The following is a 144,179-nucleotide window of genomic DNA, read 5'->3' on the forward strand; positions in this document are numbered from 1 at the left end:
CTTTAAAGTATGAGTGGGGCAGGAAGCCCCTTAATCATTTAGAGACCAACCCCAAAAGCAAATTCCATCTAAATCCACCTATTCCTGTTAGTAGGACTTGGCACAGCCACTATGTCTACTCTCTCAGACCTGAAAAGATAATTTATAACAGAACTTTGAATGTTTCCTGGCTCAATGCATTTTTTAATATACTGGATCATTTGCATCAGTGTCTCTGTTCACCTTATATTTCATGAGCAAGTAAATTGTGGAAGGTTAACCTTTTCTGTTAAAAAAAAATAGGACTTTATGTGGAAGTCAATATTGGCCCAGTCTGTGAAAGAACTGTGTCTCAGCTATCTGGGTGGATGTTTTGTCTGGCCTTCCTTGCAATTCATTGGGTTGTACTCAGTATTTTTTTTTCCTTTCTTTTTATTCTTAAAACTGAAAAAAAAGTTGTTTGACAAACTAATATTAGTATCAAGTTTTCTAAATTGTCAAGTCATGCTCTGGCTAGTTTTTTCCCCTCAATAGTGCTTTGTGCCATGGTGAACATTTATGCTTACAGCACATCCCTCCTTGGGTAATTTATAGTATTTAAAAGCTCAGATGATCTTGTGGACTTCTTGGTTCCTCAGTGCTTAATTGGACTCTTGGCTCCATAACAGCGATTCCTGATCTAGCAGGCATTTGTGTGCTGTTGCTGTGCTTGATTGCTCCCATACTCATCCAAGGGCATAACTAGCAGTATGAAAGATTTCTCCAAAGACTGATGCTTGCAATTAACAGAATTACCTCAACGGGGTGTAGATAGGATAGATTTAAAGTGGAACCTGTTACTGTGCCAGTGGCTGGATGACGATCCTGCTGTGCCAGTCGAAGGAGAAGAAAATCCTTCTCTGCCAGTTCTCAATGAAGGAATTCTTGCTGTGACAGCAGATCTAGCTCACACGCTTGATTTAATGCCCTCAATTACCATATCTTTGTAATTATCGTCCGTGTCTGATAAGTCTTGTGGAAACTATCAGGTCTTGAGTGGAGGATCTAGGAGTATTGTAAGAATATAATGTCTTGAATTGATCCTTCTGTTTAATGTTTCATCACTCTGCTACCAATTGATCATTCTTTGAATAAAATGATAGCATAGCTGTATGCCAACACTTGTGATTCATTTTCACTTAGCTAATCAAAATGTTGTTTCACAAGACCCTGATGATGTTCAGGATGCCTTTTAGGAGGTATTACCTTACTCCAAGCTGGCTGATTCAGATTATCTGTTTCTTATAACTCTACCAGGCTAAACATCGTGATTTACAAGGCAGACTTTCCTCTTGCAAACTGTTCTGATGCAGGTAAAAAAACATTTAATTGCAAAGTTTTTCAGCCAGTGAGAAATTGTAGTAAATATATATATATATATTTTCCTGTTAAAGGAACTGCAGCATCTCAGCATATCCTGGATCAATAACTGTATATTTTCTCTTTTTATAATAAATTTAAGTATGATGAATGGATTTCTAGCCTGGCCAGTACAGATCAACCATTCATCTTTAGCTAACCCTTCAAAGCATCTGTTTCTTTCTGTCATGCTGAAACCATAATGCTAAGATTCAAACACCAACTTTTGTTGAGGAAGGCTTCTTTTAGCACTGTCAACAAAGTAAAAGTAAGTTTTTGACTCCGTTAGCAGTCATGAACAATGTTCATGTTTGTAGCTGAACTTTGAAAGCACATACCTATCAACCAGGGATGTGGCTCTTTCTTGTGAAGATTAGTTGCTCTTTTGACTGATTTAGTCCTACTAAGTCTGAATAGTGTAATGGAGTTTGATGCTTGCTATATCAACCAAATGGCAACTAAAGATCACCTTTAGGAAGGTTTGAGCTCTGAAGCAGGAAGGAGCAGTGAGTCCAGATACTGTAATGTAGTTAAGAGACATTGCAGTTCTGAGTTTGCAATAATAAGCAAGTGTTTCATAGGCCTTAGGGACACACTTGAATTTTACCCAGAAAAAAAAAAAAAAAAAAAGCATTTTCCTACAGGTTGATGTCTGGTATAATTATGTTCTCAAGGTTTAGCATACTTTTTGATACTGCATGGGCCTCAGTAGCAGTAGCATCAGGAAAATTGCACTGTAGCACTGAATGCTGTCTGCCTACAGCAAAGACAGAGTTTATAAAGGACACAGAAGGCACAGAGACACTGCTAACCTTTTGTGAATATATATATATATTTATTTTATTTTATTTTTAGTACACTCCAATAAAGTAATCTTTTTCCCCCTAGGTCTTTGTACAATCTTGGATGTTTTATTTTCTAAAGAGAGAAGACACCACTGTAATTTTGTAAGTACCATCAGCATTAAAAAGACTAAAAGCATCTGTTAGGGCCAGAATTGTGATTCATGATGTCAGACAAATCCTTTCACATTAACAGCCTCTTAAACCCAGGCAGGTTGGATATCAGCTTGACTCAGTGGCTGGTGTGGACAGGCTGATTGTTGGGACTCGGTGCTTGTGGCTAGAACAGCCACCAGATAGGGTCATGTAAAATGATCAATAATCGATAATGGGTTTTGTTTTTGTTTTGATTTCAATGATCAATGTAATTGTTTACATCTGATAAAACAAGCATTCTTCTAAGTCCAATGTATTTTGGGCTGTATTTCCATGAGTGCAATTACAAATTGCACTCACTGGAAGTTGCATGTGTCTGCCTCTTTTAGAGACTGGTATGTTGGACTTCTAGCCATTTGCCTTTGCTTTCTACAACATTAATGGTTCTTTGAGTTAGTGATGCTTGAATAATTCCAGATGAGAGCTTCCAGTACCCACGTGGTAACATTTCTTCCTGATTAAGCAGAACAAGTGAGCACCTGATTGACTTTTACCATAAATGCTGACATTCTGCAGCCAAAGGGGAGAGAGAAAAAAAAGAAAAAGAAAGAACCACTTTGATAGTGTTTAAAGCATACAGGCCATTTTCAGCAAGGATTTCCATTTCAAGGGATCTGTTAGTGTAGTCTTGGATTAGCGTATGCATTGAAAGCTTTACTTAGGAAGATTTTCATCCTCTGAGGCACAGACATACCACAGCTCTTTGTTGTTCTGAATCCATATGATTATATGCTGAATAATGAATATTTTTAAAAGCTTTATGCAGCCACTCTGTGACACCTTACCAATTTCATCCATTCTGACATTCTCACTCTAATTTATGTTGTCATTTCCTAAAATAAAACTTTTAGCAAAGACTTGTAACTATTTAGAAATTCTTCTGTCCCAAGCAACTGAAGTGCTGAAATGCTGATTAAAAAAAAAAAAAAAAAAAAAAAGCAAACGATATCATATGCTGATTTTGTTTTAGAACAAGCTGACTAGCTGCAATTGAGGTTAATTGACCTTTATAATGGATACACAGGACAGTACTAAAGCTATATACATAAACTGCAAGTTTATTTGAAAGCAAATTGTGTTAATTGACATTCATTGTGCATCTTTCTGTTGTTTATTGCTAGTTACTCATGTGAATAGTTTGTTGATATTATAGATAGGACAAACATTTGTTTCAGATAAATAGGATTTTCAGTTGAATAGGTTTTAATTAAATGATCTCCTGTACTCAATTTTGAAATTGTGAATTACTGTACAGTATGTAGTTAATCCTGTTATCTAGGATCTTAAATTGTTGAATCACATCTCACACAAATTTGTTTATTTTTGGCAAACAATGTCTAATATCTCTGACAGTTGTGCAAGACTTAGGTCCTTCTCCAGAGTAAAACATGAAATTATGGTGCTGTAGGAACTGAGTTTATGCAAGAATTATAGGTGGCTTGTCCATCTCACAGGACAAACCAGAGCTACAGTAAACACGTACTCAGTGTTATATTAAAAGCATAAGTCAGAGTATAAAGATCTGCTCTCATACACGGGTCCTGTAGACGCTCAGCTGTTGTCCTTCCTCTCACAGACCTCACTAACCACCTGTAGGGCCTCACCAATATAATTGTAGCATTAATGCTTTTCATAACATTTTATGATTCCTTATTTCGTATTTTATGATTCCTTAGCTAAGTCCCACATGTCTACAAATTCTATACAAACCAGTTGATTTTCCCGTTTTATTTCCTAATGAAGGGAAACCATAGCTGACAAACCACAGACCACTTCCATTAGTGATAGCTTTCCCTTCATTTTGAAAACAAAATGGAAAAGTACCATCTCCAAAGCCCTAGATAGAAATCTTTTATAGCGTAAAAAGTACATTTCACTTAACAAAGTTGAAGTGAGCAAAGATTGTTAATACATTTTATCTAAAAATAAAACCAAACTAAGAAGGAAGGTAGATGTCCTGTGGGAATGTTCATAGTATTCATTCACTAGCATCGAGCTATCAGTTACACTAAAAATCTTCTAGATCCTTCTGATCCTATCTCGCTGTCTTTAAATAGCCACATAGCTAAGCATAGTCAAGAAAGTAAAATAAGTATTTGCTGTATATTTTTTCCCCACAAAAGTATTTAAAGGGAGATAACTGCTCTTCTGGTAAGTTACATTTTATTTTAATAAGCCAGCCTAAAAAGTGATGCTAGTCATTCACCTTGAATTAGAGATGAGACCAAACTTTGGAGGAGATAAAATATTTAGGTAATATATAGAGAGATTTCTCTAAAAGCATGCAAGTTCATCAGTTTTGTTGTATACAAAACTGATCTCTCTGATATCTCTAAAGCATATTTTCCCCAAACGAGTGGCTTTCTCTTACTGTTTCTTTTACATTTGTACTCTGTAAAGGGTAAGGTTATTGCTGATAGTATTTTAAGAAGTGCTTTCCCTGGAGGATTTATTTATTTATTTATTTTTGATAGCTAGCAAGGGACTGCTCTCAAATATGATGGTGAACATTTCAGAGAGATTTGTGATATAGCGTATGTCACAGACACAACTTACAAGTACCTTGTTTCTTTTCATGGTGAAGTGGTAAAAGGCTGGGGCATCCAAGCAAAACAGGTCAGCATTGAGCTGAAGGTGCCTAGAAAACTGAGACAGTAGAAGCAGCACAGGCTGGCTGTCATAATGACTGAATATATTTTGCTGTATTACCTGGGTCTCCAGTCCAAACCTGATCCTACGTCATCAGCTAACTCTTAATGCTTGTATGTTAGTTTGCACTTAGGGAACTGTGGTTTGTACTGTTTGGCTCCTTCTGCAGGAAAGCTAAGAGCTGGGAATGATTCATGTCAAAGTCCTTCTGCTTTCTCCCTCAGTGATGTGGCCATGACTGGTAGCCAAACAGTGCCAAACAGCTTGCTCACTGTCTGGCAAAACCGCCACATGGCCTTGCATGTTCTTGACCTTGCACAATGCTTCTACACCTTTGACGCTCCACCCAAAAGCCATGCATGCAAGCCATGCATGGCATGTGACAAGAGAGCCATTTGTGAGAGTCGTATGTGGATATCTCCAGAAACCATCGACTGAGGAATGGGGACAGGTATTCTGGAAAATTTGGGTTCTCCAGCTTCTCCAAAGGGAAACTAATGGGATAGTAGTAAGGATGCATCTAATCCTAACTCACTGCAAACACAGAGGACCCATGCAGAATCAAACTTTGAAATCTGAGATCTCTGAATGTGGATCATTTGAGGAAAACCAGGGTGTCCCACAGCCCTGGGTCAGAGCACCAGTGAGTGGGAGCATTAATGTAGTTGGTTGGCATGGGGCATGGGTCTGAGGAAGTGAGGACATATGGCTCTGCCCAGTGAACACATGAACTATGGGACACCATCCAAGTTTAAATCAAGCAGCCAAGGTATGTGGACTGGTAAGGCACACCACTTGCTCTCCAGCCCTTTAGCCTCTCATTTATGCATGACTTCTGTCACAGGCAGATTTTCTGTGCTCTTGCTGTCACCAGACAGATCTCATGCCTACCATGAAATCAAACTAACATCAGACCAAACTCTGCCCAACAAAAGAAAATGAAATGACCTTCTAGCCTGTCATGGACCTCCTCCCACCTACTTCCTTCTTCTAGAGAATATTCATTTCCCAAGAGATTCAGGCTCATTATAAAGACTGCTGTTTATTATGTGTAAACGATGCAACTGCATATTTACCAGTTGAATTTCCTTCAATATATTACTATGTCCCATTCCCTTTAGCTATGTGCTTGGAGCAGCAGTTCTTGGCCTTTCCTAGACAGGAAGAAATAAAAGATTTTACACAGCTTTTGTTGGTGTTCCAATGAATAGACAAGCCCTTTCTCTAGGGCCTGGTAAAATACAGAGGTTGACAGAATCACTGGCTGGTTGTCAATCTGCAGCAAGGATGCTAGCTAGGGAACGATCTGCTCATTACCAACAAGGCACCAAAGATCAGGGATACAAGTGAACATGTCATGCAGTGGAAACTCTTAGAACAAAAGAAGACGCTTATACCCATCGTAAGTGACATTCCCGGAACTGACCAAAGACCATCATTGCACAAAGCAGTTATACAACAACTGCGTAGCCAGCAGGCATCAGAGAGTGATGCAAATAACCTCTTCAGTGGCTACTTTAACTCAAACCCTCAACTTTGAGCTGTGAAAAGGAGGCAGAGGTTTTTTCATGCTGTTACTAGACATGATAGAACCACTTCCCTCTAATAGTAGAGAAGGTTCAGCCATTCATCATGATGTATGAATCAGTTGGGAAACGACCATTGAGACTGTATTAGGTCTGCTTACAAGGCACCAAAAAGGTCTGTTTCTTCCATTATATGTTTACATCACAGATTTGGGGGGAGAAAGGGGCAGGGAGGAAAAGAGTGAGAGTGTGTGTGTCTGTAGACTGAAAGAGCTATACTGACCTAGACCTGATGGAACAACTAATTCCCAGGGAAAGGGTCAGGCTGTACTCATCCCATGAACCTAGTAACAACATCCAGAAACTAGCCTGCCTGGTCGACAGCAGCTGAAGTATCCGCCCCCCCCCCCTTTTTTTTTTTCTTTTTTCTTCTTTTTTTTTTTTATATTGTCTTGGGCTCTCAGCAAACACAAACAAACAAAAAATCTGGCATGTGTTGCCTAGAAAGGCTGTGTGATTTCCAGCCCTGGAATAATTTGAGACTGCTGGACATGATCCTGAGCAAACAAATCCAGCTAGACTTGCTTTGAGCAGGGGGTTGGACTAGAAATTTCTAAAGGTAACTTCCTCCCCTCATTGTGCAATGATTCTGTGACCTGAGGAAAAGTATAGGCAACCTTTGTACAGAGAATCATTTGTGGCAATCTTTGATACCAGAGGTTAATTGGAGACCAAGAGGTGAAATCAAACTCCTGTGCAAATTATTTTTTTGTTGTTGTGGACCTTGTATATAGCAGGAACAAGCAATGTGCTCTTGGATAGTGAGAAACTGTATGAAGGTCCACTTGTACATGTAGCCCCGAAGGACCACAGGGCAAGTGAAGTGTGGAGTTGAGTGCAAGTAAGTACAAAATCCAGTTTGTTTGTAGCTTATTTTGTTTTGTATGTTGCTAGCAATACTTGAAAAAGTGTAAAGGAAAATAGTCTCCTTCAGAATTTCCACTAGCATGCCCACATCCATGTATTCATTTACAACTTAGCAAAATTAATGCAAAACTCTCCTTGTTTCTAATGTCACACAGGTGCGTTTATGGCTGCTGACCTTCAGAAGTTTGGTGGCAAAATCTTTAGAATCATAGAATGGCTTGGGCTGGAAGGGACCTTAAAGATCATCTAACTCCAAACCCCCTGCCATAGGCAGGGATGCCACCCACTAGACCAGGTTGGCCAAGACCCCATCCAGCCTAGCTTTGACCACCTCCAAGAAGGGGGCATCCACAACTTCTCTGGGCAACCTGTGCCAGTGCTTCACTACCCTTACAGTAAAGAATTTCCTTTTAATGTCTAATTCTAAATCTATCCTCCTTTAGTTTAAGACCATTCCCCCTTGTCCTATCATTATCTACCTGAGTGAAAAGTCCTTCTCCATCTTTTTTATAAGACCCCTTTAAGTATTGAATGGCTGCAATGAGGTCTCCCCAGAGCCTCCTCTTACTCAGGTTGAACAGCCCCAGCTCTCAGCCTTACTTCACAGGAGAGGTGCTCCAGCCCTCTGATCATCTTTGTGGCCCTCCTTTGGACCTGCTCTAACATCCCCACATCCTTCTTGTGCTGGGGGCCCCAGACCTGGATGCAGGACTCCACATGGGGCCTCACAGGGGCAGAGCAGAGGGGGACAGTCACCTCCCTAAACCTGCTGGTCACACCTCTTGATGCAGCCCAGGATGCAGTTGGCCTTCTGGGCTTAAAGCACACACTGCGGGCTCGTGTTGAGCCTTTCATCCACCAGAATCCTCAACTCTCTCTGCAGGGCTGCTCTCAAGGAGTTCTCCCAGCCTTCTCCCAGTTCTTCTCCCAGTCCCTGTCTGGGATTGTCCTAACCCAAGTGCAGCACCTTGCACTTGTATTTGTTAAACCTCATGCAGTTCACATGGGCCCATTTCTCCAGCCTGTCCATGTCCATTTGGATGGCATCTCTTCCTTCTGTTATATCAACTGCAACACTCAGCTTGGTGTCATCTGCAAACGTGCTGAGGGTGCACTCAATCCCATTGTCTATGTCACTGATGAAGATATTGAAAAGCACCGGTCCCAAGACAGACCCCTGAGGGACACTGCTCATCACTGGCTCCACCGGGACAAAGAGCCATTGACCACTACTCTCTGGGTCTGGCCATCGAGCCAATTCCTTATCCACCGGATGACCCACCCTTCAAAACCATATCTTTCTAATTTAGAGATTAGGATGTCATGTCGGACCGTGTCAAAAGCATTAGATAGAATAGGATGTTGACTCCCAGGATCTGCAGGCTACTCTGCCTGGGTTGCAGGACCTTGGTCCAGTATGCTGCTACCAGTTCTGGCAACAGAGCACTCCTTCTTTAACGTCCTGCCTGCTGGGAACAGAAGTCAAATGGAGCTGAACATGAAGCAATGCTGCAAAAAGTAACGCTAACCTTGACCAGAGGTGGTTCTTCCCTGAGGACAAGGGGGCTTATCACCATCTCAACTTTTTTCTGCAGCTCCCTTTGGCCTTTCTGAGTCACTGGCCGACTGAGGGTGAGTGGCAGCTGAGGGTGAGTGGCAGCACACGTGCCAGCAGCAAGCCTCACACAGCAACCCCATCGGGAAGTCCTCTGCACCTGCACCACGGCCCTCTGCAGCAGGGGAAATCCCCACCAGCTGAAGGCTAGCAGGGCCACCCCTGGCTTCAGTGAGATTTGCCCTGTTGGCTTGGTCTCTTCTGTTACTGAATGCTTTTGCATCTTTTTGTATGCTTTATGACTGCAGGGAAGAGTGGACTCTCAGTTATTTTATAACTGCAGGGAAAAGTGGACTCTCAGTTATTTCCAAAAAAGAGCCTTTCAGACCTTATAGTCCTCCTTAATCACAGAAGAAAGCTAATAAAATGAACAGGGACTCGACACCTGTGAGCAATGACAGAGAGGAACAAAACCCCTGCTTGCTTCTTGTCCTTGTCTCTGGGACATTTTAAAGATTCCTCAAAAGCAGCTCAGTTCTCCATCAGACTTTAAAAGGTCCTAGAATAGGTACTGCTTTAAAAAGAAACACACACACACACATAAATATAATATATATATTATTAAGGTTAGCCAGCATAAAAGATAGCAAGAGGACTGTTTATGCTTAGATAGTTTAATCCATGATCACTGTGATTATCAAGACCACTGAGAGATGAAAGAAGGTTGGGTATGCTTCTTATAGGAAATACGCATTTTTTTCCTTTGTGGTATGATATTTCCTCATTCTTTTTCTCGGAATAGCTTGAGAGAACGGAAGTTTCTCAGCTTGTGATCTAATCTGCTCTGCCTTCACAGGAAGTTACAAATATGTTGAACAAGCTTTCAGTTGACACATTTCTTCTCAACGAGAAGCCCTTTGGACACTCTTGCTGATTAGAGGCAGAAGTGGTTGAACCACAGCTCATGCTCATAGTTACTGACAAGTTAACCTTAGATGTTAGTTAACCTCTTGCCATCAGCCTAAATTTATGTAGGGTTTGATTCTTGTAAAATAATAAGAGCTGTTGGGTATTTTGCTCTGTTGATGACTTTCTTGTCTCTCTGTAAATAATTAAGGAGACCTATTTTCATTTGCAAACTTATGCAAATAAACACTCCTCAGAGTATATCATGGCACATCTCTGGTCTCTCTGGTTGTTAGTCCTTGAACCAGCTAGTTTAGCTGTTTCTTGACAGTCATAATCCCTGTCATAATCCATAATGCTCCTGTTACAGGAAGTCAAGCAGACTTCAGTCCTTCTCTAGAATGAGGAGATGGTAGAAGCTAATCCAACATCATTTTCCAGAAAAAGTTATCAAAATCATATTAAGTAAAGTCAGTACCATCTGTGATGACACACTAATGGTTAGAAATGCATTAAGAAAAAAATATAGCTATTTGATACATGCTGACATGTACTTCATCCCTTCATAGGCTTGTGCATCCCCAAGCATACCTGGAAATCTGAGGTCATTGCTGCTAAATGATGGCTATCATTGCCAGCCAAAGCATAAAAGGTAAGTTAAAACCAGAAACAAGTTAAGCATCTCCCATGCTTCTTTACGTTACTAAACCAAGTTTATTTACTCCAAGTCTTTGAAATGTAATATATGCAGTTTTCTAAAATTGCTGTTTTGATACTATGACCTTCAAAGCAGATCTGTGTATTAGGAATCTGACAGCAGTAGCCATTTGAGGGAACTACGACGACAAGAAGCACTTCCATTAGGGAAGAAAAAAAAAAAAAAAAAAAAAGTGGGGAGAAGAGTTTTCCATTTGTTTACAACTTCTTCAGAAATACTATTTTGAGGGTGGAAATTTCCATGTTTCATCTCTTCTGAAAATTATTTAAGTTGTCATCAATCTGTGGAAACTATTTAACATGAATGCAAAATGCCTTAAATTATGAAAAATGTGTGACTAATTGGTGAGCATGAAGTTTCTGTGTTGATTCGATACCCAGATGATTATGCATGATAAAAATACTAAGTGGATTTGCCATTTACTGTGTTAATGTTAGAACGGAGACGTCTTTGCAATGTAATGACTGCATTAAAATCAAGTATTTTATAAAGGGCTCAAACATGATTTTTTTTTATTATTATTTTTGAAGGAAGTACTCTAAAAGAAGACAGGCATATATAATGTGTATTCCAGTGCAAAATATACTGGGAAATGACAATGAAATCTCATATAAAAGACAATAATGCACAATAAGCATATTAGCTTCTGAGTTCTGTATGCAAACAAATAATTAACAAATTTTACACCACACACAAAAGACAAGAGCTTCACAAAAGACGTTCATAAAAGCATAGTATTGATAGAGATTTTTGTTGTTGTTGTTGTTGCTTCAAGCTTTCATTCTCTTTATAATGCTTGGAAAGAATGAGAACAGTTGTGAAATAACAATATACAAATTGCCAGTGCATAAAGAATTCAGATGGCTATGATCTCTAAAAGATGATGAACACAAAAAGCTTGGTTCAGATTCATCCTACAGTTCTTCTGTACCTCCAGGATAAAGTGTAAGAAATAGTCTACTTTAGAGACCATTTCGGAGAAGAATGGCCTGAAATAGCTTTAATATTACTGAGAATTAGGTTGGTACTTTTTGAAGTAGAATGTGAATGTATCATTTTTTTTATTATTTTTATTTTTATTATTTATTATGAAGTTATGCCAATGCAAATACATTCTGTACAAATCTCAGCAACACAATCTGCAAAAAGAGACAGTGTGATTAATCCATATCTTTTAAAAATAAATACATACAATATTTACATTTTTGACAGTTCCAGAAATTAACATCCAGGTTATGTACCACTACATGAAAAAAATATCTATTATTATAAAAAATGTATTTGCTGTACAAATATATATATAAATATATATGTATAAACTTTTTCAGTGAAATGTCTGTGGATACACTGAAAAGAAAAGCATGAGATATTCATATTATCAGCTAAGATTTAGCTCTCAGGTGTTCACACATGTAGCAGAGCATCATACATCAGACAGAAGTAGATTTTCAGTGTTGAGAGCATTTTGTGTTCTGCTTCTGTGCACCGTACCAGCGAATCAGCTTCACTTATCTGTTTGACTTTTCTGAATATCTGCAGAAATACAGCTTAACAGAATCAGTTTGACTCAGTGATTGTTATTGACTGCACCATGTCAGACAGAGTTTCTGGGTCTACTTCTTCTTTACCATTATCTGAATTTTCTGATGAGATGTAACAGCCGGAATCTCTTGGGCAGTCATTTAACTGTGATTTGTCAAAACTGGGCTGAGGGCTTAAGCTCCGTGTCTCCTGACCACACTGACTTGTCTGCTGTTGTTCAACTAGAAAGAACAAAATAAGAAAAAAAAAAATATGTCAAAATAAGTACCCTGTAAAAGAGTTTGAGACACCAATATTGCTGATCTTGAGAAACTGTAGAAAAAGAGTTGGTAATATAAACACGGTTTGATCAGTATCTTCTGTCTATCAGCATCAGAAACCTCAGCATCAAAGAACTAAAAATATGATGACATGAGCATCTAAGTTGCTGTTGATGTTGGTGTTGATCCCATACTATGTTGCTTAGAGATGAATGCCTGAGACTTTGGCCTCATCCTTCAGACTGTACACAGGTGCACCAGTCACCATGCATGGTCACCATGCCCACAGTAGAGTAAGTAACCTTTCCCCTCCCACACACATGCATTCCCGATCCTGCTCATGCAACATCCTAGTTAACCATGCAGCATACTGTGCCTTGTTTATAATACATGAATGACAGGTGCTGTGTCTTTTGAATGTAATTCCCACCATTTCACCTATTCTGTGTATTGTATAGCAAGATATAATTGGCTGGTTTTTAGAAGTGCTCAGCCTGAAGATATGGCAATCAGATTTCCTAAAGCACTTGATTTTTCAGTGGGAGTGGCTTGCTGATGGAAACTTCCTAAACTTAGCTTTGTAGTCAAAAGGATATTTTCCAAAACACAAAGGCCTCAGAGAAAACTTAGATGCTTAATTCTTACTGTATGTTTTTTGAACACCATTTCAAAACTAAGTAGAAGCAGAAAATCTTGCAAATAATGTGTCCTTGTTTAGCTTGCTGCATGACTAATCTGTTTAAACTCAAAAATCTGCAGCTCAGGAAGAGTATCGGCAGACCTCTCAACAGAGCTCAACAAGCTGGTGTATTGCAGACAGGATATACCTGTATATCATGAATCTAATGTATCTTGTGGTTAAAGTTCATGTTCATATTTTCTGGCTGTAAAATACATGATGTTTACTCACGGTAAATTTCTTCAGAAAACAAGGTTTAAAATTTTAAATCTCTTTCCGTCATTCTCTTTCTTTTCCTATTGCTCTCTAGTAACTGCGTTTTTACTTCAAACTGTGGCTTACTTTCCAAAGTATGAGGAACAGATCTTACAGGAATAAATGGTTTTATCTCAAATATTAATCCTCTGAAAAATGGTAGAATGGTACCTTTTTACTTTTGCAAAGAAAGTTCCCTTATTCCACCTGACTTGTTGCTCTATGGTTAAATAGTTTGCTTTGACTCTTTGGTCAGATTTAAGTTGTCTCAGTCCAAATACAGGCATTATGGAAGTCCTAGTATATGAAGGATTTCATCCTTCCTGGAAATCTAAATCTAGTTTAGTTCCAGGGTAGCCACATGGAATTATAAAATTTCCAGAAGGAAAATTTCTACATACATTTGTTTCAGCTATTAGACATTACAAACTATTGCAACATGAGAAAGATTTTCACTTTTTTTTTTTTTTTTTTTTTTTTTTTTTTTTTTTTTATGACAGAGGGCACCTTTCAGAGGATTTAACTGATATCTGTAACTGTTTGATTTCCTCTCACCTTACAGAACATAGTTTGCTATGTCAAATATTATCTCTGTAGGGAAAATGTTTGATCGCGTAGGGTCCAATTGATTTCTGATTTAAGTCAGTAAGGAATTACAAAAGGAATTATACCAGAGAAGGTATTACTGCTTCTATTAGTAGCAACAGAAGTAGTTTAGCCCAAACAATGGCAGATGCCCCAGTAAAGCCCTGTCTAAACTGTGTCATTAGCTCCTTGCACCCATCCCACTGGTGCCAAGAGGACCCAGGTGACCCTTGGTCACTGTAGGCTGACAGAGCTCAGCTGGTGACTGCATGCAGACTGCCTTGGCAGCTGCAGGCAGGGCTCCTCTTCCTTTTGCTGTAATCCCCGACCAGTCCTAATGCCACTCGCTGGGACTTTTATCAGCTTCTGGGGCATCATCTGCTGCCTGGGCAAGCAGTGACCTGAAAAGTGTTAATCCTGTTTACATTTTCAAGGTCAAAGAGGAATCTCTATCCACTTTGCTTGTTTTACAGTGGGAAAGAAGACCAAGTAACTAGTGGATTAAAAAAAAAAAAAAAAAAAAAAAAAAAAAACACAACAAAACAAACAAACAAAAAAACTGCTTCAGTTAGTATTACAGTAGTGCTCTGTTATTGGTTGTGGTAGCTTAAGAAAGTTCCTATGTGAAAAACATATCTTATACTATATTTACTTATAGCACATCAAACTCAGAAAGGATCATTGTAAAGCAGTATATAGTGATACTTCTTGAAAAAGAAAGACCCAAAGTGGGTCTGTATACCTGCAATACTTCAGAGAATCAAAGGAGTAAATCTTTAGTGGATATTTACAGACATGTAAGGTGAAAAATAGCACTTGATGAGTCAATGACATAGCTTCTGCTTTCAATAGCAGAGGTTGCATTGACATTAGTTGGGCCTTCTCTTCCTACTGGAAAAGATTCTCCAGTACTCGGAGTAAAATACAAGTGGGAGAGATACTGAACTGGTATGAGAGGAAAGTCTATGCTGAAAACAGAAATAAGATTATTTTTCTCTAAAATAGGAAGCAAACAGATGTGTCTGAAAAAAAGTAAAAAATACTAATATTTGTGCAAGGAGGAGCTTCCTGGAATATGGGAATATTACATACAGGTCAAAGTGTTGCAGCTGCCACAGTGAAGGAGGGGAGATCATCTTTCAGCACTATTTAACCTTTACATGATATTGTGTAATTCCACAGATTTAAAGGGACAGCCCTGTGTAAGTAGAACTCTTGATGCTAGGTCCTCAGTTGTAAGGAATACAACTAAGAACTGAAAGTTGTATCACCAGCTATCTTGCTGTCCAAATAAAATAAATAAGAAACAAACCTTATGTGATACTGGCAGTGGGATTTAGAGCATGATTTGGCACTTAGATACAAAGAACATGCTGAGGGAGTGGATTTGGGGAGATAAGGAGGTAAGATAATTATCCCCAAGACTGAACATATATACTTTTTTTTTTTTCCCCTATACATGAACTTTATGCACATATTCAAAGAAGTCTAATTCTTCTTTCACTCTAAATAGCTTCAGACTAATATAACCTAATATAACCTTCAGGAATGAACCTCTTGACTTCCATCATCTAAGTGAGAAGAGAATCAAACCTATTTCACACACCCACAAATGCGTGTGCTGGGAAGCAGTCAAGAAAGAAGTTGCAAACTTCTTTTATTACTTTATTCATTAACCATTCAGCAACTGCTTCACTTTAAAAATAGCATCCTACAAAAGCACAGACATCCATCTCCTGTCTAGAAGTCATCTGGGAGAAGAAAGGAAAAAGAGCTTTTTTATTATTATTATTTTTTCTTTCAAATCATGGAAATTATGGAAAATTCATGGAATCCAATCATTTTTTTCCCAAATGTAAAGGTCTGATCAACTTACAGCAAATCTAAAAAGATATTTGTGGAGGGTGGAAAAGGTCATGAGGTGCTTAAAAGACCTTGCAGTTTTAGAATAGTATTGCTACATAAAGCACTTGAAGATGGTGAATTTGGGCCTTGATTCACAGGAAAGGTAGAAAGAATATAGCACAGTACCAGGCAGGAAAAATGCTAATAAATAAATAAATAAATAAATAAAACAAAACACTATTTGGTAGCATTTCCTAAATAAAACTCAATTTTTAATTCCTGATGTGAGATGCATAAAATCTTTACTCTTAAATTCATTGAGGTCTAAATCAAATGTAAGATGAAAACATTTTTACTGCCAAAAATCCTACATTTTGGATGGCTTTAAGAAGTATATAATGTGGAAACTATTGCTGTAAGTCCTTTTGTTACAAAATTCAATAGCTCTTTATTTATTCTGCAACATGAATTACATAGTCTCAGGTATGTGGCATGAAGAAACCACCTAGTATAATGTAAAATAAATGTCAAGGAAAAACAACAACAACAAACAAACAAACAAACAAAAACAAACATGAAAGGAAGAAGAAATTAAAAGCCCTCTAAAAACATCTGGACATTTAGCAATATCAGGTATTGCATTAAAAAAATATAAAATTGTGTTTTATCATTACATTTATAGTAGAATCAAGTAAAATGAGGCTACATTCTGAGCATATCTTTATGGATAAGACTCCATTCATTAATCAAACGCATGCTTTGTGGAAGAATGGATCTAATGCAAAGACATGGAACCATTCCAATCTCTGTGAGAAAGATGGGATTAGAATAGCAAATGTGATCTATGGGTTTATTATTATTATTTTCTCTAACAAAGCTTATAAAGAGAATGAACTTTTACCTGGAAGAATGCTGAACTTCTATCTAGGACACTTTTGGCCAGTAAACAGATTACCTTGTAACTGTCAGTAATTATGCTGCTCATTTCTAAGCAATGCAGAAAATCAATTTTAATTAAGAAATCATTTATGCTGGACTCAGTCATGCTCATTTAGGAAAAAAAATATTGACCTAGGAAAGTTCAGTTCAAATGCAGAATTCATTTTCACAATAGCACTCAGCTCTTTCAACCCAATTTTCCAATTGGGTTGACAGAATCACAAAGAGGTCAAATGATTTGGACAAGGTCAGACACATGCTGAGTTTATGCCCAAACTTGACTCCCCATCTTTCATTATAGCTACTTAACAGATTACTTTTATCAAATTTAGTCTTTAATATCTTCCTTCTTAGGGCAAGTTGTTAAATTTTGTCCTGTCACTACTGGTCATGTGATAAGCACCATAAAAATTTCACAACAAGATTTGATTCAGTCCTTATTCAAGAGAGCATGCTTATTTATATAGTCGAGACCTTATTTATTTGTGCTTTAACTTAAAGTATACAGGAGTCTTATGACACCCAGACTGAAATGAATGCTTATAACTGGGATGGCATCTAAAGATGTCTTAGTTTAGGTCCCTGTGAGTATTCATAATTTCTGGGAATATTATTTTATTGAATTTGAATACTCTAAAGATTGTTTATACCTATCTCAAGTGAATGTGAAACAAATATTAATTTCATCTCTTGATCAAAAACCTCAATGTCATCACTGATTTTGAAGCATGGGCCACTTTATAAGATTTAATGTTATTTTCTCCAGAACCATTACAAGAGTTTAAACTCTTAAACTACCATACAGATATAATCAGGGTTACTATTTTAACCGGAGAAAAGTGACTTAATCCCATGCTGCTAACCAGGAAGAACCCTATTTAGGTAATTAAGGTGAATTTTCTAATATTCAGTGTATGGGACATATCCTTCTCAGATTTGCTTCTTGCAGAAGCTTATGTAGAAGATAAAGTTATTAACACATCTTCAGAAAAAGAAAACCTTGTTGTCATCTTCTAAAAATATTACATGTTTTCTTGCTATGCTTTTTGCTATACATGAAGTATAAATAGTAAACCATATCCTCACTGTCCCAGAATAGTTTGACACTTGCATAGCCTAATAAAAACCATTATGTTTTGGTTTTGTTTTTCACCCTGATGCAGAACTCTGTAAAAATACAATCTATCATTTTTCATTAATGTTTTTTTTTCTAGTTAAATATTTATATAGAAAAACATATGTAATAAAAAGTGCAGAATGTGTGGCAAGGCTAATTACCTGTAAGTACACACAAAGATACGTGTACTCAATTCATAGGAAAACTAAGGAAATGAATGCATTTTCATATGATTTCTAGCCGGATACCTGCAACAAAATTATTGGAAAATGTAACCTTTCTTTCCTAGATTCATTCTTTCAATCACTACCTCTATATAGACAGCACTTCAAGAGTCCTTTTCTAGCCCCTCATCTCAAAAAGTACTGATAAGAAAGAAGTACTGATCCTGCTGGGCAAAAAAAACCTTTTAAATGTTTCTCCAATGTGTTTGCAAGAAACTTACATTTCTGTGGATGCTGACTAAGAGAACAGGAAACACTGTACATTAAAATGGGTTTCAGAAAAACCCAAATGTAGAGTGAAATACAAGAAAACAAAAGGGCAGATTAGAGAACATCTGCAGGGAAAGTTGAACGGATGAGACATTCTTAGAAACGCATGCACAGAATTCATGTACAGAAAGATTAGGATATATGTGTGCCTGCAGGGATGTGCATATGTATGTACATGTGCTGGAATGACAAATGGAGAGCCACCTGTTCTGAGGAGAGAAAAACTGGACAGCTGACAAGACCTGATATTAAAATAAAACAGGAAGGCAGGGCTAGCTGTTCTTCCAGGTATCCTTTTTTTCTCTTTCAGATGCTTCTCAATTGAGAATACACATCTGATGAAGTAACTGGTCAGGATAGGGGTGAATTTGCACAAATATAATTGGAGAAGAAAACATATCCTTTTTTTTTTTTTTTTTTCTGATTATCTAAATAAGTAGATGCTTAGCTGAAGTTTCTCAGAACTTGACCTAAATTCTTGTTGTAGCTCTCTTTGTAGCTCTACTTTTTTAGTACTTGACTATTTTTTTTTTAGCTTTATTTTGTAAGTACTAGCCCAGAGTTTGGGAAGTTTAATCTTCTGCTCTTGCACAGACCTTGTGACTTTTGGCAAGTCATTTAACCTCTCTGGAGGTTGGTTTTACAATCATAAAAAAGGTTGCTCTCAAGCAATAGTTGCTATCAATGTCTAGTTTAGGATCTATCAAGAGGAAATCTTAAATCATTAAGGTGTTACAAGTATAGTAATCATGTACATGGCTAGAAGAGATGTACAGTTAGCCATCTGGACAAATAAGGAAACCACCAAACTCAATGTTTCATATTTAAAAAAATAAATCATTAAACAGATCAATGTGGGGATCACTATTTCCTTAAATGTCTTTCTTCAGTTAAAATGTTCACATGCCTGTCAGAGCTTAAACACTTACTGTCATAGTCCTGTAGATTTTCAATTGCTGATAACAATCTTGTCCTGTCTTCTGGGTTTGAAATATTCAATTCAATCAGGTGGCTCTCCTGTAGATCCTTTAAGTCCTCTAGAGTTTCATAGCCATTTAGCAAGAGCGTTGAGGTGTATTCCTATAAAAAGAAATTTGCAAATCTCTCATGTAAACAAGCACTATGTTTAGTAGAAGAATAGGCACAATTTCTCTTTTAATTTTTCATCATGTGAATGGGCTCCACTTTTCAGTCTGATGAACCTGCCTTTTGTACAAAACTAGAGACTGAGAATGAGAGAGGTGGAGATATCTTGGGGTAATCTTGGCCACCTCAGCACCTGTGGCTGAGTTGCCTGCCAAAGCTTGGCAGCAAAATGGGTCAGGATAGAGGTCTGTCAAAAATGATTCAATTTACTGACCTTCTGGACTTTCACAGGTCACCCAATAGAGTGCCTTCCATACTGGGTCCAGGAAAGCCTCTGATGTAGGGTGTGCTCTGCCTTGGCACAGAAAGAGCCCTCAGATAAAAATGTGAGTGTGAGAAGCTGAGGGAACCCTCAGCCATGCTTTGTCACATATGGTCCCCCTTCAGCTGTATGTCAACACAATATGAAACTCTGCATTTACTCCAGGAAAAGGACAGCTTGCATCAGCACAAAAAGCAATAATGGCTAATAAATATATTACATGTAAATCATGACCTAAGTACGCTTTTAAGCTCAGTTGGGAACTAGGGATCCAGAGAAGGAGAGGCACAGCATGAGCACAGGGCAAAAAGAATACTGCTCCCAAAGATCATGCAAAATTAGAAACCTAAATTCTGAATGTTGGCACTTGGGTCACACTGCAATCCTGTCCCTGAGATTTCCACATACTCACACACCTCCTGCCCCAAGGCACACAGTTACAGGCAAGTTACTTGACAAGCCATCACTGTGCCTCTCTGCATGGAGCCTTTTGGCCTAACCAAATCTTGTGGTAAAATGCCGTTATATAAACCACTAACATCAGATAAGAAACAGACATGAAACTTATTTGCGTTGCTGACTTCAAAACTGCTGAAACCTGCCATTCTACAGCTGCCTGTAAATTATGTCGAAACCCACGGGCGCAGAAATTAAAGATTTCAAACACAACAGGGAAATGCTTGCTGACCTGCAGATGGACACATTCCAAGAGTTCTTGCAATGTTTTAGGCTTGGTCCTTTTGCTTACTCTGTGAGCCTTTATCTTTTTGGGTGCAGCTTCTTCTTCCAAAATAATATCCACATAAATGAACTTGAAGTTTCCTACTTTGTTGTTCAGCATGCCTGTCCATATGCCCATGGGGGTTTTACAGATGATATCTATAATGTCTCCTTTCTAGAAAATAAAATAATAAAAAAAGCACAATACTGCTTACACATCTGGCTTGTGATATGTGAATTTTCCTCTATGCACCAAAGCTAGCACAGAATCTTAACCAGTCATTGTGAAGTAACTTTTTAAAATGACCTAGGTTTAGCTCCTTTGCTTTTACAAAGTCCCAGAAAAATACAGTCACAGAAAATGGACCTAGACCTTATCTCCAAAGCTCTGTGAAGAAGAGGTGAGCATAAGCAGCACCTTTCAACTCCTAGTGCTCCACTTGCACCCTGAAAAGGCATATAGTTTCACTCTGCTAGCAACTTTTGCAATGGATACTGGGCATAGCTTTGGTAAAAAGCAAGAGAGCACTATGAGGTTATTTTCCAAATACATGCTTTACACAGCTTCTCACCTGGCTCCTTCATGTTAAGCCACTTACACAATAATCTTATTATCCATTATCCCAGGGGGCTTCAAAAAGTAATAGCTGAGCTAGATGAAAGGTGAACTCTTACCCATTTTACAGTAAGAAACACTGGCTACATTTCTCAAAGGCAATAAAGAACATTTAACTGCCTTAATATCTTCCTGTCAGTCCTTCCCAAAGGACTGTCAAATTCTCCCATTATTATTAACCCAATTGACTGTGAAAACAGTAGAAACACCATAGCAGACAGAACTAAAAGCTTCAGTTCTCCACACTTGTGCATGCACTCACAAAGGCAAGTGCAAAAAAAACAGCAACTTCAAGAAGGCTTGTTGATAAAGGTGCTCTCACCAAGCTGTGGGAACTGACGTCTCAGTTCAGCACAACAGTCATTCTGGTAGTAAAAAAATCATGCCGTCTATGCAACTTGCTCCCATGACAGTAAAATTGAGTCCTCTCTTCTAGTCAGATACTATAGAACTTACAAAACCACTGGAAGTCTTTAAATTTTCTACAACAAATCCCTACATACACACTTAATTTGTCATTCTGTTACAAAACAGAAAAAAATCAAACTCAGTTTGTTAAAATATCTTTTAACAACTACGAGGTTTTCAAATATTTTCTGGTCTGGTCAAGAAAATGCAAGTAAAGCCACCCTAGTTTGGTTAAAACCCAAGTATGAAATTCACTGTGTTTAAATGACCTGATTTCATTAGAATATGAAGCTTAGAGCTATGAACATGTTTGAAATGGGAACTAAACAAACATTTGTTTAAAATTCTATAAGCATATATATTATTCTACACACTTAGAGGGCTCAGGAACTTTAGATATGGATGCACATCAGGATCAGGTAGCTCTAAGGCAAGCTGCAGTTTCAATTCTGATTCAGGGCACTGAAATTTATTGTGATATTCTTAGGGTTTTTCAAACCTAAGTATTAGTTTTTAATTGTAAAGTACACCAACTTAGTGACTTTAAAAGTAACCTAGGTGAGCCAGCAGAAATTTGCAATTTCATTACCCGATAAACTGCTTTGAAAGAAACAGGTGTAGGTGGAATTGGAGGGCAAGTGGTGAAAACTGCAAATACTTGCAGAGCAATTGCTGTTATATTGGCCTGAGAGGAAAGGAAGGAGACTGCAGTGAGATATGTATGAGGATTTTGACAAGAAGAGGCTGTGAAAAAGATAAAAAGATGAGGCATGAATACAATCTGGATAGAAAGGTGTTTACATAGAGGGAAAAGAAAGAATTTCAGATAACAGATGCAAGTAGTCTGAAGAATGATGATATTGATTGTATCTGTGCATGTGTGGAGAAGAAAAGGGCTGGACCTTTTAAGTAATGGTCAACTGGTCCTATGTCTGGAACTTCTTTTTCTCACTCCCACAGCTTGGACACCCCTGCCATGATGCCAGAGCAAGAGAAAATTCATAGTTCAAAAGTGTGAGTAAATAAAGGCGTAATGGAAAAGTGAGCTGTTTCCACTAAAGACAATGACTGCCACCAAGATTCTGATACATTATAGCTGGGAAGGGATCTTCATGCCGCATGAGACTCTAGATTTTCTTATTTCAGATCACCTAGGGAAACAATATACATTCTACTCTGAGGAAATATTGTACTCTACACCACACTGATGAGGTACCTCCCTGGAGGGCTATGCCTTAAAAAGCCTTTAGCAGTAGCTGACTTTGCAGCATTGTCTGAACTAAGTCATTATAGAAGCACTGCAAAAACAGATCTGTATTACTTTTAGAGTGATGCAAGCGCTTAACAGTTAAAAATGTTTTAGCAAGCATATTCTTTGCATGTAAAACATGCCTCCAGTGGTCTTACTGGAAAAGAAGAAATCCTGATGGTTGTCTTACCTTAATTTTCAGAGAGTCAGTGTCATAAGGACTTGGTGTGAAGTCAGTGTGCACTTTGGCTCGACCACAGAATGGCCCACTGTAAGGGACTTCATCATCAAATCGGAGGCTATCCCTGTTGCTTGTTCCATCAGAGCAGCTGGTCACCCCACCTTAAAGAGAATCAAGTGGAAGTTGAGATCTCCTGTACCTAGTGCCCAGACATTCAGATCTGCACAGCAGCAGAGAGGAAAGCACAGAATTAAGAAAGTGCATACTCCACATTGTTTTGACACATTCCAGGAAAAATACATTCAATAAAAAGCATACTACAACAGACTGAAGAAAATAGGTTGGAGATCTTTCATTAAAATCTTCCCTACAATAATCTTTTTCTGGTGATGATACTAATAGACTACACACTTTACTTACAGACTTTTTTGAAATATTACCTCTGCAGATTAATAACATGTACTCTGAAAGTGCAATTTAGAGAATTAATTTTGCTGAACTTCTCCTGTTTATTCAGAGAAATGAAAACAAGTACTGTAGAAGTTATTTTATTTCATTACACAGCTAGCTAAAACATCAAAAGAACCTGCATTGCAGAGCAAAATTTTAATCTTATCAACATTTCTACCTGTCATTTTATCCAAGTTGAGCAATAAAATATCAGCAGAGTAATTCAAGCAAATTTGAGCAAGCTCTGCAATATCCCATCCAAATATGTTTTTAGATAAGAGCAGCAGTGTGTTGGAAGTAAACTCCCATATATAATTTTCACAAATCACATCACAGAAAATGATCATAAAAATGGTTTTGTTTGAGGTGATTGCTTAAGTGCACAGCTCCATCTCAGGGCCAGATAAACAGCTAAGTGGAAACGGCCAGGACTGCAATTCAAGCCCCCACTTATGGCTCACGTAACGTCTGCAGTGACAGCATAGCCATATCATCATGGACAGCTGTGACCTTCTGCCCAGGGACTGTCCACAGCAGAGCAATTGAAGATATGTGGAGGCAAACTCCACCTCTCACCAGATATTCGTTCATCCTCCAATTGAGAATACTCCGTTGGGTGTGAGGGTTCAGTGAGATTTTAGAGAAGTAGACTGCGTCTCTGCATCACGATCTGAAGCTGCTAGGTCAGGCTCCCATCACCCGTCATCTCAGACAGACTTCTCACATTGTCTGTCTCACATTCAGAGAGTGAAAAATGAACTCACAGCCACTATCTGCAGAGACGATGCTTGTGTGGCTGCACCCAGGAACTGCAACTCTGTGGGTGCCAGCACCCCAGCAGTGCTACCCCCCCAGAAACATTCATGGTGTATGTACCAGCACCATTCATTCTAATCCATGTTGTTGTTGTTAGTGTTATTATTATTTTTACTTCTTTTAATATCTCCACTCTTAAAAACACTCAGCTTATTTCAGGCATATCTACCGTAGCTTCCACCCATTTGATCAGATTATATTTTTGTCTGCCAGACTGAAGAACTGTCTACTACCATATTTTTGATCACCAGGTCTGATACCTCAGACTTAAGCAATAAAAATATTGAACCAGGGACTGAATAAGAAGTATGGATATCTTGTACTTACTAGATGAGCTCTGACCACTGTTCAGACTGTAGAGACTTTCCATAGAGTCACTGGCTTTTATGGAGCCCTTCTCAGTATGTATTCCACCACCAGGATCACTGTCATCTTTTTCTTCTTCATTCTTTCAAAGAAAAATCAGATGTTAACCACACTAAGATTTATTTTTGTCAAACTTTTTTTTTTTTTTTTTTTTTTTTTTCATTTTCAATCATCATTGCACTTGGAGATTTATTCATAACTACATTTTATTAAGAACCACTCCAAAAGAGAAAGCATTTTAGGAGTTGATGACTAGTACTAAGGATACCCAATCCAAACACTATGATCTTGGAGAAATCAGTTATCTCCTCTCTGCCCAACTCACTTAATTTCACTTCTTCTCAAGTGATTCTCCATCTCAGAAGACTGCAATATATTACAGCAGCACAAAGGCTTATAATGAGAAATTTGTAGGTAGCCAAATAAGATTTTTTTTTTTTTTCTGATTGTCTGATGAAGAAATATAAAGTTTAATTCTGAAAGCTCATGGTGAAGGCCTTGCTGACACATCTATGTTTTATACTCAGCCTCTGAAAATCATGGGCACTTAGAGGTATGCTGGCACATAAGCAAGGGCATTCCAGAGACGGCTTGCACACATGTACAGCATCAATACATTTTAGCACCATACTCACTACCTTGCTTAACCTACACATTGGCCTCAGAATCGCATGCATTACAGAATTAGCAGATGCATTTTTCTCTCACAAAATCTAATGGTTATGAAATCTGTTCCTGGAATTTATGACATTAAATTACACCTCAGAAATCACAGCTTATACACTTAACAAATTCAAAACAAGAAGACCTGTATTTCAGTCACAGCTAAGTTAGGGATGATGTAACAACTAAGTGAAATAATGTTGAGCTTTCAAAAGAAGGAATTTCTTCAGCAGATTGCATTACATTCTCAATGTGCGCACTACCCTCTTGTACTTAGGATGTTACATCACATTTGCGGAAATGTTAATCATCCATCAGGGGTCTGATGAGGTCAAGCAAATATGACACTGCATGCACGGAGACCCATACAGGTACATACAAGGCATAACACTGAAATGAAAGACTATATTGGTTTTCAGCAAGGACAGTGCTTGTTACAGCAATCATCAGTCATAAGCCATAGATTAATCAGTGGACCAATATCACTGGTCATCATCTACTGCAGATATGAAGATCACACTATATGTGAGTCCAGCCAGGTAATTCATTGAATTTCTGTCATGTGAATAGTTTCTGTAAATGTGCAGAAGGTAAATGTTGAAATTGTGACTTTTCTTTCTCATAATATAAAATTCATGGATTGAAACTTGCTGAATTTTAGCAAAAAATATAAATTAAGGTAACAAATTAGGAATTCTTGTCTTTGACCTCCAAAACTGTTAAACATTTTTTTTTGTTTTCTAGTTGGGAAGTTTTATGTTTATTTTTCCTAGTTATTTGACATTGATACATGTATGAGATAGGATGCAGACCAGCTAGATTTTTTATGGATCCTTTTTCCTTATGTGTTTTAAAATTTGGAAATTGGTGACATAAGATACTGAGGAAACAGGGTTTACAGTGTGTAAAACAGATTATGTTTTTTGTATTTAAGAAAGATAGCTTCACATAGTAGATAAGAGAAAAGCAGATAAAACATATGAGTTGTCATGCTGTAGGATGCTGGCTGACCTCTACAAAATGGACTTTGGAAAAAAATCTTGTATTCAAAGATAAATTCTCCAAATGAAGAGTTTTGTACAGGCTGAGTATCGGACTGGTGACTGGGTTCAACCAATATTCCCCTGTGTCCCCATCTGGACATGTTTTGTGACACTTATTCTAATTCTCCTTGATGACAAAGCAAAATTTGATGATGTAAAACTCCTAGGTCTAACTTGAGCCCTTACTGTGTGATTCTGTACTTGTTTATGTGCATGTGTACTTGTTTATGTGCATTAGCATGCCTAGGAATGAAAGCATACATATTAGAAGTTGTTTTAATTCAGTACTTTTAACCATGTTTTCATAGAATCTAATAACTGATAGCTGCTTGAAACAAGAAGAGGAAAAAATGCACATAACATTGTTACTTCATATGCATTATCACCAAATACAAGATTCTTAAGCCGTGTTTACCATCTCCTCAGAGAGTGCCTTGATGTACTTTTTGCCCATCTTTTTCTTCATGGTAAGGGAAATGGCTCTCATCTTCTTACCCAGGCTTCTTCCATTATTTGCTGCTTTGGTTTGTACTGCATCTCCAACATCACTTACAGTCTCCAGCTCAGACACCTGATTTGAAATAAAAATGTAAGAAAAAACTCACCAAGAAAATATAATTTGGTGCAGAGGAACGAGAATTACAGAATAATGTTAAGGACACTAATGTAGTTAGGATGACAAAAGTTAGTCACAGCCATTTTCCTGGGGAATAGCATACTTAAAGAGGTTTGCAGCACACCCCTGCACTGCAAACGATAGAAAAAACAAAAACAAAAACAAACAAACAAACAAAAAAACAAACAAACAAACAAAAAAACAGTCTTTCTGGAATTGTGGTTTCCCTTTGTTTACTGTCCTTAATGTAAACAAGAATTGAGGGGATTTATACAGGTAGTTTGAAAACAAAAATGACACATCTGTAGTCTGCATACATGTGTTGGTAACTTCGGGAACACACCAAAACAAAGTGCACTTCTGCCTTTTTGAAAACTTGCTTCTAATCTTCACACCAAAGTAAGAAAGTTTAAGCATGATTCTGTTGTTCATTTTGGCAAGAACTCAATCATTCAGACAGATCCAGGTACACAAGTTCTCACCCGTGTAGAATTTATACAATAGTTACCCAAAGTTTTTTGCACAACTATTATGGGAAAGAGATCTGAAGAAAGTAAAAAATTGTGTGATACAAACCTCAGCTGAATCATCTGTCTTTGATACTGAGTGATGTCTGAAACGGTCAAAGCTTCCAAAACTACTTGTGCGCTGTAAAGAGAAGAAAAACCTGGAATCAATCACTGATTTTTTATTTATTTATTTATTTGTTTATTTATTCCTGTTTTGAAGACTTAAATACAGCTGTCAAGTCACCCATTTATGTTAAAAATTCCTTCCAAGTCATTAGACTGTGAACTGCTACATCCAGTGGAAACAAACGGCAAAGTGACAATATGGAAAACAAGCACTGTACAAGTACTGTACAAGTCTGTACTGCTGGAAACAGAAAAATCAATAAGAGAAACAATGCTGCTTCACAAACAAATTAGATAATGGGTATGATTCGAGTTCTTTACATCAATTTCACATAAATATACACAGATATCTGTGAATTACTTCTGGGTTAGATTGCTGTCTGTGAGCTTAGAAATAAAAAACTATTTCCGTAAGTATTTTGTGAGCCATAGAGTTGGTTATGGTTGTGGAAACTTATCAATTTTTATAGTTTACTTTCATGGCTGTGGAAACTGTCCAGGCTTCTTTACCAACAGGAATAGTCAAGGACCACTGTGTAGTGTGAAGGCATTTTGTCCAAAATATGTATGTTGTGGAGGAGTAACAGAATAATCAGGCAGGCCCCACAGTTTTGTTGATGACAAGTCAGAGACACCTTTAAGTTTGCTCCTTATATCAGCCAGAATTTGGACATTTATCAACTATACAGAGTCTTTAAGGACTTGTTTTTACATCTTCCCCAGTACTCAGTGCTAAGTCTGGAATGAATCCTTTTTTAAAACTCTTTACCTGTACATACAAAACTAATGTATTTTAATGCAGTGACAGATTTCTTAACTGGGGCTTACTATTATATACAATGCAATATCATCTCAGTTTATTTCTAAGTGTTCAAAATCCCTCCTGGAGGAAAAGAAAAAACAACATTGAGCTAAATAGCAAACCACAAACTGTTTGCACATCTTCAATGGTTTAACAAGTGATTTCAGATTACCTGGTTACAGACTTTTATGGATGTATTCATCCCTTTACTTTGCCTACATGATTTCAACCAAACTGATTCTTTGCTCCATTGCTTATATTCCCCCCAGCCACACGAGCCCTCTTTTCCTCTTCCCCTGGTTTCTAACATGCCTGTCGTGCCCCCTTCCCCTGGCATCTCCAGCTACATCTTTTCACTGTTTTCCAGGAAATCTGCAAGCCTGAAAAGGACATGCTAGCTCCTTGAATTGCTCTACCATTTCAACTTTCACATCTTCTCTACCTGGTAAGGTAGCTTGAGAGGATACTGAGGTGGATCATCCATTAGGCAAGAAAAGAGGAGGAGAAAAGGACTTGTTTAATAGCTGATCCAATTGCCCACTTTTGTGTTGCAGACATGCTTAATGCTGGTATAAACCTGCTTCCAGTGAAGCTAAGGGGAAATCTCTCCACAAATGCAAAAGGAGCAGAAAGACACAAACACTGAAAACACTGAGTGCTTTAGGGAATCCTGCCCTTACTGTGCCTGCCCAGTTCCCTATCCAGATGACTGGGTTAGTAATGCTGTTGAAGTGACGTGCTCTGAAATGCTGGAAGACCACAGACCTTTTTGAGCTGACACCTAAGTAAAAATTTCAGCTTCTGGGGACTTTCTGAGTGCTGACACAGTACTGTGCCTGCTCTGCCCCTCTGCCCACAGTCACCAAGATGGTGTTCACTGTGCTGTCTCCTTACACTCTCCTTTCCTGGCAGTAGTTAGTCCTCTGAGAGACTCAGCAGTAATGCTGCCATACTCCTGACGCAGTACAGGGTGACAAGTTGACATTCAGTCTTCACAGCTGTGGTCTGGTCTTAAGGAGGGAGTTCATCAAAATGATACCACCTATGATGAGCACACACATACCTCCCCTGAGTATTTCCATCTGGGAAGGACCCCATCTTATTCTGTCCCTGCTCATAAATCACAAGGTTACTACACGTATTAGCTTCTTTATCTCTTACACACAGTCACTTTTAAACTAAAAATAGTTTGCAGAGGGGAGAAAAATAAGACAAAGAAAAGCAATGAGAAGCCATGTGAAAAAACTTTGTCTTAAGTCTCTATTTCTGAAGAAGAAAATTTGCCTCTCCTGGAACAGAACTGAAAACAAAAACTCCCCACTGTTTATTTCCCTGTTTTTTCACCCACACTTATTTATTAACAACCCCCGGCATCCCCAGATAAATAAATAATGTGGACATAGCAGTGGGAGAGGCCTAAGCACAATCAGATAGGAGAAGAAAGTGTGCCCACATTTTGGATCCATGTTCTATTCTAACCATTGCAGCTTAAGAGAAAAAGAAATAACACCTTTTTTTTTTTTTTTTTTTTTTTTTTTTTTTTTTTCACTAACATTTCTAGGCCTATCTAACCTGAAAAATATTTCTAGCCAAAGGTTATTTGATGAACCTGACCCAGATTTCTGAATATTTTTGGACAAGTAAAATGACATTTACTATTCACTGAGGTGAAAAAAAAAAAAAAAATAAAAAATAAAAAAAGAAAAAGAAAAACCACACATCTCTGCCCTTAATTGATTGTAATCAATCTCATAAAAAATCTCTGATGGGTAAACATTGTGGTTTATTTGTTTGTTTTTACCCTGTGAAGTTGAAAAGGACCGTTTAGACTGTACACTTTAATTTTATCTAAATTTCCGATATAGAACTTTGCTATTAACTAGATGAACAATATCCTGTGACAAGGGGTTAGCTCAATAGTATGATATAAAAGCACAGCCCTAAGGATTATGGTTCTATTAGACAGGATTAACACCTTTCACTGGCTTGTCAACCCAGCCAAATGTGCCCTGAAGCATGGAGTGGGAGGCTGGGATTCACAGCAATATTGGGAAGGTATAAAATAGTCTCACACAGTGATCTCTAAACGTACACTGACCTTTCTGTTGCATTCAATCACTTGAAGATGTCTAGTAGGAATAACTGTATATTAAAGTGCAGATGTGCTGCAAATACTTTAAAAGGAACAAGAGTAAAAACATTGTTTATTGTTGGTCTTACCTATAAACAGCTTGAGCACTGGGAAATCAGTTATTGTTTTTTGACCCTTTAAACAACCTTATATCCTACGTGGGCAGAAGCCTTGGGCTATTTTGTAGTATACTTCAGTGTTGTTTCATGCCTATTAAATATTAATAAGGGTTACAGCATGATTTCCACTCTTCTAGATAATGGTCTTGTTGCACTGGAGAGTACTAAATAGGGCTGCTTCAGCACTTCTCTATACTAACTTTTTCCATTAAGTAATCAATAACTACCACCTTTTAAAAATGTATTCAACCCCATTATACTGATAACAAAAGGCAGATTTAGGAGCTATGGGCTGCAGGGGAGCAGGACGATGACTTTCAGTAGTTTCAGTCACTGCATTAGTGTCAGAGAACACCTACCTTGTGAAGATATGGCCAGGCCTTTTTTTTTCAGCTGAGGGGAAGCTTTTAAAATAAATGCAAAGCTACTAGGAGAAAATACGCTATTGACTTTTGATACCAGTGTTCAGCATCCTATAAGATTAAGTGATTTTGCTGACTGGATTCATGGAAGAGCTACCAATGGATATGTTAAGCAAATATTAATTTGCTCAATAAAATCTAATGGAGACATGAGCAGGGACCTGGTGAGAACACTTATTATTCCACATAATGACCAATCAAATAATTTCTACAAGTCAATGCACTAATTTTTATCCTTTCCCCTCTGGTATACCTAAATAGCATAATGGAAAATGTCAAAGATGTTTCAATATTTTAAATCCTTCTTCAATCTTTTTCTTTATCTTCAGTTCCCTGAAATTTGGGAACTTTATTTAATCATTTTTGAAGGGGTAAATGACATCTAATCACTGTTTATTTTAATTTGGACAGTCTGCAGTTTGTGATCTGGTTTGTCTGAAAATAGACTGTCATTTTCCCCTGAAAAGGGTATGGTATACAAATAGAAAAACAACAGCAAAAACAGGTGTTGCAAAACATGTATTTCTGTTATAAAACACCCTTCCATTGTAGAGGATATCATCAGAAAAATCAGGTAGCCCTTATGATAAGCTAGTCAGAGCTTCTCCATGTCTAAGGACAAACTTTGAGCCAAAACTGACAGCAGTCATCCTGCTAAATAATCATTCTGGGTGCTATTCATCTCATGTCTTCTTTTGGACAATTTAGACTGCTCAGAGATCTCTATCCCTGCTGTGAGAAATTCTGGCTCATTACGTTTTACTTCAAGTCCTATTCAAAGTAGAATTTCAGTCCAGCATGATGCAATGGCTTTGTACTGACCCTTTTGCTCAAGTAAATCTCTTGAAATTCCTCCATGCATTTTCATTTTTAGCTTCCATTCAACCTTAGACTACCCAGACCATGTAAGCTGTGCAAGGGCAAATGCAGTCACTGAGCAACAAAAAGGGAGCTCAGTGTGTTGCCCAGTTTCCTCTCCTGCCTTAGACACCTGTATTCTTCCCTCTCTGCTCAGAAGAAGCCACAGAAGCTCCCAAGAGGACAGTCTGTGCTTACTGCTTTGATCAATGGTGATAAGTGGAGCCCAGGATCTGATTCATTTCACCTGTTCTCAGCTGCTCCCAGTTCCTTCAGAATCAGGATACTGTGCTGGGAATGAAATAACACACTACCAAAGTGGAGATGAATATAACCACTCTGCTAGCTTATCTTACTTCTTGCACAGATAATCAAAGAAAATTCTCTCCTACTTTCCCAGAAGGCAAGATAGTAAATTTTAGCTTTTGGGATGTTCTGTGTAAAACAACAAAACCCCTCTCACTTCTGTATAAATTATGTGCATTTGCATACATGATTCAGTAACTTAAAATTGTAACGAAGAAGTAAAAAAAAAAAGAAAGGACATCACAACCTCCATACCTCAGGGATTTTTCCTATTTACACATTAGCTACACATATAGAAAATCTGACCACAAACCAAGCTATTAATATAACTTTATAGCCCACCGAAACATGGCTTAAACCTTGTACTTCACCAGTCAAAAGCAATAAAAAAGATACAGCTTGTTCTTGCTAACTCAAATAGGGCAATCTACTGAAATGGCATTTTTAACTGGCTTAAAAATGACTCTATAAAAGACTCCGGTTGTTAACATGGCCCACTATTCGTGGTCAGCATGGCGGTGGGGAGTGAGGAGAGCAGGGTGCGCTTTGAGCAAGGCTCCTGTCTTGAAGCTTCAGAGCAAGCACCCTAATTTTAACAGCAAAAAACAACTGGAAACTAAAAGATGTGTAAAATAACGAGTCAGTCATACGTAACACTCCCCCAGGTCAACAAACTTCACCTGTGGAAGTAAACGCCGAGCAGCCCTGTTATCAATGCCCCTTGCTGGCACCAGCCTTGGCCTCCGTGGCCTGAACCAACGGTGACACACAGCACGCAGTGAGGCCAGGGACCTGACCCAAGGATACTCAGTGCAGGGCAGAGAGCCAGGAGCCACTGCCATTACAGCAGGGTGCAGGGCTCCACAGGGAGGGGGCCCATTTCTGCGAGCCATCCCTGGGAGGAGGCAGGCCACATAGGAAGTCTGAGCAAAAAAAAAAAAGGTGATTTCACCCGACAAAAATAAAAATGCATTGCGCTGGTAAAGCAAGTTTGTGAGGAAAGATGTAAGAAGGTAATTTAAGAAAGGTTGTTTGTAGCACTAACAATATCTTTTCTGCAGCCAAGTTTTGCAAAATGTACAAGGGGGGACAGGGGGGATACAACTCCTCTTTCTTTGAATTCTCTTTTACTACTGCAGAACTTGGATCCTTGCAATCAGAGTTTGGAGCCTGTGACTGGCGATAGAGGTTTTTTTTAAAAAAGTTTTTTTTTTTTTTTTTTTCTTGCCCTTTTTTCTTAACTTGGAGAAGGAGATAAAGCTACCAACTGCTCAAGGGTTCCTGCTCAGGTCAGTGAGTGACAGCATCCAGCACCCTGTGTGGTGGGAACTTTTACTGGAGATACAGAAAATGTACATTTTAAACAGCACCATTGCTACCCAGTTCCTGCAGAGCACTCACCCCCCAGTGAGAAAAGGCTCCAAGTGCTCTTCTGACAACCTGGCCAAGTCTGGAAGCATGCATACAGGTATTGGCAATAATTATGTAATTAAGACTTTATTATTTATATGACATTTAATTAAAAGTGACTTTCAGTGGCACACAAAACCATGAAAAGAAAATGACTTTAAAAGAAGGTTAAGGATGTGTGACAAACTCAGAGGAGCTATGAAAATGACAGCTAAGGACTTGGCGTGATGTGCACCTCTACTGCACTGTTATCCTTTTTTATCCTTCACTTACACACGGGCAGAAACACTGAGGGACAAGCTTGGAAATCCACCCTCCACAAAACAGTTACCACAGTGAAGGGGAGTGTTATGTGAGCAAAGACTGGTTAAACACTGCGTAAGCACTGCAGGCTTTGGTCTTTAATGCCTTAAATAATAACATCTTTTCTATCCTGAACCTTCCTCCTCCTGAACCACAACAATTCGCATACAAATTCTGGTATTTTAAAAATGAATTGCCTTGTTTCAATTAAAGTCCTTTCTCTACTTCCTTATACAGCATGATATTATTAATGCTGGGTGTTATCCTGGCCCTGACCTTGCAGGGCTCAGTTGGATTTCTCTTGTGAGAAAAATCACTCATGTATTGGTCTGCAGGATGGGTTTTAAGAGAAGATGAAAATACGCGTGCCAAAAGGTGAGCCAAGAAGAATGAAGTGCCTGAGGAGTCAGTTTTGCAGGGAGCCCAGGACCCATCCTGCACACATGGAGTGGAGCAGGCTGCTTGGCCAGTGTCCTCTCCCAGAGGAGGCAGAGGTCTCTGTGTGGCTATCAGGGGTATTCCCCCATTAGCAGAGAAGTAGCAGCAAGGACCCCCATCACCTCATCATGCTGTACAAAAACCACAGGTGGAACAGTGCAGGGAGCCACAGCATGTCCAAGGGCCTTGCTGTCCTCTTCTGCATGGCTAAGAAGAGGCTGCAGCTGCTGATGGCCAGCCCTGCAGCACAGCGGGAGGGATGGATGATGCTTTGGTCAGAGCCTCTGTGACTCGGCTGTCATACCACTGCCATAATAGATCCCTTGCAGGGGTCATTTTGGTGGCAGCGAGAGACCCCATGCCTGTCTTCCACTTCATTCAGGCACAATGTGGGAGCTGGTCCTGCTCCCAGAGGAGTCACTGTGAATGAAATGCAGCTGCTGCATTCCTTGCTAGGGAGAGGCACATTTTGAGCGGAAGATATTCCTTCAGATGACCTTCCAAAGGGAAATAAGATTAAAAAGTAACCTCTAAGTCATGGTTAAATCTGACCGTCCCGAAAGCTCGTTTGGTTTTTTGAAGAGTAAGCAAACTTTAGAAAACCCTTGTACAAGTTTTACTGCAGTCCTGCAACCTTATCCTTGACAACAGGTAATGACCAACAATAAGCTAATTCTAAGAAACCTGGGGGGGAGGGAGGGAGGAGAGGGAGTTAGTTTTTATTACTTTTAAATGAGTGTTTGATACATCATGTTGGTTCCTCTGATTAATGTTCACAGCAAACTCAGCCATTGGAGTTGTAATGTTTCTGCAAGCTTCCCTACAGCAAAGCTTAGCCATTAATTCAGTGGCATATGTCAGCTCAGCAGAGCAAGGTCACTCTTCTCTTTCAAGGGGAACCTTTTTAGAAATAATAAAACTGACAGAAAGTTCTTTTTTGCATGCTTTATGTCACCTGAGGTTGAGTGCTGCAGTTAATATCACAGAGCTTATAAACATTCCCATCTTCAGCAGTCTCCAACCCCACTGGGCTCTTGGAACCTAAACATTTTTTTTTTTTTTTTTTTTAAGTAATATAGTGACAGCTTTATGTGGGGCAGATATACTGTATGTAATCCTAAATGAGTAAAAAATGAGTAAAAAATGAACAAATCTTTTCTTAGGCTCTTTAGAGGAGAAATTTTGGAAGTCACTAAGAGACTGCTGATACTGCAATATGGATTTAGGATGTTAGTGCTTAGAGGGAAAAAAATAAAGATTTTGATAATTTGTCTCCATGGATTCTTGTACCTTTGGCTAAAATGGCTGGGGGGTGGGGTGAGGGGGGGAATTAAAAATGTTACTGGTCCACCTTGTTCCTATTTCACTGTTAACTAATACTGCAGGCTGGAAATCTGTGTAGGCATGTAATGTAAAGGAGAACACAAAGTTAATTGATGTATTTATGGAATCATTTTGAACTTGCAAGTAAATAGAAATGTGTTAGTCATCTGTTATGACAACTAATTGCAACTGGAACTTATTTATCGGGATACAAATATTACAAAGCATGATAAACAAACTAACTACTGGAGAATAAGATCCAAACAATAGGTCAATTTCCCCCCTCATTATCTCCCTTCAGACATCCCGACTGCACTTGATTAATGAACCCATAGTGAGATTAGCTGAAATTGCCTTAATGGAGATGCACTGCAGTGGAGAAGCAAAATTCAGTGTGGTATCTATCATCAGTCATCGTGAATTTTAGTGTTTCATCAAATCTATATGTCCATTTATTTACATTATTTTTATCTTGGAGAACAATAAAAATCAAACAAAAGACTATACTCATTACAGTGGGTTAACTTTTGGCTCCTTTAAAATGATGACCAGTGTCACCATGCTTTTTTTCCTTCATATATCCTCCCTTGTCAGAAAGCTGAGCTCCAGTGTTGGCTTATTGCCATCAACTGGCCAAAGTTATCTTCATTGTCCAGTTGAAGAAAACATTGCATTTCATTGCAGCCTTGCAAGCTTCAAAACCCAGACATGCTTGCTTGCACAAAATATGCCTGAGAATCCTAAATGTTTGTTAGAAATTTGAGTATAAATAAAATAAGCTTCTTGTTTTGGACCAGTACATAAGCTGAAATAAGGTTTCCAAATCAGAGTTTCCTATTGATTTAGAACTGTGTAAGAATACCTCTTAGTGTACACGATATGGTATGTGAGATTCTGGGCTTTCTTTGTAGCATAAGTCCTGCCAGTGCAATCCTGGGGTGATGGTGGGGGAGAGAATAAATCTAGTTCTCTGAAGGCAAGATGGCATCCTGATTCTGTTCAGGTCATTTTTATATCAGAAAGGAAAAAATACAATCAACAGCTCAGTGTGGGTACTGGATATGGCAAATGGTACCCACCTAATATCATCAATTCCCCTTTCTCTGTTTGATTATCTCTTTGGCAGTGGGGTTACTGTGACCACAATTCAGTGGAAGACTAAGACTTCATTTAATGAAAAACAAATTCACTAGACATTTGGATTGTGTTTTCTTTCAGAAGCCTGACAAAATTGAGGCTAAGCTCTTGCAACCTTCATGAAAATTGTGCATAATTGAGAGACACCAATGAGATGATGCTATCAAGGAACAGGTAGCAATGAAAGCTTTGAGGAGTTAAACAAAGCCCCAAAACAAAGTCATACTCCAAATCCTTCTCAAATCTGGCCTATGGCTGCAAAGGAGATTGCATTATCTACAAGGTTTTAAACTTTCATGAATAGCAGGAACATGTCTGCTTCTCCCATTCCTTCAGATACTATCCAAAATCCCAAACACGCAGTTTTCAAGCATTTTCTCCAGGTAGACACAATGACCAGGAGACTCTCATTAATCAAAAAAATATAAGCCCTATTAGAGAGAAAGGAAGAAAATAATGGAAGTACCCCAACAGGCTATATCAGAAAGAGCTTTGCCATGTACTTGCGATTGGAGCTGGATGACTGCTGTACCATCATCAGCTATTTCATGCACTCACTACACAAGCTTTGAGCTTTTCATCCATCAGTGAACCATGTCCTTTTCAGTTCTGTGAAGCGCTTTTTAGACTTAACATATGATCTTTAAAAGGAGGTAGACAGAAAGAAGAATGAGAGAAATACAGTGCAGCTGTGAAGAATGAAAGTAATTCATGAGTGGTAATGCTCAACATCAACTTTGCCCAGGTGAAGGCAGCAGAGAGTTAAGCTTTGTAAACTCATTCAGCTGCCTTGGTTACTTTGTCGTCTGTTCGTTACACATCTGCATTTGGCTGTGCTGTTGCTAAGTGAAGCTGATTTCTTTATCTTGTTACTGCAGGCTGACAGTGACAAAGCTCCATCTTGATCTTAAAAGTAATGGCAGAGGGATACACCATAGCTTTTCCACGCTTTCTAGTTGAATGGCAGTCCTACAGAGCTTCTGTTTTCCCTGAAGAAGCCATCAGAAACCCTGCAGAAAATCTTAAACCCAAGTACTCAAGTATTTCACTAGCCCCAAGTATCACTTACCTTTCAACATGCCTGAAAGAAAAGCAAACTTACCATACATTCTGAATGAGGTCAACATGACCAAGAAGAGGAACTCACTACTTCCTAAAATTCTCAGCAAGTAATTTTTTAGCATCCCATGAAAAACAAGGACAGATATGTCAGGTTACTTGGTTGTTCTTGTGAAGATGATAAAAGAGATGAAGGTATAAAAGGGTAAGAAAAGAACTAAAACTCCATCCATAAGACATAATGGCACAAAACATTAGATGGATCACAAAATCTTTGTCCCAGAGAAGGGGGGCCTAAATGCTGGATGATGCTTTTTGGCCTAAATGCTGGATGATGGCTAGGAATGACAGACCCTTTGCAGTTGATGTTCAGCATACCAGAAAGATGCCAGTAGATGTTAGGACTGGCAACTAAGCAGCCTAAAGTCTGTGTACAAGTGAAATCACCATCCAGCTTTCTGTGTATCCTTGGAATAAACATGCAAAGATATACTGGAAAAAAAAAGTGGCAGTATGATGCATAATACTGCCACTTTTTACAGTCAAAGAAGCAGCTTTATAGAAGCAGTTCAAAATCTCCAGATTTCTCTTAGGACTGGAATTTCAGCCTCAAGTTTGGAAAGAAGAAAAAAAGTAAGATGATGCTCTTCCACTATGTAAACAAAATAAGATATAAACACCTAGAAAGGTAAGAGCATGCAAATGCAGGAAAGATTTCCCTTGGAAAAAAGATAGGTAGTCATTCATCATCCTCTAGAATATTAACACACATGCACACATACTCCTTCATCTGATGTATGAAACAAAGTTTTTCATTACAATGGATTAAAGGGCACATGACTTGCTAAATATTCAGAGAATATATAATCTGTAGCCCGTTGCCAAGCAGAAAAATATCTAGAGCAAAACCACAGACATTGCTAATTTGCAGAAATGAGTGAAACTGCTTCTAACAACTGAAGTAATTCTGCTGTCTCTGTTACAAGCTTTCAGAAGATAAAGCTTACAGGATATTGTGACTAGAGAGGCCCAGAAGACTTCTCTTTTCATTTCCTGGTGTGGGTTTTGCCAGGGATTTCAGCCCAAAACAGCAAGAGGTACATTCTTCTGGCTAAAGTGTTTGTAGCCACCCACAAATTGCTTATACCTGCCAGTGACAGCCTTATAAATTCAGTCTGGATTTATATATAATACAGGTTACTAGAGGATATTGAACACTCCAAAGAACTTTAGGCCACATCCTCTGTCCTACCCCTACACAGTTACTGTCTTTTACAAACAACGACCTGGCCACTGTTTGATTTAAGAGTATTTTGGGTTTCCTAGAAACACAGTACTGAAGTAAGTTGAAAGCTTTATAAAGCTAGTTAAAGAATTAGAAGGCAACTAATGCTGATTTATATCACCTTGGTATTTGTGCTACAGTACTTATCAGAGAGTACAGTTATAACTGTTGTGGTTGATAATCAGATTTCCAGAAATGGCTGGAGAATGTAGTTCAGACATGTTTCTTGAAATATTCTTGCTTGCTTACATAAACAAAGAAAGAATTGCACTGGTTTTGTTTGTTTGTCTGTTTGTTTGTTTTTAACTTTAAACAAAATTCACATTAATGTGAAAATATTTCCTTCAGGAAATTTGCTCTCACTTTTTTTTTTTTTTTTTTTTTTTTTTTTTAATATCTTATCTTAAGCCTGGGTAGCAAAGGTAAATCAAGTAAGGGAATAAATAATAAATGGCCTGAATTTTGAACATTTTATTTTATTTATTTATTTTTTACATGCAAGCTAGTCAAGAGTTGTGAGTCCTTAATGATCCTTTGTATTGATCTGAGAATCAGAATGTGGAGAATCAGAATCTGGATATCCTACTCAGCCTCGTGGCAAAGGGTAGGAGAAAGTTATTCCTTCAAAACAAAGACCCTGGACCCTTACTTATCTCTGGTGAGAAAACAAAATTCCAGAAATTTCAAAATCTTATTTTGAAGGAGATATGCTATCATGTAAGTTAGGAAACAGTCTGAAAACAAAACAAAACAAACACTTTATGGGCCTGCTGTAAACCAAAGGAAAAAGAAAATTTTGGCTGATAATCAATATTTAGAAACAAGATGTTGATATGAAAAAGGAAGAAAAATAACAGAGACAAGAGGAGCAGTAATATGATTGCAGAACTTTCCACTCACACAGGAAAAATACCCCAGGGTTAACTCTAACCTTGTTCCAGTTTTTTACGAAGTCTGAGGGAGACAGGAAACACCTTCTGACGTGTCACCTGCAATCCCTTTTTTCCCCGTCTGCACATACATGGTTATTACTAGTATAATTTTTTCTTTCTCTGAACCCTTCCTTGATAAAGGCCCACAGGTATTTCCACTATGAACTAGATTCTCAAACCTACTTACCAGATGTCATCTGTTTCTGCTTATTTAACAGAGTTCAAATGGATTTTGACAAACAGTGTTTCTTCAAGAGGCAATGGAGTAGAGACCTTTAATGACAGAACTATGTGTCATCTTTGCCTACGAGCATAAATTTGCACAGCGGGCAGTATGGTGAAAACAGCTTATCATCAACTCATCACCTCTCATCATTGTTAGAATGAAATGCAAATGGAAATGAACATCACTTCAGTCATGGCTGTGAAAATTAGCATCTGTGACATTAGCAGTGGCTCATTTATTATATACTCAAAATTTCAGGGAGAAGGAAAAAAAATAAAACTTGCTCTTTTCAGAAATTTACCAGCCTTTGAAATAAAATTAAACCCCTCAGCTTCCCCCACTCAAGAATAGATCCAAGTTAATATTGATTAGCACTGCACAATCTCTTCACTGCAGATCTTGTCCTACAGAAGATCTAATTGTCTTGAATTATATTTGGTATTTAGGTTTGCTGTACCTATTTTCTATTTTATTTTCTTCAGTAAATATTCTGCATTAGAGAATACTGCACAAGCCACTGTCTAAGAAAATTGCAGCACCAAAAAACTTGCTTGTAACATCTGTCTGCACTACAGGCTTCAAACACAGGCAAGTGATAAACTTGATACAGATGACAAATCCCATAGAAATCAATAGGATCACAGCCAATTTGTTCATTTATATGTTTTCAGGATAAGGATATCCTTCTGTGAAGAATATATAAAGAAGAGAAATCCTGGACTCATTAAATCTATGGTAAAAATGTGCATTGATTTCTGTGCAGGCAGGGTTTGAAATAATGCTTATAAAAAAGAAAATTAATTATATAAAATACTACTAGGGGACAAAGTTGTGCAGCAAAGTATTTCCTTCAGTTGGATTTGCCACTATTTTATTATAGCCCTGAAAATAAATAATAGTTTATCGCCTTAGTAAGTGAATATTGATTTAATTAGAAGCTTATTTTTGCCTAAACAAAATACACAGGCATTGACCCTGAATTGTCTTATACCAGAAGTAAGCTGAGTTCCACACATCTAGTATGTTCGGAAGCAGAAAAAGGAAACAAAAATGTCTCAAACTTTTAGCATAAACATAGATCATCTGTCATGTAAAATAATGACACAAGACTTTCCAGAAAGTAAAGCCAGGAAAGAAATGGCGCAAAGTCATGTTTGCTTCAGCTTGAAGTAAAGCCAAGAATCATCAGGCAGATCTCAAGTTTGCTATGTCTGTAGGAATTTGAGAGAAACATAAGAATATCTTCTGCCCAGCACATTACATTGTGTGAAGTAAGCAGCACAGTGCAGGGACATTTTACTGATTAGTTTGCACCTTCCATTGTCATTTACACCTGGTCAAAACCGCAAAACACCAAAAAGTGGAAAGAGGAGTAGCTGAAAAATGATGTAATAGTTTTTTTTTTTTTTTTTTTTTTTTTTTTTATGGTACTTATGGTACTTATGGTACTTAATGAAGCACATAAAAGAGAAGACTAGAGCCTGTTTAATTTCTTCAAATGTTTTTCTTACCATTTTTTAAAATCTACTTTGTGCCACTCCCCAGATACACAGAGATCTGTAACACCACCATAAGGGCCAAAGAGGATAAAATCCAGGCAATTTCAGGGCTCTTTGGCTTATCCTCTAAGTCAACTGCTCTCCTCCTCCCAGCTCTCCAAGTGGTGGTGGGACAGACTACACCACCTCATGGCGGAAGCACATCTGGTAAAAGCATTCACTCCTGCTCCTTGCTACAACACACTGCTGCTCTGTGCCTGCCCCTTCAGCAATGCAGGGGACTTGCTCTGGCTGCAGGGAGCTGCCAGGGCCAAGGCAGACTCTGGTGATCAGGCTATGTGGAAACCCTAGTTTGTTTGACTTCACCTGCTCACAAACAATACTGAGCTGTGGCTTAGAACAGCTACATCACATAAACTGAGTCATGTCCAGGTTGACAGAAAAGTGAAGAGAACAGGTGAGTTCTGAAAGGATGCCCTGAGACTGCTCTTCGTGGGAAGTGCTCATGCTGTACTGTGATAGAAAGTCATTTAAGGACATGGACAGACAGGTTGGATTAGAAAGAGGACAGTCTTGAAATAGAGAGCTTAACCCCTCAATAAGTTTGAATTTCTTCAATATTAGGCAGTGTATTTTTAAGCCTTAGGACTGTTCCTTTACAATTCAACTGCCTAGGTTCTCAGCTGCTGTACAAGGTGTAAACGTATAAATTCACAGCAGTATGTGCAGCTACAATGATAAATATTAGCAAATGATATAAATCCTTTCAGTATCTCTTTTGAAAATATTTATCTCCCCATTTTCTCTGGGATAACACCAGGTGTAGATTTTTTTTTTTCCTCAAAAATGAATGTTTATTACATTCATTATTTACTTTACATAAAAATTACATAGTAGTTTTATACATATCCACACATATACAAAAGCTGCCAGATATGCAGAAAAGTTATTAAGCATGACGGTAGTGCTATAGTAATCCTTGCTGTATAAGGAAAAACCGCAACACTAGTATTTCATGGCAATGGACCTTTGGGTAGAAGACACCGAGAGCTGCAAGATGCTATTTCTTATCTATGTAGCACTTAGCACATTTGCAGAATTCTCTAAAATGCCACAACAATAAAGTAAATGTTTTGCAATCAGAGAACTGGCAGTTAGATAAGTGAAAATCTGTATTATTCCTCCACTGGCCACTGACCTGCCCACCACTACAAGCATTTTATACACCCTATGCTATACTACAGTTTTATACAGGGACAGTGAATTGCCAAGGTAAAGGTTTTAACATCAACTGTGCACAGTATTCCTTCAACTTTATCAAAATGCATAACCAGATACTCTTCATGGACATTGGGTAATTTCACATTAGAATGTAATAAAAACAAAAGGATTAAAAAGAAAATCAAGGTGAAACACTTGAATTGATGCACAAAAGTTCATACAAATATAATAAAGACAACTGGTCACTATGGATAAGACTGAGTTGCCTAAGCAGATGTTTTGGTTGTCCTGTTTCTGGGTCTAAGGTGGCAAGCGACAGTTTCACTTAACAGTTCTATGGCTTTCCCATAAGTCTTGTGTCATATGTGTCAGCCCCATGTGTCTGTTCTGGAGACTCTAGGACATCTGAGACAGCCACCTGAAGTTGAGGAAAGGTAGCCCAAGACCTCCACCGTGACAATGATATCCTTCCCTGCGAGTATAAGGTGACGTCAAATATTGCCTACGCAGAGCAGGGGTAGTCAGGAAAACATCTAGAGTAATCACTTGTGAAATTCTGTAACTTCTGTTGGGAGGTGAAGATCTGCATCCCATGTTACCCAATTCTGTATCGAGCAAGTTAGGTATTTGCGTTGCTTACACAATGCATGTTTCAAAACATGCTACATCAAATGAAAATTTCTATTCTGTGTGAAGGAAGCTGTCTCCTCCCACAACCTTTTTGTGAATATCATATTCAGCACAAGATTCTCATAGTGGAAGGTTTACACAGGTCTTTGCAAAAGTGGGACTATAGTCGCTAAAGTGTTTCAAAGTATACTATTAAGGCAGAAAGAGATCCTGAGCTAATTCACAAATACTTTCCAATTTTTGGTAAACATTTAAAATAAGACTAAGTCAGCCCAGCAATGTCAGGAGGTTTGAAAATCAGTCAAGTGTTTAGACTGTCTTTATTTCTCCTTTACACAAACAGTGAATCCGTATATATATAATTTTCACAGACTTTTATGTGTATATATATATATATATATATATATATATACAGATTCACATAGATTCAGAGATTTGAGAAGCCACAATGCCAGCATTTTAATAGCATGGAGTACATTCATAAATGAATAACCAACTGTGTGGGAAAAAAAAAATCAGACCATTTGTTAAGTAAAGTATTATTCTGGAAGAAGAGAGTGACCAAAAGTGAATTTGCAAATACTAAATGGACAGGGTCTCGTGATCCTTTCTTACTTATAGTGTAATTCAATATTAACTATACTCCTTCCCTGCCTTTAAAAAACAGTATGATGATGGAATAGAAGCAAACAGATACCATATAAACAAGTGAAATGCTTAAAAAATATACAAATCCATGGAAAAATGACTTCAAAATTCTTTCAAATCCATAGAACATAACATTAATTTTAATTGTTAATGAATCAGAGACTAAAACTGCAAATGTGATATATAAAAGCCCATGTCATGTAAAACCAGAAGACATTCCTTCTGAAAAACTGTCTTCAATAAGCTTTTAGGATATAGAAGTCACAATGTGAGGTGTGTTCTCAAACAATGAGAAGATGGGTCTGTAAAACTAAGAGACACTGAGTTACTGAAATCAGAGGTATACTAAAAGGGTTTTCTAGTCTCTTATTTAAATTTTAAGCACTGAAAAATTGATATGGAAGTGCTCACATATAGCACCATCCATTTCTCTTAAGGCTCACAACACAATTTGAAAGGTTATTCTACACACAGTTCAGGGACTTAAAGTAAATTTGTAGGGCAGGACATATCCTTATGCATCTTCCAAAACTCACACTTTCTGTCTTGCAATTCCAGATTGTAGAAAGCGTCCATTGTAGCAACTTATCAATTTATTAAGAGTATTTCTTTCAAGCTGAAAGTATAATCATTCCCAGAAAAATGAAGACAACAAAAACTGATTGCCAAGTACCATCTCCTCCTCTGGTTATGATGATGTAAAAGGAAATTTACTAAAACAAGGAACAAATCTAATAGTTTTTCTAATCCCTCACTACTTCTCACACTCTTTTTTGGGACATCATCCGTTTATTACAAGTGCAAGGGAGAAAGGGAATTTTTGTGAGTGTCTAATAAAAGCCTAATGCAGAACATACACCAATAGACAATATCCAGTACCAGAACCCTTCAAAACAGCTATAGCAGCTTCAGAATTATGATTTCTTGGATCAGATCATTAAATTTATAAAGAGAGTACATAAAAATAAATTATTGAAATTATACTACAGAGAGACTTGCTGAGGAAATCCTGAATTGCTTGAGGTTTTGGTTTTCAGCTCCACATTTTCTGTAGCGGCTGCAAAACCTTAAGAGGTACTCCATGGAATTACAACCAGTCCTAGGCCTTTCAAGTACCTAAATATTCCTTCTAAAACTTGTTAAGAATTCCTGTCATAGTTCATTGACAATAACAGTTAAAGATTCTTACCTTTGGTTTTTGACTTTTCTCCTTATCAGACACATTGGATGGTTTTCTCTTCAACATTTTAAATTCAGGTTTATCCAACCGATGTGCAACTGCTACTGGCTTGCAACTAAACTAAGCACAAAAAAAGTGTATACCGCGCAAGGGCACATCAGTTAATGCAGTTCCTTATTCTGTCAGGATGTGACCACGCAGCTGCCTTGCAGAACGGGTGAGCAAGCTGAAATGGTAGTTTGGGGAGGGAGTGAGGAAGGAGGGGAGGAAGTGACAGGGGAGAGAGAGAAAGAGAGAGAGGTGCACTAACAAGATGAGTTGAAAATGAGGACAGGGTGCAGACTAAGAAATTCTTTACAACTTCTGTGTTACTGTCAGGCCTCAATAAGACATTGCACAACCTCAAGAAATCATTCTCTTTTCCTCTCTCATTTTTCCCACTCAACCTTGTGGCACTAACTGCACCCTTCACTTCAGCTTGTGCTGAGACTTGAATGTGAAGAAGGTGTGCTGCTCTTCTGATCACCAAGGGATATTATTTCCCAGCAGATTTGCACTGCACTGTGGCACATGGTCAAGCTGCTCCCTAATGTCTGTCTCCCTTTCTCTCTTAGCTGAACAGTCATGCAATAACTGCAAGAAGATTAAAGGCTAGTGTTTGGGAGAGAAGGAAGAATTTCTAAAGCCATTTTCTTGTTTTGCATGGTAGAATATTTTTTTTGCCTTTCATCACAGAATTTTGACACCCTGAAATAGCACTTCTCAGTCTTCCACTGTTGATTTGGTGGCAAAGTAGGAGGGAGAACAACCAAGTCTAAGAGAAGGCTTACAACAAAGAGTCAGGGGAGAATGACAAATTAAAGTTCTTTTCACCCCTTTTAAAAACAACTCGGAGGCTAAATGAAAGTGGTGGTACTAAGATAGCTTAGAATTTCTGCTTATTTTTGTTTGATATAATTTGATAATTTGCCAAAGTCAAACACACACATATCTGGACTATCCTAAAAAAAAAACACCTTATTTGTTGTGAATCATAAAACACAAAACCTGAAACCATGAAAAAAAAATCAGCTTTTTGCTGAAAGGTGGATGAAAATTCTCAATTACAAACCTAAAATCTTTGGGCTACCCATAGAACTTCAACGAAATCTTAACAGTACTACAAATGAATAAATGAATCTATTTTTAAGTTAATTGCAGAACTGAAAAAATGAAGAAATAAACTTTGGTTATTATTATTATTATTTTTTTTAACATTTAACAGAACCACCTGAACTGAACAACAGAAGAATTGATAGTCAAAAGCTGATAAGAGATGAACAGGTCTGATTTTTTAGAATTTCCTTTCCCAGCCCCAAGCACACTTCTAATTTTTTGAAGCATAAATGAGGAGACAATGCTGGATAAGCAGCAGGCAGTCTCTCTGTTTAATTGCTCTGTTCATCCTCTATCACATGAATACTGCAAGGAGGGAAAATACACTACTCATCAGATGAATTCCCATTTCAGTTTGCTATTTGGACTTCTAGTTAAATATATAAGAAAAGTTTCGAAGGCCTTCTTGGATTCTGATGGATGTGCAACTGAATGGACTGAGACTGATGGGTAAATTACTATATGCTAATGGTAAAATGAGGTTTTCCTTTTCAGAGCTTCTAAGAACTAGGTGGTTAAGAAGGAGAGGATGAACTGGGCTTAAGATATGGAGATTATGCCAAATATAAAGCAAGATTGTTCTTCAAGTTATTGGGTTGTAGTGAAATACATGTTGAACCTCAGCCCATTAACCAAGATGTTTCACTTCACACTTTAACCATAACTACTCTCATTTAGAATAGAGCTGAATTTTATTATCAATAATAAGATACCTCTCAGATTTCATCATCATTATTATTAATTAAATATGGATTATTGTTAATAATAAAAATGATAAACTCTGAGGGATATGTTATTTATAATTATTAATAATTAAAATTATTAATAGTTATTAATAATAGTGATGAACTATAAGGCACATGTTTCTTCCATATATCTGTTACGAACACCCTAAAAGTCCATTTTAGTTTTTAACCCTGAGGAGGTTTTACCATGGGTATTTAATCAACCTTAGTAATTCAGTAGAGCCATATGTTGTTATAGTAGTTGTATGTATGTTTTACAGTGATTAAACCCGATTATTTATCTACATAGATATACATTGCAGTATATTGCTTTTCTTTATAATCTGATCCAAACCGAAGGATTAAATAACACTGCTGATAATTAGACTGTGATTTCCTGTCTCAGGCCACTGTTAAAATCTTCATGATTAATAAAATGAGAACTCATCTGAAGAGTAATATATGAGCTTCCATTCTGTAGAATATTTATTGTGAAACAGGAAGAAAGAGGCCATTTCAAGAGATATAGTACCCACCCATATCTATTTCCTTTCCTCATTCACATATCAGAAAAATTATAGCAGCTTGAAAGCTGACCTGATTAGGTTCTTGCCCTTGGAAGGTTGACCCACACTAGTTTTAAAAAGTAACAAAGTGAAGAAAATCAAACATATATAACAGTAAATTCATTTAATTCAGTTAACCAATACATTTAAAAGAGGGCTCTTCTGTATTAAAAATTAACAATAAGCCTGGTGCTTATATCCTCTGTATTTCAAGCTAATTTTTCAAAGAGGAATGAATACCTATGTAAAATTAAAATAAAAATTCTCATATTTAATTTTCTGTTGGACATGATTACAGGTAACCTATTCCATTTCCTTGTTGGTTTTTGGAACTGATCCAAGCCACAGTGAAATCAATAGATTTTTTTCAGATTAATTTTATGAGGCTTAGATTGGACTCCATCCTGACATACCTAAGCAATGCCACTCTTCTCTCTCTGAAGTCCAATGGGGAAAAGGGTTTTCCACTTAAAAATAATTAAGATGACCCCATGAGAATGATTCCCAATGTCATTATATTTATAAAAGGCAATACACGTTATAGCTTATTATCATTCTTCAGTTTTAATGAGTGGACTATGATGAAAGATCCTGAATACTCAGGTGCTTTATGTGTCACCCTCCCACACAGTATCAAGTGTCACACAACAGTATCAAGCACTACACTCCTCAGTGACCTTGCCTGGAAAGAAGAAACTACTTCCAGTCTAAACTGTAAGTATAAACTCATACTTTCTATATCTGATTATTTTTATAGATCTACAAAGTAGAGTGAAAATTAGAATTAAGGGTTTGGCAGTGGTGGTCACCTGTCAAAAAGCAAACAAAATGAGATATTTTTCATATTAGTAACTCATTTTTCACTGCCTGTCAGACACATCTGGCCCAAGTTTAACTGATGACTCAGAGATACCTGGGGGCTGTACATTGCTTTCCCTTATGCTAAGTGATCCCAAAGTGTGTTAGTCTATTTTAATTAAATTAAGATTTGTATATTTGACAAGAAAAGAAAGGTGCCTTCAGCCTCTGCTTTTATGTCCATGCCTCTCCCTGTATGACCTAGCTTGCTTAGGTATTGCAGAAATCTCAGAACAGGAGGTGGAGCTGAGTAAATAATTTGCCATGAATAATTTGCTTAACAATTTTAGTCTTTATTTCCTCAAGGAACGCTCATGAGAAGAACACAATTTCCTCAAATGTACTAATTACTGGTCAGAATATAGCTAGATACTTCCCTCTCCTGATCTAATCTGTGCAAGGGCCAGCTACAGTGCAGTCAATGCCACTTGTCAGCACAATTCTCGCGATAAACTAAGATGGCAAAGAGGCTACAGAAATTAAAGGAAGAAGAGTGAAAAAGTGAGATCTCTCTCCCACTCGAGTGAGCGTCCCTCTCCCTTTAACAAAAGAAGCCAGATGTTGTTGGCTGGGCTGTCTTTATAAGTATTTAAACTAAACACTGAATTCTTATTTTAACTGAAGACTGAGACTCTGCTTTTTCTTTGGGATCCTGGGGAATGGAGCTGGAGCTTAAGGTCCCATTTTCAGAACTCAAGCATTCACTGCAGATTCATCACTCCGAACACCCCACACTTAGCACTCAAAATTGCTCCACAACACTTATGGGCTTTTCTTCACTCAATGAGTTGTGTAATTTCTTATCGAATTGGCTCCCATGTGCTTTTTATCAGGAGAAAAAAAAAATAAAGGAAAAAATGAGGCTACATAAACTCAGATTCTGTGAAAGACAAACAGGATTAAGAATATTTTAAGTTTATGCCCTTGATTTGTCATAGGGTTGACACTATATCAGGAAAATTCCTATCCTGTATGAGGCGGAATTCTTATGAAGACTGCAGAAACTGGCTATTCAACAAAGCTAAAAACCTAAACCACTAAAGGTTGCTTCAAAAACTTGATCTTTTCCAAATAATTTAAATTGGGAACAGGGGGATTTTTTATGCTATACATCCACTGAGACAGCATCAGGGAACAAATGAGTAGAGTGCAAGCTTGTTAAAGCAACAGTAAGGGCACAAATAAGCAGGAATATCACCATTATGTTGAATCCCAGAAATTGTGAAGTCAGCCTCCCTGAGACTCTTGTGCTTCCTTCTCTTCCTGAAAAAATATTTTTGCAATTCTTTCTTTCTGTATGCTAATCCTTTGCCACTAAGGTCAATGGAGTCACAAAGAAATATGGCAGGGACAAGCTATAGAGCATCGCTACCAAAGCTCCTGCTGAATTTAGAGACATTTCTGGTACAAAAACAGCTCCTATTGGGTAAGAAAAAATGTCTTATTTCCAGGCCCCCAGACTATGTCCTTGGCATGCTCCCAACATCACATGGCCTAAAGGGAAAATGAAGTACCAAGAACTTATCTCAAACTTTGCTCCCAGCACATTCTCTGGTATTAGCAGTAGATGAACAGATCAGTCATACCTACACTATGTCAAGTTAGCACTAACACTAATAAAAATCTATTCTATTGTGACAGAATGATTCTCAAGGAGATTGGCTTTCACCTATTGAACAAATCCCTTTCTTATTACCTCGAAGAGTAAGAGCCAGAGTTGTATCTATATCTTCTAGGTATGCCTGTTGGGAAAACTCAAAGTCAGCAAGGTTGGTATCTTGTAAAACATAGCCACAGGCTTATCCAGTATCCGTGTAATAATTTCCAACAGAAATATGTGCGTCACTGGTGGGTTTCCTGTATAGTTTATTGTAAGCAGAGCTCATTTTACAGTCTGTGATGAATAACAGAAAGCAACTGACAAGACGCTGTTGCTGTGGGTTCGGGCATGTATGTGAATAGGATGCTGTTTCTCAGAGTCAATGTTAAGTGGTAGCTCAAAGCTGCATGACAATGTTAGTGCAAAGCTGCATGATTCTGTTAGTGAACAATGGGATTGCTAATCAGATACAAGGGCATTTTATCCCACATAATTTGCAGGTTTGTATAACTGTTTTGTAATTATCCAGATGAAGCTCAGCCTCCCAGAAATGCATTTAAAGATAAAGAACGACAGCTACCTTACATATCTATTCAAAAGACATAAAATTTGTGATGAAGGGAACTGATGCAAAAATAAATTTAGGCTCTCTGTCTTAATTTTACACATAAAACATGACATGCTTCGTTCAGCATTTAGAAGACCAGCTTAATGCAGCGGCATTGGCAGTGCAGCAGGGGATTTTCTCAAGGTATGTACATGATGTCTGCCTGCCTATCTCTGATTAGAATCAAGATCAACAAAAGTAAATTCTGATTAACTCTAATGCGCAACCTGCTGTCAGGAAACTCTTTGTAGTTTGAGCTATCTTTTACCAGTAAACATCTCCTGCTGAATTTCTTCGCTGATGTCAGAATGTCAAGTTTCTGTGCCATCACAGCATTAGGACTGCTCTTCAGATGATATCATGAAAAAGAATAAAGGCTGGCATTCACTTGCAGGGCTTTAGTTTCATTTTGCTTCTAGATGAAAAAGCTACTCTTCCTTTTTTTCCTGGTTTGAAGTGGATGAAAATCAAAATTTAGAAGTGACAGAGAGGGACAAATTTGCTTTATTTGCAATTGTTTTATACATTTTCCTGCAACTCATCTAACTGATGTGATAGTCAGCAGAAACACAAAATCACTTCATTGCCAAGATTAGGCGATTAGGTTCAATCTTGCATTTGATTTTCTTCGCCTTGAAACACTCTGCACTGGAGTTGTGGGCTTATCTGTTGCAACACTTGATTCAGGTGCTAACATCTATGGCAATACATTCAAAATCAAGCATTGTGTGGGTCAGATTAACTCTGTCAGCAGACCTGCTAAATCTCACATACTGGGAACGAAACTGGAGCAGATGATTTGCTCTTACCCTTGCTTTCAGGACTGAATCTCCCTGCAGGAAGGTCTGCCCCCTGCTCTGGCAGGCACAGGTGGTTAGCCCAGCCCGTCAGCCATATGATTCAGTGAAGGGGTTATGCAGGGTGGGCAAACTGCAGCCACACTGAGCTCCACCATGCAGAAGAGGAGGTACTTTTCCTAATGGAGTTCAGCACTGAGTTACTCTCTGGGGAGGACTGGCCAGGTGACCGCTGCTCTCTTTGCCAGTTAAGGTCACTGCCCTGCTTGCCTTGCTCGGGCCTTTAGGGGACACTTCAGACTGAATGATCATGATTGATCAAGTTATCCCAGGCCAGCTGAGCTTCACTAACAAGGTGGGAAGATGCTCTTAGCCCATCACCAAGATGAAGTGAAGCACATTCTCATAAATTTATTTCATTAAGGTTTTAAGACAATGTGTATTATCTCAGGCTGTCTGTGGACTAAAAGCACTCACAGGGACAGTCACAGTACTCAGCAGTTGTAAGATAATTACCTACATATCAGTAACTTGTCTTTGGGGATTGAAGGGAATGGACAGAGGAGGCTGTCTGCAAAACTCTGCTCTGTGGAAAGAGAGATGGTTGCGTTGCCTCTTTACAAACAACCCACTTTCCTTTAGGATTCCCTCTGCCAACTTTTTTTTTTTTTTTTTTTTTTTTTTTTTTTTTTTTTCCCCAATGTATTATAGAAATCTTTCCCCTCTCACTTCCCCACAAAGTGTATGAGCTTTTTGACTCAATCTTTGCATATAACATTTCTAGAGAGTCTTTTACTACCTCTTAGTTTCACATAGTGATCCCTGTTATTTCTTTCACACATGCTGTCTTGGGTGCTTTCTACCTCCTTTGTCTCGCTGCTGCAAAGGAAAGCAGAGGTTGATGAAAAAGTGACAAAACCTTTCCCTACAACAGCTTGATGATCTGCTACAAGCTCTACTGAGCTACAGATTAGGACAGAAAACTAGAGAGGTGTCTCGTTCCAGGAGCAGAAAAACTCTGAAAGGTAAATACAGGCCTGTTATTTTACAGGAAGCAATTTATATATATATATATGTACAAATATAAATGGTCACCTGAATTAATTGATTTCATCCTTTTCCATTTGTACAAATCTGTAGGAAGTGAGCTGTCATCTCTATGCATCTGAGAACTGTTTTGTGAACTATCTTAGTGGCTAACACACTAGTCATAGAATCATAGAATGGTTTGTGCTGGAAGGGACCTTAAAGAGCATCTAATTACAACCCCTCATGCCATGGGCAGGGACACCTTCTGCTAATACCCTGTCAATGTTTTTGATTTTTTTGATTTTTGATTTTGATTTTTGATACAAAAAGGCTACATGTTCTGCTGTATTGCTGAGTTTTGAGCAAGGATGAACTGCGAGAAAGGAAATCTGCATTTTAAAACACTACGCAATCCAGAACTAAACACAGAAACCCCCAGAAGATCTGCAATATCACCTATCTTGTGAACCTAAAGTATCTGAACTCCTGATTTTTCCCATTTCCCATGCACTGTTTGTTGTCATTTCTTGTGGTATGCTGTCAAACGTAAGTTGTAAGTAGAAGTGAACGAGAATTCAAGTCATTTACCTAATTAATTTGGTCCTTTCACAAAAAATAGTCAACCAGACTTCTTCAAATGGATTAGAGAATAAGCACTTCCAGCAAGAACTATGTTTTGTTCAAGTTTCCGATTTGTTTTGCTCATGTATTGGTGAAGGTGAACTTCTTCAATTAATTAAATATTGTCAGAAAATCAGTACAGAAATTTCATATCATAGATGAATTCCTTTCAAAATAAAAGGCATATACTGATACAAGTCATTGACCACTTCTTTCTCAAACAAACAAACAAACAAAAACCTAATCTCTGTCTTCTGAGGATCTGTTCATACACCTAAAAGTATTTAAATGGCAGAATTAGAGGTGTGTCCATTGTGTGTCCACCATTTCATTTCCAGTTTTATTTTTCAGGCCCTATTCTTTATTTTACCCACAATTATTTTTTCAAAGCTGGGTGAAAACCCAATATTTAAACTGAGTATTCAGTTTCTAAGAAATTATGCAAAATATGCCCTGCTTTTGTACAGTGTCACAACAGACACTTTACTGGACTTTAAAATGCATTCTTTCTAATAATACAGCAGCCCTGGAAATCTTAATGTCATTCTGGCACTGAAAATTCTCACTCCTCCATTTGTGCCACTGCAAAGCACTAATATCATGCGACTTTACCTGTACTTCTATGAGATGAAAACAGAATTAATTTCTCCTAATTTATGAAAAGCTTATTTCACAAATAGGCTTTACAGGAACACTTTAAAGCATGCAAAATATCTTACTGAAGACAATAACTAGCCCAATCAACACTCACATAACAAGCAAGCAAACATAATCATCTCCCGAGACAACTTGGAAACTTCAGAAAATTAATATTTCTTAAATGAAAAGTCATTTACATTAGCTGAGAAGAACACAAAGAATATAAGGCATTTTTGTATGCACTGCTACCTACCACCTACATAGTCCTATAAATTAAGACAAAGATCCTTGAGTCATCCTAGGTTGTGGTTTCCCTAGCCCTGCATTCAATAAAATTCTTACCAAATTAGCCATATAAATGGTATACTGAGCTAATGCAAGCAACATGAAGATTAAATATTTTTACTCCAAAAGGGAAATTTTTCACCAATTCAGCAAGCACAAAATCAGACCAAAGTTCATGTTTCAAAAGTAAATCTATGCAGAAGTAAAACTTCATTACTCCGTGTAGGGAAATAAATTGCACTTAAAAAATTGCACTCTCAGGCAGATCCCGAGACCGTAATGGCTTCATTGGTCAAAACCTTCATGCCAGCACCAGGAGCTAATGCACTAACACAACACAGGACCAGAATACAGCCTGCAGCAGCTGACTCATTCAACAGGAACACTGCTCAAACAGAGTTAATGTATACTTTTTTTTTTTTGCTTTGTAACATGTATGGAAAGAAACAATGATTTTTTATATTTTTTTAGTAAAAGAAGAAGAAGAAAAATGCCAATTATAAAATGCTAGACTGACATGAGATAATGATCCACAAGAAGGATAATATTTTCACAGCGTTAAGTATATAAGGCAACAGGCAGACAATACATTTTCTCTTGGTATGCAAAAGTGCATCGTTTTAGCAATTTTAAAGGATGCTAACAGGAAGTCATCCTTTCATCAGAGAGTTGGTTATCAACAACTGCACTTAGTTTAATTATATTTTGACTCTTAATCATGTTTCGTGAAGCAGGTAGCATTTCCTTTTCCTATTGTGAATTCATATGCCATTTACAAAAAAGTATATGATATGCACATTTTTTCCAGCACTTTTAACACATACATTTCCCTTCATACTATATTCACAACAGCAATCCAAAATAACCTTTCATCTCTCTTTCCAGCTGTAGCTCTAACAGCTATGTCAGAAGCAGAACCATGAAATCAGCTGAGGTGAATTGCAATGTTCTTCTGCAGTTATCTGAAACTATATTAAAGATGTTGTGGTTATTTTAAAAATATTTTACTGTAAATAAATTCACTAAATTATCATTCTGTCTTATGCATGCTAACAGGTACTAACTACTCAAACTTACAGAACAGACCAGCAATGTTTGTAGGGAAAGTTTGAAATTACTAAGCTTTTTAATAGTTAGGTACATTCTCTTCTAGGATTAACAGAAAGTGTGACATAATTCCCTACATAGGTATGAAAAATCCAGTAAGGTATTAAAAATATAAAGTAGGACAAGAGTTACCATAGTGAAGAGCAGCAGCATCAGATTTTTCGTATTTGTAAAACCTATTTGAGATTGCGTATTCAAAGTTACTGCAGACAAAGACACTAAATTTCTAAAATTTTCATGCTGCTATGCAGAAAGGTAGCTAGAAACATTGTGTGAGGCAGAATGGCAGCAGCAGGTATACCATATCAGCACAGCTCATTGGTGCATCTGTAGCAAAGCTGGAATCATGGAGATTGAATCATGCCCTCCCAGGCTCCTCTCCTGAAAACACAAAGCTTGAGGAATGAGTCCTTACACATTAAGAGGTGATTTTCACTCACTTTGTGTATTCAGCTGAAGCAATCCATATGACATTTAGCCACTTTCTGATATAACAGTTTCTTAAATAAAGCTCCCCATGACAGGAGACAAAGTAAGGCTGTACAGACACTGCAAAAGAAACATCTACAGACATCAGGAAAGAATCTACAAACATAAGGAAAACAAGAGCTTAAGTCCACTAGTATTCTTGTCTTTTCAGCTATTTTCATTTTTTTCTTGGTATTTATATGAAAAGTAAACACTGAAACTTCAGTCATAGATCTTGACTCTTCTCCAATTTTAAAATCAAAGCCACTACAAGTTCACAAGCATTTGCTTTCAACAGACACGTATAAATATATCTCAGTTCCCATCACCTCACAAGGCTTAAAATTCAAAATAAGCTTTCTCAAGGCTCCAGGACAGGGTTTGAACAAGGAAATAGCGAGTGTCTTTGAATTTAATGATATGTTAGATTTAGCTGTAACACTGTTCCCTTTTGTTTGACGCTCCATGTATCTTCATACTCTGTAGTCTGGGGAGCATCGAGGGGTTTCTATCTGTCTATTTGTCCTGCAAGAGAGGTACTGAGTACCTGGGGAAAGGCTGAGCTGGTGGACTGATAGGAAGATCAGGGTTACAGGTGAACGTAACTGGAATGCTATAAAAAGCAATAGGAAACCTGTTTTGTAAGTGAAGATAGCATAGAGAAGCAGCTGGGGATAGTTTCATTTCTTAGAAAACTAGTCCTGTTTTCATGTCTCAGCCACAGCTCATCACCTGAATAACCATCATCATGGTCCTGCATGCTCTACTGCCACCATTTCAGCTGCTCTTTTCTTCCTTTCTGGAGAAAAAAAAAAAAAAAAAAAAAAAAAAAAAAGTGTCTCAGCTCGGGTAACTGTGAGTAGAACTCCTGTAACACCAACCGAACACTGGATTTATTCTAGGCAAGGATCTGGCTTCTCATCCTGTCACTGAAATAGGAACTAGAGCTGCAGCTTTGAAAAGTACCACTTATTACTGACACTGAAGTAGCTAGCAAGACTGGAGTAGTTGAAAATTGGTGTCTCAGAAAAGCATTTTAGTGTATTCCAGGCATTCTGTTTAGCACTATATTTGTGCCAATGTGATTCCACATGTAATTGAGAAAGCTCTTCTAAGGCACATGCAGGCCTTCGTCAACAGAAACACAAAAACTGAAGAAAAAAAAATCAGAAAAAAAGTCAAACTGGTTAAGAAAACTGAGCAGACAGAAAAACTAAAAAGCCACAGTGCTCTAGTGCACAAGAGAAACTTCTGTCTGAAATGAAGAAGAAATCCCTCAGCCATTCTCTTGGCTGTGCAAAAAGCAGAACAGGTCAAATGAAACTTGCACATTTTGCTGTAGAAGAGCTAGAAGAGCACTCTCAGTCCTTCAGTCCTGTTTTTTTTTTTTTTTTTTTTTTTTTTAAACTGTCTGTTCATACCTTACCTCCACAGTAGAGAATGATGATCTCTAGGAATGATGATGGTCACTGGTATCACAAGAGATCCAATAACCCATGTAAACCTCTAGGCATTACACAGCACCTCTTTGAGAATCAAGATGATCAGGAACAGCAGTGGCAGCATAGAGTGCAGGATATGAGCAATCATATCAAGCAAGCAAGGCTTTTTGGGGGCAACCAGGAACCAGAACTTATTAAGCAGACTATGTGTAGAAGAGTTAGGACAAGAAAATGTCAAAAAGTAGAGCTGAGGAGAAGAGTGTTTCTTCAACAAAGCAGTAAGTGTCAAAATATGCATGTCTACTAAGGGTCAAAGGGAAGATGGCTTGTCTGGCAAGAAAGCAAGTCAGACCAGCAGAAGACCAAAATGCCACATGGTCACTGAAATGACAGAAAAGCATGATCATGTCAGCAGGGCTAACATGTTCATTTTAAGACCATAACACATTCCTGAGAGGAATGGAGAGTGAATGAACACAGGCATTGGCATAAGCAGTCACTTGCAGTTTCCCCAAACTAATTGTTAATTCCACCACTATATAATTCATCCGTATAGAATAGAAATCAATCTTTTGAAGCTTTCTACTCTTCTCTTACCTGCAAATGGAAGAAAAAAGATATCTTGATCTGCAGCAACCTTAGATTTTTCTTTCTCCTCACCAGAATCCCAGGTCTCCCCTAGTTCTTTCAAGGGAAATGACCCTTGGCCTTTCATTCTCACTGAATACCAACCACAGGCTGCAACAGATGAATATTCTTAAGGTATTAAGGACTAAAACCTTCTGTTAAACCTAACCATGTTTCTAAGATACTGTGAGAAGAGAGAAACCCACTTCCAGTCACTCTCTGCTGTTTGGTCTCCAACACGAACATTTTTATCTCCCAAGTCTTCTCCTCTCCCTTTCTGGTAAAGGATGCCTGTGGCATTCTACAATCACAGCCTCCATATTACACAGTTATAGGGAGAGTGGATGGGTCAGCCCATGAAGTAGCATGGTCCTAATATTTAAGGTATTGAGGGAGATGAGAAATGTTCTAATTAGCTTTTCTCTCTTTGTCTCAGGCTATCCAAAACAGTTTGGGAACACAGCGAAGAGGGCCCCTCAGCTGTGACCCCAGTATGAGTTCTACCGTATGCCCTGTCAGGGCCAGTCAAGCTCACCAAGATCCCATATTTAAAAGCTTCCAAACAGATTTCCATGCCTTACATAGGAATGCAAGTCTTATTCAATTGCACAGACTGAGAAAAAGCAACAGAAGGCTGAAATGGCATATACAAAACCAATATGGACTTCGAAGTATACTATTTTGTAAAGGTAGTGAAGATCTTAGCATACAAGTAACAGAAGGGCAGCTCCTAGCAAACACAATGTAAAAAAAAAGTAGCAGTCTAGGACAGATAACTGAACTACTTTCTGCAAGGCTAAGCTTGAGGAATAAACAGTATAAAAACCAACACCCTTTCACATTAAGGTCAAGTGGTTGTTAGAGTGGTGTCTGTAAAGTCTGTTCTTCTATTTTCTACCTGATTTTCCGCTGATTCATAGCATTGCAGACAGCAGACTGGATCACTCATTTCTCTCCCCAGTGTACTTTGTGGTAACATGAAACTATATGCAGCATAGTAGTTTCTTTATCTAGGAGTAGTTTCTTTCTTTCTTTCTTTCTTTCTTTTTTTTTTTTTTTTTTTTTTCCCCTGAAATATTCAGTGTTTTTTTAAATACATTTGTCCACATTCTAAGGAAGAACTATTTACAAATTACAACTCCTTTAGGAAGAATATTACTAACAATAATTTCACATGGCAATCTTGACACACCAAGAAAGCAATGTTCTGTGTTGCCCCTAGCAAAATTTTAACCAACAGATATATTGAGAACAGCTGAACAATACAGAAAAAAATGACCTATGTCTAATTTAAATTTTCACAGATTTGCCAACAGTGGCACCATGGCTATAAAATGGTAATCTAGAACATTCAATTCTATATTTAATTAAAGGACAGAAATACAGACTTCTAAATTTTTTTCATAATACACGAAAGTGGACAGGGTGGGTGAGATCTGAGTTGCCTCTAAAGTCTCTGTGCCAGAGAGTCAGCTAACACAGATATTTAATGTGTGTGCTGAAGGAAGACTAGCTGGAGGAGTTTTGTGAGTTTGTTGTAGCTGAAGGTGGATGTTTATTCTCACAGTTCTTGTTGAGGTGACCAGCTTTGATGATCTCTATCAGCCTTTTACTGGTTTACGTGAAACAAGCAATGGCAATGTGAAACACCATAAGGGAGGCCCATGTAAAATGCTGAGGAAGAGGAAAGGAAGAGAAAGAAAGGAAATAAATCCAGGGAAGAAACTGGAGGAAGAGAATTGGGATCACCATAATTTCTCTTCAAATAGCAAGCTATCCCTAAGATATCCAGGTCTTTTTCCTTGTGATAATGGGAATAATTTACTGATAATTTACTATCTGCATATCAAGCTTTGATTAAGGTTAGGCTCCAATCGGATATGTGTATGTTGTCAGGATGAATCTGGATAGTATGCATCCAACCTAGAGATTTGTCTGTCCCCATAACTAAATCAGCCACAGTTTGCTGACAGAATAGGACCTTAGTCTTACATATACCAGTTTTGCCTATTTGTTTCAATTCAGGACATTCAGGCATTTCAATGGCTATCAAAAGGCTATCTTCCACATCATGCTGTAGCAGAAACAAGAGAGTAGCAGTCAAACCAAGATCAGCCAAGAAAATAACATTTTAGTTTACTTATAGAATCAGAAAGAGTATTATGCAAAATTTGGGGTTTACTCTAGTAAGTAAATCAACATCAGAAAGAACATCTGCATCATTCTCTGAATCTAATCCCCTCATAGCAAAATCACCAGTGTTGGCTTTCTGATTCTTTAAAAGCAAAACTGAAAATCCAGTCCTTGTAATCTTCAATTGATCCAGTTGGTAGAATGTAAATGCAAAGAATGAGATGTCTTACCACGCCTGTAATCTAAATCTAAAGAGACTAAACCCACAGAGATACATTAAAGTCAGGGAGCAAACTGCCCATCAGGAAAGCAGATGGCAAAATAAACAATAATGCAGAAAAAAAAAGAAAAAGCACTAAACCTCTTGCTGGCACTTAATAGTAACATGTGTAGGACAAATCTCACCAGGGTAGAGAATATTAACAGACTGTTTGTGACAAAATGAAATATAATTATTTGAATTGACACTTATGCTCTCATAAATCTGACCCATAAAACCATACTATTAAAATACTAATAGCATTTGCCCAGGGGCTTCAGCCTTAGCTTGGGATGCTGAGAGATGCTTTCATTAGGAGCTGGCATACGATGGAGCCCAGTGTTCCCAACACAATCTGACTTCTACAGGGAATCCTATTGACTCACAGACAGGAGGACTCACTCAACAGAGCACGGTCTTTGTGCACTTCTCCGAGCCTATATCTGCCAAGACTCTGGCCCAAAGGTCTGTCTCCAGGGGCTCTCCTTGGGAGTCTGTGCTGCTGAGCCTACCCAGTGTATCACTGCTGCATCTTTATTAACTTTTTCTAGGTCAGTTTTCTCTCTCTCCTTATTATAGTTCTATCAATCAATGCTTTAGCCTTTCTGTTTTCTATGTCAAATCCCTTGAAAATCTTCTGTGCTACATTCAGCAAGACAAATCCCATGTATCAGGTACTGCTTTTGTTGTGTCATGTATCATGTATACTGTATCATAAAAAAAAAAAAAAAAAAAAGCTCAATGACTACCTTAACATATTTAAAAATATGAGTGCTATATTGACCCACTTTATTGCAGCAATGATCTGTGTGTGTACCTTTCCTAAAGATATATGAGCACACGCTAGAAAAAATGCTGTTTTCAGCACGTAAAAAGTCAGGACAGGAGACTTTCTGATATGAGGTTCTGGTTACTTGGGGCTCCATTTGAACACCCATGGGGCAGGTGTCTGCAGCTATCTTGCCTCCTGTGGTTTAGATTCACTTTCCCGGGAGCTGGCTTTATTGCACAATATCACAGAATGGTTTGAATTGGAAGGGATCATAAAAATCACCCAGTTTCAAGCCCCCTGCCATGGGCAGGGACACCTCCCACTAGACCAGGTTGCTCAAAGCCCCATCCAGCCTGGCCTTGAACACCTCCAGGGAAGAGGCATCCACAGCTTCTCTGGGCAACCTGTGCCAGTTCCTCCCCACCTTCACAGTAAAGAATTTCTTCCTAATCTAATTTAAATTTACCCTCTTTAAGTTTGAAACCATTACTCTTTGTCCTATCACTACACTCCCTAAAAAAGAGTCCCTCGCCTGCTTTCTTGTAGGTTCCCTTTAGGTAGTGACTCCCTCAGCCTGTCTTCTTAGGAGTGTTTAACAACACCTGTCCCAATACCGATCCCTGGGGAACACCACTCATCACTAATCTCCACTTGGACATTAAACAGTTGACAGCAACTCCTTGAGTACAACCATCCAACCAATTCCTTGCCCACCAAGCAGCCTATCAGTCAAATCCATGCCTCTTCAATTTAGAGACAAGAATTTCATGGGGGACACTGCCAAATTATTTGCACAAATCCAGGTAGATGATGTCATTTGGTCTTCTCCTATCTACCAGTGCTGTAACCCCATCATAGAAGGCCACCAGATATTTCAGGCATGATCTACTCTTAACGAAGCCATGCTGGTTGTCACCTAACACCTCTTTATTTTCCATGTGCCTTAGTATAGTTTCCAGGTTTCCAGTAGGATCTGCTCCATGATCTTGCTGGCACAGCGGTGAAACTGACTGGCCTGTAGTTCCCCTAGTCTTCCTTTTTTCTCTTTTAAAAAAATTGGGTTATTTTTCTCCCCTTCAAAGGGAAATTCCTTCAGTCCCTGGAGCACTGTATGAGGGTACAGCCATAAAAGTAAAGGAGGCTACCCTTTACTTTTTTTTTTTTTTTTTTTTCCCCTGATATTTTTCAGTCAGCCAGTCACTTTCCATGTGCTTATCCCCACCACATGGAGTACCAGAAGACCTGTTGTGTCCAGTAAGAAGAGGGAGAAAAATCTCATCACAGTGTCCATCATTTGTATATCTTGCCAACTGAAGCTTTTCTCCCCCCTCCCCCCAGTTTTAAATTGTCCTTTAAAAAACAAAAAACAAACAAACAAAAAAACAGTAAACAAAACAGAAAAGTGTTCTGCACATAGCTATCCAGAAAGACAATTTCAGAACAAGATCATGCTCTCCTGCTTTCTACCAACCCTAAGAACTTTTTGTTGCCACAAAGGTAATCGCAAAAACAGGTTTCAACAGCTGACCTGATCCAAGAAGGCAGAAACATCAATACTTCTTCAGCCTCTGACCTTTCTCTAAATACCTCTAGTGTCCTTTACTAGTATTGCAGTGACCTCTAGGGGTCTGATCCAAGCCCACTGGTTTCACTGACCTTTCAACTGACTTTTGCTTACCCCAGACTTCCAAAAAAGTTTTCTAAGCCTGGAAGGATGAGTATTTAATGTATAGATAAAAAATCCAATGTGTCTGATGAGAAGCGGAATAGTCTAAATCTTTCCAGCTCAATGCTGCTGATGTCTGCATGGTTGAAAATGAAATACCTTGGGGTATATGAACCCCTGCTGTTAGTCTGAATGACACATTCATGTCCATTTGCTTGAAATCTAAATCTGTTTTATTGCATTTCATAACCATATGGAAAATGACAGTATCTCTTTATGCTGAACCAGAGCAAAAACTTCCACTTTTTACACATTTCAGTACAAAAGGAACCACTTTCACTTACCCAGGAGTACTGCAGATCCATATCAGTTAGGGAATAAGAAAGATGTGGGTGATGAGAAGAGCAAGTACAGTTTTCCCATTCTTCTATTTTTGAAATCAAGAAATCACAAGGACAGAGCTGGTTATCAGGAAATGGCTTCCAGTCACTCCACAAATGAAATTCAGCTTCTGAATGGATTGAAATTTTTCCTAAATTATTAAATTTGGAAGTATATGATCGTCCCAAAGATGCAGAAATAAACTGTGCCCTAGTCTTAGTCTCTTCTTTTCTCCTCACATTGTCTTTCCAGATCTTCTTTTCCTGAGGTTTTGTTAGTTTCATGCATGAAGTTAATGCTTCTTCATCCTCTTCAGAGAGATAAGTATCTTGTAAGGTATCTTTAAAAATACAAATATTTGTATTATAATGTGTTGCACTTCAAACAGAAAATAATACTTTTTTTTTTTTTTTTTTTTAAAGTGGTGTATGTTGCATTTTAAATAATGAAACAGCCAAGAATTACATTAGAAAAAATCTTCATAATTAGGGAGATGGAAAGGATTTTGTAGTGGGTCAGACATCTGAGCCAAAAGCAAGATTTATTCTCCATTTTGTAAATTTTTGTCGTTCCCTCAAAAGCCTGGAAATTTGTACCACTTCTGCAATGAACATAAAAATTTGCTAATTAGATGTCATATTGCTGCAATAGTTGCAGAGTGTGAATTTAATTTAAATACTGGATAAAGGTCAGATGGTTTTTCTGGATAATTCCTTTCCCACATCTTTCCATTATGAATGTCTGAATTACAAAGTAGTTGCTGAAATCTAAATTTCCTCACATGTTTCAGCTCCAAAAATGACTTGTTTGGAGTAGTGGTTCATCAGATAATTTAAATTCAATTGCTGGCATTAGCTTTAAAATAATCATATATACCGATGCATTCTACTTCAAATGCATGCACTGTTAAATAAATGTTGGCAAAATAAGTTCAGATGAAGAACTGCTGCACAGTCAGACCAGTGATCTGTGGGAGGAGACTCAAGAAAATAACCTGTGCTCAGCATCAGTTTAGAACACCACGTCCTATGGGCTAAGGGAATTGCCTTTAATTTTTTCATGGATTAACACTGAAAGTTATCTTTGCACTTGTGAGTTTTGCCTTCCTGATATGAAACATGATACAAAACCAGGAACTACTCTTAAAAACAAATTATCCTCTGCACGAAGGCCCCAGTGTTATACAATTCTATTTAGCTGAAATCCCCACTTGCGAGATATACTGTTACAAAACTCAAGCTAGTGTGACAGGAAACAGGTTTTCACACTATGAGGAAGTCAGCACTAAAGTGCTATCACAGTAACATCTCAGCTAGGGTTTGAAAATAGTGGGCGGTGAATGACAGACCAGGAGAGGACTGTTTATAATTATGCTCAATACTGTGACATTTGCCAAATGTTGGAAAAAATGCTAATATGATGATTTACTTACTGAGGGGGATCAAAACATGTTTGACATCCTCCAAGTTTTGTGTGTTGTTTTTTTTGGTTCGGACCAATTTCTGCAATCGTTTTAATGTTCCCATGGACTCTGCTTTATCATCTGCTTCTGTAGCCTGGCAAAGAACCAAAGATGTTAATAGTATTAAAGCCTCAACAAACAAACAAACAAACAAACAAACACAACAACAAAACCTACGGGTAACCAGATGCTTATTTTGTGAACAAGAAAATCTCATCTTTAAAGAATTAATTATCTTCACAATAGTTTAAAACTTAGGCATTTCCTTGCCTGTAACCAATAGATACAAAAAAGGAAAAGGCAAATCACAAGGGATATCAAATTTTTGATCAGTGTTTGTATTGCTATTTACATATTACTTTAATACACCCCAAATTACTTAATACTTAATTCCAGATTAATTCCAGAAATAATTTTAATACTTATGTCTACTATGTTATCCAGAATTATTTTAAGTATGCACAGAAATCCCAGATATGTCAAACTACTACTTTTAAATATGTATGGTAGTGTATTCTGAAACACTGATCGGTATAATTCCTTAAATCAAGGCCTTGTTTTCTTTCCTAGACTAAATGGCAATAACATAAATGGCAATTCAGATCTATTATAGTACACTTCAATAATGCCCGACTGGAGTAACTCAAGTTTGGGTTTTACAGACTCTTAGACAGGAACTTAGTGAATACGTGGCCATCCCACATGCTTTCATGTTGTAGTAAACCAGCAGCTGTCTTGCAAATCAGTCCAGAAACAGTTGAGTTCTCCTTCAGTCTGACTTAAAAATCCTCTCTGCCTTCTTAAGGATCTTGTAAATAAGGACTAAGCAGATCCACCTTAAAACTCTAGTAACCTTAGGGTCCTTTTACAGCTTGTATCTGAATATTCACCATCAACTGTGGGTCAAATCCAAACATTGTTAGATTAGTCATGTTCTGATTTATTTCAAGCCCTTGTCTCCTCATCCAAATTCAGGATAGCAGGACTGCAGTTTTAGCTTATTTAAGGACAGAAATTGAAGTGTAATTTTTCAGTCTCCCATTGTGTGATGTCTTTGCAAAATGAATCACAAAGGACTTAAAATGTTAATATTGCTCTGTTAGATGAGACCTCTCATAGCAATAATCATTTTTTCACTTAAAAGTAATGATACAAAAGCAACATGATGACTGAGGTATGATCTGGGATTTCCATCATGGAGACATCAAGATAAACAGAAGATAATCTATTCAGATATTTTTTTAATGGGAAACTCTAATACTCTTTGCTTTTCATTGGGTAGAGTCTACTGTTAGTGAAACGTCATATGTACTTAATAAATGCAGGAACCCTCTTTTACAGAGAAACAAAGCTCATGCAGTATCAGTTGGTGATAGGCAGCTTTTAAATTTACAGTATTTTATTTTGGTCCACCTATTAAAACCCAGAAGTTTTGGTCCCAGATGAAATAAAACATTATTTTCTGTAGAAACCAGATAAACTAACAGGTAAACTGATCATCCTGGTCTCACACAATTTAGGTGTGTTCTCCTGGCAAGCTTCAGACAGAGCTTTTTGAAAAGTGTTAAAGCTCTTTGAAACTGTTAAATGTTACGCTTTGGTTTCAAGCAACTTTCCTCTTGCTGTTTGTGTTATCTGGAACAACATCTCTGGTTGCTACTGTTCACTGTATGGCAAAGGAAGTACAGTGCTACTGGTTGGACTGGTGATGATGGATACTAATTTGGAGTGTGCTACTTTCCAGTATCTTCTTCCTCTGTGCAAGGGGAATGACATTCAGCAAGGAACGCTGGGGGAATATTGGAAGCCAGTACACAGAGCAGTAAGAATCCCCTCACAAAAATTGTTAATTTCAAACGCATTTAAAGACCTTTGCCTTTGTTTTTGTTGTTGTTTGTATGTTTGTTTTCCTCTGTGTTTTAGGGTCAGAGCATTTGATTATCTGAATATTAAGCTATGCTTGTATTTTGCACAATCAGTGACCAAAGCTATCTATAATTATAGAATCATGGAAGGGTTTGGGTTGGAAGGGACCTTAAAGACCCTTTAGTTCCACCCCCCATGTCATGGGCAAGTACACCTTCCATTAGGCCAGGTTGCTCAAAGCCCCATCCAGCCTAGTCGTGAACACCTCCAGGGATGGGGCAGTTTGTTCCAGTGCCTCACCACCCTCTGAGTGAAGAATTTCCTCATAAAATCTAATCTAAATCTCCTCTCTTTTAGTTTCAAACCATCCCCCCTCGTCCTTTCATTGTCTGTCTGAGCAAAAATTTACTCTCTGCCTTTTTTATAAGCCCCCTGTAAGCACTGAAAAGCTGCAATAAGGTCACCCCTGAGCCTTCTCTTCTCCAGGCTGCACAGCCCCAGCTCTCTCAGCCTTTCTTCATAGGAGAAGAAAGCTCCTGAAGCTATTTATAAGCAATGGATTCCCTCAAGAATAAGAATATTCTTTATTTCACTGCTTAAAGGATATCAGTCATGCAAAATGTTGTCACACCACAAAAAAAAAAAAAAAAAAAAAAAGTCCAAGAAAAATCACAAGCTGTGTTTTAGTTGCAAATAATTTGCATGAAGTGTACATGAATAATTATGGACAAAAGTACAAAAGTATATGGACAAAAGTATACATTTAAAATGTACTTATCAACATGAAAAAGAGTTAAATTGTGTCTGGTAAACAGTTCTCAGTTTATCCTAATATATTCTAAATACCTTAGAAATCCTTGCTCACTGAGATGCTGTAAGGATTAACCTGGTGACAGAAATACGGCAATTTGAAAGCTAAATGTAAAACACTGTTGGTCTGATTCCAACTATCTGTGTCCTGTTGAGCACTCCCTTTACTGGGTGCAACTGCATTAATTTCAATAAAAGTACTTGCACATCATGTCATTTTTCAGCATAAAGAATTTAGTCATGGCAGAGTCTACTCTTCGTGATTTTCCCTGAACTTGTTTGCCTTTCCCAAAGAGCTGCAATGGTTTAATCATGATTAGTTTTGCACTTATATTCAGAGTACAATATAATAGTAGGAAGACAAAAATTATTGCATGCTTATTGTGTCCATGGTGGTACTATTATTGTAATGTAGAAAATTTTTGAAAGTTTCAATAATATTCCTGCCGCACATAATGACTATTAAAGTAGTACATGATATAGAACGTTCTACTATATTTGTATACAGAGTTAGTTCTGTAAAATTTGGATACATTTTATGTTAAAAAATATCAGTAAAGACACAATCAACCAATATACAAACAAGTACTATGTAAAATTCTTTTGTATGCTCCTGCCCATATATACCAGTCTACCCTTTAGATATTCACATTACTTTAGTCTGATTCTCTAGCTACTCAATCATAACTTCAGAGCCAAACTTAGCAGGGTAGGATTATAGGTAGATTTTTTCTCATGGAATCACATAGCAATAATAAGATATTCTAAAAAAGACAAAGAAATATGATTAATAGCATGAATTTGGATAAAGATCTTTGCACTTTTAGGGAAGCCACATGCAGTAAAGGAAACGCTATTAAAGCATCATGTTCTTTCAGGCTGCTATCCACTGATGAAAAAAAATTGAACAATTTTCATGGCAACTCACCATTTCACCATCACCAGCTGGTCTTGGATTGTGAACTCGTGGTGGAATCCACTGCTCATAATTTATCACCTGGATGGTAAGAAAAGTAAAAAAGAGAAAAAAAAATCCAACATAAATAATTGCTATCATGTTATTGAATACAGGTTGAGAGCTCAGCATTCTTTCAATGAAGTACTGTGTGCATACAAAAGCAATGGCTGACAGACACCAGCTGCTGACACCCAGTGAAATCAGTTTGATATCAATCTGTGTTAATTTCCTCAGCTATCTGGGACATCTTGGAAGCATCAGTGTATGCATTAAATCATGGGATGCTTGGATCTCATCCTAGATCTTGGCTCTCCTTTCTGTGTGAGTAGGAAAGCCCCAGAAGTATTTCCTCAGTAAATCCCTGGTTGAGGAACAAGTGTCACTGGTGCATTTCTACAAAGAGCCTCATTCATTTTGCTTCTTTTTGCCTGGAATGCCAAGCCCCAGGGGTGTGAGTATGAATTGGATTAATAATGCAGAGAAAATGGGATGGTCCTCAGAACTAAGCAAAGACAATGCTATATACACTTTCATCATCTGCCTGCAATCCATTTCTTGGTTGCAAAGTCCTCATGAGAGGAACATCATGAGAATACACTTTCCCTGGGGCACTGATGAAGTCCCTGGTGGGCAAGCCTGACAGTGCTTATAGCTTATCAGTGAAAGTAATAAACGCTAGCCTTTTTTCTTCATGAATATGAATGACACTTTGAAGGCTGAATGCAACCTAAGAATTTATGTGAGAAATGAAGCATGAAACATTTCTGAAAATGTATTAGGCCAAAACTGTATTACTTCATATTTTATTTCTTTCCCAATATGCTACAAAGAGCTTGAGCCATCAAGGGAGCCCTGCTAGTCATGAACAAACAAGAACAAAGAAAAGAAAAATATATGCAGATGGTGAAGCTATTTTTTATGGTAAAGTTCAATTATTACAGTGTTTCTCATGCTGTGTCCCTCAACCTGTACTTCTGTTCCAATTTCCTGTTTTCCATTGCTTACAGAATAAATGGAATGGAATGGAATGAACTTCTAGTTAGGAACTGAAGAGGAACTAAAGTTTTCATGAAGCACTCAGAAAAGTTTATTTGCTTTAAAGAGAGAGAGCTAAAATATTCATTTATTTTAATTGTTTTGTTTGTTTGTTTGCTTGTTTTTGCACATTTGTCTTTTCCATGTCTCATAGAATCACAGACTCATGTAACTTCTGTGGAACATGTAGTTAGAGCAGGATTGATACAGCAGGTTGCCCAGGTCTGTGTCCTGGCAGATTTTTACCATCGCCAAAGATGGACATTCCATGGCCACTCCGGGCATCCTCTTCCAGCCACCCTCACAGTTAAAAAAAATAATAATAATAAAAAAAATGCTTTCTTTATGTTAAATGGAATTTTCCATATTTCAGTTTGTGCCCATTGCCTCTTGTCCTGTCACTAGGCACCCTTGACAAGAGTTGAATCTTTTTTCTTTACTCTTCCATCAGGTATTTATACATGTGTTGGACAGAATCATAAAATAGCTCAGGTTGGAAGGGACTTTAAAGATCATTTAGTTCCAATCCCTCTGCCACAGTCAGAGATGTCACACATTAGGTCAGGTTGCCCAGGACCCCATCCAACGTGGCTTTGAACACCTCCAGGGATGGAGCATCCACAACTTCTCTGGGCAACCATTTCCAGTGCTTCACCACCCTCTGAGTGAAGGAATACCCCTGAGCCTTTTCTGCTTTAGGCAGAACAAGTCCAGCTCTCTCAACTTCTTGTATAACAGGTGTTCCAGTCCCTTAACCATCTTTGTGGTCTTTCACCGGATTTACTCCAGTATTTCCTTGTTTCTCTTGTATCCAGGGGCCAATAACTGGATGCAGTGCCCATATGGAGTGGGTCAGCTCACCAGTGCTGAACAAAGGAGAAGGATCACCCTCATCAATTTGCTGGCAATGCCCTGCCTAATGCAGCCCAGAAGGCTGTTGATCTTCTTTGCTCCAATGACACATTGCTGGCTCATGGTCAGCTTGGTGTCAACCAGGACTCATTGGTCCTTTTCTGCTAAGCTGCTTTCCAGCCGGTTGGCCCCTAGCCTGTATTGAGGGAAGGGGTTATTCATCCCCAGGTTCAGGACTTTGCACTTCCCTTTATTGAACTTTATGAGGTTTCTGTTGGCCTATTTTTCCATCCTGTTGAAGTCCCTTTGAAGGACACAACCCTCTGGTGTATATCTTTCTCTGCTGCTCACTGCTAATCAGCTGATGAGTTAACTACATTTATGTTACTATTATTATGCAAACCCAGGGGTCAGACTTCCTTATTTGCTCATACTAGTGGGCTGATTAATGTAATATTATGAAGAGGAGACATATGTTTATGTAAATTCAAAAAGCATTAGAATACATGTGCCAACAAGACTGATATATATATTTGGTACAGGTCTTGCTTTTTACAATTCTAGAACATCAATTTAACAGAAATGTGTTTGTTCAGGAAAACAAACAGTTTTCTGAGTAATAAAACCCATATGTTCATCCTAATGAAAATGATGCACAGCTCAGGTAGTCATCGGTCTTCTTTTGAGCCTGGCTTTTAAAATACACAGGTATATTGACCATGAAGTGTATGGTTGGCAAATTCATACTGAATGGACGGAATAAATATGCTTGATGTTTGAATGAAATTTTAGAATCTGAAGAGTAGTTCTTTTACCTGGCATGTTGTTTCTTCTATCTTCTTTCCTTTAAGCAAATGCATCCCATCACCAGTAATACTATCTTCTGAGAATTGTGACCAAGAAAAAAAAAAAAAAAAAAAGGAAAGTTTTTTTAAAGAGTATCATTTGAATTGCACTTGATATTTTGAACTGACATTTTGACTCTGAAGGTAATCTGGTATCTTTTAACCATGCATTTTATTTCAAAACTACTTTGAAGTAAGACTACAGAGCAAATTGGCAAACTGACACACACAAATAAAACTCATTCATGCTTAATTCTTTATCTCAATTTAGTCCTCAGTTTAGTCATTCAGACTCCCACCAAGTGCTCCCTCTTGCTCAGCTATTTAGCACAAAAATGTTTGGAATATTCATGTAAAAAATGAAGCCCCTGGGCAAAAATGGTCTTTGCAATTGAGATCTGTGTAACTTGATCCTTTGAAATTACTTTCCACCTATTCCTTCCAAGACATGAATGCTTTACTTGGGAAGAATATTTACCTTCATTACAACAATGAACAATAATAGGTCAAATGACTCTGAAAAGCCTACATTTTAATAAGTCTTTAAGAAGAAAAAGATCTACTCTCTCTTTGAAAGATCTCTCACTTCCAAAGTTAAGTAAAGGCAAAGCATCAACAATTATACTATTATAGAAATGCCCTAGCAATTGCATTCCATCAACACAGACATCAGAGGCATGCAGTTATTTTGCAAGAAAAAACAAAGGAAACATCATTTTCAAATCACAACATTAAGTGCTACTGTGGATTTCCAAAGTTAATAGAAAAGAGAAGGAATGTTTTTTGTTTTGTTTAGTTTTCCTCATGAATCCTAACTTGGTTTCCTTATTGCTGCTGAGGAATACCTTACAGTATCTGTAATTCTCCTTCTTGAAAAAGGATGGCTAACTTAAAATATAGTTTCAGAAATGCTAACTGTAGGCAGGCAAGAATGATTGCTTTTTTTTTTTTTTTCTTTCTCTCTCTCTCCAATCAACAGAAAAAGAAAGGTTCATTCAATAAATAACTTCAACTGACTGAGATTCTTCAGCTATCATATGAAAAAAAAGTATTTTGATATAAGCATGCAAACTTATATTCAAAGAGGTAAGTAAGATCCCAGTCCTCAAAACACCTAGACTCACATTAGACTTAAATGAGACCACAGGGTGTGTACAGCTGGGCCACTACACAGGCAAGTTAGCCCCTATATTTTAATACTATTTTAAAAGAAAATTCTGAATCAAGAGACATACTTAGGATTGTTCATATTCTTAAAGGACAACCCTCAGCAAACAAAAAAATGAAATAAAATAACAAACAATCTTCCTTGTAATTACTTGGATATTGTAAGATTGAGTTAAAACCCCAAAATTACAATCTGAGCATGAGATGAAAAAGAAATACACTCCTTTCACACCTCAGTTCTGCCTTTAAAATATAGGTCAGTTGCACAGGAAACCCCATCAAGCAATTTCCTTTATTTGGCATGTACGTCAACAGAAAGAGGGAAAATGGGTCACAGAAATTATTTTTTACATGAGTTTGCTTTTAGAGGTTTCCATAAGAGCTTATATATGCTCAGAAGACACTGTCTTTCTCCTACAGACCTGATTATTACAGTAACACCAACATGTTTTCCAAAAAGTATGTTAGAGTCCAAAATCTAACATGACTGACCAGACATCTCAAGCACCTACAAATCTCCTTGGAGTCACTGAGGGCCAGGTGTCTGATAATCCATCCATTTATTTAAATATAGAGCTAACTGGACTTCTGTAGGTGTCATAACTCATGTCAAGAAGTTGTTATGCAAAGTGAGATTAACATAACTGGGCTCTTTCTGGCCACTTTTCTGTGGAGTGAATTAGGAGCAGCAGAGAATTACTCCGACTTACTCTGCAAGGTATCAGTCCTTTTCTGTTTGTCTCAGAAATGCTCTTTCATGGAACTGGAATGACTGTGACTCACGTCATCAACTTTTTCAGTGATGGCACTTTCAGGCTGGCAAGTCTGGTACTAATGAATTGGGTTTGGGCTTGTGACCAAACATGGGTATTCCCGCTATTCTGTCTGTAGGGTATGTTTTTACTGCCCAATAAGTTTGAAAAACTGATTTTTTTTTTTTGTAGAGGTTGTACACAAAGACATATTAAAGAGGCAATGCAAAGGCTACAAGAGTCAGAGGATGTCTTTTCACTGACTTCAGTGAGATTTGGATCAGATCTAACAGAAATTCATATTACGCAAAAGACTTACAGACCTTGAGGGATTATCTCTGTTAAGGGAAAGGTTTGATCAATACTGACAAATTATCTTGATCAATAGCAATGAACAGTAAATCTCCTGAAAAGTGGTTTTCACCACTCAGTCCACAAGGGGACTTCCCTTTTAATAATTTTACTTCAGTGTGGGAAAGGGAGATTTTTATTTAGCTGCCAGCTTTGCTTCCTGTTCCCTCTGGGCCCCCGCCCTTCAATTACAACACTTGTCAGCTTTTAAAATGTGCACTGCTTCTTTTGCATGCTTTGGATATTTAAAAGGGTATTAAAAAAAAAAAAAAAAAAAAAAAAGTCTTGAGTCTGGAGGAAGGTCAAAAAGTTCTGTTCTCTGATTCAGCTTTTTTCCACCTCCAGACTGACAACCTGTGCAGTACAGCAGTACACTGAAGAATCATTCTGAAATGTTTTTGGTTAAAAGTAAGACTTGTCAGGAAAGAAATGTCTAAGTTTTCTTTCTCCTATCATTATCACTTTTTTTTTTTTTTTTTTTTTTTTTTTTTTTTTTTTTTTTTTTTTACAAACCAGTAACACTCCTTTTCCCTTCACCAGTTCATCACAAGGGCAGAGTTCCTCTGAATTTTATTGTCATATCTTCATTCTGGTTCTGGTTCCTAGAAACCCTATTCACACATATATGAGCAAATGCATTAGGCATTACAATTTCAAATCTATTTTCACTTCACCACTTTATCTTCATGTGATGAAGTGAATGAAATCCAGAGGGAAACCTGGCACTCTGTCCTCTGCTATCTTTGGCATATCCAGTTAACAGTGGAATCTCTGAACAGTGGATGATACCTAAACCATTTGTACAGGAGATATTAAAAGTAAACACACTTCTCATCTTGTCACATTGTTAGCTTAAGCAGAAAATACAGGATACATCCACTTTAATCTTACATGTCAAGGTTTCTGTTTCTGCTAATACAGGTGCTGAACTTTTACTGGTTTGGTCTGATTAGGCAACTGTAATGGCAAACTGACTTAAAAAAAATAAATACAAATACAAACTTAATTCCTGGAAGCAATGTTAAGCAGATTGTCAAAGTATTTTGATTTTTAAAAGCTAGTTTATATTTAAATAGACAAGGTGACTGCTCACTTGGTATTTCTTGTGGTTAGTTTAATGGATTTATGCTGGTCAACTCTTAAACAGTGTTACTAGCAAATTCCCATACAGTAGCTGTAAAGCTGTTTCAATTAAAGTTAGTTGAAACAGGCTTTAGAAAGATAATTGGATAAAAGAATTACCTACAAAAATCACACCTACACAAGAGGTTGGAGCACTGGAGCACTGTAAAGTATACAGGGAACATGGATTCCTACTGTAGGCTCATATTACAGTTGTCAAGCCCTGTGCAACATAACTATTGCAATTTACTGTAGTAGTCTTCTTTCACCCATGGACCACAGAGTGAATTGTTCATAGAGTGTGTTCTTATCTTCCTAGTTTTAACGTAAGCTTTATTTAAACTACATTTTCCCTCCTTGAGGACAAAGTAGATCTCAAAAGGACTTGAAAAATTATTTAACTCGATTATTGGTGAAAAATTAAAAATTTTCTTATGTGCCCTTTAAAATACTTTGTGGAAAATGCAAAATCAGCTGAAATACATTTAGCAATTACCTTCAAGCTGACAGTGCCTTCTGATGTACGAATCATTTTCCGGCTTCCTGGAACCCTGCCAAAGTGTGCCATTCACATTTTTTCTGTCTAAAGTAAAAGCACAGAGAGCAGTCACCTGAATTCATAGTAAATCTGTGAAATAACAGGAAAGTCTATCAAAGAATACAAATCAAACAAGCTTGTGGAATGCTATAGAAACTGGTCAAACATGGAAATGAATAGATGATTTTGCAATATGGGAAATTTGATGGACAGAGGCTATTTATTGTGGGCAGACTTCAAGTTTTATCATCTTTTGTCACTGTCTAATACCTCATCTCATACTGTTAGAACATGATGAGAATGATTTTTATCTTAACACTGTTTTTAAAACCTAGCAGCCCACAGAAAACACATACCTTTATTTTGCTTCCAGGAATTGCATGATTTTTTTTTTTTTAATTTTTAATTTTACAGCTAATCCAATAGTGTGTTAGCACCAGCAAGAAATAGCATCAAAGATGCCCACAACCATGTCTCACACATCCAAGGTTGATACTGTCTCAGCTTGAATGTGAGAAGCAATGTTATCTCCCAAAACTAGATGGCCATTAACTTGTTCCTTCAGTGAACAACATCGTGGTCATGTTTTGTTGATAACTATGAAGTTTTTGTATTTTTTTTTTTTTTCCTTTAAACTCATTTGGGACTATATACCATATAAATTTCCAAATTTAAAAAACAAAAAAAAAAATATTTAAAGGGAGTGGCCCCCCCCCCCCCCCCCCCCCCAAAAAAAAAGGTGTTATTTCCTGCAGATGTTATACAAAATAGAATCCATTGAATCGAAGTGTGCATGAGAATATGTATGATAACACAGAGTGTCAGAAGCATTTAAAAAAAAAAAAAACACAAACACTTGAATTTCTTTGGAAAACTAGAAAACTTGTTCGTGAAAGCTGAAGCAAATGAGATCAACATGGGAAAGGGCAGAGGACTGAATTTGATTATATCAGAGAGATTCCAATTTTTTATTGAAATGATCAAAATAAACACTGAACATGCTGAGTATTACTTGTGCTGTTCCATAATAAATTCTTAAATATAGAAATCTAACTGAGATTTAAAATGGTTTGGTTTCAATATCTAACTACAGATATATATGTAGAAAGGAGAGGGGGGAATACATTGATAATTTAAGTGTATTTTTCCTTCCCTTTCCTTTGCATTTTCTCCAACAGCTGTAAAGCAAAACAGACTTTTAATTAAAGTAGGCACTGTGAGATTAGCAAGTATATAGTAAATGATTGAAACAGTTACTAACCAAATGCTTCATTTTCAGACAGAGACTTCTGGATGGATCTAAAAGAATTAAAAGAATTAACCATTAGCTGAAAGTCAGAATGAAAAAAAGAAAACACATTTAATCAAATATGGATATTTTCAACCTAATTCTTCAAAGCAGGGCACAAGGATTTAGCTGTGTAATTCCCACCAGTTTTAATTGGGGTTACTTGGCTTTTCTCATTTACTCAATCATCTACTTTCACGTGCCACACAAAGCTCTGAAAGCTTCTGAGCTTTGACTCTGTAAAAGTATTTCATTCAAGTTTCTTTTTGTAATTAAGAATTCATGACTGAATTGGGGAGCCCATCAGAAATAGAATAAGAGATACTTTTATTTAGATGTGATCTGAAATGTCCTACAGCTTACAGAAATTACTGTCTGAAGTTTGATGACATAATAAGGAATTGAACCAAACAGCTATATACGAACACATCTCCACAACCTAGAGTGACATTTTATTGCCCAAATAAACCTTGAGCTTTTTGCATGTTTACATCAAGAAATAACGCTAACTCAAGCTTCTGTCTGCAGTGAGTAGTTTATAGATCATGAGTTAAACAATACACTAAGTAAACAGAAGAAAAAAGAAATCTCTGAATGAACAAAGATTTATCCTGTGAATTAATTTGTTATATTTTACCTATAAAAAATCATAGCAATTCATAAGCTGGAGGATGAAGCCAGAAGATTATACTGGGCAAAACCAGAGAGTCTTTAATCTGTGACAACAATAAGCAGAAGGGAAAAAGGACAAAAATTGAAATCCCTCTCTCACATTGAGGTAGGTAGGAGATGGAAGGTTTCTTAAGTGACAGGATGCAACTGAACTATTGTTTAGTCTGTAAATGCTAGTTCTTTTTGAAACTAGTTTGATTTATTTGTTTATTTCCAGAGTTAAGGCATACTTCTGTTTGTTTTATTTCTACTACTCTTTTTCATTGGTTCCTTCTATGTTTCACTGGTGTGAGTGAAAGAGAATGATCATTCCTTATTTACTTTCTCCATATCTATGGGTAAGACCAATACAAAATTTCCTACATCATCAGTGTGAGTATCATGCCCGGATAAGTGAAGTAGTTTGGCTTCCTTAAAAGTATTAAAGGATGATGAGAAAAATAAGGATAAAAAAGCTATATCCATACTTAGATTAATGGAAGTCTGGAAAGGGAGAATGTTTTTACAAAGTCCTATCTGGTCACAGATAACAGAGCTCTCACTGCACTGAGCGCATACATCTCTGTGTTTGCAACTGATAATTTACTAGTAGTTGTATCAGATGACAAAAATAGATGAAATCTCTTTATTAAGACAAATGATACTTTCTTTGAAACCATTATCTATTTTGAAATTTCTCATCAATAGACATAGATAACATTGCTTTTCTAAGTTTACTGGGACCCCACCTAAAAAATGAAAAAATAATATGATATCCAGGGATTTTCATGTCTGTCACACCCAGACAGATAAGATCTTTGTATATCATTCCATTAGGCGGGATTTCATTTGAAGGGAACTTCTTCAGTAATGCAATAACATTCAATCTCAAGAGAAAAAAGAATTTTCAAAATAAATTTCTGTTTACTAATATACATTAATCATTAACCCAAACCAATGTATTTTGTCTTAACAAATGGAAGTGAAGTCTCAAATGTACTTGATAAAATACAGTCTGACCCATTTAATCATAATCACTTTGCAAACTAATTTTTTATTTGGATTAAACACACGAACTCTTCAGAAGATTATCAGGTCAATGGTACAAACATGCTAAAAAATAGGTTACCACTTCAATCTTTCAGAAAAGCAGGCATATGGTTAAACCAAGCTCAGATTAACTGCATGTTATTTTAGCTGTCCTGGTCCCAGTATTTTTGAAGAAAGCTTTATATATATGAAAAAAATCATGGTAAAAGAGCTTTACTAATGCATTACAAGCTTTCTACTTGCTTTCCAACTGCAACATTAATACATGTACTCTCTGAAAATTAATGCAACATTGGCAAACACATTAATAAAACAACAAAGGTGAAAAGAACAGACAAATATAGTGACACTGTGTAGATCTTGAACTGGTCTCAACTTACTTTCTTTTTTTGGTCACTGTCTTCTCAAAGTCAAGAAATTCCTTTTAAAAAGATAGAGAAAAAAAGACTATGAAAATCAAAAAATCCAAATATATTATTTTCCTTACTGGAAGGACACTGAAAGATGCTTTTATGTACTTTTGAGGCATGTTTTTAATATCCACTATTATTCCCTGTCTTTTTCTAACAGGTGAAGCTGTGGAGGACAGTGCAGCAGAGAATATATGTAATTAGGTGTCCTGATTTTAAGTGGTTTCAATATCAGTGACTCCCAAGAAGTTGACATCGACAACCATAAAACCCCTGAAAAATCAGAGCACAACACTCTTACCCTGAGAAAGCATATTACATTTCTAACATAATATGATTATTTAAAATATTGCCTCCAAAATGCAAAGTTCTCTGAGGATAAAATGCCCACACATTACAATGGGACATAGCATTCTAAGGAACACAGAAGTATGCACACCGTGAAACCCCAATGCATTCAGAGGAAGTGCGTATGTGGAAGAGACCAGGAAATAATGCAAGTAAAACAAAGTTAAGTCAGCCTGACAAAGCTCTAAGAGGCACTAAATCAGAATCAAATACTGGGCTGGAGGCAAGAACTGCAGGGCCCCAGCTGATGGCCACCTGCCTGCGTTTGATGAGCATGATTTGGTGGAACATCTGCTTAAACCTTTCATCACCTGCTCCCTCTTCTCCCCTTGTGCTGCACGGAAATTCTCAGAACCTAGTTATCTGGATCATAGAAGATTATGTTGTTGTCCTTCTTTGGAGACCAAGCATTGGCTGGCGACTACAGAGCCTGGGACTTTCTTTAAATAAAGTCCATAGAAAAAGAAAAACCACAGCAAGAAGGAAGAGAAGGTTTATGTGTGTGTTGAAAGACTGAAGAAAAGGGTGCCTCACTCTGTAAGGAATGCCATAACATCTCCCTGCATCTTTGCTATCACAGTCACTCTGGGACTTCAAGTTAATTTTAACTTTAAGTAAACCTGAGGATGTCATTCTAGGACAGAAGAGATCTCTGATTGGAATACTATTTTTATATCTCCTGAGACAGAATATCAAAGCACTATATCACTTTAATATTTATTTCTTCCATTCTGGAAAGCAGAAACCAGGGTAAAAACATTCATGATGAATGCCATTTCAATCTGCTGGGCAACAAGACACATTCAAAAAAAAAACCAACCAAACAAAAAAAAACTATTTTTTTTTTCCTTCATCTACCTCTGCAGATCACTGATTACAGTAATTTTAAAATGACATCCAAGTTGCATGATGAAAAGCCAAACCACATTCTACATAAAATGACGCAAGTGCATAACAGAGCATTTTATATTTTTCCCCTCTCTCAGTAAAACTCAGCATAGATTTTTATTTATTTATTTATTTATTTATTTAATCTTCTTCAGAGACTGTGTTATGAAAAGCTTGTTTTACTGCACTGAGGTTATTTTAGCTGACTGTAGGATGTCCTACTATTACCTGGACATTTGTGAATGCTAATAATTGTATGCAGTTTCCACTTTTTTTTTTTTTGTATATATTCATTCACAGATGCTGTATGCAGATCAAAAGAGCATACCCTTTACCCTGAAATATTGCAAGCAATGTGAGATAAACTTCTTGCAGAAAACAAATCAAAACAAAACAAAAAAGCATGTTAGTCTTGGGACAAATCTTTTCATAGCTCTAAAGAAGTGTTTGAAAGATGTTGAAAAAGAGAGTATAAGGTTCTTAAAAAGGGTAGCACCAACTATCTCACAACCATTTAAAACTATCAACATTTTGACTTAAAAGATGCTCATTAAAGTAAGCATTATGCATAGAGGTCAGAGACCACAGGATGTTTTAAGTTAGAATCTATATATGAACCAGGGCAAAAACTGGAGACATGGCACTAAGATTCAGTGTGGTCATATACCTGGAAATATTATTAATTCACATCTTCACATGCCAGACATCTGATATGGAACATGAAACAGAACTATAGGTTTAATCTTTTGCTCTACAGTTTAAAACCAACATATCAGCATCAGTTTCTTAAAATGTAGTGAAAGATGTATGTATGTATGCATGTATGGCATATGCTGAGGTGATACTGTGGTGAGTTCACTAGAAATCATGGGATGAAGAGTTGCAATAGAATATGACAGTGGATTTCAATGGCCATTTAGAAATGGCTCCTTTCACTCAATGCTCCTCTTCCTGCCATGTCTGAATCAGCTGGCTAGTCTGGGAAACAAGAATAAATCATTCTTGTTTGTACTTCTTTCTCTTTAAGACTCTTCAGTACTTGATTATACTATAAAGCCCTATAACTTTAATCTGTAACTAAGAATTAAGCAGTTTTACGAGCATGTTTTAGCTTAGAATTAAATTAACTTTCATCTAGAATCTACTGTCTACATTCTCCGTCAAGTGCATCATTATCTTTTCTATGGGAACAATTCCCTATTCCATATATGAATAGCCTGCTTCCTAAAACCAAACACATGTATGTAGAAACTCAGCATTATGAATGTTTTAATAAAGTCCTTTCCTCGCTGCTTTCATCAAGTAACTCTGAATTAAAGAATTAATCCATCTGGTATTTACAAGCTGGCTGAGGAAACTAGAGCTCCTGTGTCTGTTAGATTTCCAAACAGGGAAATGATGATTTCAGATAACTGAAATCTTTCCCTCAATGGCATCAATGGAATGCCAATTACAACACTGCATACTAAAGTATGTATCATGACTGATTGTGATTTTGCTGGCAATAACTTAGACTGATAAATTATTTGGCACTTTTCTGATATACAGGGTAGTCAATCACATCACAGTCAGCAGCTGAAAAATACTTCGATCTCATGACATTTGTGATTGCAATCTGACAGGAAATATATGAAAATAGTTTTAATATGGAAGAGTTTTTTTCTTAAGAAGCTTAAGACAGGTCATGAGGTAGAAGACTGTGACACCAAGCTATAAGAGGTAGTAAGATGAAGAAATTCACTTTCCCTGTTAATAACACTGTTGGAGGCAAAGGGTTCATGATTCACTATGTACTCGTGGCTACCAGCTGTTTCTGAGGAAAGCCTGATTCAGCTTTCCTATAAGGTTTAGAAACAACTCTGTAAACCTAGTTTTTGCTTTCTGTCTGAGAATATGATTGAAGCTGAGCAACAGGCAAAGTAGGCAGGAAATTAACAGGCCAGTTCCCTTCGAGGATTAAAATCAAAGACAAGCGTGTATAACTGGCACAAGCCATTACCACAGGAACCCAGAGTGGGAACATTCCAGGCAAAACATTTCATATACTAAACAGGTCATCTAAGTTATGTGAAAAACAATGTACACAAAAGATTATCCTTCATCCAGAACATGTCATTTGGGCACATATTTTGCCTGGAGCAAAAATAATCGCAGTTCAAAAAGGTGTCCAAAGAGTGTGTTCTCTGAATTATGTCATGCATGGCTCCAGACACCTCAGGACCCTGTATTTTCCATGTCTCTGGTGGAACATCACTGCCCAACTATGATTAGGACAAATCACAACAGACAAGATAAATCCAAGCCAATAATTTCTTTGCTGCAGTAGGAGGAAAAATTTCCTCTCGTACTAGCCTCGCTCTTCTGTGTTGAGGGTGGCAGACCGGAAATGCCTGCCCTATTGATTTATAAAGAAGGGTGCAAAGTCTCCCAGGAAGGAGATGTGCAGTGCCAGGCTGCTCCATCCTGAGATTTAACAGCACTGTGGAATCTGCATGGCCATGGCTCAGCCAACCATTTAAACATACACTCAAGCCCATGCCTACTTAGCAATGCACTTAAGTATATGCATTACTGAATAATGATAGATGGCTGAATCAGGGCCTGAGGGAGCCCATAATATTCTGAATTTATCACGGTATGGGGGCCTTCCTGCAGCATGAAACCAAGTGACGGAATTAAAAATGGGAGAGAAGTACAAATGGGCTCAGTTAATAAGCTTAACGGCTTCATCCAAGGTGTAGGTCTAATAATTCACATGCTAGGAATAGTAGATAAGATTACACAGTCCTTTGGCCTTAGCAGCATTTTTCCATAGGTCTTACTGTTGACACATCATCACTAATCTTGTTTTCCATTTCTAGTGAGTATTTTATAAATAACCATTTTGATTCTACAGCCAGCACAGTGACACAGCATCAAGCCGTTATTTTTAGTTAAGTGCTGAGCTGAATATTCTCTAGAAACAGAACACAATAAAACCCACAGCCAGTCTTATGAGGCTTCTTGTTAATATCTAGTGACCCAACAGCTTGCTTTCCCATTTACCCTAGCTTTAATTTAGCTGAAATTTAAATTTATGATGAATCAATGTTCCATCAGTAAAATACCCCCTTTAGGAAACAGAAATGTAATGTAAGAGTTAGAAGAAACATAAAAAACGGTTTCTTATGTTCACTGTTATATATGCATCTTCATGAACTAGGCAGTGTCATCCCACAAGGAAAAAAAAAAAAAAAGCACTGAGCAATATGAGAATGATTTGCTATAATTTGTTCAGATTAATATATATAATTTTATAATCCTACACTAGCATTTTAGCTGCTTTTCTAGGCTGTCTTAACAAAAATAAAGTTCTGCATTGGACAGGTTGATTACTTTTATTTAGCTGAAAAATGTATCAAGCCTAACTCAAAATAATGAGGAGTGTGAAGAAATGCCGCAGTATCAGAAAACAGAACAAAACAAGAAAAAGCAAAAATTAAAAAGCCTGAGGTCACTGCATCCTTAATTCTTACCATTCCACATTGTAACAAGCTGGTGCTGAACACAGTTTTATGGATCTGTCTCTATCATACCTTGACAAGACAAAGTACAGTTTCTAATATTTATCTATAGCAAAATATATGAGGAGGTCATTTGTCACATGTTGGACACAAACAAAAAAACAAATCTGCTCTTAATTTTTGGTTCACTTAGGCTAAATCCAGTTCCTAGCAGATAGGCATTGTACAAAGAAATATTAGTGTAGTTGTCTTTAACTGGTAAGCTGACTTGCAGTCATACAAAAAGGGAAAGTCAATGCATGTAGAAGCTGATTTTTAATGTCTTCATATAGAATATCATGTTTCAGTATGGTTGTGTACCACAGACCTAGCCAAATAGCTAGAGCTCTGCATATCTGACCTACTGCAAGCATGCTAAGATCAGGTTACAGCCATATTTCACAACCATGATTAAAGACACTTAGCTGGAACAGTGTAGAGGGGGCTTATTTTTATAGTAATGATGTCACAACCAGATAATGGGGAGAATCCAGTCACACAGGAAAGCATCTCCCACTTGCTGCAGTAAAACTATAATCCAGGCACATCTCAGAGCCCAGGCTCATACATCTGTGCAGCTGTGATGAGGCTTCTGGAGATCTCTGCACTGCTATGCTCTCAAGACCAGAACCATTACACAGAGCATCAAGGTGATTATCTGGCAGAGAGCATGCACAGAGCAAGATGGTTGCAGCAGAAGGGTCTGAGAAGAATAAGTTCCTTCCTTTCCCTTCCTTCATGATTCAGCAAGTGCATTCAACAATTCCCCGGCCATTCTCCTATGCCACCAGCTCAAGTGCTCTCTCCACACAAGTACTGCATGCAAACCTGCCTTGTGACATTGCAATACCATAGCCCCAACATAGGACCTACCTATAGGACATATAGCACCTAAGCCATAGGACATATGGGTAAAACCTGGTATAATTTGTGAAGGCAAGGCAGTCTCTCTTTCTTGAATAATGAATGTCATGGTTTATTTTTATTCCTTCGTCATACTGCATCATATGTCACTATTCAGCAAAGATATAGTAATTATAAGTGAGGAATTGTTAAGCAGAGAAACGAGATTATAAAATGAAAGAGACTACAAAATTTAATATACTATATTAAACTATTTTTCAAAGCCTCAATGACATATTATACCAATAAAATACCAATAATAAGGAATTAAGTAGGGTAATATTTATGAAGAAGAAAAAACAGAAAACAACTTCCTTCACTTGTTCACCTAACAATGTCTTATAAAGTATAAAGGCTATTCCACTGAGGCCAACAGTTACAAAATTCATACAACTCATACTGTCAAAGAGACAATTAAAGACATTGATAGTAGATCTTGTAGAGACATACTCTACTAATATATGTACCCAGTATTTTCATACATTATTACTTGCAAAGAGAAATTTCCTTGTATTGTGAAGCAGTACTAATCAGTTTCTTGCTAGCTGTAGAGAAACTCATGACCTTTTTTTAAAGCGTGCTTGTTTAGACTGGACGGAAATCAGGTCATTGAGTACAGGGATGAGATATGAACAATGGCTCTAAAGAGCCTAAATACTTCAAACTGGCAGCTGACCCAGATGAACACAAATGAGTCTGCATACACTCTAATATTTTTTATTCCAAGACAAATTGCATACTTTGCAAATAAACTTTACTTACCAAAGACATAGACCTATCAGGCAGTCCACAGTTTACATGCATACTCAGAGGAGTGCTTGCCCGGCTGCCAATGCTAGTTGTATCCTTGGGTTCTCGATGTTCTGGGACAGGCTCATACAAGCTGTCCATTGAACCCTCCTAAAACAAATTGAAACAGATTTTCAAAGTTGAACACTTGTAAACACACTTTTTGTTTGTTTGTTTAAAAAAAAAAAAAAAGGCAATGATTTTGTATGATTTACAAAATAAAAAGACAGATTTTCATCCATTATCTTTTGAAATCTTTTATTTCCTCTTTCTTTAAAAAGCATATGGCAGTTTATTATAGTAAGCACCAGAATGCTGGAGTTCATGGCATCACAACATAGATTCCACAGATTCTCAGGAGTAAAGCTGAGGGTACAATAAAAATGAGCATTATCTGTTCAGGAGGAGTTAAATCGGATGTGTATCTCCTCCTCAATAATACAAGAAATTTCTGTGAAAACAATATATTATGAAAATATCTACAAAAACTATAAAAATGTTAATACTTGTTATTTATGGAAAATGTTAATTTGATGCAAAAAGCTAGCCCTATTCTATAGCAGTTAACAAAAACAATACTGCCAGCTCCCAGAATTTTGAGCCATGACTTCAGCCTGAAAGTCGTCTAAATGGCTAGAAATTAATTAAAAATAGATTCCATTTGCATTCAAATGTTTGAACTTGATGTTATATTATACATGTTGGCTTTTTCTCCAGCCAACAAGAATACACACATTTTAACAGAAAACAAGATTTTCACATTTAACCCACAACTCCAGGATCAAATACTTCATATACACACCACCATTCCACAGTTCCAGACTTAACTGAAAGCAGATGGCAAGACTGAAAACACTCTAACTAATACTCCTAGATTTTAGATGTTGCCACTTTGATCTGCATTGAATATTTTCCCAATGAATTTTGATCACTGATTTTAACTGCATTAATTAAAGAATAAATAAAAAATTTAGCAGCATGACTTATAGCAGAACACCACTATTGAAATCAATGCCATTTTATAAAAACATTTATTCCTCTAGTACAGAAGATAAACACTGATGCATATTTGAAGCTATATTGCTAATATGTAATGTTTTACCGTCAATAACATATAATGTTTTACAGTCAATATGACTGACTGGTGAACAGCAGTTCAGACACATGATTTATTTTTGCAACCACAATGTTCATCTATGGAACTTTGTTTGCTTCAGTCTACTAGAGCCTTGATAAGCCAAGATAAATGCTGTGGGAGGAATATTACAGGTTGAACCTCTTGAAAATACTTATTATAAACCAGAATTTATTCTAGTTGTTAATGAGTTAATGCTTCCTGGTAACGTGGCAGATGGGTTATGAAGCAGACTACTCATGGCTGGTGCACCTTACAGCCAGCTGAGCCTGGCTCTTGAAAGCAACTACAGTTATTTTTGCTTGGACCTGGCTCAGTATTAAAAGGGTTTTGTCGATCCCACACTCTCATTTTCTAAATAAGAATGCCCACTAAAAGAAATTGCTTGACCACTGGTTAGCAAGGTCTTAAAAAAAAACCATTAGAAGGAAAGATGAACATTTGGGTTAAGAAAATGGGATACTAGCACAGAGCAATCAGCGATGCTCAGATCAAATAGCTTTAAAACCTTCTCATATTGAGAAGAGACATTTTTCCTTTGTAAACCAAAGGAAATTCAGTACAGTCATAACAGATTAAAATGTCTGATATGCCACCAGATCTACAGGCTTTCTAAGACTATGACAAAGAAAAGTCTATGTGTCTCCATATGCAATGACCTTTCTTATTTCAGTCCTTCTAATAAGCATTCATACAGTACCTTCCAAAAAGGTGTGTATATTTTTTTATAATCTTCAGGAAGAGGACAAGCAGGAGAAACTATGCAGAGTCCTTCAGAAGAGTGATATTTTTTACTTTAACTGTGTTACCTTGTAGCAATGATGGTTCAGGCTCCAGATCTGAAGTTCTGGAGCGTCCATTTCTGGCCAAAAATGATGCCTTTAAAACCTTGTTACACATTTCCATGATTCATGGTGTAAAATGTAATCATATACTTCTCCCTCAGCGGGACTTAACACTGGACCTTGCTGAAGAGTATTGGATTAAGAGTTGGAAGCATAAAAAAGCATGAAAGAGTGCCTGTGCAAAAGGTAGGGGGTGGGGGTTGGGAAGAAGGGGGGGGAAGGCAAATGTGGGACCATGAAAGAGGAAGAGGAAAGGAAGGTGGTGAGAATGTGAAAGGGGTAGGAGAAGAGGGGGCATAAAGAGGGGCTTGAGAAAGTGCTTGAGGGGGGAGAACGTGCAAGGAAGCCCAAACAGGAAAGAAAGGTTGTGAAATAAAGATGGAGTGTGGGGGCATCAGAAAGAGCAGGTGCACATGGAAAAGTAGAGTGCAGAAAAGAGCAAGTGCATGTGAGAAAATGAGGGCTTGAGAAATGTGAAGATCAAGACAAAGAGGGCGTGAAAAAAAAGCATGTGAGGAGTGGAGCACATGAGAAAGTATGTGTACATAGGGAATGATGCAAGGGAATGATGATAGTGCTTGAGCATGTGAGAAAGGGAGCATGTGCATGCAAGTGAAAGCATGTGGGAAAGAGCACACCAGAAAGTATTTGTGGAAGAGTAAGATGGCACAGGAAAGAGAATGATGAGAAGAGAGATGGCATGAGAAAGAAAGAAAGTACAAGGGGATGAGAGAGAACAAGCACAAGGTTGCAGGAAAGAAAGTGAGAATGTGACAGAGAATGGGCATAAGAAAGAGAGCAAGGGCATGAGAAAAGGAGTGGGCTTTGCAAAGAGCATGTCATCATCCAGAAAAAGTGAGTGGGGAAGAAAGGAAGAGAATGAGGAAGAAAGAAGAAGGGAGAAAGAGTGAGAGTGTGAGAAAGCAGCATGGAAAAATGGCATGTAGGGACATAAGAGAGAAAGGATGAAAGGGTGCAAGCTGCCAAGAAAGGGGGTGAGGTCTCAAAAATTGGGGTTGTCAGAAAGGGTGTGAGGGTGTGAGAAGAGGTTTAAGAGCACAAGAAAGGGAGTGAGGTTGTGAGAAATGGAGTTAGCACACAAAGTGCATTGTTGTGTGTGGAAGAGCACAGATGCACATGGGAGAAAAAGTGAGTGAGCAAGAGCTCGGGCTAGGGGACAGGCAGAGAGAGAAAGGGCCTCCAAAGAGAGCTCTCAAGAAAAGAGTAAGAGAAAACTCCCTCAAGAAAAGCAAGCACAAGAAGGGATGGGCATGAGGGCACAAGAGAGAGTGCAAGCATCCAAAGGGCATGATTGTAGGATGAGGAGTGAGTGCACGCATGAGAGAAAGGAAGAGAGAGGGTGAGAGAGATGAGGGTGGAGAAACAAAGCAAGGGACAGAGTAAAGAGAATGCATGAGAGAATTGTTGAGATAAAGAAGAAGAGAGACGGGGGGGTGAGAAACAAGGGGGAAATAATGGAAGAAAAAGTGTGAGGGGAGAGAAAGAAAGGAAGAGAGGAGGAGAGGGAAAGAGGGAGAAGAGGAAGGGGGAGGGAAGTGGGAGGTATGCAGAAATGAGCAGGGAGGGAAAGAGGATGTGCGCATGAGGAAGCAGGTGCGAGGACATGAGAGGGTGAGATTGAGGTTGTGAGGAAGGGCATGGCAGTGCAAGAGCGCAAGAAAGAAAGGAAGGGTGTGAGAAGGGAAGGAGGTGCAAGAGAGGGGAGTATTAACTGCAAGAAAAAGTGAATGCATGCAAAAGAGAGTGAAAGGATGAGGAAAAGCTGGTGTGAAGTTGCAAGAATGTGTGATGTTGCAAGAAATAGTGGAGTTAAGATAAAGGGCATTAGGGCATAAGAAAATGAGCATGCATGAGAAAAAGCAAGCACACTCAATAAAGTGCACATGATTAAGGGAACGAGGGGAGAGGAGAGGCAGAAAGAGGAGTTATAGAGGGAAGACAAACATTGAGAAAGAGAGATGGTGAGAAAGCAGTGGAAAGAACCAACATGTGAGAAACAGAGCAGGAGAGAAGGAGAATTCTTAAGAAACAGAACACGACAATATGTGAGCATGTGCAAGAAAGGAAGCACAACAGCATGACGAAGCATGAGCATGCAAGAAAGGGAAAGGAGTGAACAAGGAACAGAGCATGAATGCACAAGAAATAACAAGGTGTTGAGAGAGAAAGATGGTGAGAGAAAAAGTGTACATGAAAAAGCAAGCATATGGTTGTGAGACAGACTGAACATGAGGTTGCAAGAAAAGGGCATGAGGTTGTAAGAAAGAGCACAAGGTTGCAAGAAAGGGTGTAATGTCAAGAGAAAAGGCTGTGAAAAAGGGTGTGCTAGACTGCATGAGAGAAAGAGGAGGAAAGGGAAGGGGAAGGTGGGACAAAGAAAGAGATTGGCAGAGGGAGAGAGAACATGAGAAGAGTGTGAGGCAAAGAGATGTGGTGGGAGAAAGAGAAAGCACATGCAGTAAAGTGAGGGTGTGACAGTGAGAATAAGGTGGAAAGAAAGGGTGCATGGTTGTGAGAAAGGATAAGGGCATGAAAGAGGTGCAAGGGGGGACCTGAGACAGAGAGCAATGGTGTGAGGAAGGGAGCAGGCTTGAGAAGAGTTGTGACTGTGCATGAGAAAGAGCCAGCACAGGAAAATGAACAAGTTCATGAAAGAGAGAATGAGGCAGAGGGAGTCAGGGAGAGAGAGAGAGCACGGGGACATGCAAGGAAGAGACTGAGCATGTGGGGAAACCTGTGTGAGGGCACGAGAAATGAGAAAAGGTGTGGAAAAGGTGTGGGCACAAGAAGACAAGAGCATGTGCAAGAGAGCAAGCGTGTACCAAAAAAGTGTATGAGAAAGACAACACTATGCCAATAAACTTTTCTGTTACACAAACACTAACTCTCATTTAAAAGCTATCAATATGAAAAATCTCCAGAAAATCCACACCTTTTAACCTCTAATTCATGCAGCACTTCCATATCCACTTCCTACTGTTTCACCCTTAAGATGCACACAAAACAGAAGTTGTTAGGCCATATCAGGAATTCTTTGGATACACGTGTATATGGAGACACAAATTTCTTTATCTGACAAAATAAGGTCAATATTTACTTTTTTTGAAAAGAGGAAATGTAATATTGGTGCACAAAAGATATTGCTATTTTGCTATTTTTCAGGTTTGCTAGGACACAAAGATCATTCACAAAGTAGTGTCTAGATCTGCCCCTTGCAACCAACATAAATCAATGAGAGAAAATTCTTTGCAGATATGAACTGGCGTAGACTTTGCATTTAGTCAACTCCTTTAGTAGTTCTGAGCACATTAAATGGCACAGAACAATACAAGAGAAAGCAGAAAAAAACAAACAAACAAAAACAAACAAACAAACAAACAAACAAAAACAATAATTTAATTCTGTAGTACCTAGTACTTCTTTCTCCTACAAAGTACAAGAAAGCATTTTAAAGCCCTTTGCCTCAGGAATTTTATGGGAGAAAATATTCTAATTCAGAGCTAGAAGAAAATAATTGTCTGCAGTTCTTTACTTTTCATGTTATTATTATCATGGTGTGTAGTGACTATATGGATCATACGGCAGAGAGAAGCACATTTTGCAATGCAGTCAGATCATTCTCCAACTCAGTGTTTAATTGTGAACTCCTGTGTATCATGGGGTGACAACTAGCTAGCTAAAAAGAACAAGGAGTATTAGAAGATGACTACATGGGAAGCATGGGAGCTTTAATGCTCAGATGTATTCTACTCGCACTACACTTCAGAGGATGTTCCTTCCACATTCAGTTATTTTTTTGTTGTTGTTAAAACACATTTTTAAATCAAATCTATTTCTGAGTAACATCATGTCCCAATGCCCATAACAGCATTAGAATCTTTCTATGAGTTCTATGGTTTCTTTAACATAAGGGGGTTCCATCTAGTTATTAATATATCTATCACACCATTTTTTAAATATGTATTTCCTCTGTATTCTTCACAGTAGAAACATTAGTTTAGTGCCAACGGCTGTTTTAGTTAATAACATTAGATGTAATACATTTTATGTTGCAGTCAGCACATCTTTAAATGAACTATCAAAAAAAAACATAACTAGTTCCATGCTACTTAAAATCACTGAGATGATGAGACTTTTACTCAGTACTTTACGTTTTACTAGCAAAACTGATAGTAAAAAAGCTACCATATGGAAGAGAAATAGACAAATGCAAGGGATCTTATTTGGCTTAAACCCAAAGATAAGTGCTCAACCCGAATAACTGATCTGAGCATCCATGTGATTATAAGTGTTGTGTCCTTTCTCTAGCTCCCTTCTTTCACAGGTTTCTTATATGTGTTGGCACCCCTGAAGCATCTGAAATTCTCCCATCTTCATCAATTCCATTACTAATGCTACTGTTCACTGCCAGAGGGGTGGAAATAACCTTTAAATACTGCCTTTGTAAGGAGGTTTTTCACATCCCTCATATCTGTTTTCTTATGGAAACTTTACTGAAATTCAGGTTTTTTTTGAACCTGAAATACATCTGTCTGTACATCTCTCTTAGTAAATGAAATTATGGACAAGAACAATCCATGACACTGTAACATGATCATCTGCAGTCCCTGACTCACACTTGTCTTACAGTAACTAAAAGACATCCAAATGACTCCTCAGCACACTTAGAACACCACCAAGATGATACTCAATAGGCAGGTTGCATGCAGCCACCTTTTTTTGAAGGGTTTGCTAGAAAAGACCTAAGTTATTGCATTCTTAGGAGCCTCAATGCCTAGACATGTTCCTGGACATGTGTGTTTCATTAATAGAGTTGCAGACTCTGTTTTTCTTGTGGGTCCAAACGTATAGAAATAACTAAAAGTATAGAAATAACTAAATTTCAAAGATATCCCCATCAAAGGTGAACATTATACTGCTTCCAGGAAGAATGCTACCAAATCAGTAATATAAGCACACTGTCTCAGGAAAAAAAAAAAAAAAAAAAAAAAAAAAAGAAGAACCACCCAGAACAGGATTAATTGAAGGGTGAAGGATTAATTGAAGCACCAGGTGAATTGGTGCTAACCACAGATAGTATAGCCTGCAGATTTGAGACTTGATTCAGGAAATTAATATAGGAAAAGAATCTACCTCAGTTAAAGGACTAGATGTTTTAATAATATTTTCTATTTCTCATATTTGTTGGATGCTTCCATTTAGTAGGCAGGCTATCAAAATTGTTATTTGAAGACATAACCCTGCAATTGACACAGAAGCGGTACTTGATTTGGGTACCTCTCTCTATTGCTCTAAAACCAAACAGTATTGTTCTGATTTATGCACCTGACATGTTAAGCACTGTAAGATGGAAAAGATACTCCAAATTTTGAGTGTAAGGCTGACATTTTAACATGATATGTTTACAAAAGCAGAGACATTTATGCTTTAGACCATTTTGTAAATGGAAAAAGGGCACAAGGTTATGAAGGAAAGTCTGCAAATTTCTTGAGACCAAGACAGGGGATCCAATGCAAAATTAATCTCATCTGAGAAAACAAATCATTCTGAAGTTAACTGAGAACAAAAAACACTGCTGGGGAAACACCCCATGCTGGAACACTCATAGGAGGAGACAACAGTCCTCCCAAGCAGCAACAGAAATTATTCCAGTCTCAGCTATCTGCTTGCCTCGGAAGGGCAGAGTCCTGTCCAGGCTTCCAGAGACCTTACAACCATCTTGTAATTCTTGAGTGTCTTCAGCTTCCTGGTCACCAGATGCTGGACTGTCTGTAACACTTGGTGGTTTCTCGTCTTAGTGATATGCACATTTCCAAAAGCAAATCCACAGAAAGTCAAATCTGACAACAGATACTGATATTCCTTTAACTACCACTTGCCGCCCTGCAAGTCTGGTTCCAACTTGTTTTCAAACAGAATATTCTTGGCATTCCTGAAGGTTATATCTTAATTTGTCCACTATGTTCAGTAGGGTAGAAAACTATTTTCTGACCTATAAAACAATGTATTTTAAAATATAAATTCAGGCATATGCACAGTGAGTCTTCTTGGTCTATGTGAGGAAAATACTTCCATGTAGATACTATATTTGGATAAGCTCTTTTATGCTGCCAGTAGTCTAAGATTCTTTTATGGCTGCAGGTTCAATATTTACTCCAGATGTTCACCTGGTACAAATTATTTCAATTCATCAGTGGTCATTTTACATCTGCAAAGGAACTGGCTCCTCTGGCAATTTTTAAAGATGTTTTAAAAGTCTAATTATTTCGTTACTGCACATTATTTTGGACTTGCCTTTCTTGAAGAGAAAGACACCCTCCTATCTTTTTTGTTAGTTCAACCAATGTGTTGCCGGCCTTTTCACAGCCACAGACTGAAAAGTAGCTAGTGTACATATTTGGATCACTAGCTCATTTCCAAGCTAGACAATCTGATTACAGAAAGAAATTGCACTCTGTTGCATACACAGGGAGGAGTACACATGGCTCTTAGTTTTATGAAATACAGACCCATGCTAATGACTTATGAATTTAGATCTCAATAACTTGTGAGAAATTTTGCCAGCTGCTCAGAAGATTACCACAGTAGACAGAATGGCTCCTATGAAAAGCTTGTAATGAATGGAGGTTATCTTCTTAGCAGCAATCTTTAAACAGAACTAATTTCATTACAGAAGCTATCATGGCACTAGCTTTCACTTGCTTGAACCATCTATAATTACTGTAGTCATTATGTTTGTCACAGAAACTCTAGTTGATGCACACCCAGCATAACATAAAGCTGCAACTTGACCAGCACTTGCCCACACAATCTATCCCCCATTCTGTCTACAAGCTGATTTCTCAACTGTTACAGTGCTCAACACCTTAAAAAGTGAACTACATAGAAAGAAAGAAGCTGCCCCAATGAAACAATAAAAAATTGATAGGACAGTTCTGTCCCAAAAACCTGCAGAAACAAGTATTTTCAAGCTGTTGCAGATTGTACCACAAAGCCATTGGTAACTTTGAACAAATTCACAGGTATTCACAATAAGCTGTGATCAAAAGTGTCACTGAATTCCCATGATACTTTTTTTATGAGGGAACTCTTGTCACAAAATCCTGATATATCATTGCATTTTAATTTAAGTACTCCAAAACAGCTTTTAATCCTCATGGTCTGGAAAGCACCAATACTCTGTGCTGAGATTAGCATTAGCAACTAGCAACTATGGTTTACACAAAGCAGCTTCCCTATTTGAATTTGTATAAGTGTGGCTTGAATATTGATTTTTATTTTCTTTCTAAACATATGGGGAAGAGATACAAAACATCTGGACAAAAGATGAAAAAAATGGGCAAACAGATCTTTGCTGTGTAAATACTGCAAATATACTCATCTAATTACCACTGCTAATACTGATCATTGGTATTGGCAGATGGTTAAGCTTTGAAAACAGAAATGGTTTCTATGGATTTCCTATCCTGATTTACCTATTCATTCTGACCAGTAGTCGTAGAGCAAAGGAAAGGAAAAAAAAAAAAAAAAAAAAAAAGAAAAACAAAACAAAACCAAACAAAAAAATCAAACAACAAAGCAAAGAAAACCTGGAGAGGGTCTTAGATCAACTCCTCTGTCCTTCAGTAAATATCGCCCTATGATTGGATTCACCCAGAAGACTATGTATTCATGCTTGACTAATAAAAAACTAATGCTTTAAAAGTTCTAGCAGATTTCCCAGACTACTATAAAAGGAAATCAGACACTACTATCTCAAACAAAATAACTTAAAGCAAATTATAGCATACATATATTTAGTAATTTAAGACACATATGAGAGGTTTTACTGTGCTGGTGTCAAATGCCTCATATTTAAATTTGCAGATTTTTGGAATAATCACAGAAAGCACACAGCACATTTGTAATATGCTTTTTACTTTATCTTATTTTTACTGAACCATGTTTTGTTATGTATAATTTCTCATACATAAATTCTTTCCTCTATGCTAGAGAGAATCTTTGTCATTACACAATCCTTGTACACTTGATGATACAACACCTTGATTTTTTTTCCTTCCAAACACACCCACTGGTTCAGTTTATCAGCTCAGCAACCCAGTAAAGAAAAATGTGTGTGTACACTTACCAGAGAAAAACAGAAAAGATTCATGTTGCTATTGAGATCCACTACAGCACCCCAAAATTCTGCTCCAAAGAACTCCCACTGCACAATGCAGCTCCTCTTGCTCTCCCAGCTGTTTGTACATTTCTCCCTGCAGATTACTGCAAGATAAAATCCCTGCAATAATCCACTGGATTGAAAGCCCATTATCAAATGAGACAGGCTTTCTCAGGACAGTACAAACTGTTTTCTGAATTAATGAACAGTGTTTACCAACAAAACAAAAGCATGGTCTGAATGATTATGATGGGCTCAGGATATGCTCTCTTGCTGTTTCCATTTTGTTTGTCATCTAATATAAATAAAATTATTTATGCCGAAGGCTACCAGAACATACAGCTAACAACTCTTCACATCTTGCTAATGTTTTCCAAAGAAGTAGATATTCTTGGAAAATACTTCATTTCTATACAGATTAATTAGTTTACAAAATACAGTAGTTATTGTTGACTGCATTTTGAATGGAAGCATCTTATTTAAGTACATTGAAAAAGAAATCCATGTGTCATAATCAAATTATAGAGAAAAATATATTACATTCTCTTTGGGGCTGCACACTAATGAATAATTACCAAACCAGTGCCTGACATGTTGACTGCTTGGAGATGCAGATTAAGATTAAATCAAGTTTGCTATTAGAAAATATGGCAAATTTGGAAATTAAAAATTTGTGAATATTCAGAGCTGATTCATGGGTTATAATGAAACTTTTCCATATATACTCGCAGGCAGATGAGGGAAAATTAGAAATAAAAACAGAAACCTATGTGACTAACTGGTATAAACCAACAAAATTCCATCAGCCCAAGGAATTCCCAGGTATTCATCTGTTATGGAGTAGAACTACAGTCTGAAGAAGAAATAATGACATAGAGACTGTGAGTCTCCAATTGTTTCAGATTATAGAATGCGTAAACTTAATCTGTTTTTGGAATAATGTTCCCTTGAAACCCACCAGTTAACTTCCCACAACTCTGATGTGAACACTATGATATTTGGTTATATGAATGAGTAGTTGCTGGTACCAAAGAGACACAAGCAGAAATTCCACCAAAATGGAGAGGTACTCGCATTTTGCGACCGAGAGCTCAATTTCCCTTTTCTGGGCATAGGGATTCATATTAGTAAATGTCAAGTATCTCTTTTATTGCTCATACTTCTGACTACTTCAGTTTGTGCAAGTCATTTTGCAGTCTGATTCTGCACCCCTGGTGAATTCAAAACCTCTGATTTTGGCAGGATAACTATATTTTAATATAACTTATTTTCTATTCTGAATAAAACCCAAGCAAGCCTCACAAAAAGGCACTCAGACAAACTCCAGAGGACAGATAAAATTCATAACATGAAAAAGAGAAGAACTTCAGTTTGTGCTTTCCCTATTTACTTTTCCCAGGCCTCCTTTTTAGTTATAATTCCAGGTTGGTTTAACATATTAGAAAAAAAAATGGTTTGGCTATGAAGTACTTCATGAAAATTGTTATAGATAAACCAATTACACTGGAGGCTTCTCATTTACTCTTACCACAAACTTGAGGAACACTAGCAGATTTTGTCAGCTACCACCTAGTGATGCTTTCCTAACATGATTATGCACAAATAGACATATGAGACACCTCACTTACCACAGATGGGCTTGCATTTGGTTTGTGGCTCACTCAGTAGTTTCCTCATCAGGGACAAATTTCAAATTTTGATTCTTTCTGTGCCTCAGGTTCTTCAGCTGGAAAAACTGAAATAACAACACAAACCTCATATCCATAGTACTATGAAAGTAATGATGAAAAGTACCCTAGCCCAACTATGATTTTTTTTTAATGCATATTTATAGCAATAGCTATCTATAAAACTCTAAGAAGACTAGAAAACTGGTAACATGACAAGATATACTAAGGAATCAAAACCTAAGTAACGCAGGGGGATGCATTTTGTATTCAGACTGGTTTAATTTCTGGATTTTGGATTGTGTTTTTTGTTTATGTGTTTGTTTTTTGCTAAACATATTTACTAACAGACCCCTGGGAGAAAGTTTATTCATTTTATACCACAAATCCTTAAGGTAAGTGTAGCTAAGGAAGCATGGATCTTATACTGAGCTATTCAGTTTACATTTTGCTTATATGTGCAGACACCCAGAAAAGAGAATAGTTGAAGACCAAAAAAAGAATTTTAAACATACAAGCAGCCTTTATCTCTGCTTACAGACATACACATATGTGGAAAGTAACTACATAGCAAGGCAAAAATGCAGAGCTGTACAAAGCAACCTTTTATGATGAGAGATAAATGCTCATCTGGTAACTTTCTAAGGCATTGGGCCAACTCTTGTTTCAGTGGTTCTTGCTTCACCTTTTGGACAGGTGCAATTCATCGCATCAAGCCTGAAATCTTGTGAGCTAGGCAGTAGTCCACCGAAGAAAATGTGAAAAACAGAGGCATGTTTTTCTCAAATTCAGAGCTGAAGATTGAAACTGGGAGTAATACAGGTTTAAACCTTGTGAACATGCCCCCTGAATAAATGTCCCAGATGACTTGTCTTCATTCTTCAGAAGGCAGACCTTCAGCATTCAATTGTTCGCATTTCATATCCTGGTGCATTAGTCCTTCAGTTTCCATCTGTATCAGCTATTTCTGTATATCTATACCGACGACACTGCAGAGTTAGTGAAAGTTATTCCAGTAAGGTGTAAAATATCCAGTTCAGATATCCTGCTTGAGAAGCAGAGAAAGTTAACCCACTCTGATTTCCATTCTGCTTTACACATAGTAGCCTTCAGTAAGGACTTCAAGCAGGATTCCAAAGGACAGCTACAGATAGTCTAGATATGAGCCACTAAGACTCTAAGACAAAGACTGCAGACTTGCTATTACACATTTTTAAATACTTAGAATATTAAGACTCCTCTTATGAAAAGTTAGCATCGTGGACCTCTACTAATTCACTGTTATAGCCATCTGTACAGTTCAAGTTGATACTTCTAAACCACAGAAGACATTACCCATCAGGTTCCAGTCCTAGACTAATGGATAAATTACCAACTGTGAGGAAGCACCTAATATAATAATTAATATAAGATTCAATAGCTTATAATTTGTTGGTCAGGATGAATCATATAAATAAAAACTCAGCAAGAGTCCTTGATGACACTTGATATCACAGTTCTTTGTGTAAAGAATTTGAGCTATAAAAAGAAAAAATCTAGTAAATAAAAAGAACAAATTTAAAGGTAAAGTCAGTGTTGTGACATCTATGTACATTTTATCTGGCATAAATAGAGCAATTTGCTGCAACAGCAACACAGCAGAGCAGCAAAAGCATGTTGTAAGAAAGGCAGACAAATCAGTTTTACCATACAGGAAGCAGTTGAAACCTTCACTTTCTAACTCTAATCTTGCACTATTGTTAGCATTTAATCTCTGTGTTCACTGCTACATGGTTTCTACATACCTGGGTTCTATATCTCTGCAAATTGTTCAGATACCATTAAAAAGAAAAAAAAAATGCCCACAAACTGAGGCTTTCATATGTTGAGGTTTCTATTCCTAAACAATGAAAAGACTGCTTAGCAGAGATATCTAGGCATTCTTGGCCTCTTCAGAAGGCTGGGTTTCAGGCTATCCACAGTAAGTGGCAACATATACTCTAGCCTGATTTACAACAGTCAAGGTCAAGGCATGATTCAGGTACTTGTAATTCAGTCTTAGCTGCAGGCTCACAGACCTATGCTAGGCATTCTACTGGTGCAGCTTCATCTGTCATTGTGAAAACTCGCCAGCAGAACTGTGTGACTCACGGATGAGTGAGTCTGAGTTCTTTGGCTTACTGGACAAACAAATATATATATATATATATATATATATATATATATATATATATATATATATTTATATTCAATAGTTTTAAACACAGTAGTTAATTACTACTTACATTTGAGTAAAGCTGGAACTAATACTTACCCTCTTTTCTTTCCCTTTCTTTTTTCCCTCCTATAGCACAACTATCCTTAATGAAAATATGTGTCTACTTCTCTGATCATCATCTGTATGTCATATGAGCATCTCCATATAGATTTAAAATTAACAGCAACAATGCTATTGTCTGATAAGGTATGAATGCTAAATATTCAAATAATCATATGGTGAGCTGTCATGTTTCTCTATTATCTCCACATAAGAAGCTGAATTATTACTTCATCATGAGCTCAAAGTAAATGTAGTGCATTACTACAGTGCTCCAGAGGCTATGCTCGTAGAAACTGGGAGATTCAGAAATTACAAGTCAGTTATAGGCTTTCCCTTGGCTGTCCCATTTTGTTGGAAAGGGATTGTGTGTCTACTTTGAGGAAGTGCCTACTCAATGTGCTCCATATTCTCTAACATATGAAGGCAACCTTGTGTACTCACAATGGATAAAACCCCTGCCTTATTTCACCTCCTTCTGTTCACTTTCAGTAAGCAAATGACAAAGCAGTTCTGTGCAGAATGCTTTTCTTGTTGACCCACTACTCATGATGAGTGCTCTTTAACAGGCCACTGTTTGATCTTAGGAAAATGCTATGATAAAAAAGTTTAACATTTTCTATTAGGAACATCCCCTGAAGATACCCCAAATGGTAGAAATCTCCATTTCAGACCACAAACATATCAGAAGCTGTAAGAGCTACCAACATTTGATGTTCCAGAATCAAATGTTCCAATCATTGGTTCTAAATTACATCTACTTAATAGTTTGGAAAGGAACCATGAAGTACTAACTAAAAATCTGATTCTTTAAACGTTATTGATTTTTTTTTTTTTTCTTTTAGAATCACCTTCAATTTAGAGAGAGCTTCTTCGTTTCCTCCTTTTACATTCAGCAAGTAATTAAAATAGGTAAGGAAAAAGCTTCACAACTATCTCTACCTCTGCCAAATTGCAGTACTCTTCTACTCCTTTGAAGAGACAATTTTACAGATGCAATGATTGATTCAATACAGCAGCTTTTACACATTAGCAATGAAGATCAGCAACACTGTTTAGCTCAGTTAAAGACTATTTTAAACTCACTTAGCACAAATAGCCATAACATTTACTTCAGCTCAGAAAAACAAGCAAATAAAGACAAAGAGCCAATATTCTATAACTCACAATCAAAAAGGCAAGTAAAACACTTTCACAATTTCCAGAATCCCACTACAAGCCTGTGTCTATTCAAGTCACTGGCAAAATTCCCATTGAATTCAGTGCAATCAGAATTCCATGCACCTTCTCCCTCTCACAGATCACATTTAGTCAAATCATAAAAGCACCTAAGTTTTCCCATGCAATTCATAACGTTCAGTCATGCTTTGAAGGCAACATTCCTTTTTGGATAAACAATCAGATTGTTCTTTCCCTTGTCCCAGAAGGCTTACATTTTTTTCAGAGCAGATATATTTTAATCAAAGGAAAACATATCACTGCTCTAGAAAGGAAACATCTATTTCCTAAATGGGAGGGCCAAATTTTATGCTCCATAATTTTACTGAAACTCCATGAATCAGGCCCATACATTCTATATTGCTATCTAGCACTATATTGCAATTTAGAGAGAAAACTGCTAACTTCTCTCATCAGGCCAATTTATATATTGCCAGACAAAACTGATGTCTACAGTGAATTATGGGTATAGGAATCATTATCTTTCAGGAGCACCTTGAAAATGAGATGTCTAATCTCAATAATGCAAGTTTCCTGGTTAAATAAATCCCCTGTGCTTAGTAATTCTATGCATTTATAGAAGAGATGTCAACCCACTACCTCCTTAAACCTTAAAAAACATTTTAAAGCCTCAAGGGGATTTGAATCCTCACTAAACAGAATTGATTTCTGTACTTACTACTTAGTATTCTTAATCACACAGTTCATGCATTTTTGTTATGTAATGGGCTGGGAAACTCAAAGAAGCAGACTGTTTTGCAAACATTTGTCTGCCCATCACCTTGTATCCCATTTATTTTTTATATATTTTTTTTTTGTTGGTGGCCCTGTTTTATTTTTTGTTTAATACCAAGCTGACAGTTTTATTAAGCACACCCTGCCTGCAATGGCTCCAAAAAATTAACATTGCCCTCTGACTCTGTAGCCACCCAGGCCCTGTGTGAGCATTTAAGAACAGAACTTTGAAAGGCCAGAAGAGGTTTCTCCAATCCACTCTGCAAGAAAGATTGCCTTGCCACTTTTGCCTATGAGAATTTAGGTTAAGGACTTTAGTCATTCCTTGAGGGTCTGATCCAAAGCTTAATGAAGCCAAAAGGAATACATCTATTGATCTGAGCACTTCTGGTGAATTTACTCAGAGCTCCTCTACTAATTATGAGGTACATGCTATGGTGGGTACAGCCTGAGGACAGTCGTTCTAACCTAATTTGCACCCACTCCCTGCAGCCATAGCCACACACTTCTGCTCCCATGCACCTCCTTAAATCCAGGTGATACCCACAGGTAGCTGTTGACAGCCCCAAGATCCAAGTGAAACAGAAAAGAGCCAGCTGGCTCACATGGCCAACTGCACCTAGATACGTACCCTCTGAACAGAACATAATATTTTGTCCGTACCACTGTTTCATCTGCAGTTTTCAGGCCTGGAGCTGGTTCATAGCCAGCCAATTCAGACTTGCATTTGCCTATATCTGTAGACACAACCCCAGATGTAAAATCTTCTGTCCTTCAGGATTCTACACTGAGACTTTTTGGTCCTGTCTCTCCACTCACATTCAGGCCAATCAGGAGGAATTTACTGGAAGCCAATGAAATCACGGTAGCATCTACAAGAGAAAAACTAAAGACTAATTTTATTGATTAGCTCCTACCATATGTTTTAATTTTCAGGTTTGTGTGAGTCTCACCTTGTTGAAATTCACAATCAGAGACTCAGAAATTTCCCATTCAGTTTGCAGATACATTGTGGCTCCTTAGCTGATTGAGATACATATCTGCTGCCAGTAGCTCATTCTCTTGCACACCATTCTGAAAAACAAAACAAACAAACAAACAAAACAAACAAACAAACAAGCAAACAAAATCTGCTGTACAAGCATCACATTTTGATCACACTGGCTCTAAGTTTGGCTCAATAGTTCTTTTAAAACAATCTCCTAATTAAAAGCATTTCTTCTTTTACACAGAGATGACCAACAATCCATACAAGTTATACATTAAAGGCTATGTATGCAGTTGTTAGTGTCAAGCAAAGTTTTTTCTCTTACACTCTGCAACTGAGGTTTCAATCTGTACTTAGTAAAATACAGTGATAAGACCTAATGCTCTAAACCAGTTATGAAGTGTGAGTACAAATGCAGGGAATACATGCTGCTCCATAGAGTATTTCTCCCCACTTTATCATTTTGCATTGCATTAACAGCTACCCACTGTTTGGACAGACCATTTGTATTCTTTGGAAGTTAATCTGAATAGATCCTTAATTGGTAGACATTAGTAGAACTTCATATTTTTCAACCGAGTTATGTCAACTCATCCAATGTCACCAAACAGTTACAACTGTGCAGCTAATTTTTACAACAGTGCTGTTTTTTAGAGGCAAGGATACATCAACTGATGCAGTGGCAATTTGAGCTGTTTACAATCCTGTGCATGTGATTTGCAGAGCCTCCAGCTTGAAGCGTCCTCGGTTTTGACTATCCATGACCCTGTTATACTGTCTTACTTCCTCTCCATGTGTTATAGCACTTTCTTTCATTTCTACAAACATATTGTGCCATGTGAGAGACGAACTCTATTTGTCACTTAGGACCCCTTTAAAAAACAAGTGGCAGCCTTCATGCCTTGTGGCAATTCACACCTTCATGTTCCTGAAAAATATGCCCTGTCTGTACTTGCTATTGGATAAATTACTGGCATTTATTAAGGTAATTGAATATGCAGAAGAGGCTGACATTAAGGGGAAGAAGTCTGTACACTGCCATCAGGATATGTTGCAGGAACAACACATAGGATATCAGTGTGTTCTAAAATATTTTGGGAAAACAAAATTTAAATTTGATTATCACATGCCAGTAAAAAATTGTATCCACTACACACTGTCCTCACCAGTCACATTAAAACCAGGCTTATCCAGTGGGAACTGTGGATGCCATCTGCATCCCTAGAATAACCTTGGCAGCATATCAGCATATATTCATTTATTTGGAGAACAGCCTTCCTTGCTGTAGCTGAGCCCTCATGGTACTTCAGACTGCCAAATTGTCTCAGAGCTAGTAACTAGATATTATTACTCACTTAAATCCATCCTAGTTAAACAACATGCTTGGAGTTGGCAGTTCCTGAAACTTTATTAAAGGCTGAGTAGGTAACCTCCCCCCCCCATCCCCCCGTGCCAATTTAGTAGCACATGATTACCTCAGGCAACCCACCAAGAACTTAAGATGGATAGCATGAAAAATGGAACATACATGAAAAAACAGTCTAGAAAGACTTGTTTAGGTAATTTCACTGTTCTGCTTTAGGTAGAACATGGTCTTCCAACAGGAGAATGAGTAATCGTTTTAATGAATTACAGGTGGATTGAGAGGGGAGAGAGCAGTGCACAGCATTGTTTCTGTATTTGCATAGAAAACTTCTCCCTCGCTATACTAACTTTTTAAACTGATGAGAGAAAATAACAATCAAGACATTTCTTGAATAAGACTGGCATCTAGAGATCTGCAAAAAAGGGTACATGCAACAGATACAGTTACAGATGAAAGACTTGTACATCAAAGAGTGACCCAGCCCCCTGTGACTCCCCCTGCTCTTTTATCATTCAAATTCTTCAAAGTAGGAGTCAATGGAATAGATGACATTTTTATCCTGGATAACCATGGAACAGCCAAAATTTTCCCCTAACTCTACTCAATCCAGATGTGGTTCAACAACCTGTTACTCTAACAATGCACAAAAAAACCACTGCTATGTGCAGAAATAATGTTCTCAAATAAGCTACAAATGTCCACCAGGAACAGATTAGTGAATTGCACACATTGTTTAGTCCTACAGAAGCATTTTTTAGCCAATATACTCGTAGTATATAGCTAGGACTTCAAAGCTGGCTCTGCTAGATGTACATTACTACCTTCATCGTAGGCACTTGCATGATACCATTATTCCCACATTGAAAACATAACATCATTTAGCATAGTTATCCTTTGAACATCCCTATGACAAGAAAAGTGATGTTATTCCCATGTTATCACACAGTTGGGCATATTGTCTGTATCACTAAAAGACATAATCAGATATATGTAATCTATTGCTCACTGATGGTGGGATGCCTGAATCCAAAATGCTGATTTTTAAATCTGCAGTTTAAAGTGCTTCCTCATTCTTCAGGTGCTTAAAGATACTTAGAAATGTAAAATTTCTCTATGAAGAAGTCCAGACACTATATAAATCTTGGCATTATTGAGCAGCTAGACAGCTCTTCTACATTTCGGTTAAATCAGGATCTGTAATTTGCATCTTGTTTGTATGTTGATTAATATTATTGTTGTCCTCAGAGCAAATAAACCAAACAAGCTTTGAAAAGAATAAGGCAAATGGACTGGACAGGACTTCCCCCTCCTGCTGCCTCTTACTTGTCAGCCCACTGGCTGCAGCCCAGCCATGGCAGCATCCCGTTTCATTAGGGTGATTAGGGTTCAATTTTTCTTCATGGTTTCTGTTCTCCTCTTCTGTGTGATTTCTCCAGCCACCAAGTGAGAGACTTGTCTGAACTGGGTTTCTCCTACTTCAGACTTCTAAATTATCTGTTCTACTTTATACATACTAATTAGATCTGTAAAGCTAAAGAGCGTGTGCATGAGTGCATATGTGTGCATATGTTTGTGTAGGTCTCTGGCCTGGTTGTTAGAGCAGTCACTTGACAAGGGATCCAATTGAGTTCTCCAGGTCCAGCTCCAATAAGCATCAAATATTAATCTAATTCACTGGAGCAGAAATGAAAATTGCTGCAGCAAGTATTAAAATAAAATGCTTTCGAGGAGTGGTTGTAGGTGCTCAGGCAAGAAGTTTGCAGGAGACAGAAATGTGAACCAACTCTCCAGAGCATACTAAAGACTCCACCAAGACACTTTTTTTCTTCAGAATAAAACTGGAAACAGTTTATTTCTCTAGCTAGTTTGAAAACTGTACAGTATATGTAGTACAATTGCCATTCTCTAAGTTTCTTGATTATCTCTAATGTATAACCTCTGGAGGGAGAAAGGAGTGCATGCATCTTCCTCTCTCAGTTCCCTCTGCTCAGCACCTACCTTCTTACTCCAATCTCTGGGAACTTGCAGGAGATAAACTGTCAGGATGAGGAAGGTGACATTTTATAAAGACAGTGGGAGAGCCAAATGCAATGAGCTGATTACTAGTAACTTGCTGCTGTGCATGGCTATGTGCAGCATTATCCACAGGCAAGCCAGATCATTTTGTCAACAGCACCTTGCTGTAAAAAAAAACACAACAACTGTCAGATTGATTGGATATGGGAAATCTTATTTAAGAGCAAATGATACTATGTGAAAATTGAGTAGGAGAGGATAAATGTGCATGCATATGTCCCAGCCCAGAGCTGTAAATTGCTACTGCTACTAAAAGCAGTGTTATCCATAGCCACAGCTCTGCTGGGTGCTAGTTTACACTTACTTAAAGAAGGCATATTATTTATCCCACAAACAGCAACTGAGGCATAATATGCTATTAAGGGATTAGATAGTCAAAAAGAAAAAGCACAATATGAGGGCTGGAATTATTTTTCTGAATATGACTAATAACAACTTCAGTCACTGTTGGAGACTGGATACTCATGCGTTCTTGTTCAAATGTCTTGGTATACCTTGGCACTATGTTTGCTCATGTACTTTTACATATTCAAGAGATGCTTTCCCATCATCAGAAAGTATCCTACACTTGCATATTATCCATTGATTTTTTATTAATCCTAGCAGTGGAAGATAAGTTAGAGTCCAGCCTACAAAAAGCCAGTAGGAACAAGGATGAATATAACAAAAATTAAGAGAAATAATGAGAAACAGCTGTGGTAGCAAACATTTGCAGTGGAAACTGGCAAAAAGTACTTGTAATAGAGAGATTCAGTACACTGAATCATATACTCTGAATTCCATAAACTGGTTTAAAAGAACATTTAACAAAACCTGCAAGTATAGATCTTCTACACTCTCTTCTTAAAATCCATGCTATATTAATGGTTTTATTGACAAACTGAACAATAACTTTGTGGTGTCATCCATTTTACACAAAATCACAGTAAACTTGACACTTGAACAATATTACTTTAGATGTGTAGAAATTCAGAATCATTGAAAAACTACGCATTTGTAAAACTCTGCTAAGTCTAAATCTAAATCTTAAATAGAAGTATCTAGAAAAGATACCAAAGCATGCAAGTGAAAACAAACGTGAGGGAAATATAATTACAAGGGATAATGAGACTTTGGGTGTAATCTCTTGCATGTATCTGTATTATCAGCTGAATCTTTGGATAGGCCTGATCCAAAGTCTGCTAAATGTTAATGAGGGTATTTCTTTTGATTTTAATAAGTTCTGAACTTAATCCTAAACAAAATAATTTAGTTCAGTAGGTCATGGTTTTGTAACATGAAGAATAGTGTATGAACACAAACCTACTGTGACATGAAGTATCAGAAATAGTGCCTCATTATTCTTTATTTCTGATGCAGCAAAAATAGCCTTTTTAGAAATATAGGCTCAGAAAATAAATTTCTCAGTAATCTATTTCTTGGGTCCATGCACTGAAATATACTGTGATCAATATTTTCAGGTGAAGCAATTTGCTTCCTCTGTTTGGCATGTGCATTATAGTTGCAATGCAACTTTGACTTTCATTTTGGTTGCAATCTGTAATTGCTAATGAAACAAACAAACAAACAAAACAAAACCAAAACCAAAAAAAAAAAAAAAAAAAAATCACCTTCCAAGCTTTTCTAATGTATCAGCTAGATAAATTGTTAACACTTAAGAACTCCCCATGCAGTAATGAATGACACAGTTTCCTGTGTTATCCCTGATAAAGTTTAGGATATGGAAAGCAGTTTAATCCTCTTTCTATACTCTCCCATCTGTGCTTTAGAGCTACCATAGTAAATTACTACATACTACTACTTTAGATGCAATTTCATATTTTCAAAGCTGAGATAATTTTATTCTACACTGATTTTTTTAATCTTTGTGGAGAAAAAAAAAAATATTTAGGGAAGCCAGGTCAGATAAAACTGTTGAATTAAAGAGATGGGCAGTAGTTTTCAGTAAAATAGACCTTTCATAAAGCTTGCTCAGAACACAGAGTTCAGCCAAATTAATCACTTTGTTTACAGAAAATCCACAATGCAAAATGTTAAGATTTAACTCAATTGTAATCTTCTGTTAATTATAGGACATTTTTTATTCAGGAACAGTTGCTGACAAATATGGCTTGAGACATTCTTTTATTTGTACCTTAAATATGCTATTACCTATGCCTGATGTCTTTGATTCAGCATTAATATTGCAGATTGAATTTACTTGGTACAATTTTGCCATTAACCTGTTCAGTCACAGTTAGGGCTCATTTCTTTCTCTGTGAGGGAAGCTTAAGATTTGTGTTAGATTTCTCCACATTTTATCAGATGTACACTTTGCTTGTTCTGTAATTATTATGGGTAAAGGACCTGATTTAGTATCCATTGCAGTAAATACACTACTCTGAGAGTGAGCATAAACAATTCCTCCGGGAGCAGAAGTGAATGCAGAGAAAGAAACTGATTTAATAAACTTTTTATCTTGTATTTTTCTGTATCCACAATAGGAACCTACATTCAATAACACCACAGAAATCCTGTCAATCCAGTATCTTGCTCAAGTCACCATATGGTTGTGGAACAGCTGGTTAATGTTAAACCTTCACAAAACTGAGATTATACTTGCAGGAAACAGTAGATATTTTGAAGAATCTGTACTCACGGTGTGGCATCTACACATCTAAGACAGATAGCCATAAATCATCAAAACACTACCAGAGAAATAATTCCTCTGTGACCCTTGTTATTTTGAATTCCAAAATGGCATCTTAACCTCTCTTGTGTCATAGGGCTAGCGTGCAGAATGTAGCACATCCTACCTGATGCCCTAAACCCAGCTAAACAAATGCTTGTCACCTCACAATGAGATTACGGCAATCCTACACTTTCTCTGAGACTTTGTAATTACTTCTAAGACTTCTAGAGTCTTAGAAGTCTTCCTTCCTATGTCCTTTTTCAGCCACCTTTGGAAACTCCACGTTACCAGATGAGCTGCTTACTGGGAGCTAAAGCAGCTGCAGAAGTGCAGTCAGACTGCAAAGCTGTGACTCCATGTTTTCTTTCCCAGTTGTTATATATATGCATGACTCTGGAAAGCACTCTGCTCTACTGCACAGAGAAGTGGTGCAAATTCCCGGGGGAACTTGCATAATGAAGCAAAAGAAGGAGCTCTATAATGGGTCTATGGATTTTCCTCTAGGAACAGATAACCTTTCTCCACAAAGGGTAGCCTACTGACACCAAAACAGAGGTGCTTCACACGGTGCCTGCCAGTAAGAAACTTCTCCTGCTCATTTGAATTTCTCTAGGTCTTCATTGCTGCTGCTGGAATTGCAAAGGAACAGACTCCTATCTTTAATGCCCTACCCACTTGCACCTGCTCCTCCAGAGCAGGGTGGGATGGGTGATGAGCAGAGGAAACCTCAGTGGGAGAACAGGGATTTGTGGTCACTAGCAGGAGAAGTTACACATGGAATAGAAGATAGCTTGGTAGCAGTAGAAAACTAGGCAGTGTGGCTAAATTATTATATTGTTGAAAGAATTGTAAAGTGACAAAAAATTGTAAAGTGACTCTTGTAAAGATGGAAGTTTTGGAAAGTTCTTGAAAAGAGAAAAATATCTAAATATAGAGCATTTACGTGACCTTAAGTTTGCCCCTGTGTGCCTAGTGTCAATATTGACAGTGGTCCAAGGGATCACTTAGGAGAGGTGGGTGGGGTGGGGGCAACAGTCCAAATCCTGCCTCTGGAAGGGAAGGAAAGCCCACTTCAAAGCTGAAGCCTCAAGAAGCAAGAGAATGAATAACTGAGCCCAGGAAGGTGGACGGAAAAGGATAATTGCTGTCAACAGTCTAGCTCTCTCCTTACCCCCTGGTGTGAATGCTCTCCCTCAGAACCATGATCAGAGCCCGCAGGGCTCAACCTTCCCCCCCCCCCCCCCCGCAACGGTCAGCTCCCCAGAGACAGTCACTCAGCTCCCTGTGCCCCCAGCTGCCTCTGGAGAGCAGAAGGGGAAACAAAGGAGGAGGAGGAGGACCTGGCTACGCTTCTGCAGTTTAACCTGAATGTAGCTTCATAATGTTAAGCAACAACTGCTCCTACAGTACATACCACATTGTAGAGTATTGGGAAGTGTCAAAGCTTTCCAGCTAAGGTTGCCAGATCTTCTGAGGACAGCAAATGAAGGAATCTTAAAAATATGCTCTTCCAGCTACCCCTACAATCAGGCACAGGTAGATTATAGAATGTTTAATAAGTGTCTAAGTAAGCTGTCCTGACATCACTAGTCCTTTATTTAAGGCACTGATAGAAGAAGAACTAATTATTCATGAATATTCCAAGTGCTACTAGGACAAAAAAAAAGCATGTAAAGAGACAGGTATGAACATTCTTAAAAATGTGATCCAAGTAATGTTTCCCTGTCCTGACCTTTGAATGTTTGTGGCTGTGATACTATTTTCTGTGGTACTGCTTTGTGCAATAACAGTATAGAAACAGGAAACCAAGCAGGCTTTTGGGAAGGTTAGCTAAAAATTAGTCAGCTTTTATAGCTTGCTGATAAAAGAATTGGTTTGAATACAGTTTGAATACTTAATATTTTAAATAGGTTTCATATTTTATTTACATCCTAAACTTAATTTTAGGTCATGGATAAAAATATAGAGCAAGACACATGGCTTTCTTAATGAAACAAAATTACTTAGCCTTTTAGTGTATTTGTATGTTAAATTGGAAATCTTTGTACCCAGGGTAACTAGTGTATTTTGGAACTGAGTATTCACATAAACTACTAAGGAAATAATTCTGGGATTTCTGAGAAGTTCAAAGTTACTGTTTGAATAACAGTATGACTGAAAAAATCATGATATAGGAAGGATGTAAATAAAATACTAAACATATTTAAAATGTTAAGTATTCAAACTGTATTCAAACTATATTCAAAGTACATCATGGAGCACTAAGCCAATGGATGGACCACAAATAAACTGCGTGATTTAGGCATAAACACTGGGAATTTAGGAGTCTTCTTGATAGTAAACAATGTTTATTATTGATGTTCTTTAACTTCCATGTTGCTATGTCTACCACGCAAATGTGCCATATTTCCAAGTGTACAAATTTTTAATAGCATTCATGGAACTGTTTAGAAGGAAGAGATGCATTTAATAACCATCAGAGATTTATCTAGCCTACCATTATCTGACAATCAACACCTCTTCACTGGAGCTTATAATACAGGCAACCAAAGGTTCATTGTAAAACCAGAATGTATGACTTGAAAAGCTGGAAGGAAGACTGCTTAAATGCTTAACAATAGACTGAAATTATAGGTAAGAAGGTTTTGATAAAACTATGAAAATATTTTTTCTTACTATTTATTTTTTTAAAGAAAAATTCATGCTTTCTCTCTAAATGCTTTCCAGGAAATAATTTTCTAATCAACTCTAATCATAAGTTATTAAGAGCACTAATCTTTTTTTTCTTTTTCCTTTTTCTTTTTTTTTTTTTCTCCCTCTGACAGGAAAAACAGCAATTAAATAACACAGATGTTTCTTGTTCTCAGAAGTATGTCCAACTGTGTCAAAATAGTATTACCTGTAAAAGACAGTAAGCAGAATTTGAAAATATTAGTGTAACCATCCAGGGGCAGATTACATTTAGGCTTATGCAGACACGAGAGTGATGAGGAGGGGATGTACGTGTGTTTGGGCAGTGGGGAGCAGGTTGTAGAGAGCAGAGGAGGATACAAGAGAAATCCATCATTCCCAGCCTTGAGTTCACTTGCAGTCAAAAGGGACAGTCTGTTTTTCTCAGCTTTGTAGAGATGTCAAAAACATTGAGAAGAGGATCCATCATTTCACCAAAGGGGACAGGGATTTGACCCTATTCACTCATGCACTGACCCACAGAGCTTGTTGCGTACATGCACTGCGTATGTATAATATACTTTATTAAGAAGACTCTGACAGAGGCTGCTAGAAGCCTTTCGGGACATTATACAGTATAATGTTCTCCAAGTGACTACCTCTGCTCTTTGAAGATGAGGTGTCAAAGAGGTAGCTAACCCAGAAAGATCCAAGAAGTCTTTAGCATCTTCATGTTGGCTAACTGTGCTTTCCGTATGTGAGGTATAGACAGTCTATAAACTAAGTTGAATAACTGTGGTTAATCTGTGGCACCCTTAAACTTTTACAGAGCAAATTTAGATAACCATTCAAAGCATATTCATGAGATTCTCCAACATGAGCATCTTACCCTCTACCTTTGTGAAATTACTGTTAATCATTCAGTAATGTCTGCATCATCCTATTTAAACCTTCCCCTGTGGTTTTAGAATTCTTTCTGCTTACTAATCCACCACAGGGGAGTGATATGTAAACATGCAAATATATTTTTATAGGCTTTTCCTCTTTGTGATGGTAGGTTCTATCAAGCCATATTTATAGCCTCACCAAGAAATATTTATAATTCATTTGCCTCACATTCAATTGAATTAATTTAAAGGTATAATTCAATTTAACAAACATGCAGCTTGGTTTATTGAGCAATGACATGTACTGCAGCTGTTTCAGGCACCCTGCACTTCACCCCATCTTTCTGTTTTCAGCTAGCCTCCTGGCTCGGTAGTATTTGTGTATATCAAACCATGTACCACACTAGAACAACAACATACCGTAACAAGACAACAACAGCTTTTAACCTCCAAGCTATGTAACTTATCTAGATATCCAAAATTTATCTGAATTCTCCTTATCCATGAAGAGTACGTCCTTTACTGTGCAGATCTCTTACAAAATCCTGTTGATGTGAACTATTGCACTCTTACTGCTAACTCTGCTGAAGTCCATTATAGACAACCCTTGCCTGTGATTTATGCCTCATTATAAAAATCAAATTTCTTGGTTGTCAAAAGTAAATTGACTGCAGAAAGCTGAAGGAACAAACTCTCCGACATACAGAGTCATCGCACCAGCCTAAGGGTGTAACTTCAAATGTGATAGGATATGCTATAAATACAGAGCTTCAGAAAAGAGAAAAAAACTGATCAGATGGAGTAAAGAAAGTGCTGTCTTTATCCTAACCTTAACTCTAACCACCAGCATGGGCTGAGACTTGGCCCACACCCACAAACCATAACCCAGATTAAAAAAAAAAAATGTTGGAAGAAATTGTTCTGCAGGATACTGCTCTTGCCAGCCCTTTTGCATCCCTACTGCAGCTGAAGATCTAGATATGGTCACTTTCCTGACACTAAATCTAATCTTACCCACAATTTTAATCATAAGCCTAAAATGTATTATGCATTAAGACATAACCTTGGATCCCTAGCCATGGTTGAGATGAAAAAGTAATTTCAGGAGATATCTTTCTGTAGGCTGCCTCTTCCCTTGGCAGCCCACATGCAGCATCAGTCCACCCAGAGCCAGAATTTGTCTCTCTCCTGACCCTTCACCAAATTATAATGGTAACTCTAATGGCCAACGGAGGCTCAGCTTCAGCCAAGAACATACAGCCATGGCCCAGAAGAAAAAGTTTTATGGGGAGAAATACTTTGGCAATTTACCCCTTCCCTTAGCAACCTCCTTGCAGCCCTGTTTCACTGGGGATATAGGCTTTGTCTCTCTCCTAATTTTAATCCTAATTCTATCACAATGGATGAGCTTTACCAAGGATGCCAGCCATGACCCTGGTGAGCACAGTGTCAAGAGAAATATTTATCAGACTAATCCTTCCCTCAGCACTCCCTTTGCATACACACCCCAAAAAAGTCTCTACACCTTGTCAGTCTCCTAATCCTAACTCAAAACCCAGATATCATTGTGGGCATACCCTTTCCAGCCACTTCGAAACAGAATGGCAAAAATCTGCCTCTTAAACTAAAACTAACCCCAACTTTTTAGCTTGGTATTGGCTCAGCACTAGCCCAGGACATCAAAATATGGTACAGATTAAAGAGTAGTCAGGGTAGAAACCTTTTGATAGCCATTCCCATCCCCTGGTACAGCCTTTGCAGATCCACTCAAATGAATGCTCTAAGTTTTGTCTCTATACCTATATCTTAACCTTAAAGGTAGCTATAACTACAACCTTATTGCTTGTCCTTTGTTGAATCCCCCATGCATGGCTAGATAAAAAAGTTGTCAGGAGATGAATACTCTTCCAGGCCCTTTACAGTCTGACTCCAGCAGGAGCCTTAGGCTTTTTCTCTCTCCTAACTCTAAATCTATCCCCAACTCAAAGGGTGGTCTGAAACTTACCCCTTGCTCTCAGGAGTAGCTCTAATGAAAAAAGCCCAAGGGAAAAGTCTTTCTGTAGCCTACCACTTTTCTTGGCAAACTCTTTCCATTCCCAGTCCTACAGGAGATCTAGCCTTTTTCCCTCTCCTAATCCTCATCCCATCTATCCCCAGCCCTATGCCTTGACCTTGGCTGAGCCTCAGGTGAGGATCCCCAGGTATGGCCTAGATGAAAAGGTGGATGAATCTTTTTGTAGCCTGCTACTTGTTTGGCAGCTGCTTTGCAGCCCCACTTCAAAAATAGGTCTAGCCTTTGACTCTTCCCTAATCCTAATGCTCCCTGCTGTAGAGGGTTCAGCCCTAGATCAGGACACCCAGGCACCATCTATACCAAAGCGTAGTCAGGGAAGAAGTCTTTCTATAGCCCACGACTTCATTTGGGAGCCCCTTTGCTGCCTGGTCCAATGGAATCTCTTGAGTTTCTCACTCTTCTAACCTTGACTTCAATAACAAGAGTGGCCTGAGCCTTACCCAAGGATCCTCAGCCATAGCTCAGGTAAAAAACTGTTCAGTAGAATAATCTTTCTGTAACCCACTACTTCTTTTGATAGACCTTCTGCAGCCTCACTCAGCTACTTTGCAGTCATTTTTTGGCTTATTTTATGTGTATTGCTAGTTTTAAAACATATTTTCTTCTTCTGTTTGCTTTCAAGGCATGCAAGTTAACTGTTTGAATGCACCAATACTGTAGGCTACCTGTCTATCCCTGACCACTTGTTTGGTTACACTGGCGTCTGCAGCTGAAGTTATTATATAACCAGTTGCATTTCTTACTACCTTTGACTCCTCCATGCACATGACAAGAAACTATTTACAGCAAGGTTAGCAACAGACAGCTTTGGGGCTGAATCAGGAACAACGTATGAACTCACGCTTCCAGCTTTGTAGTGAAACTTAACGATCTTGTCAAGTTATTTTGAAAAGTATATCCTTATTCTGCTTATATTAAAGGGTAGCAGATGATATATAGAAATTTACAAAATAACTTTTTCTAGGTTCTTGCTATATCTAGGAAGTCTGAGGGTATTTACTTTATCCACTTCATGCTCCCTTTTCTCCATATCTCCTTTCTCTGTACACACACACACACAAAATCAGTTGCTAGATTCATTTTTTTTTTTTTTTCTGTCACTCTTTGCCATTTACAATCCACCTTAAAACTTGGGGAAAAAAAAAGTCATGTATTATAGTTACTGTTCTATGTATTCTGTACCAACAGAGCAACTGACATCATCAGAAGAGAAGAGCTGAATATGTCAAATACATAACATCTACAAACTGAAGTTGTTTCTTTTGTTGATATGCCCCTTCAAACTTTAAAGCCAACTCCAAAGCTCTTAGCACAAATTCTGATTTTATACTACAGACTGAAATTAGCAATTATACAAGGCTTTCAACCAAAATGGTTTATTAGTGGTCCATACCCCATCATACCCGAAGAATGCCATGGCCTTACAATGGCACACTTTCTGAACCCTTTCCAATTTCAGATATTTCCTCTTTTAATACCTCATTGCTTTTGCATCAATTACAACCTGACCTAAAGCCACACTGGCAGTGAAAGTGATATATAGTGGAATCCATTTAAATGAATTTCTGATGAAAGAATAAAACTGTTAAAAGAACAAATTTACTGCACAGATTTATACAAATCCTGTATATGCACTGAAATCCTCTTAAAGGAAAAACTGATGGAAGATTAAAATGTTAAATGAATTAAAACCCAGCATCCTAGTGAAATATAATGATTACTTGACCTACTAAATGAATAGCTCCAATAACCATATAATGCTAAGTATTCAAATATATGTCAATTTTGAATATGTAGTGAAAAAATGTAAGGCAATGATCAATGGGAGTATCTGTTAAAACAGTAAACTTACAAACCAGCAGTGAAACGTTCTTGAAAAGTCTTTGTTCACCCAGGCATGGAGCTAGCCAGTCCTTCATTTCTGTTGAGAAAGAGAATTTTAGTGATTATTAAAAGCTTTTAATCACGTATCATTTGCTTTGCTCAATTACAACATATCCAAATGTCTGTTCTCTTCCCTTTCAGCTGAGCTCTACACTTGTGGCAAATTGTTAGGGATCTGTTTTACAAAAGATATTGACCAATGTCTGCCATTAGGGCTGTCTGTATTCCATTTCATGGAAAATATCTTTTAAAACTGTGCCAGTGAAACTGACAAAACAAGTGTTGTGAGCACTGTAACATTATTTAACATTTGTAATTTTAATGCACATTCAAAGACATAGCAAATAGACACATTTCTGATATTACATCTTAGTACTGCAAAAACAAACAAACAAAAAAAAAACAACACACCAAAAACCTGTTTTGTCTTTCCCCATAAAAAGTCGTATTTTAAATAATAAAAATGATCCCATATATATATATGTATATATATGCTTTACCTGTACAACTTGGATTTGGTTAGCTCTTCAAGTAACAGGTTTCAGGTTAAATCCCAGATTAAACCACTAAAAATGTCAACTCTAAATCCCCTGAAATGAGTTTAAAACAATTCTATATATCAGCTTCCTACCTGAGAAGAGTTGAGTTCATAATCAGTTTAGGTCATAGGTGAAATGAGTTTGTCAGTTGCAATCTAGTCTGTAATGAATTTATATCTTGATCTCAGAAATTACTGTACTACCCAATTAAATATTGCCTGAAGCCACCGTTCATTAAAGATTGAGACCCAGTGATGGATATTGGAGACTGAAGTGTATTTTTGGTGTAAGAAGATCTATACAATCCCTAGACACTCCTGTCTTGGTAGCAAGATGCTCTGTTTGGAAATGGCATTCTTGCCTCTGTCAAGTTTTTATATTTTCACCATATCATGTTTACATGGCCTTACTAGTTTCAAAAATATCGTACCAAGAAATATTAAAAACCTTGAGTCACAGCCTTCTTTACAGAATATGCTTTGTAGAAATTCAAGATTTCTTTTAGTGGCTAATTATGCAGCTGTGATTACTTTTGTGCCATTTAACTCAAAGCCTATATTGTTGAAAATAGAGTGTCTGTATAAGGCAAAGCTTTTATTAAAGGGTTCTGGCTAGCAGTGAAGCATGCTGAAAACTAGAACTTACCTATACAGAGGAAAAAGAGAATATATGTGAACTGAAGGCCACAAGAAGAATGCATATATAAAGATGCAAATGCAAAAGCCCCTAAGGGAAGATTAACTGTGAGTCCTTTGACTTCTCCCCTAACTGTCCTGTGAGATTCGGGAAAATACGGGGAAGGGAAATTTTGACTGCCTGAATGACAAAATCCAAAGAAAACGTCTTAGGTGATTTGATAGTGGAAAAGTTTAAATGCAGAATTTCTTCTTGATTACATGGAAAACATCTCCCTTGTGTTCCACTCACACTGAGATGTGTGACTACAGAGAAATTTTTAATTTACCAAAACTCCAGCTAGCATTATGTTCTGGTAATCGATACACAGTAACAACCATAAACAAGAAAGATGTAAATAACAATGCAAGCACTCCACACATTCCTAAAACTGTGTTCTACTGTACCTTAGACAACACAAATGTACCTTGAAAGTACAAGTGGTTGATAATAAGGAAACACAGAAACTCCACAGAGACAAACAGAGTACACATGAAATACACAGGTACTCATTCTGGCTATTAATGCATTAAAAGGCACAAAGACTCTAGAGATTTCTAAGTTTTCACTGAGACATCTGGTACAACCAAGCGTTCAAATCTTACCCCACAACATCCCAATGTGGGGGAAAGAGAGGGTCAGCCCATTGACAGATCCTGGAAGTCAGAAAGGTATCCTTTCTTCCCTAACATCCCGTCTCTTAAACCAATTTACATTATCCACTGATCTATTCTGTTTAGTGACCAGTGACAGGACCCACAGGAATGGTGTCAAGCTGAAGCAGGGGAGGTTCAGGCTACACATCAGGAAGAGGTTCTTCACTGAGAGGGTTGTTGCACACTGTAACAGTCTCCCCAGGGAAGTTGTCACTGCACCAAACCTGTCAGAGTTTAAGAAGCATTTGTACTGTGCACTTAACCACATGGTATGAATTTTTGGGTAGACCTGTGTGGTGCCAGGAGCTGGACTTTATGATCCTGGTGCGTCCCTTCCAACTTGGGATATTTTATGATTTTATATTGTGTCAGGGGTTTTTAAATTAGACATCTGATGAAGAGATGATCAGGTTTGAAATTCAGTACTCATATTAAAATGCAAGTCTGCCAGCCAGTCTTACTGAGAAAGGTACACTTCTTGAGAGCTGGCTGAAAACTAGCTCTTGTTGACAAGCTGTTGTAGATATCAACTGCTGAAAAGAACAGGAGATATCTGGATAAGGAACAGGAAGTCTCCAAAAGCAATTAGAATCATAACATACCCTCAGTTGGAAGGGACCCAAAAGGATCATTGAGTCTAACTCCTGGCTCCATATAGGACCACCTAAAAATCAGATCATCTGTCTGAGAGCATTGTCTAAACACTTCTTGAACTCCTTTGGGTTCGGTGCCATGACCGCTTCCCCGGGCAGCCTGGCCCAACCACACTCTCAGTGAAGAACCTTTTCCAAACAGCCTGAACCTCTCATCGCAGTTCCATGTCATTCCCTCAGGTCCTGTCGCTGGTCACAAGAGAGAAGAGATCAGTGCCTCCACCTCTGCTCCCCCTTATAAGGAGGCTGTAGGCCATCATGAAGTCTCCTCCTCAGTCTCCTCTGCTCTTGGCTGAACAAACCAAGTGACCTCAGATGCTGTTCATTCATCTTCCCCTTTAGACCCTTCACCATCTTCATAGCCCTCCTTTGGACACTCTCTAAAAGCTTCATGTCCTTATTATACTGCAACACCCAAAACTGCACACAGTACTCGAGGTGAGGCCACACCAGCAAAGAGTAGAGCAGGACAGTCACGTGCCCAGCTCTCTAATTCATCAAGATCTCTCTGCAAGGCCTTGATAGAATCAACAGCTCCTCGCATTTTAGTGTCATCCACAAACTTACTTAGCATACCTTCAAGTCCTGCATCCAAGTCATTTATGAAAACATTGAAGAGAATTGGCCCTAAATTGGAGGGAGCCCTGCAGAACCCCTACAGTGACTGGCTGTCAGCCTCATCTAACACCTTTCTATCATGACCCTTTAAGCCTGACCCATCAGCCAATGGTTCACCCATCATATTGTGCATTTGTCTAACTGTATGCTGGACATTTTGTCCAGAAGGATGCTGTGCGAAGCAGTATGGAAAGCTTTGCTGAAATCCAAAAAGACTATGTCTACCTTCTTCACCTGCTCAACTAGGTTGGTAGCCTTGTCATAAAAAGCAATTAAGTGTGTTAAGCAGGACCTTCCCTTCCTAAACCCATGTTGGCATTGACCAATGACCGCATTGTCCTTCAGGTGTTTTTCAACAACTCCCAGAAAAAAATTCTCCATAATTTTTCCAGGCACTGAAATGAGACTGACAGGCCTGTAATTACCAGGATCTTCCTTCTTGCCCATCTTGAAAATTGGAATAACATTTGCCAGCTTCCAGTCAACTGGGAGCTTTCTGGATTCCCAGGACCATTGAAAAATAGTTGAGAGAGGTCTTGTGATGACATCAGGTGGCTCTCTGAGTACCCTGGGGCGAATCCCATTGGGCTACATGCATCTAGCTGGAGCAGTAAATCCCGTACAAGTTAGGGGTTGGCTGGGAGTTTATCATTTCTGCAGTCACAGTCCTCCAAGTCAGGGCACCTACATTCCTAAGGCCAATTATTGGTGTTGAAGACGGAGGCAAAGAAAGCCTTAATAATCTCTGCTTTTTCTATGTCCCTGTTTGTGACGTGATCATCTTTAATTAATGCACTAATGTTATTTTTGGTGCTCTTTTTGCTGTTAACTTATTTAAAAAAAACTTTTTATTGTCCTCCACAGTACTGGCCAACTTCAATTCTAATTGAACTTTGGCTGCACAAATTTTCTCCCTAAAATGGCAAACAGTATCTTTGTTGTCCTCCCTTGTCACCCAACCTTGCTTTCAGTGACCATACACTTTCTTTTTCTGCCTAAGTTCTATCAGAATATCCCTGCTTAGTCAAGCTGACCTTCTACCTACATGCTTGACTTCTGATATTTTGGATTTGCTTGCTCCTGGGCTCTTAAGAGGTGGTACTTAAAAAGTCACCAGCACTGATGGACCCCAATGTCTTCAAAAGCAGTTTCTTAGGGGACTGTACTAATTAGTTCCCTGAACAGCCTGAATTCTGCTTTCCCCATATCCAGGGCTAAAGTTTTGTTGGCAGTTTTCTTCCTATCACCAAAGACTTTACACTCAACTACTTCATGGTCACCATGGCCAAGATGGCCACCAATCACCAGCTCACCCAGTAGACCCTCTCTGTTCACAAGAAACAGATCTAGGAGGGTGCCTTTCCTAGTCAGTTCTCTTAGCACCTGCACCAAGAAGTTATCAATAAGGTGTTTTAGGAATCTCCTGAACCTGTACCTATCAGCTGTGTGGTATTCCCAGTTCATATCTGGCAAGTTAGAGTCACCCATAAGGACAAGGCCAGCTAATCGAGATGCCTCTCTTAGTTTCTTAAAGAATATTTCACCAGTTTCATCATCCTGGCTGGGTGGTCTATAGGAGACTCCCACAGCAACATCGCCTTTATTTGCTTGTCCCTTAATCCTTACCCAGAGGCTCTCAACTGTGTCATTGCCAACTGTAAGCTCCATACAGTTCAGGCCATCCATTACATACAGTTCAATCCCCCACCACAACTGCCCTGCCTATCCCTTCCCTGGACATATAGCCCTGAAGAGGCTATAACTGTCAATCATAACACACCACACATAATAATCCATCCCAGGATTTCTCCCACCAGGTTTCACTTATGCCAATATCACAGCTCTGGGACTGAGCCAAGGCTTCTAGCTCCTCCTGCTTGTTCCTCATGATGCATGAATTGGTGTAGAAATATTTAAAACATGCTTCATTTTACCCAGCACCTTGTAGAGAAGAGTAAAGGATCGTACTAGAATGCAGTCCCTCAGTGTGGCATGCCATCCCATAGCTTATCACTGGCAGGCTTGGTTTGATCCCTTTTCCCTTTCAAATCTAGTGTAAAGTTCTATTGATCAGCCTTGCTAATTCTGTGCAGAAATCTTTTTCCTCCTCTGAGAAAGGTGCAATCCATCAGGTGCCAGCAGTCCTGGTGTTGCGTAGACCATCCCATGATCAAGAAACAAAATTAGGAATTAGCAAACCTCAGGTGAGAAATTGAAGTTTTTACAGAAGCCTGTTTTGGTGATGGTTTTAATGGGCCACATAGAATAAGGTTTTCTTGAAAATAATTTTCTTTAATGACAAACTAGGTGAAGTGTGGAATACATTCCAAAAAGCCATTCAAAGGAAGAATGGGGAGGATGCCAAATATATATGCAAGACTTAAAAACCTTTTGAGAGATACACAAATGTTGTTAGCTTTATGGGACATCAGTAAAATGTTAACATGAGGTAGCTCTTGACTGTTCAGTTGTCACAAATAAGTAACAGTTTGCATAATGCAATATTTGCAGTAAAATCTTTGGCCATGCTCCAGAGAAAACCGCATTTCCATTCTTGTCTCTTGGGACTCCTCCCCAAAGACTCCTTTTTAACTGGTCAGACCACATCTCTTTCTAATAGTATTAAGAGGAGAGAAAGCTCACCATCTCTGACTGTTCTGCTGGTATTTCAACACTCAGATCAGGTATCAGCAACCTGTCCTCTAACTTTCTCTGCTAGACTCTTCTGTTGAATGCCTTCTTGTCTCAGTCATAAAGAAGACTGAATCAACACAAGGAGGACTGAAATGCCTTTTAGCTACAGGAAGAGAAATAACTGAATAAAGATCTGAAGCTATAAATGGTGCTTAGTGAGTTAATCTGTTTTAATCCAAGAAAATCAGAGTCAAACCATGATCATTAAGAGGACTTGAATTTTTAATTGTTTTTAAAACAACCTAGGGAACATCTGACCTCCCTGCCAATAATTTCTCTGCAGTATTTATGAGCATATTTGAAGGTGCTGATTACAGTACTGAATGTCAATAGGATTCTGTATACTATTAATGTTATTACAGGACTGAATGTCAATAGGATTCTGCCTACTATTAACGTTATTACTATTGCTGTAGTACTCTGAAGCTGTAATTATGGAGCAAGGCCTGCCTCTTCTATGTGCTGCACAAACCCAGTGTAAACGACAGTGAACAAGAACTGTTTTTCACAAGAACAGTATGAGAAACATTAATACTTAACACAGATCTACATAAGGAAAAATGTAGAATAGTTCTGGTCAGCATGAAAGAGTGCAGTTAAGTCACCAGTGCCTTTATTGAAAAGGAAAATTTTAAGGAAGATTTGAAGCATGATAAAATGTTAATTTTTCAGATATAGGATCAGGATCATTGCCCAAGGATGAGGACCATCTTGAGAAAGATTTGAGAATGTAATTAGTGCTCAAAGGAGATTGGGCACTTCTGCTGCCTAGAGATAAACAGGCATCTCAGAAATAATCAAGGTGAAGATGAGCAGCTTATATTTGATGTAATACAGACAGTAAAACCAGAAGAAGACTACAAAGAGAAAGGTGACAATAATTTAGTTGTATGTTATGACAAGATTTTAGTGTCTTATCAACATGAGAGGCCTGAAATGGAAAGATAGCTTTAGAAACAATAGTATTTGCATTTACTTGTAAACTTGAGGGTATAGAGAGTGGAAGGAAAGACAGCAAGCTCTCTTTTTCATTGCACCCTCCAGATTATCAGAGAATTCACAAGGTAAAGAGATGTGTAAAGACTCATATAGAATCCCAGGAGTATACAGAACCAAGGAACCTTGGAAAATTTCAGTAAAAATAAATTTTTGTCAAAAGTGGTTGATATGTCAAGAAGAATGAAAGCTGAGCAACAGTTCTGGGCTTTGCTGAGAGAAAAGGTGTTAGTGAATTTGATGGGAGAGGTCTGATAAAGCAAAAAGGGACAAAAAGTGATGGTGTAACTGGGAAAATGGACCTTCAACATTGTAAAGAGTACATTCATTTAAACAGGAATAAAAGGAGAAAGAAAACTGAGAATGTACCTGTACAGGCACATGAAGAACAAGGACAGAGTAAAGAAGGGAATATATACAAATGCAATGCAGACTGGGGACAGAATAGAATGCTATTGATGCAATGCAGGTAATTAGAGAAAGAAGACTGAAGAACTTGCACCTGAATCAGAGGAGAAGATGACAATAAAAAGACTGAAAGGCAGCCAGCAGTAGGGCAAATGGACACTTCATGGGAGAAAGGCACATACAGTTTTCACTGGAAAAAAATGCTGCCAGTTTGTGCAGAGGTGTCGAGAGCAGGGGCATAGAAGGTTTAAAACAGGGAGCCAAGGTGGGAAAAACGTGACTGAGGTAGTAGGCATGGGGTACAGTTGAGATGGAAGAGAAAAACTGCCTAGTCAGGAAGATTATAGGAAAGAAATTATTTTGCAGTAGGGGAAGACAGTTGTGGAGCAGTGGCTTTCATTGAAATGCTACAGCGTGTATGTGTAAATTCAAAAAAGTGAATGCTGAAAATGATTCAGAGTTGCAGCATAGTGGGGCAGACCCTGTAATTAGAAAAGACATTGGTAGAACTTACAGTAGAAGAATGGAAAGAAAACAACATGTAAGTGTACGTTAAAAAATAATAAAAATAAAAAATATTTTTAAAAGCCTGAGAATAGATGATAGGTTATTAGAAATTATGGGGGAAAAGATCATGTAAGAAGGCCTGTAGGTGACACTGATCTCAGTATCTTGAGAATAAATACCTTCTTACAATGTGTTCTCTACTTCTGTGCTTCAATTCTATTGATGAAGAACAGGAATGAATAATGATTAAATTATTTGTGTGATGCCACACAGAAATTACAGTCAGACACTGACCCCAACACTCTTGAATTCCAAGGCAAGCATTTCATGAGCTAATTGCTGTCTGTTGGCTGGTATGAACAGAGACCTCATATTCCCCTACTCTGCACAGCATCTATTTATTTTCTCAATAATAAGTCTATCAAGTGAAGGGTGTCTTAATTAAGATGCTACTCAAGATATAGAGTAGAATAGACAAAATACTTATCCATTTTCTATATTCCTTATGAACTTTGAATGGTAAGAACAAAGGCATACCCAGAAATGGCTCATTTTTTTAATCTGTAGAAACGTGGGCAGAGAGGAAAGCAAACTATGCCCCATCATGTCATAGACTGTAATGCTTCTCATAGAATCATAGAATCACTTAGGTTAAAACCTTAGACCTATAAGATCATCAAGTCAAATTATTAACCTAGCACTGCCAAGTCTACCACTAAACAATGTTCCTAACCAGCACAGCTACACATCTTTGAAAACCTCCAGGGATGGTAACTCAGCTACTTCCCTGGGCAGCCTGATCCAATGCTGCACAACCCTTTCAATGAAGACATTTTTCCTAATATCCAACCTAAGCCTCCCCTGGCATAAATGAGGCCATTTCCTCTTGTCCTATTGCTTATTGCTTGGGAGAAGAGACCGATCTACACCTTACCAGAACTTGCTTTGAGGTAGTTGTAGAGAGCAATAAGATCTCCCCTGAGCCTCCTTTTCTCTAGGCTAAATAACCCCAGTTCCCTCAGCCGCTCCTTGTGAGACTTGGTCTCTAGACCCTTCAGCAGCTTTGTTACCTTTCTTTGGACACACTCCGGCACCTCAATGTCCTTCTTGTAGTGAGGGGCCCCAGACTGAACACAGTATTTGACAGACACAGTATGGGGCCCCAAACTGACACAGTATGGTGTGGCCTCACCAGAGCCAAGTACAGGGGGACAATCACTTCCCTAGCCCCGCTGGCCACACTATTTCTGATGCATACCAGGATGCTGTCGGCCTTCTTGGCCACCTGAGCACACAGCTGGCTCATATTCAGCTGACAATCAACCAACACCCCCAGATCCCTTTCCACCAAGCAGCTTCCCAGCCACTCTTCCCCCAGCCTGTAGCAAATGTTGAATGGAGTGGTTGTGCCCCAAGTGCAGGACCCAGCATGTAGCCTCGTTGAACCTCATACAGTTAAACAGCATAAACAAAGGGTAAGAATTCACTACTCATGAAGTATCTACCTATGCCAATAGCTAATTTAGGCACAATATACAACACCATGCAAGAGAATAAATTCCTATGACACATCAAGTCTAGAATCCAGGGCAGCTTGCTAGTGATATTGAGGCAACATATTGCTTGCATACTGATTTCTATGCCATTGCTCTTTGTTTTGAAAAAGATCTATATGCAGTTCCACTGGGAACATAGGTGTCATATCCAAATAAATAAGGAAATCTAGAAACTAGTTTGTTAACAGTTTGTTATGTAACTAGGGAGATACACCTTCTATGGTTTGGGGGTTTAAGTTCTGTTCTTAAAACATAAGTTAGGGAAAACTTTTATTTTATTTTATTTTATTTCCAGTCCCTTCAGATTTTGGAGGTTTAAAATATGTCCTCATCTAGTTTTAAAGATTCTGACTGTGTACCCTATGGAGTCATTTTGCATATTATTTTGATCTATTAATAATTTGCTGAACATTTAAAGACAACATAATTCACTAGCTTTTTTTTTTTTTTTTTTTTTAAGATTTTTTTTATCTGCTGTTTAGCTAAGTACTTCTTTAGGATCTTGTGTTCAGTATTTTGAGAGTTACTTTTAATAGATCTGATCTTGCAGGCAGTTCCTTTGCAGAACTCCTTAAGATATTTGCAGCACAATAAACAAATAAAAGTACTTTACCTTAGTGTATCTTCTCAGTGGTTTTGCATGACTTTTATAGTTCACCTTTTGAACCTCTTCAACACACTGTCAAACTGACTGTACTTTCCGCTTATCTGAGATTACTTTCTCTACGTTGAAATGTAGTTCATTACTTTCTTCAATGGAATTCTAAATCTGTTCTAATCCTTAGCAAGCCTACGCATTACGAAGTAACCACTGTGTTTACCATATGGTTAACCTGATTGATAGTGACCCTACCACATAATTTTCATTAAGCATGTGATTAGGAAAATACCACACAAACAGGAATGTGATTCCCCCTTCCAGCTTTCCCTTACTTCTCTGAGTAGATTCTGAATGTCACACACCCTCTAGTCTCTGTGGAGAACTGCAAGAACTTCCCCTCAGAAATCTTGTATGGTTACTTTTATGTATATCGAAGAACATAAAACATTGCTTCTCAAGATCAGGGTGATGGGTGCAGTCTTTCCTGGATGTTTGTAGTTCACCTGCTGACAGAAGAAAAGTGATCAATAGACTTTCTATCTGTTCCATTATGGATGACACTATAGCATGAAATGTCTCATACTAGCATACTGTTAAAATAAAAATGTTTTGTGCTATTTTATCCTATTTCTGATCATACGAAACAGTCTGACCACTTCTGATCATTAATAATGTTTTGCAGCTTTGCAAAGCATTAGAGCATTTCATCAAAATGTCCTTTGAGAATTCCTACTAATGTAATTGTATATCACCTAACTATGTCCTTATTTCACCAGCTGTGGGGTTCTATCTCATGTCATATTCCAATTTACCATGTGATTATACCGAATATTGCACAATAGTAGCAGCTGCTAGCTTCCAAAGTAAAGGAGTTTCTCTGTTGGAAGGAGCAAACACATAGATACACATCAAATAACAGCAATGATAAAGCATCTGTTGGAATATAAATACAGTAGTGAATCTGAATAATTTGTCTACTTAATGTTCAAAGAAAAATGTCTCTAAATACACAAATGAAGGATGCTTAGAATGACCATGCACAGCAAGTACTTTGAGATCTTTGGGTCTAGGATATACAAATGTTGAAGTTTTCATGTTTTTTCTTATGTTTTCTTTTTTTTTGGTGGAGTTTTTGAATAACCTACTTTTATATTAATTTTAGTTATTTTTTCCAGTGCCACGCTATCCCAGGCATCTTGTGAATTAGTCCTGCTGAAGAAAGCCAGAAAGAAATTTTTGTGTACTTAGGTTTGTGAAGGTACTGTTCAATTTCACAATTAAAAGATAAAGAACTTGGTTTTCAATTAATATTATGTTATCATGATGAAACAACTCACCCTTATCTTGCACTTAAGTCAGGACTAACAGCCCCAGAGTAATGGTAGCAAAAACAAATGAACAAAAAACAAACAAACACAACATGGGGAATAAACAGCCAAGAAGAGGCATGGCAACTGTTCCAAAGCAAAGGTACAAATGCATCACAATTTGAGAAGTGATAAGAATGGAAACAGGATTAACTTGAACCAGAGAAGGTTTAGGTTGGATATTAGAATAAATTTCTTTGCTGAAAGTGTTGTGCAGTATTGGAATAGGCTGCCCAAGTAAGTGGTTGAGTCACCATCACTGGAATTCTTCAAGAAACATGTAGATTTGACACTTAGTAGCATGCTTTAGTGGTGGATTTCAGTATTAAGTTAAAGTTGGACTAGATGATCTTAGAAGACTTTTCCAACCTGAATAATTCTATGATTCTATGATGCAGTGCTTGAATAAACTTCTTTCCTAGCATTTTTGAATCATCAATTATTAAACTTAACATTCTATACGTCATGAGTACTTTGGCAGACAGCCCATTTTGTTCATTTTTATACTTATTTTGTACAAACAACATATATAAATGTTAATTTCAGAATAGCTCATTAATCTTCACTTGGCTGAAGATCTTCAAATCTTCACTTTGACAAAGCGGGATTGTCAAAGCACACTCAGTAGCTGCATCATTTATGTCATGACATCATCCCAAATTGTGAAGATAAAAGCAATAAGAATTCCAATTAAGGTGTTATAAATCTTACGTTTATATATTTGACCAGTAATTTTGCAGCGTTAAAATGTGTGGGTCATCACTATCCAGAGATGCCCATGTTTCTGTTCCTGGTCAACACTGAAACACATTCCAGTGCCTATTCATGTGGTGTTTTCCCTGCTGACATAACCAGTTAGACAGGAGAGAAATATAAATGGGACATGGTGATTTCCATGTGGCAGTAGGGCCCATAAACATATGTTACAAATTACACAGTTTTAAACTAGCCTTTTTTCACTCAAAGAAACCTCCTGTGCTTCTATTATACCCTCTTGATTTAGTTGTTTTCATTGAAAGGGCAGGTTCCGACCTGTTGTGACCAGAGGCTGCAGTGTTGTTAACAAACTGCATGCATTTTTTTTTTTAAAAAAATGCTCTGATTCTGGGAACCCATATCAAATTTATGACAGCTATGTGGTTTACCTGTCAGTTACCTCTGTGTGAAAAACAGCCCCAGACTTTTTAAGTGGCTCAGTTCTATATGTTAAAGTAAGATTGAAAACTGGCAATGACACAATTCTTTCTGCGCCTTTGAATTGACTATTGATCTTGGTAAATAGCACTGACTGCAGTGAAGGAGGTTTTGGCACTAAAAGCTGGTTATTGAGAACCATCTCCCTTACAGAGATAAGAACATTCATCTGCCCCCCTTGGCTTTATTAATGCTTCACTGAACCCCAGCTTCCAGAGCCCTCTTTTCTTAGCAAGCTTTTGTCTATAAGGACCTGCCATTTTCCAAGTGGGACTGTATCTGTTTCTATGAAAACTCAAAGCCAGGTGTAGCTTATAGCTATTAAATACTACTTTTTTTGATATGCATTCATGATGGTAATAAATAATAATAATAATAATCACTAATACCTGTGAAGTCAATGGATGGAGGGAAACAGGACAATTCCTAATAGATCTACACACTCATTAAAAAGTATTCCTGTACTCTCCTTGCAGATGAGTTAAAGTATTAATTATTTACAGGAACAATCTTACAAATAATTTAAAATAAGGAACAACTGAGAAAACTGTGACCTCTTCCACACAAAATTCATGAAGAAATGAACAGAAAAAGAAACTAATTGCTTATGTTATTCATGAGTAATTACTCTTACAGCTTTCCTCTTTGTCCATCCCACTGCCATTGGGAGATATAATCACAGCCAAGTTTTTCTCATTTAATATTTTTATCTCCTATGTTCTTCCTTGTCAGACTTGAAACTAGTACAAATAGCTATTTCTGACTTGAGTGAAGGACTGTCCTCAGACGGTGTAAATCACATATCTCCAGGTCTACTTCTCTTTTCTCTCCCTCTACCTAAGTAAATATTTTGCTAACTCACATGCACAATTCACCTAAATTATGCACCAGAGTGAGCAAAGGCAACATGATTAGACTCTAAGGATCAGACTTCTGATGTGACTTTAGTTGCAGACTTTTTCTTTCAAAAAATAAAAAATAAAAAGGGTAATGAAAATGGGACACATACTGCATAAGAATATCCCAAACAGCCGTAAACATCCATTTGTTTTTCCCTTTTCTCTTTTTGTTCTTTATCCAGCTCTCCTGACTGACAGCTTTACTTGTGGAAGCATGTAAGTGCACCAAGAACTTAGAAGGAAAGAGATCCTTTGAGTCTTACAGATTTAATATGAGGTTTTGAGCTCTGTGGGGATCTCAGTAAACCCAAACTGTGGTATATGCTAGAGATCATGACTCATCTCATTCCCTCTATCTCTGGATAGGTAAATGCATTTAAGGTAGTCACTCCTAGCATCAGTACTCCTTGCAGGATTTCCCTTCACTTCCTAGAGAATGGAATGCAGCACACAACATTTGCAAAATGAGTCTGCTTTCCCATCATGCCTATTGTCACCGTATCTGCCAGCATATCTCATTCAGGCATTTAGCACTCCTTGCTACTCTGACCCTAAGGAACATATAGAAGGCTAGGTTCAGAACTGTAAAATGCTGCCAGATGGAGGCAGGTGAGCTCAAGGTGTATTTCACCTGCAACATTTAATTCCATCCTCCTCATTTCAGATGCAAAAAAAAAACCTCCTAATAAACAACACTATGAGGCACAAAACTTTTATCTATTTCTTCTGGGAGAATTATCCATCACTTGTAGTCTCTGAGAAGAAGCCTGTCCTATGAACCCATAGGCACAAAGAAACCACAAGTACCAGAGAATTAGATATTCATGCTCATAAATGACAAGGCCAGAAAGAAACCACTACACTAAGGAAGCAACCCCCTACTTACGTCTAATAGCTATCCACGGCCATTAAGCATATTAATGCATTTGCTTAAAGTGTCTGAAAGGCACTAAAACATCAAGAGTCAGTGAGCCCACTGTCCATAGGTCTTGCAGCAGTTACTGAAACCTACTTCACAAAATTGTGCCTTCTTTTTTTTTTCTCCCCTCCAGCATTACCTTTGGTGACATTGCTAAGGGAAGGGAATCACTGGATTAAGTAGTTAAACAACCAGAAGCTACTTGGAGAAACTGAAATACAAAGCTGAACTCAAGACCCAGAGCTGCAGGTGAAGACTTCTCTTTGAGATAGGGCAGCTTTAAGATCTCTTGAAGCTATGCTGAGTTGCTTCATGTCAGTGCATCTTACAGCTATTTTAAATTGGAGTCTGCCAAAACCTCCAAGGGGCCATTATGACAGTTAGTGATTACCGCTGAATAAAGATTTCTGGTATGTCCCCTTTGTAATACTTGCTGCAGGGTTGCCGGACGAAAATTAAGGACACTGTCTCCTTAAAGCTCTCCCACATTTTCTGACTTTTCAGATAATCTTTCTCTTCTCCAACTCCCTTTATCATTTTATCTCATTTCCCCTGGCTCTTTCCATTGGCCTCACCCCTGGTTTGTTCTATAATCTGCATGCTTCCCTTCTCATCCTGCCCTTGGCTGCTCCTTTTCTCACTGAAAGCCCTCTCCAGGATTAAATTTCAGCTTTGCCAGGTATGCTTTAGGCCACTGTCAGCTTTATTCACACTCAAGGCTCATCTTTCTTCCTATTCCATGTCTTCCTCCCCACCCCCATCAGCCACCAGGAACTGCTATAAATTTTTGTATTTTCTTCCTTCATGAGCTTCTTCACCATATGAGCTCCAGTTTCTTTCACTTTATCCCTATTATTTTTGATAACGTGCATTCACTCTTCCCATGCTGTTTGCACTAAATAATGTTCATTTCAACTGTCTATAACTATTTATTGTCTGAATTATTCTCCACCTCTTTTCTTCTGTAGCGATCTTTGAAATTATCATTTGACTTGAAACACTCCTTACAGCCCGGTTGTCTCCTGCAATTCCAGTTTTCATTAATGGATAAGTTGGTGTTGGTACAGTCTAGTTTAAACCTTTATTTTATCTGCACCATATATGTGTCAGTGGCTTCAATTCTATTCAACTGCAATGGTTTCCAATGACAGTTAATATTCTGAAGCATGCACTGTATTCACACCTGTCTTCTAATGTAATATATCAACTCTCTAACCAAGTATGTTTTCACATACCTTTGACATCGGAGAAACTGTCTCTCATTCCAAAGAGAAAGTACTCTTTCTACCTCACTCTAGTTTAACTTTCTGTTTCAATATAGCTATCCTGGGAGAAAGTTATCCCCCAAAAAACACTGAATCAAACATATCACACCAGGAAACAAAACAAAACAAACAACAACAACAACAACAACAAAAAACACAGACAAATCCATGCTCAATGAGATACAATACTACTACTAGAAACACAAACACACCACTATGTGACAAAAAATACCCAAGGAATTGTGTGCACTCAACTTGTCTTAACCTCTTCTGAAGCCCTCCTCATTCACAGTGGCAAAATACTTTCAATACTTTCCCCAAGATTAACAGAACACTGCAGTAATGTTTTCTGTCCTTCTTTCAGTGAATTTATTCTGTCAGTGATTGTTCTCTGCTTAAGCTAAAAGCTTCTTCTCCGTTCAGCTCACATGGGGCTGAACCCTGAAGTATTAGTCCCACTGCAGCTGGTGGGGATGCAGACTGCAAGAACCAGATGTTGCCCATTGAACAATCACGTTAGGCTGAATGAATCCCCAGAAGTTGTGTGTTCAGATAAGCATTCAAATCTGAAGGTTCTTAATCAAAACAGGAGACCCACTAAAACAACCTTCCCCACTACCTCCCAACAATGCCCTCATCTACCTCTTCAAATAAATATGCCCACTTAAAAAAAAAAAAAAAGAGAGAGAGAGAGAAGATTTCAACTGTTTAATGTCTTTTTCTAACATCTAGTGGGGTATCCACAAAGGAGTTATTTTTCTCACTCAGTGACTTTTTAAGGATGAACACTTCTATTTTAGGATAAATAGCCTCAAATATGACTTATTAGAAATCTGTAGTGCCGTCTCTTTCAAAAGGCAAGGCACTTGCTTATTAAATCCTCCTTTCTTTTTCTCCTTTTAACAGAAATTGCTTAATGCAAGAAAACACAAAGAGAAACAGTTTCAAATTAATCAGCAAAAGATTGAAGCATTAAATCTTTCCCAACTGTATGTCAATTTGACTTTTAAGCATAGAGGTCTGCTGTTTTTTTCTGCTGTGGAAATACATGCAAAAATTTCTAGTGGAAACTCACTTTGTGAAATTTTAATAAACCAATGTATTGTAGAGTGTCCTGGTTTCAGTTAGGACAGTTATTTTTCCTCCTAGTAGCTGGTAGGGTGCTAAGTTTTGGATGCAATGCTTACACTAAGCCAAGGACTTTTCAGCTTCTCGCTCTGTCCTGCCAGCGGGCAGGCTGGGGGTGCAGCAAGAGCTGGGAGGGGACAGACCCAGGACATAGAGATATGGGGAAGTAGAGCTCCTAGTAATATTTAGGAGACTGCAGTACCCACAGCATTTAGAAATGTAGTTGTTGGAGTGGTATCTCATTGCTGTCTAGTTGCTGCCTTATTGATACCTAGTTTCTTACTTATCTTCCATTTTTTTCTTTCCAGATGGTACAGATACATTGTATGAGAAAATGACGGGGAAAACTTATTCTCCTGGTGAAATCACAAATGACTTAGTGTCTCATTTTATCTAGAATTTAAGATGTACAATGAAATTTGATGTTAAATTCAAAGAGAGTCTTTTTAAAATTTTTAAATGGCCTTTCTGATGAAAAATAGCTTGAAATATGTAAAACCCCAGATAGTCATAAAATGCTTCAAAGACACTTGGACTAAATCCTGGTGATAACGTAACTCACTGGTAGATAAGGGTGCCATTCACATTTTTTTCGTTGTTCTAATAGGAGATGAAAACCATCAACCTGGAAGAAGACAAGCCTAGTAACACTGGTAGACTAGGCGAGAAGGCCTAAAAGACTTAAATGGGAAGATTTGTCCAAGGAACAAAACCCTTTTTGCAGCCTTTCTGGACAGGATGCACTGTTCCCCCAAGCATGAGGCAGAAGGTGATTCATTTGAGATTAGATGCTGATACAATGCACTTGTGCTCAGAACAGAAGAACTTGATAACGCCTTTTTTTTTTTTTTTTTTTTTTTTTTTTTTTCAAGTGAGAAAGAGAAACAGGGCAAGAATACAATGTTCACTAGAAGACTCCCTCTGGAGCTGTTTCCTAGAGGAATCTGCTAGTAAATTAAAGTGATCTGCCTCTGACTTGCTACCTTGAGCTCAACTGGGATGTTCTGCTGCAAAGCAGCAATTCCTCCGACTATTGCAGTCCTAGTTAAGCTGATGCTTGAGTAATGATATCAAAGAAAGATGGATGATACAGGACAGCAAGTCTGTGTTTTCAGAAGCTCCACATGGCAAGGGAATACATTCTTTTTCTTTACACTCCTAATTTTATTTATTTATTTTATTATTGTCTTTTCTGTTAAGTTATAAGGCCTGTGGGTCTGCAATGTTCTTACTCAGCTTTGGACAGGCACATGTGATTAATTAAATCTAAATATACAGCCCTTGGAAAATCTGGGAAAGTCCAAATTTATGAACCGGTTTACTAATTTGGGAGCCATCCTGCTGCAGGTGTTAGGGGCCTGAGCATCACCCCCTATACTCTGCTAGGGCTCAGAGCCAGCTCAGAGTCAGCATGGCCCAGAGCTGCAAGGCCACCAGGGTGGTGCGGTGTGTCCTGCACTGACCAGCCCCAATGAGGCGAGCTGGGCCAGCCTGGTGATGGTAACCAGGATCAGCCACAGCCTAGCCATCCCCAGGAATCACCACAGGCCCCAGGCCTGGCCAGGAAGGGGCAGACAGGGGCAGGGTGGCACCTAGACCAGCGAGGCCCAGGGCTGTGGCAGGGCTGGACCTCAGACATGGCCTAAGCTCCAGTGAAAGCCCTCCCAGGGATGGGGATGGTCCTGGCTGCATCCTACCCTCATGATTTACTATCAAATGGAAATGTCATACTAAAAAGCTTCAGCAATGCAATTGGGCAAGGCTATTTTGCAATGTTTATCTCAATTGGGGGGGGGGGGCCCCCAATAAAAATAAAGTGACTGCTGAGGGATTTTGACGACTGCCAAAGTAGAGAGCCATTTTTTTATGGCTATCACTCTGATTTATGAAGGATTGGTAACATAAGGACCAGGGGTAGCTCTTACCTTGGAGACAGCAACGTTCACTCCCGGCCAGGACTTCACAACCCTCAGGAAGCCTTTCTGAGTCCTGTTTCCCTCTCAACACCAAGCCTATGCAGCAGCACACATGCTGGCACCAACCCAGCACCACAGCACAAGGCTTCTGCTTAGTGACCCTCAGTAGGGACATCCACCAGCTAAAAATCATTAGACCTGCCACCAACAAAGACAGTTTCAGAAACAGATGGAAATTTGGCACCAGCCATAACCCTGCTGCAGCTGCATCTGACCAACCAGTCAGTGACTGGTCATCTGTAATTACACTTGGAGCTTGCAGGAGCCCTTTGATTTATTTATTTATTTATTTATTTTCCCAAAAGTCTCCATAAGAACATTTAAAAGGTAAAATGCAAAACAAACCAAATTCTGCAGGGAGATTCATATTAGCTCCACTGACAAAGCCAAGAGGTTATAACTCCCAGCACAGCTGGATGCTGCAGTGAGAGGGAGGAAGAGGTGGTCTTCTCATGTCATTAAACAAGTACAACTCATATTGGGACAAGTAAGTTAAAACTAGAGCTTGAGTTTCAGATCAGATATTATTGACCTTGTTCTGGTTTACCTGAAAACTAGGGGCTAAAATCTGCATGGCCGGGGATACATAGGTCAGCATGGTGGATACATAGGTCAGAAGGTGGCTTTGCTGCTATCTTGGTCAAAACACAAAAGGGTACAGGTTATGTGTCAGGGGAGCGTGGTCGTGACTCAGATTCATTCTCTGATCTCTTCCTGGGGCAGTACTGGTATAATCCAGCCTTTAATATGCAAGTTACTGGTGGAGAATACTATAAATATGGAACATCAAAATGTCATTTGTACAGTCACTTTAAACAGATATGTCCTAGCACTCTCTTCCTCCTGTGTGGGAAAGATAATAATCTGTTAAACTTTCTCCTGGAACCATATTTTAGCATTTTAATTAGAGACCCAACACATGCACTAAACACACTCTCAATAAAGGGCACACCTTAATAAAGTCAGTACAGCATGCTGCTGTAACCCAGCAAGGTCACTACCTGAGGGGAATTACCAACAAGGGAACTGGCTTACTGCCACGACAACCAGCAAAGGCACCAGGGCCCACTTCTGGAGGCCATTGCTGCTGTTGGCCAATGGAGATGTGCAGAGAGGCGATGTGCTGCCAATTATTTACACCAGTGTTCATCCACAATAGAGAAAATTAATTTTTCTTTTTTATTTCTTTCCAGTGGAGGGCTGCTACTGGTCTGAACACTAATCACTGGGCGATTACTGGTGGTGCCTGTGCTGGGGAGGCAGCTTAATCCTTGCTTCCTCTTTTGAGCACTATCTCCCTCTGCTGTCCTGACACAGCTCTGCACTTTGACTGCAAAAGGTTACTTCGAAAGCATAACCAAAACAAGTATGTAGAAATCTTGGACAAAACCCGTGTAAAATTTTTGCTTAACAGTAGTTTGTTTCATCAGAAATGCTTCAGTGTCAGGAAGGGTCAGTCCAAAATGCTGGAGGCTTTCCAGTGGAAAATGCATAAATAAAGAACAGCTAGGAAATATATTTTCTTCTTACATAGCTCCCCAATCAGGTTTCCATTACTAGTAAGAAACAATAAGCAGTAACAGCTTCTTCTCTGGGAGGTAAGTAACACGAATTTCTAAGCAGCTTAGATCCTCTGAGGAGAAGCAAACATGAAAAGTTTTCTTAGCTTTTTGATGGAAAGAAAACATGGTGCAAATATCTGTCCAAAGCAGGGGTAATTCTTACATGTCCTTGTATTTATACACAAAATGTGAGGACTCAGAAGGGCCAATACCGAGCATGGCCTGTGAGATCACCTCAAATAAAATAATAATAAAAAATACTTAAAATAAAGCTTGAATAAAGGTGTTACTGTATTGTTTTTCATTGGCCTGGATGCTTAAGTTCCTTTTAAGTTTGGTCTTCATTGCTACTTCAGATAGCATGTTAGCAACCTCTCCAGGATACACTGGTTTCTTTGTAGATTGGTAGAACTCCCAAGTCAGTCTCAGCTCTGAAAGATAAAGTGATGACATTGTTAGGATTTTGCTTTGATTGATATTTTTCCACCTTTTTGATGAGAAAATCCCAAAGTTCATTTCCTTCCATAAGCCCACAATGAATTTGAAGCAGCAAAGTGTTCTCACACTAGGTTTGCAGTGTCAATAGCTATTTTTATGTTCTCTGTACCCAGGCGGATGAACCATGACAATAAGGTCCTGAGTGATAAAAATGCGTATTAAATCACAGATTGCAGGCATGAGGCTACAGTCTTGATAGTCTGTTTTTCCAACTCAAAATAAGGTAGTTTTTTTTTTTTTTTTTTTTTTTTTTTTTTTTTTTTGCTATTACCCTGCATTGAATTCTTGCAAGCATTATCCTAAGTTCTTCTATGATTTAATAAGGACCAAAATTTATTCTTATTTGGTTATGAATCTTTCAAAACAGTCATTGCATGCATAGGAGGGCAGATTTTGACCCTTCCTATTTAATGTACATATCTACTTCAAATTCTTCTCTTAAATGATCACTTAGTGCAAGACACAGTGAGTGTTTTATTTATACTAGCAGTAGGTTAGGTATTGAAATTTTCATTATTCCATTTTTTAAGATCGTTGAAAAAGTAGTGTCATGTTTTTCAGCCAGCACCATTTTTTTATTACCTTTTTTTTTTTTTTTTAATGTCTAAATAGAAGGACTGGGAGAACGTAGTTCCATAAAATTTAGGGCAGAGACTGGAGCAGAGATTCAGTATCATTCTGTAGCTCTGTGCTGTATGCCATGCATCCTGCTATTAATTAATGATATCTGAAAGAGAGAAAAAAAATGTGTCTGCATAACATTCTCAGTTTGCATCTGACCAGCATTCAGACAGCAGTGGCGCTGTCCCGCTGGAGTTAAAATGTAAAGTAATAAACCGGGGTTCAGTGTCAGACTAGAGAAACCTGACCCACAGAAATTAATGTGTCTGTATGAATCCAGAATCATAGAATCATAGAATATTCCGAGTTGGAAGGGACCCATAAGGATCATCAAGTCCAACTCCTGGCACCACACAGGTCTACCCAAAATTTTAGACCATGTGACTAAGTGCACAGCCCAAACACTTCTTAAACTCCAACAGGCCTGGTGCAATGACTACTTCCCTGGGGAGCCTGTTCCAGTGTGCGACCACCCTCTCGGTGAAGAACCTCTTGCTGATGTCTAGTCTAAACCTCCCCTGCCTCAGCTTGATGCCATTCCCACAGGTCCTATCACTGGTCACTAAGGAGAACAGATTGGCGCCTTCCCCTCCACTCCCTCTCGTGAGGAAGCTGTAGAGACCACTATGAGGTCTCCCCTCAGCCTCCTCTTTTCCAGGCTGAACAGGCCAAGTGACCTCAGCCGCTCCTCATACGTCTTCCCCTCTAGGCCCTTCACCATCTTCATAGCCTCCTCTGGACACTCTCCAATAGTTTCACTTCCTTTCACTTCCTTTTCGTACTGTGGTACCCAGAACTGCACACAGTACTCAAGGTGAGACCGTACAAGTGCAGAGGAGTGCAGGACAATCCCTTCCCTCGACCGACTAGCGATGCCATGCTTGATGCACCCCAGGATACGGCTGGCCCTCCTGGCTGCCAGGGCACACTGCTGGCTCAAATACAACTTGCTGTCAACCACAAAAGGTGCTCTTCTCCCCTCTCTAGGTCTTTTTTAGCCCATAGAAAGAACTGTAGGCACTGAAGAAACACCAGAGCCAAAGAAACTTTGCTTCAGATGGCATCTGCCACCCCAGTGCTGTTAACATAAACCTAAAAGCTCCTCAGGCATGTGGTCCAACTTCAGGTGCAGCACAATAGGCTATAAAAGCAAGGGCATCTCAATTACTCAGTAAGTGAACCAATATCCAAGACTCCATTTAAGCAAATACCATCCTTTGGAATCACAGTTATTACTGCAGACCTTCCTTACTCCTTTTATCCTTTTCCAGACTCCATGTCCAGAAATGTATCAGCTAAGAAGAAAATTACTTCAGATTCATTCTGCCACTGATTTTGCTCAGTGCTAGAGCAGATTCTACTGGGATTCTACTTTCTATCTTATCCATCCTAATTATAAGCATCTGCAACAAATTTCAAGTGGGAATATATTATTCATTTCAAAATATTCTATACAAGAAGAACAAGAAGTTTTCAGAATCTTCTGCCTTGCTGTGGATCCAATAGCTCTTTGGCAGAAGTCTGAACCCCATACAAGAGCCATCTCAGAACAACATCCCGAGGCTTCTGGTGCCTAAATAAGATAATAATATTGTGCTCTTTCTGCCAGTATAACAATTGTATAGCTTTTAATTTGGGTATTTTTGACTGGTTTAACATCTTTATAAACATAAAGATGTTATTAAAGATGTTAAAGATTATTAACATAAAGATGTTAATAATACTCCATTTCTGTTTACTCCATGTACATAATTCCTGAAAAATATAAAACAAGCAACAGAAGCAAAATAATTGCAATATTTCTCCAATATGCACAGACCCAATATTTACATGCTACTAAATTAGTATGCTAATAATGTTACTGCTTTAATTAACCATACTACTGTGTCTGTACTGGACTCTTTCCCAAGAACTGTTCAGGTTACCGCATAAGGCAAGGACACTGAATTTAATTCTTTTTCTTTTTTCTTTTTTTTTCTTTTTTTTTTTTTTCTTTTTTTTTTTCCCTTTATTGACAGGCCTGCCAAGTTCACAGAAGAATCAATAACCAAGGATATTCACATAGGATAAGATTTACAATGCATGTTTCACAGACAGTAACAACTGGGACCTCACAGCACTTACTGAAACCAGCAAAATGACAACTGATATGTCCTCCAGTGAATCCATGTTAAGACGTTATGTCTTCAGTAATTAAAAACTAGGTAATCTCACCTGTGTGAAAAGCCCACCGTAAAATCAGCTCCACTTAGTAGTGTAACTTGACATGCTGACTTTTTACATCAGCTGTTATGTCGTCAAAGCCAGATTCTGGCTATTTATTCTATGCTAAGTAGCACCTTGCTCAATAAGCACCTTGCTCAATAAAATGCATACTCAAATCAAGTAAAGGAGAGTAATGTGTTATTCACTGTTTATTCACTGTTTAAATTCTTCTCAAGAGTTCCTTCTTGCTTTTCCTACAGCTTTTTTTTTTCTTTTTTTTCTTTTTTTTTTTTTTTCTTTTTTTTCAGTACTATATGTGTGATGGGCTGGTAAGCCACTAATTACACACAAACAAAAAAAAATATTTTTTTCACTTAGTTATTTTTATCTTAGTCATGAATTTAGTAATAACTATATTTCTTTTTCAATTATTTGAGCATATTTAAGGAAATATGCCTGCAAAGAACCCAAGTTTTCTGTTGTGCACTAATAGCTATGCAAGGTCTAGAGATCACTGAGCACAAGGACTCCTTGGGCATTCAGACTGTATAGTATCAAATGAAATTGACTATATTTCTTCCTATACTCCAAAAACATTCTTAGCCTTCTGTCAAAATCCAAACAAGCACACTGAAACAAGGAATCCTTTCCATATTTTTCATATGTGTGTTTGTACTGACTTCATGCAGCAACTTTTATGCAAAGATATATTGAAGAAAAAAAGGAACTAACCTTATAATAGGTTATTGCATGTAGGAAGTATTATAAATATTATTAATTGCTTGGCTCTCTTCCTTCTCTGTCACATTTCCCTCAGGTCTCTGTTCTATGCTCAAGGCCATTATTTGATGGGGGAGGTATAAAGTCATAACAGACTGATGTAAATTTCCTTTGAGATGTCTTATATATCACAGATACCACAAGGGAGATGAAACAGCAGTTTTGTACCCTTTCATAAGTAAAGATAGAAGAAACGCTTCATCTAAAGAGAACTAAACTGATGCCTGTTCTCTAACTGAGGCCAGTATAGTATATTATTCTTCAGGTAAATCTTTGATAACACTTATTGCCTTTCTCAAGACCCCTTCTGGAAGGAAGGCTTGCAATTCTGAGAAGGAAATGAACAACTCTGAAACTGATGGAGATAAAGATGTCCATGTCAAGATTCTTAGACATGCTCCATCAGTGTACTGAATTTTATGTCTCTGCAAAATTAAAATCAGAAACTCATTACAGATACGGAAACAGGAAAGCAGCTCTGGCAGTCACTTTTTAAGATCACCATCAGCCTCTGAAGAGTTCAGAAATGTTTTACCAATCTAGTGTGGATACCTGAATTGTTGGTAAGAAAAGGTGCAGATCTAGAACTCTGACAGGGATACTTTTAGCATCGTGGCTTTCCTAAGCATGCCAAGAAAACCACTCATTGATCTTTAAAAGCTTAATTAGAAATTTACCTGGACAAGTTTACAGAAGATGATAAAAACCTGGGAAGAATTCATTTCACAAATACTATAATAAAACAACAGTGTAGGTGAACATGTTCTATACAATGAGTTCATGCCCAATATCCATTTCATCTCCACATATTGCCTTTAGAAATCACCTATTATTTAGCACAATTTAATAAACTTTTAATAAAACACCAACTAAGCACCATTCAAAAATACTTCTACCTTAACTACAGTGTCTAACTTTTGATGAGCAGTATATTTGTGCCTTTGAACTGGTAACATGATTTTTATCTAAAGGATTTCACCATCCACATTAGAAATAAAGCAGATCCCATGCAGATGCAAGTCTACTGCAGACAAGGCAGGTACCTTGCTTCTTAACACCAGTCAAGGTTCTATCCCAGAAAAAAATTAGGCTTTGATTCATTTATAATTGTCACAGTTCTTTTCAGTTGAGCCAATTTATTTGAATAAATTGGGAAGGGGGAATGACACTGCTATCCTACAGCTATCTTTGAAACTGGGTAATAAATATCAACTTTCCTGCACCATTCAACCCTGTTAAAATCATATAGCACTGCTCAATAGTAAAGAATCTGCAGAAATCCATCCAATTCTTGTTCAAATATGACCAAGAACCTGCTTATGTGTAGTTTTTGCTCATGGCAATTCAATCGGTAAAACAAAAACATCTTTGCTCAGCTAACTAGTAACTTAACCTTGATGGGAGGGATTGTTGTATATTCATTATACATAGAGATAATCAGTGTTTTGCTGTCAAAATCAATGGCAGTAAATTATGAGCAGACCAAAGTTAAGGATGAGAATGAATATCAAAGTCTAAGTGGGTTAATACTGAATGTTGAAGGGAGGAGAACTACACAGTAACTTAAAATAGAGCATCAGGTATTGATGAAGAATGGGTTGGGGAGCCAGGAAAGTGTCTCAGTAGACGAAGTTGGCATAACTGATTATTGAGCTACATAATCAAGATAATAAAATATATATGTATGGTTCCTGGAGAATGGGTTTCCCAGAATTTTGTGTGCTATTGATTTTTATTTCACTCTAAGTGACATTTGGTTTTCTAAACTGCTTTCACTGAGACACTGTAGTGGTAAAATCAGAATTGGCTGGTGGAAAAAAAAAAAAAAAAAAAAAAAAAAAAGGTGATACACTCCACATGACAGCAAAATGGACCATATAAGCACTTGCACAGGCAGAAATTGGCAATGGTGTAGATGTTCTTAAAATTTCAAGGGTCAGGCTCCACCAACACATTTAATCCTATTAATTTCAGTGGGAGTCTTCACTGATAAAGATACTAATCAGGAAAACTGTGGAGAACAGCAACCAACCTTTAAAGGGTGACACTACTATAAGACTTCTGGACTATTACAGGGTCATTATAACAGTTCTAATACATTTATCTTTCTTGGTATATAACATTTTTTAAAATTACCTTATATTTTTGAGGTCTTAACCCTATATATTTTCAATCTCAAAATAAATCTTTTGTACTAAACACTTTCACTGTCTGATGCTGAATTGTAGAGGACTATCATATCTCCATCTTCAAGAGATACTTTTAAAATGCTGATAATACTGTATGATAAGACTGTCATATATAATTACCATGCTAGCAGTTATGAGGACATTCCTATCTGATTCCCTTAGGTCTCAAATATATGACCATAATGTTTGGAAACAGCTGTCCATCAACAAATCTGCTTATCAACATATATGTGGAAGAGTTTAAATACATTCTCTCAATGTTTGCAAGCTAATATTGTCTGCTGCCTTTTCTGTAGCACACAAGGACCAGCCTAACTGCCAATCCATGGTCTAATCCCAGTGAGACCTGAGAAGAAAAAACTTACTGCCCCATCTAGAAAGACAGTGAAGGTCAGGCTAATCAATCTAAAATAAAAATGACACTACATGAAAATGCTCACTTTGTCTGAATCCATAATCATTCGTCCCTAATAGAACACTGATCTCCTCCTTCCCCCTTCAAAAAAGCAATTCTTATCACTCTTTCTAGGAAAGAACTTACTTGCAGCTCTGCTATAATCAGTTGATGAAATATCCTTCCAGTTTATTCAGTGCCTGTACTTCATCTCATTCCATACAAAATACCACATTCCCTGCAGTGTGACATATAATCTATTTCAGTCACACTGCTAACATTTTCTCCATTTTCTGTGAGCCTGTCCTGCAGGAATCTGAGCTTGTCAGTGTATAACAGACAGGCAGCCCCCAAGTTCTCAGGCTTTTAATAAAGTAGTTACTCAGAACACCGAGAAGATCAATTATTTTATAAATGCATTAAGTAAAGAAAAAAAAAAAAAAAGTTATATTTTTACATCTAACTCCTTAGCTGGTGTGAATTAGCAAAGATCAATTGACTTTGTGTTAATTCAACCCTCACTGGCCTTAACAGGGTAATGCTAACTGGGGATCTGACCCTGACCAGACAATCCTCTGGAAGCTGCAGAACCACGTTTAAAAAGGAGCAGCAATCTGAAAGACATTAAGTTCCAAAAAAATTTCATGAAGGGAGGTAGTTGTGTGGAGAGATGACTGCCACAGTGGGACAGCTGTAGTAAAATTTACTCATTAGGCTACAGCAAGGGATTCACATGGGAGAAACTATGTATGTTTTATCCCAGAGCAAGTATTTCATTAGAGACCTTCTCAGGTCCAAATGAATCCAATCACCAGGCTTGAAGCCTGGGAAACCAGACTTCACATGTTTTACCACCTGCAGACCTGCTTCCTGTGTTACCTTTTCTTTATTTGTTTTGATCAATAAAGCTTAGCTCACACTGGCTACCATGAAAAACATTCTTCCTTATGGGCTCTTCCTTACTGTTCTCTGAAACATCATCCCTGTGGGGGTCCAACACATGTTCCATCCATGTTATAGTTGCTAACAAAAGCCTTTTCTGTTTTCAGCATTTTTGGTGGATTTTGAAATATATTTCTATAACACTGAAGTCCAGGCTTGGCAATTTATGAAGAGCTTCTTCAAAATTCAGATAAATTATGAACTGTCAATGTCAATTTTGAGTGCAATCTTATCAAAAAACTTGAGGTTAATTAGGAAGGATCTCATCCTTCTAAATCCACGTAAGCTTAACATAATAATTGAGAGTTTAGATCAATTACTCATGTTATGTCAAGAGTATGAACTTATATGGTAATGACTGAGTGCTTAGCCTGAATGTTCAAAAGTTAAGGTCAAAAAGCATGCCAAATATGCATTTAAATTTTTTGAAGTCACAAGTTGGAAGCAGGATAGGGGGAAGGGGGAAGTTTGGTGTATAGGACTAATGGCTAGGGTGCGTACTGATCTGAAACTTTGAGGCCAAGTTCAAAAGACATTGTAATAGCAAATACAGAGAGAATCTGGGAATTACTGAGTCTGAAAAGAGGATTGGCAATAGTTTAGAAGCATTTTCATGCATTCAGAAGTACCATTTCACAAACAAGAACAAATGTATCTTGTTTTCCCAGTTGATTAATAACTTAAACTAGAGTAAGGCCCTCTGTCCTATGCAGGGCATGAGACATTTGTTGTGCCACAGACTGTCATTTAGATGACACTGACCCTCCCTTCCAAGTATGATCTTCATAACACCCTCCAGTCCTCTGG

General features: G+C 37.9%; 1 protein-coding gene across 2 annotated transcripts; it reads right to left on the reverse strand.

Annotated features, from left to right (window-relative positions):
* Positions 1-11,157: 11,157 nt before the first annotated feature.
* On the reverse strand, positions 11,158-116,113 carry LOC118160584 (SAM domain-containing protein SAMSN-1-like). 2 transcript variants are annotated; one of them, XM_035315397.1, is made up of 19 exons: positions 116,031-116,113; positions 115,499-115,567; positions 96,627-96,724; positions 94,966-95,102; positions 84,810-84,947; positions 78,337-78,377; positions 76,229-76,266; positions 74,926-75,012; positions 71,008-71,075; positions 68,276-68,344; positions 64,642-64,765; positions 63,173-63,549; positions 27,485-27,556; positions 26,708-26,863; positions 24,548-24,668; positions 22,964-23,115; positions 20,469-20,675; positions 19,302-19,452; positions 11,158-12,419 (listed from the first exon to the last, which is right to left on the reverse strand). In XM_035315397.1, the coding sequence occupies exons 3-19, from the start codon at positions 96,673-96,675 to the stop codon at positions 12,214-12,216; spliced, it is 2,193 nt and encodes a 730-aa protein (XP_035171288.1). In that variant the 5' UTR covers positions 96,676-96,724; positions 115,499-115,567; positions 116,031-116,113; the 3' UTR covers positions 11,158-12,213. The 2 variants fall into 2 exon arrangements, with proteins under 2 accessions (XP_035171288.1, XP_035171289.1); XM_035315398.1 differs by lacking the exons at positions 63,173-63,549; positions 64,642-64,765; positions 68,276-68,344; ... (7 more) ...; positions 115,499-115,567; positions 116,031-116,113 and adding an exon at positions 45,482-45,712.
* Between the last annotated feature and the right edge of the window lie 28,066 nt (positions 116,114-144,179).

The sequence above is a fragment of the Oxyura jamaicensis genome, chromosome 1 (genome assembly GCF_011077185.1).
Source record: "Oxyura jamaicensis isolate SHBP4307 breed ruddy duck chromosome 1, BPBGC_Ojam_1.0, whole genome shotgun sequence".
NCBI lineage: Eukaryota > Metazoa > Chordata > Aves > Anseriformes > Anatidae > Oxyura > Oxyura jamaicensis.

Excerpts from the sequence above, each read along its gene's own strand:
- LOC118160584 (XM_035315397.1), bottom strand. The coding sequence starts at position 96,675 with ATGAGGAAACTACTGAGTGAGCCACAAACCAAATGCAAGCCCATCTGT. Across the intron at positions 95,103-96,626 it reads CAAATGCAAGCCCATCTGTG|TAATCTGCAGGGAGAAATGT; the intron begins GTAAGTGAGGTG and ends TTTATCTTGCAG. Across the intron at positions 20,676-22,963 it reads CTGACTCTCTGAAAATTAAG|AAAGGAGACATTATAGATAT; the intron begins GTAAGACAACCA and ends TTTATTTTCTAG.